This window comes from Hyla sarda, chromosome 9, assembly GCF_029499605.1.
Source record: "Hyla sarda isolate aHylSar1 chromosome 9, aHylSar1.hap1, whole genome shotgun sequence".
In the NCBI taxonomy this organism is placed as follows: domain Eukaryota; kingdom Metazoa; phylum Chordata; class Amphibia; order Anura; family Hylidae; genus Hyla; species Hyla sarda.
In genome coordinates this window covers 36,895,556-37,039,734 of record NC_079197.1, presented here as the reverse complement: position 1 = coordinate 37,039,734, position 144,179 = coordinate 36,895,556, and the positions used below count along the sequence as shown (strand labels likewise).

Sequence of the window (144,179 nt, the reverse complement as noted above, 5' to 3'; positions counted from 1 at the left end):
GGATCTGTACTGGGACCAATTTTGTTTAATATCTTCATTAGTGATATCGCAAAAGGTCTCGATGGTAAGGTGTGTCTTTTTGCTGATGACACAAAGATATGTAACAGGGTTGATGTTCCTGGAAGGATACGCCAAATGGAAAAGGATTTAGGCAAACTAGAAGAATAGTCAGAACTCTGGCAACTGAAATTTAATGTGGACAAGTGCAAGATAATGCACCTGGGGCGTAAAAAACCCTCGGGCAGAAAAGTGATTTAGAAAAGGGATTTAGGAGTAATTATTTCAGACTTAAAGGTAGGAAGACAATGTAATAGAGCAGCAGGAAATGCTAGCAGAATGCTTGGATGTATAGGGAGAGGTATAAGCAGTAGAAAGAGAGAAGTGCTCATGCCGCTGTACAGAACAATGGTGAGACCTCACTTGGAGTATTGTGTGCAGTACTGGAGGCCGTATCTCCGGAAGGATATAGATACTCTAGAGAGAGTTCAGAGAAGATCTACTAAACTAGTACATGGATTGCAGGATACAACTTACCGGGAAAGATTAAAGGACCTTAACATGTATAGCTTGGAAGAAAGAAGAGACAGAGGGGATATGATAGAGACTTTTAAATACATAAAGGGAATCAACACGGTAAAGGAGGAGAGCATATTTAAAAGAAGAAAACTACCACAAGAGGACATATTTTTAAATTAGATGGGCAAAGGTTTAAAAGTAATATGAGGAAGTATTATTTTACTGAGAGAGTAGTGGATGCATGGAATAGCCTTCCTGCAGAAGAGGTTGCTGCAAATGCAGTGAAGGATTTTAAGCATTCATGGGATAAGCATTAGGCTATCCTTCATATAAGAGAGGGCCAGGGACTATTGATAGCATTCAGATTATTGGGCAGACTAGATGGGCCAAATGGTTCTTATCTGCCGACACATTCTATGTTTCTATTTTTCTAAATTAAAGATCCATTTGGATTCTATTCAAAATAGCTGAGAGATATAGTTCCCCCCTATCCAATGGGGGGTGACTTTTTCTCTCCCCAAAAATATGGATCCTTTAGTGGATTGATTATGCCTCTGTATATAATGTACTGACAGGGGATGCCCGTCATACCCTCATTGGATATTATATATGTGCTCTTTGATTCTAATTCCTAGTTGTCTTTTTGTGCGTCCTACATACATTTTTAAAAGGACAACAGATAGCATATATGAACCCCTTCATTTTACAATGGATATGGCTTTTTATTTTATATTGAATTGTATCCATTTTATTATCCACTGTCAATCTTGGAGGTTTATTGTCCATCAGTGTTCATGTAGTACACGTTTTGCAATCATAAAAGCCATTTTTACAGGGAGGAAATTCTCTACTGCTCTAGTGACTTCCATATTCTTGATGCCATGTTTAATGGTAGGGGCTATCCAGTTGCTTATATTTTGGGATTTTTTTTTTATATACAAAGGAGGGCGCTGGTGGAATAAATTCACCTATTACTTTATCATCAGAGAGGAGGTTCCAGTGGCGTTTTACTATTTAAAAAAAAGCAAAACTCAGTTTGCTATACAGAGTAATATTATGTATTTTGATCGTGTGACCCTGGTCACTGTTTTTGGGGGCCTCCCCTATTTCTCTTCCCTCTCGTTTGGATATCAGTTGCTCTCTATGGGTATCTCGTAATTGTTGTTGAACTGAACTTAATTGTGCTTTCTCATAAACTTTACTGATACATTTTTTCTTTAGCATGACTGATGATATTTAATTACCTCTGAAGAATTTCAACGCAATCTTAGTAACTGGCTCCTGGATATGTTTTTCAACCATACTGGTAAATGACAGCTGTCCATACGTATAAAACTGTTGCTGCTTGTGGATTTGTTATAGATATGTGTAAGAACCCTATATAAGTAGTAGTTAGCTACACATGGGCCATTTCTTTCCTAGCAGCCTCCCAGTCTGACTGGGAGAGCATGGTAACTGAGCTATTGCACCTTGTTCACACTGGTGTGGTGCTGTGCGGCGTCCGTTGCTGCCGTGGCGCCGTGTCTGCGGGGGGGGTGCGGCCCATAGACTGGTTTGAGTGGCATTGGGGCCGCTCTGCCAGTGGGTCATTCCCCCCTGTGGGCACTGGTGTCGCGGCGGTGGTGGTCGCCACCCGGTGCTGCGCCATTTTATGCTAGGGACGTTAGGGACCCACTCTAAATAGGTGGCCTTGACGTGGCGAGTGGGCTTGTACTTTTTGATCAAAAATGTATACTAACAACCTGTTAGTTTTTGATATTATGCTGAGACGCAATCAGATCATTATACAAGATTGTAGATGTGCACCATGTCTGTTTTTCTACCCAAATTCGCATTAAGAATTTGATTATGCTGAATATTAATAGGTATAAAAGGTGGACTGATGTTTGACTAAAAGTGTCCGTTAAAATTTTAAAATAATTAATTTTTATAAATAAAACATTGTCTATGAACCTACGACATAGGACAAGGCCTGCACTGAGGTGGCTCCCAGGGAAAATCACAGGTTCTTCCGAAAGGGCCATATAAAGGTTGGAATAACTGGGCGCGAACCATGTCCCCATGGTGGTACCCCATTTCTGATTAAAAAATCAATTTTCATATTTAAAATAATTCTGGTCAAGAATAAAACTAATGCATTCTCCAATAAAACTATCTGTCTATCAGGTAGGTTGCCTTCCTTTTTTAAAAAATGTTCTGATGCTTGTCGTCCTTTCTGATGTTCTATTATGGTATAATGTGACGTGATGTCTTAAGTGCCTATGATGACATTTTCCTTCCATGTGATATCTTACAGGATTTGTACTACATGTGCTGTATCCTTTAAATAGGCCAGAGAGTTTCTCCACACAGGGTTGGAGGTGAGTATCGATGTACTTAGATAAATTTGCAGTTAGGCAACCTATCCCCGAGACTAGAGATGAGCAAATCAAATCTGATGAATCCGAATTCGTTATCAATTTCATGGAAAATTTGATTCGTAACAAATGCGAATATTGCCACGACTCTATCGCGCAAATCGCTTCATTAAACTTAGTGCGGTCCAGGCTCCAGGGCATCTAAAATGGTGGATTCACATGTGAGGACATGGGGCAAGGAATCCTGGGAAGGCAGGAACAAGGGTAGGCGGGATGACCCTGAATCACATGCAGGATGCAGCCTATCAGCAGCCAGTCACCCCTGTGATGTCACAGCCCTATATAATCGGCAGCCATATTGCAGCCAGTCACTTCATCTTTACACTGCAGAGAGATACATAGGCACAGACAGCCCTGTGTGTGTTACGCAGAAAAGCTTTTTCCAGCAGCGATTTACCTCCTAGTCAGGTCAGCGTTCTGTTGGACAGAGAGCAGTTTACATGTCACTGGAAAGCATTCTTACTGCAGCGATCCACCTCCCAGTCACTGTCTACAGTGTTCTATTATAGAGAGGATCAGAGAGCAGTGTGTTACACAGAGCAGCAGCAATTCAGCTCAAGCACAAATACTGGCTGGAAGCATTGATAGGGAAGGGCGCAAGATTGAGAAAGTGCAATTTTGGCTGTAGTACGTAACGACTGTGTGCTGCAGCACTGGTGTCTACTGCTGGTGTTGTGCACAAAAACTTTTTTAGGTGTACTGTAGCGCATTTTTCTGCCCTCATAAGTGAATACCACATACGTACATCAAGTGTTGTTCCCTTTTTTTTCTGATAAAGTCTCAAGGATCTAAATACTGTGAAAGGGCAGCCAAAAGTACACACTGGCTGGTGTTGCACGCAAAAACTTTTTTAAGCATACTGTAGCGCATTTTTCTGCAATCATGAGGGCATACCACATACGTACATGAAAGTGATGTTTTCCTGATAAAGTCTTAAGGGCCTGGATACTGTGAAAGGGCAGCCAAAAGTACACACCTGCTGCTGTTCTAGATAAATACTGTTTTGCGCATAGTGAAGCATATTGTACTCCCCTCATATACGCACTAAGTATGTCAGGCAGAGAACTGCCAGGACATGCACAGAGGAGTGGCAGAAGCCTAAATTAATCAGGCACAGGCAGAGGTCGCAGCAGATTAGGGATGAGTGGCAGCAGGAGTCGCAGCGAGAGGCCTGATCTCCCAGTATCAGCTAGCGGTCGTGTCTCGACCAGCAACCCATCTGCCGTCATCTACTTCATCACAAGTGACATCTGATACCCCCAGTCAGTGGGTTCTTCAGACACAACCCTCAGTTGGCATGGCCCGAGAGCAGTCCCTGTCCTCCCATTGCCTCTGTCCTATGCTATTCCCTCTCCTAAAGAAGTATCTTATGCTGTGGGTTCAGCTCCACTATTCAGTGAGGATGATCTAATAGAGGACAGTCAGCAGCTACTGCCCAGCCAAGAAGTAGAGGAGACATCAGCCGCTTCATCCGCTAGGCAGGCAGGTGGTGATAAGGAGAATGATGCGGGAGGTGGTGTTGCCAGCATTCAGGGTCCTGAAGCAGACACTGTTGAGGAACCTGAGGAGAACATCAGTGACGTGCAGACGCTTGTGGATAATGATGAAGATCGCAATTGGGAGCCGGATGCAGAAGGGGCTTCATTATCATCAGGACAATAGGGTTGCAGGTTGCCTGTGAGGCAGCAGCTGAGCCAGCAAGGTGGTAACATTGTTGGCTGTAAGCATGATGGCGGAAGTGGAAATTCTGGACCCAAACGTGCCCATGGGAGACCACCTGCTTCGCGGCAGTCTACCTTCCCGGGAGGTAGTGGAACAGGGGTTCATGGAGACGGTGGCAGTTTTTCATCAAGCAAGATGTGTCGGCAGAAGGTGAAGCGTGGCCAAGGTCCCAATGTTGGCACCACAGCCATGCATCAACATATGCTGCGCCACCACAAAGCAGCTTGGGAAAACTGTGGCTCTGATGTGGTGGTCCCGCCTGCAGCATCACCCAGTGGCATGCTGCTCCCTCTTTCAGCCAGCCAAGGCTCCACCACCTCAGCTGAAGGAAGCTGTGTGTCATAGTCTCCTTTTGTCGCTCCAGATGCTCCTGCTCCTTCTACTTTTAGTCAGTCATTCCACCAGCAATCCATCAGCAAAGCCATGTCCAAGTGGGAACAGTATGCGCCCACTCATCCAACGGCGCAGAAACTGAATGTGCTCCTGTCCAAGTTGCTGGTGCTGCAGTCCCTCCCTTTTCAAGTGGTGGACTCTGCACCTTTCAGAGCACTGATGGCTTGTGCTGAGCAGAGGGGGAAAGTCCCAGGCCGTCATTACTTTGCGATTAAGGCATTACCAGCCCTGCACAATTTTGTGGAAGAGAAGGTGGGCCAGTCCTTGAGCCTGTCGGTGAGCCTGCCTGGATGAATGTGGTTATTGCACAGCCACAACACCAACTTGGATAAGTCACGCCGCTTCCTCCTCCATCTCTCAGGCTGTTGGTCCTGTGACAGTGTGCAACTCCGCCTCCTCATCTTCCACCTTGTTCTCAGCCTCCACTGCACGGACAAGTCTCGGTGCCCCTTCAGCATACCATGTGTGCAGGGCACGGCAGTGTCACGCTGTTCTTCACATGGTTTGCCTTGGTTGACGGAGTCACACAGAGGAAGAACTGCTAAAAGTAATTCAGGAAGAAATCGGAGCATGGCTTACTCCACAAAAACTGGAAATGGAACCTTGGTTACTGACAACAGGAAGAACATTAGTGTTGCTCGCGAATATTCGCAATTCGAATATTATTCGCGAATATCGCATATTCGCGAATTCGCGAATTTCGCGAATATAGCGCTATATATTCGTAATTACGAATATTCGTTTTTTTTTTTTTTTTTTCACAGTACACATCACAGTGATCACCCCTCTCTGCTTCCAGCTTGTGTGGTGTAAAGAAGGCTGTAATACTACTGTGTGAGACTGGCGCGCGAAAATTCGCATATGCGAATATTAGCATATGCTAATTTTCGCATATGCTAATTTTCGCATATGCTAATTTTGTATATGCTAATTTCCACATACTAATTTTCGCATACGCGAATGTGCGCATATGCGAAAATAAAACGAGAATGTAACGAATATGCGAATATTCGCGAATATATGGCGAATATTCGTCCATTCGCGAATTCGAATATGGCCTATGCCGCTCAACACTAAAGAACATCTTGTCTGCACTGCAACAAGGAAGCCTGAGCCATGTGCCCTGCATGGCACACGTGTTCAATGGGGTGGTCATGCAGTTCCTGAAGTGTTCCCCCCATCTGCAAGACATCCTAACAATGGGAAGGAAACTTTGCATGCACTTCAGCCAGTCGTACACTGCAAAGCAAAACGGCATCCCCCAACATAGTCTAATTTGCAACGTTGCCACACGTTGGAATTCCACCCTCCATATGTTGGACCAAACAGAGAAAAGCCATCACTGATTTCTTGATGATCCAAGCAGATAGGGGTACTCCCCTGTATAACTTCAATGTCAACCACTGGCAGCTCATACGTGACATGCTCAGTTACTTGCTTAGTGACCGCCGAATTGTCAACATTCGGCAGCGGGATGACTTCTGGCTCTCCGCCTTATTGGACCCTCGCTTCCGGCACAAAATGGGGGCCTTTTTTACACCCACTGAGAGGGAGGACAAACTGACCTACTAAAGAGACATCCTACGTAGTCAATTGGATAATGCCTATCAGCTCCATTGTCCATCCTCTCACAGGTCTCTCTACCCTTACCTTCCACTGCCATGGCTGCTGAGGAGGGGTGGGGTGGCAGGAGCAGTACCAGCTCCATCAGCAACAGCCTGAGTCTACAGTCGCTGATGAGTACCTTTCTTCACTCGCTGATGAGTACCTTTCAGCAGCAGGTAGACCTGAAGCAGGACCTGAACCAGCAGGTGGTGGCATACCTTGACATGACCATGGCAACACACCTTAAAGATCCGCTGGACATCTGTGCGGCCAAACTTGATTTGTGTCCGCAACTAGCAGAGTTTTCCCTGGAAAAGCTGTCCTGCCTGGCAAGTAGTGTGCCATCAGAGGGGGTGTTTAGTGCAGCGGGGGCCATAGTCACCCCAAGGAGAACTCATCTGTCCATGAAAAATGTAGAGAGCAGGACCTTTGTGAAGAGGGATCAGGCATGGATCAGCCAGGATTTCCACCCACAAATGTCTGATGCATCATAGTAGATTGACCATGGTGTCAGACCAACACTTCACAAATATGGATAGTGCCAAACAGATTTAAGGTGCTGCTCCCCATTTACAAACCTTCCTCCACATCAGAACTTTTTTTACCCACCTTCGTCACCAGGTACTGGTTTTGTCACCCACTGCACCACTCTGTCACAGGGTCACTTTCAGGACCCTTCTTAGGTGCAGTACAGTTGCCCCACATTAGGTGCAGTACAGTTCCCCCTCATTAGGTGCAGTATAGTTCCCCCACATTAGGTGCAGTACAGTTCCCCTTCATTAGGTGCAGTACAGTTCCCCTTCATTAGGTGCAGTACAGTTCCCCCACATTAGGTGGCACCTAATGTGGGGGAACTGAACTGCACCTAATGTGGGGGAACTGTACTGCCAACCTAATGTGGGGGAACTGTATTGCAAACCTAATGTGGGGGAACTGTACTGCCAACCTAATGTGCAGGGACTTATACTGCCAACCTAATGTGGTGGGACTTATACTGCACCTAATGTGGGGGAACTATACTGCACCTAATGTGGCGGGACTTATACTGCACCTAATGTGGGGGAACTATACTGCACCTAATGTGGGGGAACTATACTAACTGTGTGCGTAAATATATATACATATATATATATATATATATATATATATATATATGCACGCGTGCGGTGTGAGTTTGTGCTTTAGGGTGCACACCCTAATGCAATAGGCTGCGCACGCCTATGGCCATTATATGTTCTACTCATGCTGCTGCCAACTCCAGGCTGTGCCATTCAGCCACTATATGTTCTACTCATGCTGCCGCCAGCTCCAGGCTGTGACATTCAGCCACTATATGTTCTATTCATGCGGCCTCCAACACCAGGCTGTGCCATTCAGCCACTATATGTCCTCTTAATGTTGCCACCAACTCCAGGCTGAGCCATACAGCCATTAGCCATTCAGTCATATATCTGGATTTTTCCAAAGCATTTGATACGGTGCCTCATAAAAGTTTGGTGCATAAAATGAGAAGGATGGGGCTATGGGAGAATGTGTATAAGTGGGTAAGTAAGTAACTGGCTCAGTGATAGGAAACAGAGGGTGGTTATTAATGGTACTTATTCTGATTGGGTGACTGTTACTAGTGGGGTACCGCAGAAGTCCGTCTTGGGTCCTGTTCTGTTTAATATATTTATTAATGACCTTGTAGAGGGGTTGAACAGTAAAGTAACAATCTTTGCAGATGATTCTAAACTCTGATAAATGTAAGGTAATGCACATGGGGAGGAAAAATCCGGGCTGGGGTTATGTATTAAATGGGAGAACACTTGGGACGACTGACATGGAAAAGGACTTGGGAGTCTTAGTTAACAGTAAATTTAGCTGTAGTTACCAGTGTCGGGCAGCGGCTGCCAAGGCAAATAAAATCATGGGGTGCATCAATAGGGGCATAGATGCCCACGACAAGGAAATAATTCTACCGCTGTACAAATCACTAGTCAGACCACACATAGAATACTGTGTACAGTACTGGGCACCAGTGTACAAGAAAGATGTAGTGGAGCTGGAGAGGGTTCAAAGGCAGGCAACCAGGGTAATACGGGGAATGGGAGGACTACAGTACCCAGAAAGATTATGAGAATTAGGGGAGACCTAAGAACTATGTATAAATATATCAGGGGACAGTACAGAGATCTCTCCCATGATCTATTTATACCCAGGACTGTATCTATAACAAGGGGGCATCCGCTACGTTTAGAGGAAAGAAGGTTTCTACACCAGCACAGACGGGGGTTCTTTACTGTAAGAGCAGTGAGACTGGGGAATTCTCTGCCTGAGGAGTTGGTCATGGTTAACTCTGTAAAAGAGTTCAAAACAGGTCTGGATGCATTCTTGGAGAGCAATAACATCGCTGGTTATGTATACTAGATTTATAGGGACAGAAAGTTGATCCAGGGATTTATCCTGTCTGCCATATTTGGAGTCGGGAAGGAATTTTTACCTCTAGTATGAGGGTTTTTTGTCTTCCTCTGGATCAACTCAGTAGGGACTCATTGGGGATGTAGGTTGAACTTGATGGACTCTGGTCTTTTTTCAACCTCGTGAACTATGTTGCTATATGGTCTCCTCATGCTGCCGCCACCTCCACTCTGTGTCATTCAGCGACTATATGTTCTACTCATGATGCCACCAACTCCAGGCTGTGCTGTTCAGCCACAAAATTGTCTCCTCATGCTTCCACCACCTTCAGGCTGTGTCATTCATACTCCTGCTGCTGGGCCTGGGACATTACCTAAAAAATTGTATGGTAGCACTAGCTACCATAAATCTTCAATTTAAATTTGAAAATTCATCTTTTAATCTTAGGGATTGTGAAGCCCTATTGTCTCCTCATGCTGCCCCCAGCTCCAGGCTGTGTTGTTCAGCCACTATATGGTTTAGTAATGCTGCTGGGCCTGGGACATTACCTAAAAATGTAGGTAAAGGTAAATGCCTGATGAAGCCACGCATGCGTGGTGAAACGTGTTTCATTATCCACAATAAATCCCTCTGTGAAGGTATCTTACCTGTCTGGTGTCCTTCTCCCGGTCAGCGACGATGAATTCCTGAACCAGAAGCCCGCTCTGTTCACCGTTGTCTATATCAGGAAGGCTGCAGATCCGGATTACTTATCTACGCGATCATCATTGTTGTGTATGGGCTACACAACTATGTCGGGTGAGCGGTGATTTTTCCCCCTACCCTCCCCTCACATTGTAGTGATTTTACTCCACAAGGAGCGCCTCCGCCTCTTTTCTATCTTTTAATCTTAGGGATTATGAGGCCCTATATGGTCTCCTCCTGCTGCCGCTAAATTCCAGGCTGTGTTATTCATCCACTATATGGTCTCCTCTTGCTGCCGTCAATTCCAGGCTGTTTCATTCTGCCAGATTATGGTCTCCTCATGCTGCTGCCACCTCTAGGCTCTGTCATTGTGCCGCCATGTCACTCCTTGTTAGATTGGGTTTTGTGGTCATACAGTATTAGTTCAAATTAAACACTGGTACATTAAACTTGGGAATCTAATATAAATCTTAAATATAAATTTAAAAAAATCGATGTAAACTTTTCAAGACTGAGGCCCTAAGGTCGTCACTGTCATATAACCTGTGGAATTATTACAAGAATCCAATGAAACAGCTTGGAGCGATAACAATGAACCTTAACTGATTAAATGAAACATTCCCACTTTCACAGTCAGGGGGGCACTGAGAGGCAGGGGCTGGAACAGGTGGTATCTTGCCTGGCGGAAGACTGCCAGCTCGATGTTATTCAGAATGGGTAATCAAAAAATTTTAATAAATCCAAATTAAATTAGATAAAAATTAGATAAAAAATCTGCCACATCTAGATGCTGTGTGGCTGTGATTCTAATAGCGATGCCTGTAATCTGCATGTCACACTGAATAATAGTATTATTTCACTTACACAGCACACTCCCTATGTGTGTTAGGACATGGCAAAGTGTTCTACTCCCCTATTGAGCCTCTCTGTAGGCCAGAAATAGCCATTTTTTATAGCCATTCACCACAAATGAATTCGGTCCGAACCAAATTTTTCGGAAAATTCGGTAAATTGTCCGAATCGAATTTTTCAGAAATTTGCTCATCTCTACCCGAGTCTATAGGTCTCCCCGGTGTATTTTGAGTGTTCTTTGGGGATTTGATTAAAATCTCTTGTTTAGATAGAAAACCTGTCTGGGTGCCTACCTCCAGTAGTTGGGTAAGTTTTTGTACGTTTGTGTTGCGTCACTCCTTAATTTTTCATATGTCTGGAAGTCATTTAAGAGACGTGTGCACTCTTCATGGTACATATCTTGATTTTATATAACTATGCCTCTGCCTTTGTCGGCCGAGCGTATTACTATATTATGGTTTATTTGCAATGATTTGAGGGCCTTTTTGTTCAATTATGCTGAAATTTAGCTTTTGATAATTCATATTTATTTTCAGTTTTTTTTAGGTCTTTGGTTACCATGTTTTTAAAGGTATATGTGGTGTCCCGATACCGTATTTCATACTGTACCTTTGTAGAGGTCCCCATAGTCAGAGTCCCTAGGAACGTCGGGGTCCCTCTTCTTTAGTTATACCCTCGTCACCCCTTAGTTGGTTCATATTTGTATAAAAATTCATATAAATATAAGTGTAAATATGTATATATTTAATTGCCTACCTGTTTAGCGTAGCAGGACCTGCGGGTCATGTGATTAGGTACAGAACTCTATGGTTTTGCTAAAGGACCTTTGGTAGTTTTGGTCACGTGTTCACCCACAATGCAACGTAATGGTGAGTGGCAGTTGTTATGGACCAATCCAAAACGGTTAGCCCCTGCCCATATAAGGGAGCCGCGGCCATTACTCGCTCTCTTGGGTTGCTGATTCTGGATGACGTAGGACCTCCGCAGATTACAAGACAATTTACTAGGCCAAAGCCTTGCGGCCTCGGCCTATATCAAAGCGGTTATACTAAGCAATTCCCCGCTACTCTCTGCTAGATCACTGGACCAAAACACACCCTCAAATCCAGCGGATCTATGCTACCAAATCTCTGAGAAGCTAAATTGAGCTTATCTGATCCCAACCAACTGTCAATCGCTGCTCAGCTACATCTATAGAGACTCTGTTATCTGGACTGTTACTATTGCTGCATGTACAGAAATTCTTCAGTAAAAGTTCCTGCAAGTTTTCAGTTAACAGTGGTTGTGGACAATCCTTTATTCTACATTCACCTATTGCTCTTGGGAAGGGTGGCAATAGGCCTATCAAGATTAGAGTAGTTAACCCTCACCCTGGTGTCACGAGTGACAAGGGTTAACAGCGCCCTTTATTATTCTCAACAGCAACACCCTAACTACCCTACACCCCACAAGGCTTTATCCCCCAAGGTTACCACATATACATTGCCACGGAATATTCTTGGTGAGGGAAAAATTTTGATCTATTTTTTCAGAGTGGTATGTTTGTATGTGGGTGGGTCTGATGTTGTAGTATTAGAAGTACTAGTCATTGAGTTTTTTAGAAAATATTCCTCCTAAATTTCTTTAACTCTATATACCTCATATTTATTTAGAGAGCATGTAGGTGCGAATTTGAGACCTTTCTGAATAAGGTTCTCCATCCCTGTTGTTAAAATATGGTAACTTAGGCTAAGAATTTTTTGTGGTTGTTCTTCTTTTTCATTACTTTTTACTATTGTTTATTTTATTTTTTTGGGCAAGTTTGCCGCCCCTTTTCCCTCTATTTCTTTGTTTAAGCCCCTTTAAAAAAAAAAAAATGTGTTTTACAGTTTTTTTGTAAGTAGTTTTAGAGGTGGATATTTTATGTTTAGGTCTTGTGTCTCCAGTTTTATCCCCATAGTGGGGTGTTTAATCAATTCTTCCTCTAGTGTAGTTAGATTCCTCTACCTGTAGTGGTGAGAACCTATTTTGTGTAGAAAGATTATGTTGTGTTGTTGCAATGGAGGTAGGGGTAATATTATTTGGTACAATCTCCGCCATTTGTGCATAAGTTGTATGCGTTGTTTGCCCCCTTTCTCTTACTTGCACTGTAGTACTACTAAACGTTCTATTCTCTATCAACGTCTGGGATAGATTTTCAGTAAGGTGGTTTTGACTTTGAGTAGGATCATGTATAGTCAATAGAGATAGATCGGGGTCTTCATGTTTTCAGGTTCTTCCCCTACTGCATTTATGGTTTCTAGTTCCTCATAATCGTGTGGGTGCTCTCTAGAGATGAGCAAACTTTTGAAAAATTGGATTCGGTTGATTTGCCGAATTTTTCGTAAAAATTTGGTTCGATGCGAATTTATTTGCGACAAATCTATATTACAAACAGCTATTTCTGGACTACAGAGAGCCTCAATAGGGGTGTAGAACACTTTGCTTTGTTCTAACACGCATATGGAGTGTGCTGGGGTAGTGAAATAATACTGTTATTCAGTATGACATGCAGATTACAGGCATCGCTTTAAGAATCACTGCCGCAGAGCAGCAAAATGACAGAGACTGGAGGTAGCATCAGTATGAGGAGACCACATAGTGGCTTAATGACACAGCGTGGAGGTGTTGGCAGCATGAGGAGACCATATAGTGGCTAAATGACACAGCTTGGACGTGTTGGCAGCATGAGGAGACCATAAGGTGGCTGAATGACACAGCTTGGATGTGGCTGAAGCATGAGGAGACCATATAGTGGCTGAATGACACAGCCTTGAGTTGACTAAAGCATGAGGAGACCATATAGTGTCTGAATGGCACAGCCTGGAGTTGGCAGAAGCATGAGGAGACCATTGAAATTTAAGATTTTGAAATAGAAATTTAAGATTTTGAAATTGAAATTGAGGATTTTGAAATTGAGATTTTAACTCCCAAATGTAAGTGTCCTGGGCCCCGGAGTCACATGTCACATGGCAGCACAATGACAGAGCCTGGAGGTGGCATCAATATGAGGAGACCATATAGTTGCTGAATGACACAGCCTAGAGATGGCAGCAGCATGAGTAGACACTAGGGCTTCACAATCCCTAAGATTAAAAGATGAATTTTGAAATTTAAATTGAAGATTTATGGTAGCTAGTGCTACCATAAAAAATGTTTAGGCCCAGGCCCAATAGCATCAGTAAACCATATGTTGGCTGAATGACACAGCCAGGAGTTGGCTGAAGCATCAGGAGACAATATAGTGTCTAAATGCCACAGCCTGTAGCTGGCAGCAGCATGAGTTTTTTTAATTTAATTTGAGATGATTTTTTAAATTGAATATTTATGCTAGCTAGTGCTACATACCATAAAAGTTTTTAGGCCCATGCCCAAGCCCAGCAGCTTCAGTAAACCATATACTGGCTGAATGACACAGCCTGGAGGTGTCTGAATCATGAGACCACATAGTGGCTGAATTGCACAGCCTGGAGGTGGCTAAAGCATGAGGAGACCACTGAAATTTAAGATTTTGAAATTTAAGATTTTGAAATTTAAATTGAGGTTTTTGAAATTTTAATTTTTAACTCCCAAGTTTTAGTGTCCCGGGCCCCGGCATGTGGCTACAAAGGACCAAATTTAACAAGGAGTCACATGGCAGCACAATGACAGAGCCTGGAGGTGGCAGTATGAGACCATATAGTGGGTGAATGACTATATGGGAATGGAGTTTGTGGCAGCATGGGGAGACCATATAGTGTCTGAATGCACAGCCTTGAGTTGGCTGAAGCATGAGGGGACCATATAGTGGCTGAATGGCACAGCCTGGAGTTTGTGGCAGCATGAAGAGACCATATTCGGGCTGAATGGCCAGCCTGGAGTTTGTGGCAGCATGAGGAGACTATATAGTGGCGGAATTGCACAGCCTGGATTTGGCTGAAGCATGAGGAGACCGTATAGTGGCTGAATGAGACAGCCTGGAGGTGGCAGCAGCAGCATCAGGAATCTTGAAAGTGATCCTAATGCAGAGGAATTTCTGAAACTGCGGACCAGCACCTTAATTATGTTTTGCAGCACCCATGGCAGCACAATGAGAGAGACTGGAGGTGGTAGCAACAGCATGAGGAGACCATAGAGCAACACAATTAGAGAGCCTGGAGGTGGCAGCATCAACAAGAGGAGAACATAGGGTAGCGCAATGACAATGCCTGGAGATGGTAACATCAGCATGAGGAGACCATATGGTGGCACAATGACAGAGCGTGGGGGCTGTAACATCAGCATGAGGAGATCATAGAGCAGCACAATGAGAGAGCGTGGAGGTGGCAGCATCAGCATGAGGAGACCATAGAGCAGCACATTTAGAGAGCTTGGAGGTGGCAGCATTAGCATGAGGAGACCATATGGCGGCACAATGACAGAGCCTGGAGGTGGTAGCATCAGCATGAGAAGACAATATGGTGGCACAATGACAGAGCATGGAGGTGGTAGCATTAGCATGAAGAGACTATAGAGCAGCACAATGAGAGAGCCTGGAGGTGGCAGCATCAGCATGAGGAGACCATAGATCAGCACGATGACAGAGCCTGGAGGTGGTAGCATTAGCATGAGGAGACCATTAAGCAGCACAATGACAGAGCCTTGAGATGGCAGCAGCAGCATGAGGGCCATGCCAACCGAGGGTTGAGTCTGAGTACCCTACCGACTGTTGACCGGGGGTTTCAGATGTCACTTGGGATGAAGTAGATGACCGAGTGGACCGATCAATCATGGCTGCTGGGTTACTGGTCGAGACATGACTGCTAGCTGACACCAGGAGCTCAGCCCTCTCGCTGCCACTCCAGCTGCCACACATCCCTACTCTGCTGCGACCTTTGCATGCGCCTGATGAATTTAGGCCTCTGCCACTCCACTGTGCACATCCTGGTACTGCTTTGCCTGACATACTTATTGCGTATATCAAGGGAGTACAATACGCTTCACTACGCTTAAAACAGTAATTCTCTAGAACAGTAACAGGTGTGTACTATTAGCTGTCCTTTCACAGTATGTAGGCCCTTGACACATTAACAGGTACAAAATAGTAGATGTAGGTATGTGGTATGCACTTATGAGGGCAGAAAAATGTGCCACAGTACACTTAACAAAAGTACCTGAATACGACACCAGGCAGTGAGTACTTTTGCCTGGACTATCACACTATGTAGGCCCATGACAGATTAACAGGTGCAAAATAGTACACTACTTAGATGTATGTATGTGGTATCAGGTATGCACTTATGAGGGCAGAAAAATGCAGTACAGTGCGCTTAAAAAATACATATTTTACTAAAACACTAGCCAGTGATTACTTTTGCCTGCACTTTCACGGTATATAGGCCCACGACAGATTAACAGGTACAAAATAGTACACTACTTAGATGTACGTATGTGGTATGCACTTATGAAGGCAGAAAAATGCGGTACAGTACGCTTAAAAAATAATCTGAGTACAACACCAGCCGGTGAGTAATTTTTCCTGGACATTCACAGTATGTAGGCCCTTGACAGATTAACAGGTACAAAATAGTACACTACTTAGATGTACATATGTGGTATGCACTTATGAGGGCAGAAATATGCCCTACAGTACACTTAAAAAAGTACCTGAATACACTACTTAGATGCAGGTATGTGGTATCAGGTATGCACTTTTGAGGGCAGAAAAATGCAGTACAGTACACTTAAAAAACTTATTTTAGTAAAACACCAGCCGGTGATTACTTTTGCCTGGTCTTTCACAGTATGTAGGCCCACGACAGATTAACAGGTACAAAATAGTACACTACTTAGATTTACGTATGTGGTATGCACTCATGAGGGCAGAAAAATGCGCTACAGTGCACTTAAAAAATAATCTGAGTACAACACCAGCAGGTGAGTACTTTTGCCTGGACTTTCACAGTATGTGGGCCCTTGACAGATTAACAGGTACAAAATAGTACACTGCTTAGATGTAGGTATGTGGTATCAGGTATGCACTTATGAGGGCAGAAAAATGCGGTACAGTACGCTTAAAAAAAGTATTTTAGTAAAACACCAGCAGGTAATTACTTTTGCCTGGACTTTCACAGTATGTAGGCCCACGTCACATCAGCAGGTAACAATAGTACACTACTTAGATATGTAGGTATGTGGTATGAACTTACGAAGGCAGAAAAATGCGCTGCAGTGCGCTTAAAAATATATATTTTTGTAAAACACAAGCCGGTGATTACTTTTGCCTGGACTTTCACAGTATCTAGGCCCTTGACAGATTAACAGGTACAAAATAGTACACTACTTAGATGTAGGTATGTGGTATGCACTTATGAGGGCAGAAAAATGCGGTATAGTACGCTTCAAAAAACTTATTTTAGTAAATCACCAGCCGGTGATTACTTTTGCCTGGACATTCACAGTATCTAGGCCCTTGACAGATTAACAGGTACAAAATAGTACAGTATGCTTAAAAAAAACATATTTTTGCACAACACCAGCAGTACACAACAGTGCTGCAGCACAAAAAAGCTATGTACTAAACACAAAATTGCACTCTGTCAAAGACTATTAGGAATGGACTGCTGGGTATTATACCGTCTACAGACTAGTATAACCAGCAGATGATTTGTTGTGGAACAAAGACCCAGAATTGCGCTAAAACATTTTCCCTGCTTCCTCTGCTAAGGTAAATGAAGTTGAGGCAGCTTGTTGAAATGTATGAGGCAACACACAGCTCTCTGCCCCTCTCTGGAATACAATGCTGAAGAAAGTAACTGGGAGGTTAATGGCTGCGGTAAAAATCCTTTTCAGTGAAAACACTGCTCTCTGTCCACCTGAACGCTCATGTGACTAGGAGATGAAACACTGCTGGAATGAGCTTTTCTGTGTAACACACACAGCGATGTCCGTCCTATCTGTATGCAGTGTAATGAATGATATGACGAGCCGCAAAATGGCTGCCGAATATATAGGGCTGTGACATCACAGGGGTGACTGGATGCTGATAGGCTGCATGTGATTCAGGGTTATCCCGCCTTGCCTTCCTGCCTTCCCAGCGTTCCTTGCCCCATGTACTGACATGTGGATCCGTCATTTTAGATGCCCTGGAGTCTAGACTGCTGTAAATGGAGTTTAATCAAGTGATTTGCGTAATAGAATCACGGAGAATCACATTTGTTGCGAATCGAATATTTCATGAAATTTGTAACAAATTCGGGTTTGTGAGCTTCCATTTGCTCATTTCTAGTGCTCTCTTCGACTGTTAGAAGTATTAATTGAGGAGTCTCTAATTAATTTATGTTCTTTCTTTTTAATAATGTCCTCCTCCTTTTGTCTTATCCTTTGTTGAATACTTCTTGATAATTTAATGATTTCTTCTTGGTTTTTATAAGGTTTAATACTGTCAAATAATTGTGCTATTAATGGTTTATTTTTTATGAGGCTGGATTTTCTTTTATTGATAATAAATGATACTGCTTGTCTGAAGAAGTCGTGAAAAATACAGTCCCATTCATCTAAGGTGTCTGGGTCACTGAGGTCACCGGATAATGCCTTATGGACTACTAGACCTTTTGGGATAATGTCTCTCTCTAGGTATTGTTCTAGGGTGGCAACTTTCACATGCCCCTTATTTTGGTAATCAATAACCTCTCTCAAAACCATCCTGACCTAAGCAATCACATTTGCCTGATCCATTGTTTGGGAACAGGCTATAAAATCTATATCGGATAGGCAAGAAACTAGGACAAGAACACTGATCTTAAGACATACTAAAATCACTATGACAGACTTAAAGGATTTATTATGAAAAGAAAAACAGAGCTAATTTCTTTAAAAAAAAAAAAAAAAAACAGCACCGCAGCTTTACAAAGGTTGTGTGTGATATTGCAACTCTGTTCCATTAAAATGAATGGAGCCAAGTTGTAATACCACACACAACCTGAGGACAAGTGTGGTGCTATCTTTAGAATAAATTAGCTGTGTTTTTTTCTTCTTCTTCCTGGGTAAACCCTATAAACTTAACACATGCTATACCGGTAATTTGCAACAGTGCACAGTTCGTTTTTTCCTCCATACATTTTTAAAATTACAACCCTTTCATTTCTCCACCTAAAAATTCCTATTATGGCTTGTTTTTTGCGCCACCAATTCTACTTTACAGTGACATTAGTCATTTTACCCAATTATCCACGGCGAAACAGAAAAAAAAATAATTCTGCGACAAAATTTTTGAAAAAAAGCCATTTTGTAACTTTGGGGGCTTCCGTTTCTACGCAGTGCATATTTTGGTAACAATGACACCTTATCTTTAGTCTGTAGGTCCATACGGTTAAAATGATACCCTACTTATATAGGTTTGATTTTGTATTACATCTGAAAAAAATCATAACTACATGCAGGAAAATGTATACGTTTAAAAATGTCATCTTCTGACCCCTATAATTTTTTTATTTTTCCACATATGGGGATATATGAGGGCATTTTTTTTTGCACCGTGATCTAAAGTTTTTATCTGTACCATTTTTTTTTTTATTGAACTTTTTGATCGCATTTTATGAATTTTTTAATGATATGAAAAGTGACCAAAAATACACTATTTTGGACTTTGGAATTTTTTTACGTGTACGCCAGTGACCGTGCAGTTTAATTAACAATATACTTTTATAGTTTGGACATTTATGCATGTGGTAATATCATATATGTTTATATTTATTTTTATTAAAATAGTTTTTTTTATGGGAAAAGGGGGGTGATTCTGACTTTTATTAGGGAAGGGATTAAATCACATTTATTGACACTTTTTTCACTTTTATTTTGCAATGTTTTAGCCCCCATAGGGGACTATAACATGGCATACACTGATCTCTTACACTGTTCACTGCCATGCATTAACATGGCATTGATCAGTTTATCGCTGCTCGACTGCTCCTGCCTGGATCTCCGACACGGAGTAGTCATTTGGCGATTGGACGTGCAGGAGGCAGGTAGGGATCCTCCTGGTGTCCTGCAAGCTGTTCGGGACACCGTGATTTCATTGCGGCGGTCCCGAACAGTCCGACTGAGCTCCCTTGATGCTTTCAGTTTCACTTCAGACGCGACGGTCAACTTTAATCACCGCATCAGAAAGGTGATACGGGGCATCACCGCGATCTGTGATGTCCGGTATTAGCCGCGGGTCCCGGCCATTGATGGCCACCAGGACCGACCAGATATGACACGGGGTCACCACGTGACCCCGCGTTATATCGCGGGAGCCGGCGCAGGACGTAAATATACATCCTGCGTCATTTAGGAGTTAAATGCTAACTAATAAAACTCTTCCAAAAACTACCCAGGCCTAAGCACTAATTTTTTGCCTGATCCATTGCACTGATATTGAGATTGTTATTGCATAGCAAGTGCCAAAAATACACTTATAAACCGAAGAAGAGGAAATAGCCAGAAGAATCCTGCAATTTGTTACATTGTATACATCTACAGGTGAAACTCAAAAAATGTTAATATCGTGCAAAAGTTCATTTATTTCAGTAATGTAACTTGTCTGTGGAAGGAAGCATGAAATGATCCAAAATCTCCTGGTAGATGGATGTGTTGACCCTGGAATTAAAGGGGTATTCCATCCCTAGACATCTTATCCCCTATCCACAGGATAGGGGATAAGATGCCTGATCGCGGTGATCCTGCCCCTTGGGACCCCTGTGATCTCCCTGCTGCACCTGGCATTCGTGTCGGGTGCAGCACCAGAGGCTTGTGACATCACGGTCATGCCCTGCTCGTGCCGTCATGGCCACGCACCCTCAATTAATGGCACATGATGTCCTCCCATAGACTTGCATTGAGGGGGCGTGGCCGCGACGTCACGAGCAGCCTTCCGGCACGGAGCGAGGTTTGCTCCTTCCATTGGATGTCTGGGGTGCCGCAGCCAAGGTCACAGGGGTCCCCCTCTTTTCTTTGGATAGGGAAAAGATGTCTATGGGCAGAGTAGCATTTTAAGTTGCATGAACTTTTGCATGATATTCAAATTTTTCAAGTTTCACCTGTACATGGGATGTTCCATCTGAAACCTCTGATCAAATATACCGAGCAAAACAGAGCATCATGCAGCACTATTTTGTCTTCAATACCTAACACCATGACAGAAACCCAGACACCATGACAGGGTGCCACTGGTGTCTGCCATGTAGGGCACCACAATTATTTTTGATTTTCTGTTCTGAGACAGAGCAAAAAAAAAATGGTAATATCAATGAAGATGTGAACAGGACCATAGCCAGGAAAATGTCTAACTTACATCCTACCACTAATTTAACAATGTAAACGTCCAGTGGGATAATAGTTTTTACTTTTCCGACTTTCATTTGCAATAACAGGAGCTGAATTGCTTCAATTGATTAAAAATTACCTTTATCTCAATTTAATCAGTTTAGCCCAGAAATTGCTATTGCCTAGTAAATGGCAAGAAAGAGAGATGCAATATTATTCCACGATGAATAGAAGAAGGTTAATAGTTGGACAATTACAGTCCCTTATTAGGTAATAGGTTACAAAATGGGTTCACAAGCTTTACACATTACAATTTGAGCACAGTTTTTTTATTTTTATTTTTTTAGGACGGGTTAAAATGGCTTATGCACTTTATCCACGTGAGAGCTCTAACATGTAGAGATTGTCCAATGTGTCTACCTGCTGTGACCCCAATGATTAGCTGTCATCAACCTAGAAGGGTGGGTTCACACTGTGTTTTTGTCATTGTTTCCCTTACAGTATGGTAAATTTTGCTTTATACAAAAACATAGTCAACTATGCTATTGTGTAGGCCATCTACAGTGCAATTTGTTTACTTTTAACACTTTTCAAGAGTAAAAATTCTAAACCAGGGGTGTAACTATGGGGGGGGGGGTGCAGAGGTAGCAGTTGCACCATTGTCCTGGTGCCTAAGGGGGGCCCTAATCACATCTTCCCCATAAGAGACCAGTATTATGCATGACACATGGGGCCTTGTTGCAGATTGTCCTAAAGACATGTCAAAAGTTTTGATGGATGAGTGCCTGAGTGTATAGGCCTCAACTGATCAGTAGATCGAGCCAGAGGGCTGCACACACCTCTCTCTACTCTGTGTCCCGTGATGGAGACACACACCATAGACTTACATTGAGAGAGTGTCTCGATCATATGGTCATAGCAGGGAAAGAATGCGCTAAGCGTAGACATCTTCCAGTTGATTCTCTTGAAGGGTGAAGGTCTGAACCCCAACTGATCAAACCTTTTACATGCCACTAGGACATATCAAAAGTTTTTCCAAGTTACAGTGTCCATTTCAATTTCTTGTAAAACCACCACAGAAGCAATAAAATTTTAGACAATGCCCGTTCCCATCAGTGGGCAGTCTGTGTAATGTAAGGCTGCATTCACACTTCGTTTTTACATTATGGGTGCCGGATCCTGCTGGGGGAGGGGCAAACCCGGCTCTCCTGCACCCTAGCTGGACCAGCACTTAACTCCATTTACTTTAATGACCTGTATCCGGTTTTGTGACCGGACCTAAAACCGTAGTATACTACGGTTTTAGGTCCGGTCAGCAAACCGCATACGGGTAAAAAATTAGCCGACCCGAGTCACCGCTTGACTCCGGTCGGCTCATTAAATTAAATGGAATTCAGCGCTGGTCAGGCTGGGGTACGGGAGAGCCCGGTTTGCCCCTCCCCCAGCCGTAATTTACCCGTAATGTAAAAACAAAGTGTGAATGCAGCCTAAGACAGGTTATCCAGACCAAGACATACTCTTTGCAATGACTTGCTGCTCTGGCCAAGAAATGAGGATCCCCAACAGAAAGCCTATGCCATAAATTTAAAATTACCTAAAAGGGTATATTACTGTGAAATTTCTAAACTGGGCAACACTTTTAAGCTAAATTTATTAAAGAGTACCTGTTACCAAACTAAACTTTTAATATATTGTTCCATATGTAATTATAAGACACTTTGCTATTTACTTGCTGTTAAAATTCTCAACCTTTATATGTTTTTAATGTGATTGAAAAAATGGCCACTAGGTGGCTTTGTTCTGTTCCATGCACAAGTCAAAAAGTTAGTTTGGTCTCCTCCTGGATTGACAGGAGACCAAACTCAGGAAGTGTATATGGGGCATGAGGAAGCACAGCTCTCACAGGCTTCAATGATGTCAAGCCTGCTGGGGAACGCCCACTTTCTCCCTCCGGGAGCTCACACAAAGTGAGCAAGGGGAAAGGTATGATACAGAGAGGATTCCAGCATCTCTAATGTAGATTTTAAAAGGAAACTTGCAAACAGTATAAAACACAGGACAAGCAATGCTAGCGCATTTTGGGCACATCCAGTCCTTAGTCATGTCTAAGGACTAGATAGAAGAGCTGAGCTTGGCTATTTCTAGAGATCTGTAGGTGTGTGGGGGGAGGTCTGAAAACTCAAAACCCGACAGATAAAAACTTTTGACTTGTCCCTGCTAGGGACAATATAAAGCATAAACATAGCAACCTTGTTCTGCCATGTCCAGCTACACTCCTGCTCGCCTCTACTAAGAGGCATTGATAACTTGCTGTGGCTTGGTCAACTGCAAAGCATAAAGCCTCAATCGGGGTAATGAGTCCAAAAAATTATATTTCCTCAGAAGGTCTCATACATTAAAAATCTATAGTATTTATATTTGGCTCATAAGTGACTCCAAAAAAGCACTCTGGGATTTATTTTTTAATAACATAAAGGTTCTCGTGAATGCCTTGTGTTACCTGATTTAGAAGATGTGGCAGGCACTGGTTTGGAGCCAAGTTTGTTTCTGTTTCAGAGCCAAAATGAATCTGTCATGCTGCCTAATTTTCATGCATCTCCTGGCTTTGCAAAGAGAAGGATTAACCTAATCACCTGATTCTCATGAGTGGGTTGGTGTCAGTTCACACTTCATGCATTTGTGATGTATTTTCTTATTCAAATTGCCTTTTTTATTAGAGAAATATTACCAAGAGGAGACATTAATTTGACCTAGAATTGAGGTACAGGATTTTATGATGATTTTAAGTCTTTAGGCTGTGTTGGCATGTAGAATTTTTACTGCATTTTTCACACACTTAATTTTGGGTTTCTGCTGCTATGTTCCAAAATGATGGTAGAAATGACACAATTTTACTGTGATTCACACAACTGTGGTGATGCTCTCATCCTGTAGTTCACAGACAGTCAGCTGACCCAGGACTGACATCCTCCTACTACTGACACATTAAACCATGTAGTTCTTTGTGGGTCAAACTAGTGATTACCAAGGCTATAGTAAACATGTAGATGCAGCTGTGCATAAGACAATCAAAAATTGTGCTTTATGACTGGTGATGGTGAGTGTGCATGATATTGGCAAAAAAGAAAATTAAAACGGGAATGCTCCTTTAAAAGGGGTACTCCGGTGAGAAAAAAAAAACATTTCTTTTTAAATCAACTGGTACCAGAACGTTAAACAGATTTGTAAATTACTTCTATTTAAAAATCTAAATCTTTCCAGTACTTATCAGCTGCTGTATGCTCCACAGGAAGTTCTTTTCTTTTTGAATGTATTTTATGTCTGACCACAGTGCTCTCCGCTGACGCCTCTGCCTGTCTCAGGAACTGTTCAGAACAGAAGCAAATCCCCATGGCAAACCTATCCTGCTCCACTCAGTTCCTCAAATGGACAGAGGTGTCAGCAGAGAGCACTGTTGTCAGACTGGAAAGAAATTGAAAAAAGAAAAGAACTTCCTCTGTAGTATACAGCAGCTGATAAGTACTAGAAGGATTAAGATTTTTAAATATAAGTACATTTACAAATCTGTTTAACTTTCTGGCATACAGATGATTTTTTTTAAATGTTTTTCACCGGAGTAACCCTTTTTTTTATTATTAAATCGTGCCGGAAAGTTAAACAGATTTGTAAATTACTTCTATTAAAAAATCTTAATCCTTCCAGTACTTATTAGCTGCTGAACACTACAGAGGAAATTCTTTTCTTTTTGGAACACAGTGCTCTCTATTGACATCATGATCACAGTGCTCTCTGCTGATATTTCTGTCCTTTTTAGGAACTATCCAGAGCAGCATATTTTTGCTATGGGGATTTTTTCCTACTCTGGACAGTTCTTAAAATGGACAGAGATGTCAGTAGAGAGCACTGTGCTCGTGATTCAGCAGAGAGCTCTGTGTTCCAAAAAGAAAATAAATTTCTCTGAAGTATTCAGCAGCTAATAAGTACTGGGTCAAGATTTTTTAATGGAAGTAATTAGGGATCGACCGATATCGGTTTTTTAGGGCCGATACCGATAACCAGTGGAGGTTAGGGCCGATAGCCGATAACTTATACCGATATTCCGGTAAAAGTTATCGGCTATTTATCCCCCCGCGACACCGCTGCAGATCATTGAGTTAAAGCGGGTGCTTTAAATCAATGCACTGCAGTGGCTTTTGCGGTGCCATAGGCCGCCGCCGCCACCTGCTTCTCTCCCCCTACCGGTCAGGGTGGTCCGGGCCATCCATCCTTCCTGTAGTGTCCGGCGGCATTCCGGGTGGAGGGTGAACTTGTCCGGGCTGTCCTTCTTCTCCAGGGCCCTCTTCTCCACTCCGGGCAGGCTCCGGCCTAGTAACGCAGCATAGACGCTGCTGCGCAGTGACGCCCGTGCGCAGCGATGCACCTGACGTCACGGCGTAGCGGCGTCTATGCAGCGTACTAGGCCGGAGCCTGCCCGGAGTGGAGAAGAGGACCCCGGAGAAGGACAGCATGGACCGGTTCACCCTCCACCCGGAATGCCGCCAGACACTACACAAAGGATGGATGGCCTGGACCACCCCCATTACGGGTAAGTTTAATTTTTTTTACTGACTCGGAGGGTGGGAGAGGGGCCAGATCGGTATAGCGGTATGAGCAAAAATCCATACCGTGGGAGAAAAAAAAAACGGTATCCGGTTCATACCGGTATACCGCCCACCACTACGGTGGGGGGTGCGACGCGGTGCGGTGCGGTGGGTCGGGGGGACGGTCACGGTCTGGCGGATCGGGAGAGGGGGGGTGGTCGCGGTGCGGTGGGGGCGGTGCGGGGGTCATTATTGGCTTATCGGCAAGGTAATTGCCGATACCGATAATGCCCAAAATCGTGATTATCGGCCGATAATATCGGCCATACCGATAATCAGTCGATCCCTAGAAGTAATTTACAAATCTGTTTAACTTTCTGGCACCAGATGATTAAAAAAAAAAAAGTTTTCCACCGGAGTACCCCTTTAACTTGTGTTTTAAGTAGTTGTTCAGTAGTTGAACTTGCACAGTCGACCTCATTTACAATGGCCAGTGACCGATTCCCTTTTAAAGCAAACAATTTTCGTAGCAAACTCAATTATAAAAGAACATGAACCATCATTATGAGGTAATTATAATCTGACATTTTAATGCTCTTTAAGAATAATTTGCTGCTGCAGATCACACGACCTCTGTGCTCCTGCAATTCCGCACTAACCGTACGGTATAATCCGACCCCTCAGGTGAGAATTCTTAATGCCCTCACGTGAATTCCTTTTATTTTATGCTTTTAGAGATATTTAATGCATGATACTCCATGCACCATGCGTCTCCCCGAGTGACAGATCCGCCCAGTAATTACCTGTACAATTATTCATACCTTGCTATATATATATATCTTACTGCAGGCCTCCCAGCTGTTAACCTTGTGCAACAATTATCATCGCTCTCTCCTCTCTCTGTAATTAATTATTCAATGTACCTGGTTCACTGCACTGAATTATTACCGCTCACTCATTACGAATGAAAGGTTGCCGTCTATATAAACCGGCAGCTGTTAACGGTTAGGTTGACGTATAAAAATTAAGCGATGCTTGATAGTGGCCATTACGGATGAGTAAAGGTTAACATCACCGGCTGACTGATGACAGAATCCTTTTTGTTGATCGTCTCCCAGCTGTTTCCAAACAGTTATAAAACAATACGATTAGTTATCCTATTACCTGATTAGGAATTCCTAGAACGAAAATCCGTCAATATTCATAACCGGTCTTGCTATTGTCTTTGCTGACACAGGGTATTACTTTCCTCTTGTTGGCAGAGATCTAGTTTATCTCTTTTGCCCTTCCAATGAACTACATGTGGCTATCAATGGTATCCTCTATCAGTGGTAAAGCAGTCATACCTGGGTGCTGGGGAGGGGGTTAACATAGGAAGATACCATGAACAGCACATGGCAAGTAGGGGGGATGGTACATATTTTGCATTGATGCCTCTATCGTCTATAATCCATATACACCAGCTCTGGGACAGTTAAACAGACTCATTAAAAATCCATACTGCAGTGCTGCCTCTGAAAAGGCGCTGATCAATACCCTGCGCAGAATTCATTGTTCGCCAAGGCTCCGGTTTAACTGTGTGCTCTCCAGAGTACAGGCTCAGGCTAAAAGAGAAAATATCATCTTAGCATTTCCCACAGTTTAGAGCGGGAAAAAAAATCTTTATAGTTTCTTCCTTTAATTATTTATGGGGTGCGGAAAGGAAACTGAATATCACTCGGTGTCAATCCTTTTCGATCGATTGCCTGGAAATTAGACTTGTATGAGGGGAGAAAACAAGGATCAGCAATATTTGTCTGGAGACGCCAGGCTCTGCCAGCATGGAAATAGTGCAGTCTGCTAAGTAGCTTCCTGGTTATGGTGCCAGGTTGCGTGAGGGACTCTTTAAGTTGCAATTGTAGGATAAAGCTACCTCATCTCTTATTTGTACTGTGACCTAGTTTTTCGTAGAATAGGGACTCGCTCAGGCTCGTGCTCTGTCTTGTCTGAAAGGGACAATTCTAGAAAAGAAATCGTTTAAATTGATTAGAACTTAAAGAGAAAGTTTATGAATTGAACTCTTTTCATTTCTATTCTGTATAAAGTGAATTCTGTATGGAGTCCGCGCCTCTGCTGGGACCTGCTCTCCTATTTGTATGACATGAGGAAATTTCCATACATCATATTTAGGCACTTTTCAAAGTGGCACCTGCTGGAAGAAGGAAAACTGAGAGCGTCTGATGCCTACTTTTTATTATGATTCATTTCTAGTTTAAATGGTGCATGAAAATGATTCATTTCTTAAATCCTCTTTTAATAAGGTTAGAAGCTTGGCAGAGCTTATTAATGGTGTGCCAATGAGGTCAGTTAATAATGGCAAAAAAATATCTATTCAATGCACTGTTTAACCCTTGCCATGGTCAGCACCAACACTACAGTACATCCTGCCAACTCTGCCTATATGGCTACAGCAATGACATTTCCATGTACAGTATCACAACTGCAGCCAGTGGCATCAGTGGTCACAAGCCGCAACATTTTTGCATAACAAAAAATAAACAAGCAGTGTGTTCACATGTTGTTGCCCCAGTGGGGTCACTTTCCCTCCTCCAGTGTCCACAGGTCACCAACAGGTCACATTACCAGAACAATTTTTTGAAAAATCGCGGCAAAAATGGCGCAGTTTTACCACGATTTTGAAAAATTCGATTTTTCCCAAAAAATTTCTGGTAATGTTGACGTGTTGGTGACCTGTGGACACTGGAGGAGGGAAAGTGACCCTACTGGGCTGTTTTTACACACATCACCCAGCCCCAGGATATACTGCTGATCAGAGGGGAGAGAGGCAGCACACAGGGACATCACTCACCTCACATGAAGCAGCCGCTCTGTGTTCCCGGGAGGCCTGTCAGCTCTCGCCCCGTCCTCTTCCTGTGCTGAGGGTGGAGCCAACAATCAGGTCCTCTATTTATATAGAGAAAGACATCACCTGAAAGTAGTGCTTGTCTGACTGGGGATCCAGGACAAGTGTCCTGAATCCTCAGCAGCTGCAGCAGGCCATTTACCCGGCCGGGCCTTCAGACTACGGCCAAATGGACCGGCTGGTCAGTCCGCCCCTGGCTGGGAGTTGTAGTTTTGCTACAGTTGGAGGCACCCCTGGTTGGGAAACACTAGTATAGGTTATGGTGCAACATTCCGGGAGTTGGAGGATTGGTTGGATAAATACTGGCCATTGCATTAATATAAAAATACCGGCAGGTTGGCCAAAATACCAGCTGTGTTGGTAAAATACTGGCCAAGTGGCAACCCTACCTACTGTAAAGCACTGAGGGGGCTCGGTTATGTTTTGGGGCTGCTTTGTTACATCTGACACAGAGTGTAGTCTATCTCTACAGGGTACAATGAAATCTCCAGACTAAAAGCATTCTGGAGTGAACTGTGCTGCCCATTGTAGGTTTTTCTGTCTTTAACGGAAGGGTGCCAAAATTGTTTCCTCTTGTATACTTGTCTATTGTGCAGAATTTACATTTCCTTTTATTTATAACATTTACTGGTGTTTCAGCTTGACAAAGTCTTGCGGCAGTGCGTCTATTCACTTTGCTCCTAGCCCTGACATCTGGGCTCTTTCCTTCCTATGCGTACTGCAGTCAGAACACCTTGTTCGCTTTACACCTATGGAAGCCTCCTTTTAAAAATAGGCCACTTTTCTGCACACGGCTACCCCACTGGAACAGAATACAAATGTGTCTGCTGTGCACTTGATCAATATAGAGGAGATTTAACAAAGGTTGAACTTGATGGATTTGTGTCCTTTTCCAAACTGCAGCTTCACTTCAAAGATTTCGACAACCGAAGACAAGCTCCAATAGATATGACAGAAAAAGTGTTAAAAAAAAATATTGGAGAGTGAACGCAACGTGCATTAATTTTGTTTCAGGCTATATATCTCCTACGAATAAAATCTGACACCTTCCTTTTCATACATTCACTCTAGCTTAAACCTGTTGTTTCTTCAAGTATATTATCACTAAAATCCTTCGCTGTGACAAGCCACAGTAAGAACATTATTTTATGCCTTCATGCGGATTACTGCAATATTTTGCCATCTGGCATTTACGCCTCCCATCTCTCACTCCTACAATCTGTTTTCTGAAATTTCTGCTTGGCTTTTCCCTCTCCCCTGGAACACGTACTGCAAACAGTGCTTCAGCATCTCAATACGGTATTACAGACCCACAGGATGCAGGGGTTAAAGCTACTACACTGTCACGTCTACTGCTCATGAAGGAATTGTGAGCGTATAACACAAGGGTCCCCCTTCCCCACCTTATTACAATAACAGGACACATACCGATAAGGGTGGGTTCACACCACGATTTTTCTATACAGTTTTTGGATACGTTTAAAAAAAAAAAAAAACGTATGCAACCGTATAGCAAACTGTGGCCATAGACTTTCCATTCAAAACCATATGCACCATATTGTATACGGTTGTCTCCGTTTTTCAAACCACACGGTTTTTAACTTTTTTTTTCTGGACAGAAAACTGTGGCCTACCACGGTTTTTGTTCCGGGTGAAAAACCGTATACATTTTTTTTTTAACATAGGAGTCAATGGGAACCGTTCTGACCTATATGTGTGTACGGTTCCATCCAGTTTTCACCATACAGTTTTTGACTTTGCACAGTTTTTTTTCTTGGAATTTCAATCAAACAAGTGAAACTTTATTCATAATGGAGTGAAAAGTTCAAAACGTATACGTTTTTTTTCTTAAAAAACGGATGCAACCGGACATCATTTTTCAAACCTTATACGGTTTTAAACCGTATACTGATAAAACTTTGTACACACGTTTTGATACAGTTTAGTCAGGTTTTGAGGAATCCGTTTATTTTAATCAAAAACCTGATAAAAAAAACTGTATTGCAAAAACGTGGTGTGAACCCACCCTAACACATATGCAGTAGAATTTCAAATTTTGTTACAGTGAATCCCTACCGTGTGATTTTACAGCTAAATACATACAATAGGTGACATACCATATGTCTGCATTATAATCCATCACCTATAACATCATTGTGTATCATGTAGTAGCAATCTATCTTTTAACTAACTTACTATATGGCCATGTAGGGTACAATTGTTCAACCACAAACCTGTATCCTTCAGGACAGAGAAATAAGGTGCAGGGTTACAGCCATCTGAATGAGTCTTTAAGGGGGCACTCCACCCCCAGACATCTTATCCCCTATCCAAAGGATAGGGGATAAGATGTCTGATCGCGGGGGTCCCGCCACTGGGGACCCCCGCAATATAGCATGCAGCAGCCACCTGTATATGCTTCCGGCAGCGCTGGAGGTTCTGGCTCCTGACCATGGGAATGGAAGATCGTGACGTCACGACTCCGCCCCGTGTGACGTCATGCCCCTCTCCCTCAATGCAAGTCTATGGGAGGGGGCGTGACAGCCATCACGCCCCCTTCCATAGACTTGCATTGAGGGGCCGGGGCGTGACGTCACACGGGGGCGGAGTCGTGACGTCAGGATCTTCCGTTCCCGTGGTCGGGAGCCAGAACCTCCAGCGCTGCCGGAAGCAGTTACAGGTGGGTGTTTCATGCTATATTTTTCCTTGGTTAAAGAGGCAGAGCACCACATTCATGGTAGAGGACAGTTGGGGAGATTTATCATTGCTTTTAGAGCATTTTTTGTCTATGTTTTGGCGCAGTTCAGGCGCAAGAAGCATATTTAGCTACTTTTATGCGTCTTTTGATGTAGACAGTTTCACTGTTTTTGTCTACCTGTAGAACTTTTTCATTTTGACCATGCAGTGGTCACGTATTTATCATTTGCGACTTTTTGTCAAAAGTCGCTATTTTGTGCGCAAAGGTAGTTTTTAGGCGCAAAGCTACACCACCTACCAGTAGACGTGAGAATCACTTCTATCTTCCGCAATTCAACCTTTAACCTCTTGTGGACGACAGCGTCTCACTCCCCTTCCATGACACAGGCTCAGCTCCTTATCGCGGGTCATAGCTGGGTGGTCCTGGCAGCTATCTGCCACCAGGACCCATCTCTAATGCCAGACATCACCGATCACTGTGATGCCCGGCTTTAACCCCTTAGACACCGCAATCAAATTTGATTGTAGCGTCTAAAATGCAAGTAAAAATGTCATGGCAGATCTGTGAACGTAAGTAAAAACACCTAACCTGCCAAATTCAGGACCCGGGAAAGTGTCTACTTCCCTCCCTCACAAGTGTCTAGAAAAAGTGTATGTGGTGGAGCTTTTCCCACCACAGCAGAGCTGCGCAAAATTCATCATCCTGCTGCACCTTCTTGATAAATAAGATGCACGCTAGTCAAACCCACTACTCAAATAAATGTGAAAAAATAGCTCTACCGTAGACATTCTTTGATAAATATGGGCCAGTGTACGTGTGTATGTGTGTGTGTAGGTGGGTGGGTGGGGGGGAAGGGGGTTTGTTCATTTTGAGAAATCTGTGCAGAAAAGTCTATGCAGAGAAATGTACAGATCTCTCGGCCAACGGGGGAGTAGAATGCAATAATGAGAACTGGTGCAACTAACATGTCAAAAGTAGTTTTTATTGACAGTAATGCTTTAAGTGAGTTCTAGTGCTTTAAAAATTAAAAAACAAGCATAGTAACCTGACTGATCCCCTACCACTGCTGTTCCCTGATGCACTCACTTCCTGTTGCTTCCTCTAATGTGTTGACGCTGCCCCGTCAGACAGTCAATGGGCACAGTGAGGATCTGCCTCAGTCAGTCACTGGCAGAGGAAGGAAGCAGGGAAAGGGTGACGTTGGAACAGCATCAGTGGAGGACTGGAGTAGGTTAGCACTGGAATTAATTTTTAACACTTATGCTTTTCGCTAGATACTCGTGTTGCTTTTGGGGGTAAATGGTGCATTTTGCAGTGCAGCAGTTCATATAGCTTGATATTTTTTCAGTAACTCAGTAACCAAAATGTGTGACTGTTTACAAATGCTGTTCACAGACAGTTTTGTAAGGCTGGGTTCACACCACGTTTTGTTAAATACGGTTCCCGTATACGGCTGGGAGGAGGGGGGTGGGGCTTAATCGCGGCGCCCGCACTCAGCCGTATTCGGGAACCGTATTTAATGTATGTCTATGAGCCGACCGGAGTGAACCGCAGCCTCCGGTCGGCTTCGTTTTCGGCCGTATGCGGTTTCCTGACCGCGGGCAAAAACGTGGTCGACCGCGTTTTTGCCTACGGTTGGGAAACCTCATACGGCCGAAAACGAAGCCGACCGGAGGCTGCGGTTCACTCCGGTCGGCTCATAGACATACATTAAGCCCCGCCCCCCTCCTCCCAGCCGTATACGGGAACCGTATTTAACAAAACGTGGTGTAAACCCAGCCTAAGCCAGGTCTGGGCTGGTGTAGATTTGCGACAAATGAAGGGCTTGGCGACAAATTATTTGACAAGCTTCACGTGATAAATGCATGACCACTGCAAGAAAATAACCAGACTATGGAAATAAAAAAATAAAAAAAACATCTAAAGTAAAAGTCACAATGAAAAGTAATTTATCAGCAATGGCTACAAATAAACACCACAAAAATGGGATAAAAAACAATGATACATTTTCCCCATAAGCTTGAAATGTTTACTATAATGATGCAGTATTTCCCTTAGTGAAGGCGATGAAGATATTTTGGTCCTCCTTTAATTCATATTTGTGGCTGAAGCAATAGGAGGAAATAAAGCTGAAAAGAAAACATGAAAAACATTGACATAACACAGAGCCTCAATATAGATATAATCAAGACACAAATAAGGAGGGAAATACAGACAAAGCAATCTATATTCCTTGTCTGTATTGAGCTCTGTATTTTAACTATATTTCAGGGCATTTACCAGTTAGAAAATAAATTAAATTTAGGAATCACATAATAAAAAGTGATTCAGCTTTATTTTTTAACTGCATTTGGTAAAAATTTTACTGTAATAACCTTTCTTATATACCTGTATCCACAGGTCTGGTATTGCAGCTTAAAATTTCTCTGTAAAACAGCGGTAGGGAACATCCAGCCCCATGTGGTCTGAAGACTTATTCATTCCAGCCCACTCAGCAAGGTCTGACCAATTGATTTCAATAGCACTGACTTGCACCGTATTTCTATGGACATTCCTGACGAATATTTCCAGCTATAACGAGATCTACACCAATCTTAGAAACAAAAATGGCGGATTACTAGTGTCATAACTTATTGGCTCACCTCTTTAAGTGCCCAGCTATCTCTTCCTGGCCACCACTCTTCTCCTGCATCGTGCCACTCTACATGTACGTTACCTGCAGGTGCCGCATTCTAATACCTTAATCACCACTGACTCCATCCTATGTCCTAGTGCCCCCGGTTCTTCTCACATCCCTCTGGCCAAAGCACTAAGACCCACTTGGTTCCTGAATCTTTAACGGTGTGTTTGATCCTGCACCATATGGCCTTCTTGGCCTCATCCTCTTGTCTGCTGCCTGCCCAGGTCCCTGCCTGTTCTCCACTTACGACTATATTTTGCCTGCTTCCACCTTTGCTCCATCTGACTACATTCCTGCCTTCTTCTTAGGTACATACATGTCAGCAGTTGTTACCAGAGATGTCTCTGGAGTTATCAACCTGTGTATTCTGTACGGAAATTCTTCATCAGCAGAGTCCCATTGATTTCAATGGGATTCTGCTGCATTATTTCCAGAAATCCCGATTCAGACATGTTCAATGTTTTTTGCAGATTCCACAAGGAAATGCATTGCTGTCTATGAGATGGCGCATTTCCAAACTGTCCTAGCAGCCGCCGGTTAGTCAGATTTGCCCAAACTTAGCAACATGACCAGATTTTTCAGGCCCTTTCAGCTTCCTCCTCTTGCAGAATAACCTTTTCAGTTTTTTTGCTTCCCAAAGGTCTTTCCCCTACAAGACTCCCAGGCCCACAGGCAAATTCATTCATCAAATCCTTGGTCTCTGGGTGTTAGATTCTTGTGACTTCTGGAAAAGCAATTGCTTATTTCTCCCCTAAATGGCAATGTTCTTCCAGATACTGTATATTTTGGGGGAGATTCATCAAAACTTGTGCAGAGGGAAAAGTTGACCAGTTGCGATTAGATCGCTTCTTTCATTCATGAAAAGGCCTCTGAAAATGAAAGAAGCGATCTGATGGGTTGCTATTGGCAACTGGTTAACTTTTTTTCAGCCCAGATCTTGATGAATATCTCCCTTTATCCTTATGAAAAAATGTCCTTTTATGCCATACAATGATGACTAGAACATCCCCTTATTGTGTGTAGGGAAAACTAAAGGGCACTACAATAGTGGTGCTTCCCTATTATTCTCATAAACAATGGGGGTCCCAGAGATTGGATCCATACTAGTCATAAAGTAATGGCATAACTTTTTAAGATGGAAAATAAAACTTAAAAAATGCCCCTGCCTAATATTGTTTAGGTCCCCTCATGCCACCAAAAAAGCTTTGACCTATTGTCATGGTCTCCACAATATATCTTGAAGTGAACCTGTCGGGAGCTATATAGAAAGCTATATAGTAAGACAATGCTATTGCTGACCCATATATGCTGTACAGTAGTTGATTGAGAGACAGGGCCAGTTTTAGACTAAGTGTGGCTCTGGGCAAAATTAAAAGAAAAAAATAATTTATGTAGCTTTCTAATTATATTTTGTATATGGTTTTTGTACTATGTCTTTTATACTTATACTTATTCTGTCTGTAATGGAGATGCCGGTTTAGAGGAGGTAACCTTCCCAGGTTAATTGTAATTTCACCTGGTGGATATTGGTCCCTCCCCTATAAAGGTACTCCAACACGAGTAGTTTGTTAGTATGACTAAGATCGTTTAGGCGATCGAAACGCGTCACTATTGTCTTGTACCTGCACGTTTGCTGTGACGAATAAATCTGTTGCATACGAGCTACTGCGCTGGATATCCTTTCATCTTTGCATGACTAAAGACCGCTAGTGTTGAGCGGCATAGGCCATATTCGAATTCGCGAATATTCGCGAATATATGGACGAATATTCGTCATATATTCGCGAATATTCGCATCTTCGTAATATTTCGTAATATGACTAAAGACCGCCATGTTGTGCTTCCTCAGTTGTACTGCATCTCAGCTAATGTGAGTGAAAGGGGCTGAAAACTGCAAGTGGATGTGACTGCGACCTCACAGAGTGATCATTTCATCCAGGATGTATTTCTGACTGCAGAAATGTGGAGGTCACATCATGACCCCAGTCACTTGCATTGGCTGAGACACAGCATGATTCAGGCAATCTTTGACCATGTAACACATGCAACTCTGGTCTAAAAGTGTTACCTTTTCATCTTCATGCAGTAATAGTGCCCATTTATACTATAACCGTGATCTTTTCAGTGCTGCCTATCAGGAATAGCACCCATTTTATTCCTCACACAGTATTAGTTCTCCTTTTAATGCTTTGCAAAGTAATACAAAGTAATAATGCCCCATTTGTGCCCTCTACACCTGACACCTCTTTACGCCTGTATTCACCAACTAAATAGTTGTTGGCCTGAATGCTGCATCCTTTAGACCAAAAACAGATTGCAAACCCATCAGAGGTGCTCACAATTAGCATATTACATTCTGATTGGTCGTTTAAATATTGTCCTTATATATTAGCATATCTAGTGTCCATTAATTTCTTTCTTCGCCAAAGTTCATTTATGCAGCCCTCTCACTCTAATACTGGAAAATTCCAGTTCTTTGCCCTTCTTCTACGATCTGCATGTTCCTCAAATGTTTTGACTCGACGTCTCATCTTGGGTCTTCTGGCGTTGTTCCAAGGTTATTTAGTCACGAGTAGATTGCAAGCTCAGGAAAGTGGTTTATAGTTCAACAAATATCTTTTTCCTTCAGCATTAGAAATGACTATATATCAGTATTAATATATATATATATATATATATATATATTATATATATATATATATTGATCGGCAGTAAGAATCATTTTGATCAACTTGACAGTACCTCCTGGGTAACAATCACATGGTACATCTATTAAAGATACAACACATAATATAATACACAACTGTTACGCCGAGCGCTCCGGGTCCCCGCTCCTCCTCGGAGCGCTCGCAGCGTTCTCTCATTCGCAGCGCCCCGGTCAGACCTGCTGACCGGGTGCGCTGCGATATTACTCCCAGCCGGGATGCGATTCGCGATGCGGGACGCGCCCGCTCGCGATGCGCATCTCGGCTCCCGTACCTGACCCGTTCCCCGTCTGTGTTGTCCCGGCGCGCGCGGCCCCGCTCCTTAGGGCGCGCGCGCGCCGGGTCTCTGCCATTTAAAGGGCCGCTGCGCCACTGATTGGCGCAGCAGGCCTAATCAGTATTCTCACCTGTGCACTCCCTATTTATACCTCACTTCCCCTGCACTCCCTCGCCGGATCTTGTTGCCATTGTGCCAGTGAAAGCATTTCCTTGTGTGTTCCTAGCCTGTGTTCCAGACCTCCTGCCGTTGCCCCTGACTACGATCCTTGCTGCCTGCCCTGACCTTCTGCTACGTCCGACCTTGCTCTTGTCTACTCCCTTGTACCGCGCCTATCTTCAGCAGTCAGAGAGGTTGAGCCGTTGCTGGTGGATACGACCTGGTTGCTACCGCCGCTGCAAGACCATCCCGCTTTGCGGCGGGCTCTGGTGAATACCAGTAGCAACTTAGAACCGGTCCACCAGCACGGTCCACGCCAATCCCTCTCTGGCACAGAGGATCCACCTCCAGCCAGCCGAATCGTGACAGTAGATCCGGCCATGGATCCCGCTGAAGTCCCACTGCCAGTTGTCGCCGACCTCACCACAGTGGTCGCGCAGCAGTCGCAACAGATAGCGCAACAAGGCCACCAGCTGTCTCAACTGACCGTGATGCTACAGCAGCTACTACCACAACTCCAGCAACAATCTCCTTCGCCAGCTCCTGCACCTCCTCCGCAGCGAGTGGCCGCTTCCGGCCTACGATTATCCTTGCCGGATAAATTTGATGGGGACTCTAAGTTTTGCCGTGGCTTTCTTTCGCAATGTTCCCTGCACTTGGAGATGATGTCGGACCAGTTTCCTACTGAAAGGTCTAAGGTGGCCTTCGTAGTCAGCCTTCTGTCTGGGAAAGCCCTGTCATGGGCCACACCGCTCTGGGACCGCAATGACCCCGTCACTGCCTCTGTACACTCCTTCTTCATGGAGATTCGAAGTGTCTTTGAGGAACCTGCCCGAGCCTCTTCTGCTGAGACTGCCCTGCTGAACCTGGTCCAGGGTAATTCTTCTGTTGGCGAGTATGCCATCCAATTCCGTACTCTTGCCTCCGAATTATCCTGGAATAATGAGGCCCTCTGCGCGACCTTTAAAAAAGGCCTATCCAGCAACATTAAAGATGTGCTGGCCGCACGAGAAATTCCTGCTAACCTGCATGAACTTATTCATCTTGCCACCCGCATTGACATGCGTTTTTCCGAAAGGCGTCAGGAGCTCCGCCAGGATATGGACTTTGTTCGCACGAGGCGTTTTCTCTCCCCGGCTCCTCTCTCCTCTGGTCCTCTGCAATCCGTTTCTGTGCCTCCCGCCGTGGAGGCTATGCAAGTTGACCGGTCTCGCTTGACACCTCAAGAGAGGACACAACGCCGCATGGAGAATCTGTGCCTGTACTGTGCCGATACCGAACACTTCTTGAAGGATTGTCCTATCCGTCCTCCCCACCTGGAAAGACGTACGCTGACTCCGCACAAAGGTGAGACAGTTCTTGATGTCAACTCTGCTTCTCCACGCCTTACTGTGCCTGTGTGGATATCTTCTTCTACCTTCTCCTTCTCTACTATGGCCTTCTTGGATTCCGGATCTGCAGGAAATTTTATTTTGGCCTCTCTCATCAACAGGTTCAACATCCCGGTGACCAGTCTCGCCAGACCCCTCTACATCAATTCTGTTAACAATGAAAGATTGGACTGTACCGTGCGTTACCGCACGGAACCTCTCCTAATGTGCATCGGACCTCATCACGAAAAAAATGAATTTTTGGTCCTCTCCAACTGCACTTCCGAAATTCTTCTTGGATTACCGTGGCTTCAACGCCATTCCCCAACCCTTGATTGGTCCACAGGAGAAATCAAGAACTGGGGTACTTCTTGTCTCAAGGACTGTCTTAAACCGGTTCCCAGTACTCCCTGCCGTGACCCTGTGGTTCCCCCTGTAACCGGTCTTCCTAAGGCTTATATGGACTATGCTGACGTGTTCTGCAAAAAGCAAGCTGAGACTTTACCTCCTCACAGGCCTTATGACTGTCCTATTGACCTCCTCCCGGGTACTACTCCACCCCGGGGCAGAATCTATCCTCTGTCTGCTCCAGAGACTCTTGCTATGTCAGAGTACATCCAGGAAAATTTAAAAAAGGGGTTTATCCGCAAATCCTCCTCTCCTGCCGGAGCTGGATTTTTTTTTGTGTCCAAAAAAGATGGCTCCCTACGTCCTTGCATTGATTACCGCGGACTTAATAAAATCACGGTAAAGAACCGCTACCCCCTACCTCTTATTTCGGAACTCTTTGATCGCCTACAAGGTGCCCACATCTTTACCAAACTGGACTTAAGAGGTGCTTATAATCTCATCCGCATCAGGGAGGGGGACGAATGGAAGACTGCATTTAACACCAGAGATGGACACTTTGAGTATCTGGTCATGCCCTTTGGCCTGTGCAACGCCCCTGCCGTCTTCCAAGACTTTGTTAATGAAATTTTTCGTGATCTCTTATATTCCTGTGTTGTGGTTTATCTGGACGATATTCTGATTTTTTCTGCCAACTTAGAAGAACACCGCCAGCACGTCCGCATGGTTCTTCAGAGACTTCGAGACAATCAACTTTATGCCAAAATGGAGAAATGTCTCTTTGAATGTCAATCTCTTCCTTTCCTAGGATACTTGGTTTCTGGCCAGGGACTACAAATGGACCCAGATAAGCTAGCTGCTGTATTAGATTGGCCACGCCCCTCCGGACTCCGTGCTATCCAACGTTTTTTGGGGTTCGCCAATTATTACAGACAATTTATTCCACACTTTTCCACTATTGTGGCTCCTATCGTGGCTTTAACCAAGAAAAATGCCAATCCCAAGTCCTGGTCTCCCCAAGCGGAAGACGCATTTAAACATCTCAAGTCTGCCTTTTCTTCTGCTCCCGTGCTCTCCAGACCTGACCCATCTAAACCCTTTCTATTGGAGGTAGATGCCTCCTCAGTGGGATCTGGAGCTGTCCTTCTACAAAAAAATTCTTCCGGGCATGCTGTTACTTGTGGTTTTTTTTCTAGGACCTTCTCTCCGGCGGAGAGAAACTACTCCATTGGGGATCGAGAACTACTGGCCATTAAATTGGCGCTTGAGGAATGGAGGCATCTGCTGGAGGGATCAAAATTTCCAGTTATCATATACACTGATCACAAGAATCTCTCCTATCTCCAGTCTGCCCAACGGCTGAACCCTCGCCAGGCCAGGTGGTCGTTGTTCTTTGCCCGTTTTAACTTTGAAATTCATTTTCGCCCTGCCGACAAGAACATTAGGGCCGATGCCCTCTCTCGTTCCTCGGATGCCTCTGAAGTAGAGCTCTCTCCGCAACACATCATTCCTCCTGACTGTCTGATCTCCACTTCTCCAGCCTCCATCAGGCAAACTCCTCCAGGGAAGACCTTCGTTTCTCCACGCCAGCGTCTCGGGATTCTCAAATGGGGACACTCCTCCCACCTCGCAGGCCATGCGGGCATCAAAAAATCCTTGCAACTCATCTCTCGTTTTTATTGGTGGCCGACTCTGGAAACGGATGTTGTTGATTTTGTGCGGGCCTGTACTGTCTGTGCCCGGGATAAGACTCCTCGCCAGAAGCCTGCTGGTCTCCTTCATCCTCTGCCTGTCCCCGAACAGCCTTGGTCACTGATTGGTATGGACTTTATCACAGACCTACCCCCATCCCGTGGTAACACAGTTGTTTGGGTGGTCGTTGATCGATTTTCCAAGATGGCACATTTTATTCCTCTTCCTGGTCTTCCTTCAGCGCCTCAGTTGGCAAAACAATTTTTTGTACACATTTTTCGTCTTCACGGTTTGCCCACGCAGATCGTCTCGGATAGAGGCGTCCAATTCGTGTCTAAATTCTGGAGGGCCCTCTGTAAACAGCTCAAGATTAAACTAAACTTCTCTTCTTCTTATCATCCCCAATCCAATGGGCAAGTAGAAAGAATTAATCAGGTCCTGGGTGACTATTTACGGCATTTTGTTTCCTCCCGCCAGGATGACTGGGCAGATCTTCTACCATGGGCCGAATTCTCATACAACTTCAGAATCTCCGAGTCTTCTGCTCAGTCCCCATTTTTCGTGGTGTACGGCCGTCACCCTCTTCCCCCCCTCCCTACCCCCTTGCCCTCTGGTTTGCCCGCTGTGGATGAAGTGACTCGTGATCTTTCCACCATATGGAAAGAGACCCAAAAGTCTCTTTTACAGGCTTCATCCCGGATGAAAAGATTTGCCGATAAGAAAAGAAGAACTCCCCCCATTTTTGCTCCCGGAGACAAGGTATGGCTCTCCGCTAAATATGTCCGCTTTCGTGTCCCCAGTTACAAACTGGGACCACTTTATCTTGGTCCTTTCAAAGTCTTGTGCCAGATTAACCCTGTCTCTTACAAACTCCTTCTTCCTCCTTCTCTTCGTATTCCCAATGCCTTCCATGTCTCTCTCCTTAAATCACTCATCATTAACCGCTTCTCTCCCAAACTTGTTTCTCCCACTCCTGTTTCCGGTTCTTCTGACGTCTTCTCCGTGAAGGAGATTCTGGCCTCCAAGACGGTCAGAGGAAAAAAATTTTTTGGGTGGATTGGGAGGGCTGTGGCCCAGAAGAGAGATCCTGGGAACCTGAGGACAACATCCTGGACAAAAGTCTTATCCTCAGGTTCTCAGGCTCCAAAAAGAGGGGGAGACCCAAGGGGGGGGTACTGTTACGCCGAGCGCTCCGGGTCCCCGCTCCTCCCCGGAGCGCTCGCAGCGCTCTCTCATTCGCAGCGCCCCGGTCAGACCTGCTGACCGGGTGCGCTGCGATATTACTCCCAGCCGGGATGCGATTCGCGATGCGGGATGCGCCCGCTCGCGATGCGCATCTCGGCTCCCGTACCTGACCCGTTCCCCGTCTGTGTTGTCCCGGCGCGCGCGGCCCCGCTCCTTAGGGCGCGCGCGCGCCGGGTCTCTGCCATTTAAAGGGCCGCTGCGCCACTGATTGGCGCAGCAGGCCTAATCAGTATTCTCACCTGTGCACTCCCTATTTATACCTCACTTCCCCTGCACTCCCTCGCCGGATCTTGTTGCCATTGTGCCAGTGAAAGCGTTTCCTTGTGTGTTCCTAGCCTGTGTTCCAGACCTCCTGCCGTTGCCCCTGACTACGATCCTTGCTGCCTGCCCTGACCTTCTGCTACGTCCGACCTTGCTCTTGTCTACTCCCTTGTACCGCGCCTATCTTCAGCAGTCAGAGAGGTTGAGCCGTTGCTGGTGGATACGACCTGGTTGCTACCGCCGCTGCAAGACCATCCCGCTTTGCGGCGGGCTCTGGTGAATACCAGTAGCAACTTAGAACCGGTCCACCAGCACGGTCCACGCCAATCCCTCTCTGGCACAGAGGATCCACCTCCAGCCAGCCGAATCGTGACAACAACATAGTTACATAAGGGAAACAACTGCAGGGGGCCCTGGGGACACTGAGTGAGACTGACTGACTGGGCAGGAAAGGTACGGGGAAACACCATCCCGTACTGGGCCACCGCAATTACATTCGGTTAAGAAATAAGTTATCTTCCAGGGATACTTCGAAGAAAAATAAAATTCAACTGGTGCCAGAAAGTTATACAGATTTTTAAATTACTTTTATTTAATAATCTTATCAGCTGCTGTATGCTCCAGAGGAAGTTGTGTAGTTCTTTCCAGTCTGAGCAAAGTGTTCTCTTCTGCCATCTCTGTCTGTGTCAGGAACTGTCCAGAGCAGGAGAGGTTTCTTATGGGGATTTGTTCCTGCTCTGGACAGTTCCTGACACAGACAGAGGTGTCAGCAGAGAGCCCTGTAGTCAAACTGGAAAAGAACTACACAAATTTACTCTGGTGATTTTTAAATATAGGTAATTTACCAATATGTATCATTTTCTGGCACTTATTGATTTGAAATTGTTTTCCTCTGGAGTACCCCTTTAATTCAGGATACCTTTGTAATTAGAAGGCGGGTGTTTATTGCAGCTGCCATAAAGCATGCTCCCTGCTTTACAAACTATATACAGACCACACAGGAGTGAAGTTTGGGCCTCCAATATGGCACCTCCAAAAAAGTTCTTACATTTTAAATTTAAAACTAATATGACTAATATGACTGCAAAAGCTAAAATGAAACACAAGGCACTGCCTGTAATGCATAAATGGCTGCCACTATCATCCCTATGCTTACAATACTGAGAAAAATGTTTACTGGTCAGTTTAATGAGAACTCCGCCTTAGAGAGCATCATTCACAGTAGGCAGGTTTTTTTTTTCCCCAGTGAAATAAATTTGGATTGTAGAATTTACACACAGCTCAGCTTAATAAGAACAGTGGAGTGCGGCATTAACCAGGAAAAGCTATCCGCACAAACCTAACTTCAATTAGCTAATTCACATTGGATTTACTACAGAAGGCATCTATCACTTGATAGTGTGTGTATAAATGAAATATACAAACATTTCCAGATCCAATGCTCTGTCTTATACGCACTAACCATACATCAAACTCTTCACTTTTGGAGGAATTTCGTGCTACCATTTATTTTTCTCAAAGTCATGTAGGGGATTTGAATATTACAAACACAATTTCTAAATGTTTTCTTCAGACAGGTATGAATGAGAAGACAATGTATTTGTATGAATCCTGCAGTACTTTCTTAACCCCTTAAAGGGGTACTACGGCGCTAAGACATCTTATCCTCTATCCAAAGGATAGGGGATAAGATGCCTGATCGCGGGGGTCCTGCCGCTGGGAACCCCCGTGATCTTCCACGCCACACCCGTTAGAATCAGCCCCCAGAGCGTGCTCGCTCCGGGTCTGATTACTGGCGATCACGAGGACGGAGCATAGTGACGTCGCGGCTCCGTCCCGTGTGACGTCACGCTCCACCCCATCAATGCAAGCCTATGGGAGGGGGCGTGACAGCTGTCACGCCCCCTCCATAGGCTTGCATTGAGGGGGTGGAGCGTGACATCACATGGGGCGGAGCTGTGACATTAATACAGAAAAGCTGTGTATAGTGATCCTGAATGTGTATGAACCTGTAGGTACTCCGTATACCATGTATGTTGAGCACTGAAGATGTTGGAGCAGTGAAGATGATGTGCCGCTGGTAACTTACCATGCGCACGTCCTCGCTGCTCCGCTCTGCTCCCATCAGTGATGTCCCTGCGTGCCTACCTCCCGGTGGCCCCTGTATTTTTAAAGTTAACGCGGGGCCGCAGAAAAGTAACCGGGACATCCTTGTGTCCTGAAAAAATCTTTCGGGACACAGGGATGCCCTGAATGTGAGGGGGGAAGAAACTCAGGGGGGAGGGGTAATAGGGCAATTGCCCCGTTGAGCCCCCCCCCCCCCGATCTGCCACTGAGCAGCCTGCAGGGGGCCCTGGGCAATTGCCTGGTTTTCCTCGCCTTAGCGCCGGCCCTGCATACAGGGGTATGGTATTGGTCAATAGCAGGAGAGGGAATAAGATATCCAGGGGCAGAGTACCCCTTTAATTTCTAGCATTGATTATTAAAGGGTTTTCCAGTATTCGAAAAACATGACACAGGTAATATATTGTATTACAGCTCAACTCCACTGAAGTCAATGCAGGTGAGCTGCATTACCACAAACAACCTAGAGACAGGTGTGGCAATATTTTTGGATGGGAGCAGGCAGATTTTCCTAATCCTGGAAACTTCTTTGGAGGGGTACGCCAGAGAATAAGGGTAGAAACACACTACGTTTTGGCCCCCGTTAATTGTATTTGACAGCATCTATCTGAAAACGAGATGGCTTCTATTTAAAAATCTTAATCCTTCCAATACTTATCTGTATACTACAGAGGAAGTTGTGCGTTTTTTTCCAGTGTGACCTCAGTGCTCTCTGCTGCCACCTCTGTCCCTGTCAGGAGCTGTACAGAGCAAGAGCACTGTGCTCAGAATGGAAAGAACTACATAACTTTCTTTGTAGTATACAGAAGCTGATAAGTACTGGGAGGTTTACGATTGTTAAATAGAAGTCATTTACAAATCTGTTTATCTTTCTGGCACCAGTTTATTTGAAAAAAAAAAAAAATTCTACTGGAGTACCCCTTTAAGTGTCCATGAGCCCAAATGGTCATAATGGTAACTCACATGAAAGCTTCTGCTTTGTTGGAGAAGCTGACTAGAGTTTTTTTGGCTTTTATATGAAGGGGACGCGGAGTGGCACATTTTTGGCCCTTTCCCCAAAGCAGTTAATGAGCTATTTACTATTAGACCATCTTCCATCTTTTTGGGTGAAGTAGAACCCTTCGTAGTTATAAAACAAATGCGATGGTTGGATTTTAGGAATTCATTCCGGCAATTAGTTTTACAAATATGTTACTACTTGGATGCATTCAGTGTTTCCTATAGCAGTAAAAAATGCATTAGCAAATCTCTATAAATTCAAATAGGCAGATTTTTTTTTCCAGAATAATGCACTCTTTCTGCATAGGAAAGAGAAAATATGCATTAGAAAACAAATTATTATAAAACATTTCATATTATGTGCACGATTCGATTGGTATTCATGGTGGAGAAGTAATGGAGGCTGGAGATCGTCCAGTAAGGTTCAGCACAGCACATTCAGAGTATAATTTCCCTAGATAACATCCTGACAGTATTACGGTCTGACTACATTGCTGCCGCAAGTGTCAGGGTCAGCAGTGGATTAAAATAGGGGATATTAAAGTAGTAGCCTAAGGCTGTCAGATATAGGGGTCCAGACATGACCGATTCAGTCTCAGCAGAACAATTACGATAACCTTGAGAAGAGCAATAAAGACATAAAGTGACATAAGAGATGAGGTTCCCGAACTTTCCAGTATAGACAGAGCTGCAATGAAACTACTTAAAGAAGCACTCCGGGTTTTCTTTGCCTATATTGTCCTACAGCGCCATCTGCTTTATTCCAGAATCACTGCATCCATGTCTGGTAGCTTGGGGGGGTGTAGGGTATATGGGGGTATAGCTGTGCGGTTACTAAAGGGTGCTTGCTTAACCCCTTCTATTCGTGACGCCAGGGTGAGGACTATTCTCTGTATGCTTGTCCTACCGCCACCCGTCCCAAGAGCGATAGGGAGATAGGAAATAATTGATTGTCCACAACCGGAGATTTGCAGAAACTTGTCGGAACTTTTACTGAAGATTTTATGCAATAATGAACAGGAACAGTCCATATAACAAAGTCTATTAGAGCTTGACAAGTGGTTGGGACCTCATGAGTCTATTGAGCTTAGGAAGATAATTGTTACGGTGATCCACTGGATTTAGGGGTTTAGATTCGGTCCAGTAATCTCACTAGCTTTAGCGGGGATTGAGATGTTAACTCACGGTTTAGTTTAGGCTGAGGCCGGCAGGTTTTAGGCCTAGCTTGTCTTTGAAAGTTGCGCAGATCCTTCCTGCTAGTCCGGCATCCACGAGAGCAGCAACCCAAGAGAGCGATAATTGGCTACAGCTCCCTTATATGGGCAGGGGCTGGACTAAAGCTCACTGGTCCATAACAACTGTCAATCTCCTGTACAGAGGGTTATGGGTAACATGTGACCCAAGGACCTTCAAAGGTCCTCCAACATACCATAGAGGAATTAACATAGTCACATGACCGAAGGTCCTGCGACAATATCAAGGTAAATACTCTTATATACATTATATTAAATATACACATTTAAACACTATAGAGCTAGAGAAGGAGGCGACTAGGGGCTGTCCCACCTGGGGGACTCTACCTGAACGTAGTGACTCTGACTTTGGAGACCACCACACAAGGTACGGTATGCAATATGGTACTGGGAGACCACAATTTTCTTTGCTGTGATTTTCCCACAATTATAGAAAAAAATTTGAAATTTTACATCAATTGTGCAAAATATGGTAAACACATTTCATTAAAAGAGATATCCAGTGATGAAAAACGTATCCCCTATCCTAAGGATAAGTTTCAGATCGCAGGGGGTCCGACCGCTGGGCCCCCCCGCGATCTCCTGTATGGGGCTCTGGCAGCCCGCGGGGAGGGGGCATGTTGACCACAGCACGAAGCGGCGGCTGACACTCCGCCTCAATACAACTCTATGGCAGAGCTGGAGCGCTGCCTTCGGCCATAGCGATGTACTGAGGGGGCAAGTCGGCCGCCGTTTCGTGCAATGGTCCACAAGCCCTCTTCCTGCGGCCTGCCGGGGCCCTGTACAGGAGATCGTGGGGGGCCCCAGCGGTCGGACACCCCGCAATCTCAAACTTATCCCCTATCCTTAGGATAGGGGATACGTTTTTCAGCACTGGACTACTCCTTTAACCCCTTCCCGACCTATGACATACCTGTACGTCATGGGTGGCAAGGTGTTCCCGACCCATGACATACAGGTACGTCATGAACATTTTTGCCACTACTCGCGGCATCCCGCAGCGCCCGGAAAGATGGTGGCTATCACTGATAGCCAGCCATCTTACCATGCGACCACGGTGGGTTTCATCCCCCCCCCCCCCAGTCAAATCTGACTAGCTGATAGCAGCGTTTCGCTATCAGAAAACTTAGCAGCGCGGTGTGTGTGAGTCCCGATCACGGGGATCGGGACACACACCGCTCTGCTAAGTGTCCCTGACCCGTCCCCCGGCGTCACTTACCCGTCCGAGTGGTGTCTCGAGCGGTCCCGGCGCGAGCGACGTCCTCCATGCGGTCCCGGCGACGCTGCGTCCCGGCAGTGAGATTCCGGCAGCAGTGCGGCATCTTCATTGGCAGCAGTGAGATCGCCATAAAGCGATCTCACTGCTGCCTCTGGGAGTTTCAAAACTGCAACTCCCAGCATGCCCAGACAGCCTTTGGCTTTCTGGGCATGCTGGGAGTTGTATTTTTGCAACATCTGGAGGTCCTCAATTTGGAGACCACTGTATAATGGTCTCCAATCTGTGTTCTTCCAGATGTTGCAAAACTACAAATCTCAGCATGCTCAGTCTGTCCAGGCATGCTGGGAGTTGTAGTTCTCTAACATCTGGAAGAGCACAGATTGGAGACCATTATACAGTGGTCTCCAAACTGTGGACCTCCAGATGTTGCAAAACTACAACTCCCAGCATGCCCAGACTGCCCAAGCATGCTGGAAGTTGTAGTTCGGCAACATCTGATCCTTCAGATATTGCCGAACTACAACTTCCAGCATGCCTGGGCAGTCTGGGCATGCTGGGAGTTGTAGTTTTGCAACAACTGGAGGCACATTAGTTGGGAAACATTGTCCGTTTCCTACCTCAGTGCCTCCAGCTGTTGGAATTGTTGCAAAACTATAACTCCCAGCATGCACTGACAGACCATGCATGCTGGGAGTTGTAGTTTTGCAACAGCTGGAGGCACACTGGTTTGGAAACACTAAGTTTGGTTGCAAAACACTTGAAAGTTTATTACTTAACTTAGTGTTTCCAAACCAGTGTTCCTCCAGCTGTTGCAAAACTACAACTCCCAGCATGCACGGACAGCCAAAGGGCATGCTCGGAGTTTGCAACAGCTGGATGTTTGCCCCCTCCCCCCAATGTGAATGTACAGGGTACACTCACATGGGCGGAGGTTTACAGTAAGTGCTGCAAGTTTGAGATGGCGCAAATTTTGCGCTGCAGCTCAAACTTCCAGCGGCAAACTTGCTGTGAACCTCTGCCCATGTGACTGTACCCTAAAAACACTACACTACACTGACACTAACCTAAAATAAAAAGTAAAAAACACTACATATACACATATCCCTACACAGCCCCCCCCCCTCCATATGTGACCCCATTTTGGAAACTACACCCCTCACGGAATGTAATAAGGGGTGCAGTGAACATTTACACCCCACTGGTGTATGACAGATTTTTGGAACAGTGGTCTGTGAAAATGAAAAATACAATTTTTCATTTGCACAGTCCACTGTTTCAAATATCTGTGAAATGCCAGTGGGGTGTAAATGCTCACTGCACACCTTATTAAATTCCATGAGGGGTGTAGTTTCCAAAATGGGGTCACATGTGGGGGGGTCCACTGTTCTGGCACCATAGGGGCTTCCTAAATGGGACATGCCCCCCAAAAACCCTTTCAGAAAAACTCACTCTCCAAAATCCCATTGTCGCTCCTTCCCTTCTGAGCCCTCTACTGCGCCCGCCGAACACTTTACATACGCATATGAGGTATTTCCTTACTCGAGAGAAATTGGGTTACAAATTTTAGGGTGATTTCTCTCCTTTTACCCCTTGTAAAAATTAAAAAATTGGGTCTACAAGAAAATGCGAGTGTAAAAAATGAAGATTTAGAATTTTCTCCTTCACTTTGCTGCTATTCCTGTGAAACACCTAAAGGGTTAAAACACTTACTGAATGTCATTTTGAATACTTTGGGGGTGCAGTTTTTATAATGGGGTCATTTATGGGGTATTTCTAATATGAAGACCCTTAAAATCCACTTCCAACCTGAACTGGGCCCTGAAAAATTACGATTTTGAAAATCTTGAGAAAAATTGGAAAATTGCTGCGGAACTTTGAAGCCCTCTGATGTCTTCCAAAAGTAAAAACTTGTCAATTTTTTTATGCAAACACAAAGCAGACATATTGTATATGTGAATCAATATGTAATTTATTTGGAATATCCATTTTCCTTTCAAGCAGAGACTTTCAAAGTTAGAAAAATGCTAAATTTTCAAAATTTTCATGAAATTTTTAGATTTTTTACCAAGAAAGGATACAAATATCAGTGAAATTTTACCAATAACATAAAGAAGAATATGTCACGAAAAAACTATCTCGGAATCAGAATGATAAGTAAAAGCATTCCAGAGTTATTAATGTTTAAAATTACAGTGGTCAGATTTTCAAAAAATGCCCAGGTCCTGAAGGTGAAAATGGGCTGGGGTATTCCAGGAAAAACCTTTTTTATATATCAACTGGCTCCAGAAAGTTAAACAGATTTGTAAATTACTTCTATTAAAAAAAATCTTAATCCTTTCAATACTTATGATCTTCTGAAGTTAAGTTTGTTCTTTTCTGTCTAAGTGCTCTCTGATGACACCTGTCTCGGGAAACACCCAGTTTAGAAAAGGTTTGCTATGGGGATTTGCTTCTAAACTGGGCGTTTCCCGAGACAGGTGTCATCAGAGAGCACTTAGACAGAAAAGAACAACCTTAACTTCAGAAGCTCATAAGTACTGAAAGGAGTAAGATTTTTTAATAGAAGTAATTTACAAATCTGTTTAACTTTCTGGAGCCAGTTGATATACCATATATCCCGGCGTATAAGACGACTTTTTAACCCCGAATTTTCTTCTGAAAAGTCGGGGGTCGTCTTATACGCCAGGTACTGGGGTCCGGCATAGGAATACCTATGATTATCTGCCCGGCTCCCGTGTGCGGCTGCTGGCGGGGGCCGGCCATAGCATGTAAAAACTAATTACTGATACTAAAAACCAGGGGGCCTCCAGCTGTTGTGAAACTACAACTCCCAGCATGCCCGGACCGGCAAAGGCTGTCCGGGCATGCTGGGAGTTGTAGTTTCACAACAGCTGGATGCCCCCTGGTTTTTAGTAGACAGTATTAGTTTTTACATGCTATGGCCGGATCCCGCCTGCAGCGGGAGCCGGGCCGGACACATAAAAAGAAGTATTCCTATCCCGGACAGCCCTGTGTCCGCCGGTCACTTACCATTCCCTGGCCAACGCGCATTCTCCTGCGATGATCCTCCGGTCCTCCTGGTCCTCCGCCTCTATGGTTGTACGTCAGTGACGTCCCGTGCGCACAACCATAGAGACGCAGGAGGACCAGGAGGACCGCAGGATCATCGCAGGAGAACGTGCGTTGGCTAGGGAATGGTAAGTGACTGGCGGTGCGTTATCTTCTTCAGTGTTCCGGTCACCGCTCCCCCGGTACTGGCACCTCCTCCTATGGTCCATAGGCCATAGCAGTAGATGGTGACCCGGGCCGGAGGAGCAGTGACCGGATCACAGTGGGGGGCAGTACAGACATACAGCCTCCAGCCATACACTTTATATGGCTAGAGGCTGATGCTGTATGTCCCGGGGGGGGGGGGGGGGGGGGGGAGCTGACAACCTAATGTGGAGGGGGAGCTGACAACCTAATGTGGGGGGGGGGAACTGACAACCTAATGTGGGGGGAGCTGCCTACTATTATGGGGGGGGGGGGGCGCTGCCTACTATTATGGGGGGGAGCTGCCTACTATTATGGGGGGGAGCTACCTACTATTATGGGGGGAGCTGCCTACTATTATGGGGGGGAGCTGCCTACTATTATGGGGGGAGCTGCCTACTATTATAGGGGGAGCTGCCTACTATTATGGGGGGAGCTGCCTACTATTATAGGGGGAGCTGCCTACTATTATGGGGGGAGCTGCCTACTAATGTGGGGGAACTGCTTACTATTGTGGGGGGAACTGCTACTAATGTGGGGGAGCTGCCTACTAATGTTGGGGAACTCCCGACCTAATGTTGGGGAGCGGGGAGCTGGCAATCTAATGTGGGGGAACTGGCAACCTAATGCGGGGGAACTGCAACCTAATGTGGGGGAACATGCTGCCTACCTAATGTGGGGGGGAACTATACTGCCTACCCAATGTGGGGGGAACTATACTGCCTACCTAATGTGGGGGAACTGTACTGCCAACCTAATGTGAGGGAACATGCTGCCTACTAATGTGGGGGAACTATACTGCACCTAATGTGGGGGGAACTACAAGGTTCTGTACATCACGGTAGGAGGGGTAGTCTTATATGGCAAGTATATCCCAAACTTTACATTTTAACTGTAAAAGTTGGGGGTCGTCTTATACACCCAGTTGTCTTATACGCCGGCATATACGGTATATAAAAAAAGTTTTTTCCTGGATAACTCCTTTAATATCATTTGATTTAGAAATTTGCTGCAAAGCTACAATGCAGTAAAAATGTGTGAAACAATGAAGTATAAATTCAATGTGTAAACACAGCTTAAAGACGTCGTCTTCATAAAAACACCTCAGTTGTGATTATAGGTCACAATAGTTTTCTCAAAAACTCAAGAAAGCGCTTCAGAACTGCATAGTGTGAACTAACACTTTTACATGGGTAACCTCCAGCACTAGCAGCTTAAAATGTACAAGTGTGGGAACTGTACGTAAGATATAAGAGACCTAAACCGAGGATACTGCGTTGCACATGCCCATGTGTCAAATAGATACTGATTTAAAAAATGGAAAAATAGCAGTCCTACTAGGCTAGGAAGAAAATTTTGAAAATTTAGAATAAGACAGAATAAATAGAGATAAATAAGAAAGAAAGGAAGTGTCTGACAATAAGATATAAAATATAATTACATTTATTGAATAATACTGTGAGGTCTGGGGCAGGGCCCTTGCCGCAGACAGCTCAATAAACATTTAAAACATGACGTTAAAATAGTATTGCGCTTAAACGGTGGGACAATTTATTATAGTCCAATGTATGTAATAGGATATGTCCAATGTTTGTTATAGGATATGTACAATAAACAGTTTTTGCAACGCTGGAGGCTCGCAGTTACGAGCCCACTGAGTATACTTGTATGCACAATAGTGCTAAAGATCTATCCTCTATACTCCGACGGCACGGGGACAAAGTGCAAGAGGGAAAATAGATCAAACTCAGGCACTTAGTGCCTCTTACCGGCTCCGGTGAAAGCAGTTATATGCGCATAGCAGCGCTTAACGATAATCCGGATTGATGCCTCTCAGCCCCGGCAGCACGGGGAAGGTGTAGGAGAGGTGAAGAGGTCCGGTGCAGATGGTTATTGCGTAGTCCGCTAGAGCGTATGGCAGCGCTGGAGATCTTTGGTGTGGGATCCCTCTCTACCCTGACAGCACGGGGAGAAGCTGAGAGGACAGTAAAAGACCAATAGTGGTGGACAAATATTCCAAATAGTCCAGAATTCTTGTGCTTCTTGGAGGCTTTAAAGGGGTACTCCGGTGGAAAACTTTTTTTTTAATCAACTGGTGCCAGAAAGTGAAACAGATTTTTAAATTACTTCTATTAAAAAAAATCTTAATCCTTACAGTACTTATTAGCTGCTGAATACTACAGAGGAAATTATTTTCTTTTTGGAACACAGAGCTCTCTGCTGACATCATGACCACAGTGCTCTCTGCTGACACCTCTGTCCATTTTAAGAACTGTCCAGAGTAGGAGAAAATCCCCATTAAAAACATATGCTGCTCTGGACAGTTCCCAAAATGGACAGAGATGTCAGCAGAGAGCACTGTGGTCATGAAGTCAGCAGAGAGCACTGTGTTCCAAAAAGTTAATAATTTCCTCTGTAGTATTCAGCAGCTTACAAGTACTGGAAGGATTAAGATTTTTTAATAGAAGTAATTTACAAATCTCATCTTCTCCAAAGAACAAAGAAACGGAGCACTCACCTCCAATTTGCAGACACAGAAGCAACTTTAATTGAGACTCACAGATGACAAGACACATCAGGACATCAGCGGGAGGGCAGGTAGATGGAAGACACAAGCGGGGGGTATTCTCACATCACAGCGGGCGACAGCACTGTATCGCGCCTTAGCGCTTCGTCAGGCCCCTTGTGTGATCTCACCGGAACAGGTAAGTTTTTATAGCAGGACAGGGCGTGTTTCAAACATAAAACCAAGGAAAAAATTAACCCTTCACAAACACCTTGAAGTGTGAAACAAATAACTAAAAACACTTATAAACAATCTATTGCAGGAGAACTAGATAATAAATATTTTTCAATTGAATATGCTCGAGAGATGGACAGTACACATTAGAATTCCTAATAGCGCTGCTAACTCATTTTTGTCATTGAGCCCTAGAGGTCCGGTGGCATCCAGCCGGAGTATCCACCCTCGGGTTTTAATAAAAGAGGGTCGAGAACGAGCAGATAAATGTAACAGAGAAACGCTTCTAATAAGTAAAAAAGAAAAAAAGTCAGAACCTGTTAGAAAACATTTTGCTTTTACCTTTCAAAACTCACCACTGAATCATGTTATTGAACAAGCAGTGAGACGAAACTGGCACATTATAGAGGGAGATCCAGATTTGAAGGAAATAGCCAGTTGTAAACCTCTTATCTCGTACAGAAATAATAAATCATTAGGTGATATTTTGCAAAAAAAGTAGAACGATACTTCCTAAAAAAGACACACAGTGGCTAGAAAAACTAACACCAAAAGGTAACTATACATGTAGAACATGCAATTTTTGCAAATTTAATGCTGAGTTTAAAACAATGCGTATGGGGCCCGTTACACATACGGTTACTGATTTAATAACATGTCGAACAAAATACGTAGTCTTTGTTATATTTTGCCCCTGTGGCTACTAGTGTTGCTCGCGAATATTCGCAATACGAATATTATTCGCGAATATAGCACTATAAATTCGTAATTACGAATATTCGTTTTTATTTCTTATTTTTTTCACAGTACACATCATCCCTCTCTGCTTCCAGCTTGTGTGGTGTAAAGAAGGCTCTAACACTACTGTGTGAGACTGGCGAGCAAATTTTCGCACAAGCGAAAATGTGCATATGCGAAAATTTGCGTATGTTAATTTTCGCATATGCGAATTTTCGCTTATGGTAATTTTTTTAATGTTAATTTTCGCATATGCTAATTTCCGCATACGCGAATGTTCGCATATGCGAAAATAAAACGCGAATATTACGAATATGCGAATTTAGCGAATATATGACGAATATTCGTCCATATATTCGCGAAATATTGCGAATTCGAATATGGCCTATGCCGCTCAACACTAGTGGCTACCACTACATAGGGAAAATGATCAGTCAGCTCTGTGCAAGAATATGTGAACATATGTATTTGCTTCGCACGCTAAAAGGAGCTCCTCGTTTAATATCCCATGTAGTCGAAGTCCACGGGGGAAAATCTGATATACTGACGTTTTCTGGAGTGGAGAGGGTTAAACCCAGACCAGGGATTGATACAGATCGCCTACTGTTGCAGCGAGAAACATACTGGATAATCCATACCGCAGCGACAGGTCCTTTAGGCTTAAATGACAAGATAGATTATGCACCTTGTTTTTAATGCATTTTTCCCTTATTCCCTTGATTGATTTTTGTAAATGCTGGATTCATATGACATAGGTTTAGTAAAGGCGTTACAAAGCTGGATTCGAAGCCAACGCCTTGAATTCCTATGTCAGGACCAATGGGAGGTTCTAAGAAATTAGACCTGAATACCCACCTGTATAAGAAGCAGCATAGTGTTCCTAGTAGTCATGGCCAGAAGAAGCTTGAATGCCGAGTGAAACAGACTCTGTCCCTTGACAGTGAATACCCCCCACTGTGATCCTTCCTCCCCCTCTGCACAACGTTTTATATGTGAGTATACAATAAAGAAGCAACCCTGAAAAAGAATATATTATCTTCTTAAAAAAGTATTTGAGTACAACACCAGCCGGTGAGCACTTTTGCCTGGCCTTTCACAGTATCTAGGCCCTTGACAGATTAACAGGTACAAAATAGTACACCCCTTAGATGAGAGCAGAAAAATGCGCTACAGTACGCTTAAAAATGATATTTTTGCAAAACACCAGCAGTACACAACAGTGCTGCAGCACACTGTTGCTGTGTACTAAACCCTAAATTTCACTCTCTCAAAGACTATTATGAATGGACTACTAGGTATTATACTATCTACAGACTAGTATAACCAGCAGACCACTTGTGGAACAAAGACACAGAGTTGCACTGAAAAATTATTCCTCCATCCTCTGCTATTTCTCAAGCTGAGTCAGCTTGTTGAAATGTACGAGGCAACATAAAGCTCTCTGCCCCTCTCTGTAATGCACTGCTGTAGAAAATGACTGGGAGGTTAATGGCTGCAGTAAAAAAATAATTCTGTTAAAAATGCACTGCTCTCTGTCCACCAGAATGCTGAACTGACTATGAGGTGAAATGCTGCCATAAAAAGCTTATCTGTGTAACACACAGCGCTGTCCTATCCCTCTGCACTAAAAGGAAGAAGTGACGAGCCGGAATATGGCTGCCGATTATATAGGACTGTGACATCACAGGGGTGACTGGCTGATAGGCTGCTGCATCCTGCATGTGATTCAGGGTCATCCCACATACCCGCCTTCCCGCCTTGCCTTCCCGCCTTCCCAGAGTTCCTTGCCCCATGTCCTCACATGTGGATCCGCCATTTTAGGTGCCCTGGAGCCTGGACCGCACTAAATGGAGTTTAATGAAGCAATTGGTGTGATAGAATTGCGGCGATATTTGCATTCCTTGCAAATCTAATTTTTCAGGAAATTCGTAACGAATTCGGGTTTGTCAGCTTCGATTCGCTCATCTCTAGTATTTTGTGTATTCCTCCTAGATTAGGTCCTGATCCACATAGTTTCCTCCACATACCTGGTGTCTATTTTAATTTTTTTATTCCTCCATGGTTGGAGTTTGGTTTTGTAGTTTCTAGTGTGTATTACTTCTTTGTGCATCCGGATCTATATAGTGACTGACTTCAGTTATCCTGTCCATTCCCTGCATTCCTGCTCTAGTCTTGCCAATTATATTCCGGTTATCCTGTCTCATTCATAGTCCCATATCTGCAGTTTATCTTGCTTTAGTTCTTAGGCTGTTGTCAGTTCGCTATATACCTGCCACCATGTTATCCTGATATCTGTTTACTTCTTTTCATTTCTGCTGTTATTCAGTATTAAGGTTCCCTGTCTTTGTTAGCTTGTTACCTTTTATATTTTTTCGTACAGTTCTGTTTATTGTTTTGACTTTTCCATCCCCACACTCCAAGTTGTAGGGTGGCTTTTTCATGCCCTACATGACATGTTTCAATTCATGACATTTAAACTGTGGAACAGACTTTTCCCACCTCTTTTCCCGTGACAGAAGGGTAAAGTTGGGACTGACTTCTGTATCAATTGGCTAGGAGTCGACATGTGACCAAAAAACCATTCAGCTGCACAGTGCAATGTAAGGCATGAAAAATACATTAACCTCCTTGCACTCTGTAGACCTTAATGTGTATTTGGAATCACAGTAGTAAAAACTAAACAAAGTGCAGAAAAAAACACACTGGGGGTGCACAAAAGTTCATAACCCTGACTCTCCAGTGTCTGAAACATTCTATATGCATCCAGCAAACTTTTTTGTCTGAAATATAAGTAAAGTATTACTGTAACTCTAGAAAACCTAGTAAAATGGTTTGGTTTCCTCTACCAGAAAATATTACTTTAAACTCCACCATGCCAGAGCATTATAAGGCATGTGCCCTGTCTGCTGGTAACATATATAAACTATTTTCTTGGTAAAGCAGCATGTGTGGCTCCTACATAAAACATTAGAAATCATTAATATGGGAATGAAAACAGGAAGGAACAGAAGACGAACCTGCTCCTCAACCAGCGAGACAGATGGAGGTTGTTTGATTTGGCTAAGTACATGTGAGATCAAATGTTAATCCCGTTGCTGAGTCTGAAATAGCCGTTGTGGTTCACTCTCTAAGCAATATGCCTATTTTAGATATTAGATTATAATACAATTTAGGGCACACAAATTTACTGCTCAACAAATAAAAATAAAGGGAACACTAAGATAACACATCCTATATCTGAATGAATGAACTAATCATATGAAATACATAGTTGATGTGCTGACAACAAAATCACACAAAAATTATCAATGGAAATCAAATTTATCAACCCATGGAGGTCTGGATATGGAGTCACACTCAAAATCAAAATGGAAAACCGCACTACAGGTTGATCCAACTTTATGTAATGTCCTTAAAACAAGTCAAAATGAGGCTCAGTAGTGTGTGTGGCCACCACATGCCCGTATGACCTCCCTGACAAAGCCTGGGCATGCTCCTGATGGTCTCCTGAGGGATGTCCTCCCAGACCTGGACTAAACAGCTGTCAACTCCTGGACAGTCTGTGGTGCAACGTGGCATTGGTGGATGGAGTGAGACATGATGTCCCAGATGTGCTCAATCGGATTCAGGTCTGGGGAATTGGTGGGCCAGTCCATGGCATCAATGCCTTCCTCTTGCAGGAACTGCTGACACACTCCAGCCACATGAGGTCTAGCATTGTCTTGCATTAGGAGGAACCCAGGGCCAACCGCACCAGCATATGGTCTCACAAGGGGTCTGAGGATCTCATCTCGGTACCTAATGGCAGTCCGGCTACCTCTGGCAAGCACTTGGAGGGCTGTGCAGCCCCCCCAAACAAATGCCACCCCACACCATTACTGACCCACCGCCAAACCAGTCATGCTGGAGGATATTGCAAGCAACAGAACATTCTCCACTGCGTCTCCAGACTCCACCTCTCACCTCTGTCACATGTGCTCTATGTGAACCTGCTTTCATCTGTGAAGAGCACAGGGTGTCAGTGGCAAATTTGCCATTCGTGTTCCCTGGCAATTGCTAAACCTCCTGCACAATGTTGGGCTGTAAGCGCAATCCCCACCTGTGGACGTCGGGCCCTCATACCACTCACATGGAGTCTGTTTTTGAGTGGACACATGCACATTTGTGGCCTGCTGGAGGTCATTTTGCAGGGCTCTGGCAGTGCTCCTCCTGCTCTTCCTTGCACAAAGGCAGAGGTAGCGGTCCTGCTGCTGGGTTGTTGCCCTCCTACGGCCTCCTCCATGTCTCCTGATGTACTGGCCTGTCTCCTGGTAGCGCCTCCATGCTCGGGACACTACGCTGACAGACACAGCAAACCTTCTAGCCACAGCTCGCATTGATATGTCATCCTGGATTAGCTGCACTACCAGAGCCACTTGTGTAGGATGTATACTCCGTCTCATGCTACCACTAGAGTGAAAGCACCGCCAGCATTCAAAAGTGACCAAAACCAAATCAGCCAGGAAGCATAGGAACTGAGAAGCGGTCTGTGGTCACCACCTTCAGAACCACTCCTTTATTGAGGGTGTCTTGCTAATTGCCTATAATTTCCACCTGTTGTCTGTTCCATTTGCACAACAGCATGTGAAATTGATTGTCAATCAGTGTTTCCTGAGTGGACAGTGTGATTTCACAGAAGTGGGATTGACTTGGAGTTACATTGTGTTGTTCACGTGTTCCCTTTATTTTTTTGAGCAGTGTATATTCTGCATTCATGTTTGTGTCAGACAATAAAAGATCTGCTCCATCTACAATGACCATAGCCGTAGTTCTGGTTAACAAATGTGTTTGCACCACATAACAGATATAGAACAAATGTTGTTCCAGAAGCTTTGATCACAATTATTTTATCCACATTTAAAACATATGCAGTTATATGTGACTGCGGCCGCTATTACATCGGCAAAACTATTCGACCCCTGTTCAGACGTTTCAGTGAACATGTGCGTTCACTGAGAACAGGTGTGGGATCTCACAGACCAATACAGCGTATGATGAAATGTCACAGAGATGACGCTAAATGTGTGCGGTTTTGTGGATTAAGACAAGTAGATCCGTTGCCCATGGGAGGTGATCGTAATCTGGAATTATTAAGAAAGGAAACAGATATCATCCTTAGAACTGAAGCATTGGGCCCTATGGGTATGAACGAGAGAAGTTATCTGAATAGTGTAACCGGATGAGAATATGTCCATACAGATTGTGATGATGTATATAGTGTTGCTAATCCCACTTTATGTTTAAAGGGGTACTCCGGTGAAAAACTTTTTTTTTTTAAATCAACTGGTGCCAGAAAGTTAAACAGATTTGTAAATTACTTCTATTAAAAAATCTTAATCCTTTCTTTACTTATTAGCTGCTGAATACTACAGTGGAAATTCTTTTCCATTTGAAACACAGAGCTGTCTGCTGAATCACGAGCACAGTGCTCTCTGCTGACATATCTGTCCATTTTAGGAACTGTCCAGAGTAAAAGGAAATCCCCATAGCAAACATATGCTGTTCTGGACAGTTCCTAAAATGGACAGAGATGTCAGCAGAGAGCACTATGCTCATGATGTCAGCAGACAGCTCTGTTTCAAAAAGAAAATAATTTCCGCTGTAGTATTCAGCAGCTAATAAGTACAGGAAGGATTAAGATTTGTTAATAGAAGTAATTTACAAATCTGTTTAACTTTCCGGCACCAGTTGATTTAAAAAATAAAGTTTTTCGCCGGAGTACCCGTTTAATATGTTTTTAATTAGGTGTAATTTTTACTTTTTCTATGAATAGTGTCCTATTTTGTTCCTTGTTAATAAAGTTGGATGGGAATGCTGGGACTATAAAGGGGGTGGGGGATCAGTGGTTTGACCCCTTAAGGACCAAGCCCATTTTGACCTTAAGGACCATGCCAATTTTATTTTTGCATTTTCGCCTCCTAAAATCCATAACTTTTCTATTTCCATAAACAGACCCATATAAGGGCTTGTTTTTTGCATGACCAATTGTGCTTTGTAATGACACCTCTCATTTTACCATAAAATGTAGGGCAAACCCAAAAAAATATTTTTTTAGTGAGAAAATTTAAATGAAAACAACAATTTTGGTGGGTTTTGTTTTCACATTGTAGACTTAACGGTAAAAATGACATGTTTTCTTTATTCTGTGGGTCAGTAAAATTAAAATGATACCCATGATTACATACTTTTCTATTACTGTACCGCTTTTAAAAGAATCTCAAACTTGTGATCGGGAGAAGTCTTCATTAGAGATGAGTGAAGTTCCAGTGATTCGAATCGTCACAAACTTCTCGGCTCGGCAGTTGATGACTTATCCTGCATAAATTAGTTCAGCCTTCAGGTGCCCCGGTGGGCTGGAAAAGGTGGATACATTCCTAGGAAAGAGTCTCCCAGAACTGTATCCACCTTTTCCAGCCCACCGGAGCACCTGAAAGCTGAACTAATTTATGCAGGATAAGTCATCAACTGCCGAGCCGAGAAGTTCGTGATGAATCGAATTACTGTAAATTTGCTCATCTCTAGTCTTCATGATGACCCCTGACAGATGGAGAAGAAAGAGAAAAGTGAACGACTCTGATCAGAGAAGACTCCCCTGTGAGTATGTACCTGTAATGACTAATATGGTCTTCAGCACCTGTGTACAGCTCAAATCTACCTCTATATAGGGGTTATTGATCTTTTGTGTATTGTATAATAAGTAACAATATAGCAGTGTTAGTCAGTTGTAATGGTAGTGGTCATGGTGTGGCGGAATTATATGTCCCTTGTATAATGGTGTTATTAGTGATACTGGTCTGTGTATAGTGGCTTTTATTTACTTGCAGTATGGTGGTATTATTTAGTCACTGCAGAATAAATTTGTTGTCTTGGAGTGGGGGGGGGGGGGGTACGATTGGGGGCCCAGACTACAAGCTGGGGGGCCCCAAAATTTCTGATGGGAGCCCTGCTGATCAGTATTATCAGCATCGCACCGATGCTCGCAGTCATGTACAGGACGTAAATGTTCGTCCTGATGCACAAAGTACCTCCTCACCAGGATGTACATCTACGTCCGTGGTTCTTAAGGGGTTAATTAGGCTGTGAGAAAGCTTCCTGTGAATAGTGAGACAATTGTTGCCTTTCATTTTCACCAGCAATAAATCTTCAGACCGAGATCCATGTGCCTCAGCGCTGTGTTTCTTCCACATTGCATTAAAACATATATAGTAAATGTGCAATAATGACATATCTATTATTCTGGCATTGGCAAGAGCTGTCCATAAAAATGGGTGTTAAAGGGGTAGTCCCACATTTTACTTCTTATCCCCTATCCAATTTAAAGGGAATAGGTGTCCGATCGTAGGGGGGGTCCAACCACTGCGACCCCACGCAATCTCCTACACGACAGACTCCCTCCATGAATCTCTATTGGAGAGCCGGAGAGTACAGAACTCGTGTATCTCTGGCTCTCCCATAGAGATGCATTAATGAAGTGAATCAACACCCAACCCATGCACAAGTAGAGATGGGACGCAGGGTAAGAGATTGCAGTCAGACATTTATCCACTATCTGTATTCTGTTAATAACTTTAAAGGACATCTGCAGCATTACTAACACTTATCCCCTATCCTCAAGATAGGGGATAAGTGTTTGATCGCGGGGAGTCCGAACGCTGGGGCCCCCGGGGTTCTCCTGTACGGGGCCGCGGCTGTCACGCCTCCTCCATACATCTTTATGGGAGAGGCGGGGAGGCAGCATTCGTGCCTCCCCGCATCCCCCATAGAACTGTATGGGGACGGGGAGGAGACGGGGTGTCACTGTCGACCTCTAGGTCAATGCTACACGCCTTAGCGCTCACCATGAGCACTAATGGGAGCGCCCGTTAGGGAGATTGGGTCGGACCCCCCGCAATCAAACACTTATCCCCTATCCTGTGGATAGGGGATAAGTGTAATACCGCTGCAGTTGTCCTTTAAAGGTGTTGTCCCACCAACAACAAAATAGTAGACAATGTAAGATTATTGAGCAGCTGACCACTGGGACTCTCATATATGAAAAGTTTTGCATATGAATGGCGTGGGGGTCATACATATGCACTATTAGTGGTATCATTTCATCTTTGGGTGGGCGCTTTTTCATATTCACCAATGGAAAAATTCCCTGAAAAACTGCCCTGTGTCCTATGTATCAGACCATAACTTCCCTGCTGCCCTGCTGTACCAGGTCACTGCTACAACAGCTTCTGCCCTCTAAGATAGTAATAGCAGAAATCTAATATGTTGCTATGTTCAATCCTCGCAATCTCGGTGCAGCCTCTGGGCACTGCTTCCAAAACAGGGACGTGACATCACCGGGACGTCACACCACGCCCCTTCCATTCATGTCTATGGGAGGGGGCGTGGTGGCCGTCAAGCCCCATCCCATAGACATGAATGGAGGGGGTGTGGTGTGACGTCACTAGGGGGCGTAACCGTGAAGTCACGTCCCTTTCTCGGAAGCAGCGCCCAGCATAGAATACCAGGGGCTGCACTGAGATCGCGGGGGTCCTTTAGATATAAGGGGATAAGATGTATAAACCCGGAATACCCCTTTAAGCTTTTTCTCCATTTCTAACTTGGCTAAACTTTGTTTAGCAGCGAGCACCTCATTACCTACCAGGCATGTGCTTCCTCGCTTCATGAATAACAACATATGCTACACTAGGTCTGAATATGCGTAGAAATATCATGTTTGGTTCAGGGGAAAAAAACAAACATTACTACGTGTGGGCAATCATATCCCTCCATTGTACCTCCAGTCAAATGTCGAGCATGCATGGATCACATGATAATTAACATTGTATAATGCGGGCCAGTATCACTTGGACAACAGCTGTCGCTACTTAGTAAAAGCAATTAAATGAATAATATATAGGATAATGCAGGCAGCCAAATAGTAACGACAACAGTGACATCTGCAGGTTGTAAGTCACTATTAGTCACCATCCAAAACACATCCAGAGGAGCAGAAGCTTTATAAATAATGAATGTAATTCCAGGTTCTATATTGTTTACGTATTGCAATAAATTGCAGTGTTCGATCACATTACACGCCATATTTACAACTTGTGTATTAAAATGTTCTCCTGTTGGTGGCTTGGTAATCCCAAACTCTGCCCATAATAAGCAACAGTGATCAACATAACCTTATTGATTTACTATAGGCAATCGTTAATGTGAAAAAGTTTGGAATTGCTACATTTTTACAGTTTTTAAAATGACAGTATTTTTTTTTATCAAGGTAAAACTAAATAAATCAGAATTTGTATTTAATATAATAACATTATAATTTCTTATTAAAGGAAAACGATCATTTGTTCACCCACACTAAACATACACTGGGTTATAGTGTGTGTGAACAAGAGACTGATGAGGGGTAAATGGGTTAAATACAGCCAAGAGATCTGTCCCTGCAAAGATCTTTATCCATTTTCAGTGAATTGCGTGCTGCAGGTGGGCCCGCCGGCCCAATATGAATATTTATTGCTATGGGTCATGTGCGCAATTCACTGAATATGGAAGATCTTCACAGGGACAGCTCCCCGAGCTGCTGGTATGTATTTAACCCATTAACCCCTCATCGGTCTCCTGTTCCCCCACACTATAACCTAGTGTATTGTGTTTGGTGTGGGTGAACAGATGACTGTTTTCCTTTAAAGGGCTTTTCTTGGACCTAGAGCATACCTGCAGTACAGGTAACTATGTTGTTGTGTGTACAGATAGCAGAATAGTTGAAGTTCTGGACTTTATATGATGTATATCCTGCATTTACCACCAGTTTCCCTGAGCTCAGCATCAAAATGAATGGGGGCTATCTCCTGTTCCTTTCTCACTTTGTCAGTAAACAAGAGTTGTGGGCAACCTCTGGTGCTGATACACTGTAGATGTATTGACCAAGCGAGGTCACATCGCTTATTGGTTACTAGTTACTACCATGCATTTGCATTTGCACTACAATTGCACCTCAAGCAGGTACATGCATCAGAATCAGAGGAAACCCAAAATACTTAAAGGGGTATCCCGAAGGATCCTGAGACCCAACGCGAACTTCCTGCAGCACCCGCATTCTATGCGGGTGCTGAATCTCCAGTTTCGGAAACCTCAGACATCAATGGAGGGGGGCGTGGTGTGACGTCACGTCCCCAGTCCCGGAAACCCGGAGGTTTCCGAAACTGGAGATTCAGCACCCACATAGAATGCAGGTGCTGCAGGGAGATCGCGGGGGTTCCCTGCAGCGGGCCCCCCGCGATCAGACATCTTATCCCCTATCCTTTGTATAGGGGATAAAATGTTTTTGCCCAGAATACCCCTTTAATTTTACAATATACTGTACATATGTATATTGTTACTGATCCAGACAGTGGGCTCTGAAGCAGTAGATCTGAGACTAAGTGTGTATCTTCTTCGTAGCATACATCGGCACCGCTACCTATGTATCCCAGACACACACACTGGCAGGCGTAAGCAGCAATTCACAACACCTGATTTCAGCTTCGTACAATTGCGGAGGTGCAAATCTACAAGACATACAGTCCATAACCATCGGCAAATAAGGAAAGGAATAAACGCACTCACCGCTCCAGTATAGGTTGTGTAGAAGGTTTATTCAGTGCAGATAAGGTGCAATATCACGGACAGGTATGCGGCATTGTGGCTCGGACAGGTGACAGCTGTTGCGTGTTCAGTCCTCCCCTCTACCTGCATGTAACCAATACATACAAGGTTAAATACAAAGTATAACAAAACTAGCACACAATTTAATAAAATCACACAAAAATGCTAAGGTCTAATCTTTTATTAAGACCTAAATTGCCTTGAGCATTAGTTCTCAGAATCCATTGTGCTTCGGTTTGCAATAGAATTTTGCGCTTGTCTTTACCGTCTTTTGAAAACACTCTTTCAATGCCGCGGGATTTTAATCCACTACAATCTCCATTATGTGCTGAATTCATGTGGTCAGTTAGTCTTGGGGAACCTTTCAGAGACTTCACTGAATAAACATGTTCCCGTAATCTAACATTCATAGCTCGCTTAGTGCTCCCGATATAAAATCGTTTGCACTGACAGACTAGAGCATAGATGACCCAATTTGTGTTGCACGTAATCAGATTGTTCACAAAGATATCAAAACCACCTAAAGAGAAATATTTACCTGGTTCAATATGTGAACACCAGGAACATGAGCCACATTTGTGGCCAAACCCTGATAACCAGTCTTTATTTTGTTTATCGGAAAAAATACTTCTAATAACTAGATCTCTGATGTTTTTGCAACGCTTAAACGCTACCAGGGGTTTATCTTGCACAATGGGACCTAAAATGGGATCTTTCTCTAACAAGAACCAGTTTTTATTCACAGATTTTTTAACATCTGCAAGTGGTTTGTTGGGTGTCATTATTGTTCTTTTTCTTATTTCTTATACAGGAGATTTATACTGTCTTGAGAGAATGCTCGCCTCAGTGCTTTGTCCAATACAACATCTGGATAACCCCTACTTGCAAATCTGTCCTTCAATTCACTAGCTTGTTTCAAAAATTCATCATCGGTACTGTTAACACATCTAAGATGAAAACATTAGCTATACGATGCTGCCGATTTGGTATGTTCTGGGTGATAGCTGGTGTAGTGAAGGAGGGAGTTGCAAGCAGTGGGCTTGTGATAGCTAGAAGTAGAAAGTTGGCCATTATTCAGATGCACCAATACGTCCAGGAATTCTAGTTGTATGTTGTCTGTTTTATGAGTGAACTTGAGATTCATATTATTTGTATGGACACCAGGATTTCTCCCTCTAGATAACTGCGTGTTTGATCTTTATAGGCAAACATTCACCTGAGATTCAGTTTACAGATACTTTTAAACAAATCAATTACAAACTCAACTAAATCAAAGTCCTCTACAACACAAAAATGAAGTCCTTTTTCCAGGACAGATGGTGTCTGCATCCAAGATTATATTGGTCAAATTAACCACTGAACCGGCATTATAGCCTAGATTTAGTCGTGCCAAGTTACTTTCTTCTGTTTTATCGGATCTCCCTTCTTCCTGGGAGGTTCTGTTTTTTTCTTTTGCCCCTCGAGCCCCTTTGTGTCTTCCTTTGAAAGGGGCATTCCTCCCTGAAGTGGTCTTTCTCTGTGAAAATTCCAATGCATTCATTGCTTTGGTGGTTTCTTCTGTTCCACTTGACTCAGAGTCAGTAGTCCAATAGTCAGAGAATTTTTTCTTTCCTTTGTAACATTTAGAGCATTGATGTTTCATGGAGTTGAACGAAAAGACTTTATTGGTATTGTAGTTAGTTTTATCATGAATGCACTTGTCTCTATTCTGTTCTTTACTTTTACAAGGTCTCTTATTCCTGTAAACAATTTCTTGAGTCATGACTTATCTTTGCAGATTTTCTGGGAGAAGAGGTTAAAGTTTCATCTGAGAATACCAGTACTACAAACTGGCTTTTACAGATTTAGAATAGGAGTCTAGGAACATAACAAGGTTGTCTGGAAAACTATACGAGTTGTCCAGTGAAATAAAACAACTGTATATGGTGTCAAAAACTATAAGAAGACAACTTACTAATGCAATATAATTAACAATAGTGCATAGATCTCTCCAGCTGAGCTGTCTGTCTTGTTACCGAGACATCCCATCACAATCTATGAAAGCACAGCTCCCTTCCTCATCCACTTCTGTTTGCTGAGCACCAGATGAATTATATAAAGAGGGGAGCTTATATTACTGCTCAATAGATTTGAAGGCAGCAGGAAGCCTTTCTGAGATAAGATACCAGTGACCCTGTTCTGACTGAAACTGCTATGACTGAAAAAGGCTTCCATTCTGAATAACATGAGTTGCAGTAACCAGTAGATAGCTATGGGGGCTACTCACAAACCTGTTTACAACATAACGATCGCCCCCCATTTGCTGAGTTATAGTGATTTGTAATCTCCTCTAACTAATTCAGGAAATCCATCAGATGGCGGGGACTTTATTTTCATATGGGCTTTGTTCGGCCCATATTTAATGAAGAGGGGCTTGTACTTGCACTTGGGAGATGCTTATGTGTGTGTGCAAGGTCATTATCCCTTTATTAAATATGCACACCCCCATAAGCCCCTGCACAGACCTCACCCGAAGACAGCCAGTATGAAAATAAAGTTCTGCTAATCTGGTGGATTCGGTGAATTAGTCAGAGGGGAGTAACTACAAACAGCACGTTGCACAGAGGTTGTCAATCGAATGCTAAAGGAGGAGGCAATGAGGGATAGGGCACTTAAAACGTCTCACCCCGTGGCCACTTAAAGGGATACTCCACCCCTAGACATCTTATCCCCTTTCCAAAGGATAGGGAATAAAATGTCTGATCACAGGGGATCTCTGTCTAGCACCCGGCGTTCATTTAGAATGCTGGGTGCGAGTGGCGGGGTTGTGATATCACGGCCACGTCTCCTGTGAAGTCACACCATGCTCCCTCAATGAAAGTCCATGCCTAGCATTGAGGGGGCATGGTGTGACGTCAAGAGGGGTGTGGCTGTGATGTTACGACAAAATGTTCCGAACGCTGGGGCAGTGGAGTACCCCTTTAAGGTATTCGGCCCTTCCTGTGGGTACTTACTGATTATTTGCAATTATGAAAACAGTTGTTCAGCTCACAAATCTAAAGGCATGCTTGTCAAGATGCTTTTAACCCCTACCTAGGGCTGTGGTAACTTACTCTATGTGAAATTATCTGACAGATTCCTTTTAAAGTTCGGCTTGGGAAGGCTGTCCTAAACTCACCCACGGGTCATACACTATTTGCCTCCTCTGACTAGGTCATCAGCCCCAGCTAGCTCTCATTTAGTCAAGCTGGTACAGTGGTCCCTCAAGTTACAATATTAATTGGTTCCAGGATGACCATTGTATGTTGAAACCATTGTATGTTGAGACCAGAACTCTATGGAAACCTGGTAATTGGTTCTAAAGGCACCAAAATATCATCCAAAAATAGGAAAAAGTGAGAATTAAAGAAAAATAAGTAGATAACTAATACAGATAAAGCAATTCCATACATATAAAAGTAATAAAGATCTGCTGGGGGCTGTAAATCACTGTCTGTGTAAGTGTTTCCCAAGCATGGAGCACCCAGCTGTTGCAAAACTACAACTCCCAGCATGCCCAGACAGCCGAAGGCTGTCCGGGCATGCTGAGAGTTGTAGTTTTGCAACAGCTGGGGGCACGCTGCTTGGGAAACACTGGTCTATGTAGAGGACAGGAGCTTCTTCAGGGTCCTGTACAGTACACACAATGTCCTAAAAAAGTAACATGGAGTCGCTCTTACCTGGTGTCCATAGGAGCAGGTAACCCTGGTACAGGTAAAGTGTACAGAACATGCAATACCTCCCTGTACTGTAGGGGGCGCTACTAGACATCAGTCAGTGCATACGCTTCAGTAATACAGGTGTTTTACCAGTGATTGACCATTCTGATTGGTCGTTTCTTCCAGCCATTGACACGTTTCACAGATCTGGACTGTCCGTAGCATTGTATGTTGAGTCTGGTTTCAACTTACAATGGTTCAGAAAAGACCATTGTATGTTGAAACTATTGTATGTTGAGGCCATTGTAAGTTGAGGGATCACTGTATCTGAGTATCTAAAACGTGTCATCTTCTTGTATGAAGGGTGTCCCTGTCATATGTGACAGTAATTTGTAGGTGTTTCTTGGGCTGGTTACAGGTTAGTACGGTGCTGATACACATAATTAGCTTTTTATTCCGTGTTATTTATTCTCACAGTAAACTGCTTATTTACCATAGAACGGTGCAGCAGTGAACGGCGCAGCAATGAATCAAAGTTTTATTTATGCAGAGGTAAGTATTATTATTTTATTCAATAAGCATTTATTACTATTCTATTTAATTATAAAGCCTTGCTCCTGAAGTCTGGAACAGATGGTCCGGTTTTCAATGTTGAATTTGCCACAGTATGATGAATTGTTGTTCAAAACATTATAATAAATGAGTTATTTAATATAGAAACTGCTTGGGCCAAGATTGCACACACAGTCATTTCATTACCTTCACAGGTTTAACCTGTATTGCTGTACTGTGTATAACACAATTTGGTCATAGGCATGCTGGTGCATACAGACAACATTGGCTGCCCAATAACATTTCATGCTGCGTTTTGCTGCAATACAGAACAATGCGGCACATATAAGTGCCTGCGGGAATACATGTTTCTACTATGACATTATTCTTGTATGGGAGAAAGTCAGATTATCGCTACATGTTTAACTTAATGAAGACTGAAATTGCCTTTCCTGTAACATTTCATTTGTTACCTAATACACGTAGACTCGGATTACATGTATTCATCAGAAAATGTGTCAATCACTGTCAAATGTATAGTTTTGTACAAAAGTTTTAGGCATGTTAAAAAAAATGCTCCAAATAAGAATGCTTCCAAAAATAGAAGCACAAATATTTTATTGTATCAATTAGCAAAATGCAAAGTGAATGATCAGAATTTAAATCGATATGAAATCAATATTTGATGTGACCGCACTTTGCCTTTAAAGGGGCACTCAGCCCTTAGACATCTTATCACCTATCCAGCGATCTCGGCTGTGGCGCACCAGATATCCAGTGCACAGAGCGAACTTTGCTCCATGCCGGATGACTGGCGATGCCGGACGGAGGCTCGCGACGTCATGGTCAAGCCCCGCTCGTGACATCACGGCCATGCCCCCTCAATGCAAGTTTATGGGAGGGGGCGTGACGGCCATCACGCCCGCTCCCATAGACTTGCATTGAGGGGGCGCGGCCGTGATGTCACATGCCTCCGCTCTAAACAAACGCCAGGTGCACCAGGGAGATCGCAGGGAGATCGCAGTCACGCCGGCTCCTATAGACTTGCATTGAGAGGGCATGACCGTGACATCACGAGAGAGGCGTGGCAATGACCTCACAAGCCCCCGACACTGCAACTGACGCTCTAAACGAATGCCAGGTGCAACAGGAAGATCGTGGGGGTCCTCTGCAGTGGGAGCCCCGCGATCAGACATCTAATCCCTTATCCTTTGGATAGACGATAAGATATCTAGGGGTGGATTATCCCTTTCAGATATGTTTAGATGGCCTATATGTCACTAATTACCTTAAAAGCTTGTTAATGGAGTGCGGAAGAATATTAGTGCCCTTGAAGAAACTCCTATGTTGGCCTACAAGCCCAGAGCTGCAAAGCAACAGTGCTACCACGGAGCCAACATGTCCTATCATCAGATACCTGTCTACCCATGTACCATACATATTTCTTGTCTTTCTAAAGCCATAATAGTAGTAGTATTGATGGCAGTATACTGCATAAGAAAGAAGAAGTCACAAATTCTGTCAGATCAACATTTACAGACCACATGCGTCTTCAAGCCATGAAGATCCTTGAGCTGGAAAAGACAGTTCTGACAGTGATGGACAGATGTGCTGATGACAGCCGAGGAGAAAACTATGCCGGTCATATGTCTTTCACTGTAGTCAGTCATTGAAAGTCTTTGTTCAGCCACCAGGAAACATGAGATTCAATCGACCCTGCACATCCCTCCAATCTCACTTAAAGGAACTCTGACTGTAGAAACTAGATAAAGATAAGCACCAGCAATTCTTCCCTACTTCTCCTTTGTCTCGTATCCCCATCCATCCCACCTAATGTCTATCAAATGTAAAAGGGATTTAACTATAGGTTGACTATCTGCATTTTTCTCACAAATGTAAAGAGGAAATGTGATTAGAATTATAAGAGTAAATGATGTCAGTATTTCTTTCTTTTTCTTTATTTTTGCTATGTCCCCGGGTTCCCGAGGAATAGAGATTTTACTTTATCTGCATTTTCCCCTTACCTGCAACCCCAGTTGTTCAGCACCCACAAAATAAAGTAATGGTTTGTTGACACGGTAGTAAAATGTCCGGAAAGTCCACTCGGGCAGACATTCCGCACATTTGAAATGGTGGGTGCTAGGACCACTCGGTAATGCACTGACTCTTAGACGTCAATTTAATTCTGCACAAAAGCCGCAGAAAGTATAGACTAACAGATTATTCTTTTAATGTAACTATAAGTAAACAATATGAAGGCTTCACATGCAATAGCACAATCACAGAAACAGACAAGGCAGACTTATCTTATTATAGGAAAATGACATTTTTTCCTATACATACATATGAGAAAATTGATAGTAAATTGGTAGTCATGGACCCAGGATCCTCACACTACACCTGCTACTGAAATATTCAAAGTCATTGATACCCTCATTGCTTAGCTATTATAGAATTCTTTAACATGTTGTTATAGCATGCAGGGGCGTAAAAATGATTGCACATAGTCCCTTAAAGAGATACTCCGCCCCTAGACATCTTATCCTCTATCCAAAGGATAGGGGACAAGATGTCTGATAGGGGACAAGATGGCTGCGGCACCCCAGACAACCGGTGCACAGAGCAAACTTCGCTCCGTTCTGGATGATTGGCGATGCAAAGCGGAGGCACATGACGTCAGTCACGCCCCGCTCGTGACGTCACGGCCATGCCCCCTCAATGCAAGTCTATGGGAGGGGGCGTGACGGCCGTCACGCCCCCTCCCATAGACTTGCATTGATTGGGCGTAACCGTGACGTCACGAGCAGGGCGCGAACGCGACATCACGAGCCTCTGGCGATGAACCTGATACTCTAATCGAATGCCAGGTGCAGCAGGGAGATCATGGGGGACCACAGCGGCAGGACCCCCGCGATCAGACATCTTATCCCCTATCCTTTGAATAGGGAATAAGATGTTTGGGGCGGAGTACCCCTTTAAAGGGGTATTCCGGGCAAAAACATTTTATCCCCTAAACATGAATGGAGGGGACGTGGCGTGACGTCACGTCCTCAGTCCCTGAAACTGGAGGCGCAGTTCCCGCATAGAATGCGGGCGCAGCAGGGAAATCATGGAGGACCCCAGCGGCGGGCCCCCCACGATCAGACATCTTATACCGAATCCTTTGGATGGTGATAAAATGTTTTTGTCCGGAATACCCCTTTAAGCCTGAAGGCCTATAAAGCATTTAATAAATTTAATATTTTCCTTTGAAAGCATGAATGCACCAAATAAAAACTGCAGGAAAGTCTTGCGGCAAATTGCGCAACCAGCAATAGATAACTTATCTGAAATCATTTATTATGTGAATGTTCTGTACTCATTGTAAACTGCACTGGAAAAATAATGACATTGCATAAGATTTGCATAGTATTCCCATGCGTAAGTCCTATGCTGTGTATTGTGCAGGTCTCATTGTACCAGGCTGCGGTAAACACACTAATCATCCCATATTTGCTCTCCGTTCCGTCCCTCCCACAGACATTTGACACCTGGGTCCTATAACAAGGTACCTGTCACCGGTGAGAGACAGATTGTCACTTGTACATTGTACTTGTACGCTCAGCTATAGCTGCTAATGTGGAGCGACGGGAAGCTGGCAAAATGGTCTGATTAATACTGAAAGGTAAGGGACACACCATCCTTAGAGAATTGGAGAAGTATTTTTATCTTTGCAAACAGTGCGAACCATTTGCATACGTGGGATAAGTATAGATATCTGAATTTGTAGGGACCTGAAAAATGTGAAGGGGCGACGCAGGTTGGGGCCAGTTTATGCCTTTGCTGCTATTAGGATATTGTGTTTTTCTAGTATTTTACATGAAAATGCCATTCATTCAATTAAAACTTGACATTTGCTGGTTCCATTTTTTTCCTCCATATAACATGTATTCATCAGCTTTTCAATTCCAACATAATCTTCTATTATATTACTAATAAAATACCGTATATGAATATTAATGAAGCACCAACACGGCTTACCTGCAGCGCTATGTGATGAAGAGTGTTTAGAACAGATATTGCTCCCTGTGTCGGAATGTACTGCTACGTTTTCAATTTATAATTCATTTTTCGGAGCATAGACTATAGTATATAGCATTAGTTACGAGCGGCATTGCCCACATTCGAATTCACAATATTTCGCGAAAACAGTGATCCCTCAACTTACAATGGCCTCAACATACAGTAGTTTCAACATACAATGGTCTTTTCTGGACCATTGTAAGTTGAAACCAGACTCAACATACAATGTTACAGACAGTCCAGATCTGTGAAACATGTCAATGGCTGGAAGAACCGATCAATCAGAATGGGCATTCACTGGAAAAACCCCTGTATTACTGAAGCGTATGCACTGACTGATGTCTGGTAGCGCCCCCTACAGTACAGGGAGGTATTACATGTTTTTCTGTACACTTTACCTGTACCAGAGTTACCTGCTCCAGGACAGGGCGGCTCCACCTTACTTTTTTAGGACATTGCTTGTACTGTACAGGACCCCGAAGAAGATCCTGTCCTCTACATAGATCAGTGTTTCCCAAGCAGGGTTTCCCCAGCTGTTGCAAAACAACAACTCACATCATGCCGGAGTTGTAGTTTTGCAACAGCTGGAGGCTCCCTGCTTGGGAAACACTGACATAGACAGTGATTTACAGCTCTTAGCAGCTCTTTCTTACTTTTATATGTAAGGATTTGCTTTATCTATATTAGTTATCTACTTATTTTTCTTTAATTTTCACTTTTTCCTATTTTTGGATGTTATTTTGGTGCCTTTAGAACCAATTACCAGGTTTCCATAGAGTTCTGGTCTCAACATACAATGGTTTCAACATACAATGGTCGTCTTGAACCAATTAATATTGTAACTTGAGGGACCACTGTATATAGACGAATATTCGCCCTATATACGCGAATTTAGCGTTTTCGTTATTTTCGCATATGTGAATATTCGCATATTCGCGTATTCAAGGAAGAAAACAGTGAGGGGTGGGCAACTTTACTATTGGTTGCTAGGGATGTTTTTGAAGGAATATGTGAATATTCACATATGCGCATATGCGGGAAAAAATCGAATATTCGCAATTTCAAATATATAGCGAATATATTCGCAATATTCGCAAATTCGCAAATGTGCGATATTCACGATAAAAATTTGAAATGCAAATATTCGCGCCCAACACTATATAGCATATACTGTATTCTAAAGTCGCCCACCATTTAGGGCAGGATGGGCCGACCATCTTATGTACATGAAGGCGTCCCGACACTCCCTGACAGATGATGTTGGGAGAGAGTGGTCATGATGGATTTCAACTGCCCCACACTTATGTTTTTAGGGAGGTGAGCTGCTGCCAGATCTGTCTGGCATCAGTTTACCTATACACAGACTTAAAGTGGTACTCCAGAGAAAAATAAATGTTTTCAAATCGACTGGTGCCAGGAACTGTCAAGAGCAGCAACAAGTCTCCATAGCAAACCTCTACAAATTTGGGACAGTCCCTAAAATACACAGATGTGGCACTAGAGAGCACCATGTATGACTAGAAAGATTACATGACTTTCTCCAGGGTATACGTCAATCGATAATACTGGAAGGCTTGACATTTTTAATGAATGTTAATTTATAACTTTCTGGCACCAATTTTTTTCTCCTATGGCCAATGAGAGGGATCCTAAGTGGATTAAATCTCATATCTATTTGCTAATAGTGAGACAACCCCTAAGGCAGGTATGTTGGACTCATGCTGAATTTGTCCACTTTGGACCAAATGTACTGATGGGAAATGAAAGACAAGGCTGTACGGTGGTTCACAGTTGCTGGGTTCAAATCTAAACATGGACAATATTTTTGCCACCCAACCTGGTTCAAGCGCCACATCCCACCAAGGGGCTGTAGCTCGTTCCAAAGCCAGATTTAATTTGTGGAGCGACTGGGCACTTCTTCTCCTTAAGTTTAAGTTTTGTTGTAATTGTTGTTCGTTGTAGGTCATTATTAGATAAGTCTCAGAAAACCCCCTTAAGGCTCTTGACACACTGTGACTAAGAACTGGTTAACTTAAGCGTGTAAGCTGTTGAGAACTCTTTATTATGAATTAACAACCTCATATTATTGTAAGAGTTTTAAGCAAATTAATTTTAAGAAATAATGCTGGACCTGCTACTGTGTATTCCCAATATTAACAAAACACCCCCTCTTTGTATTCCTATTAGTAATAGTACCCCCATAATAACACTTTCCTAGAATACCCCAATTTATAATAGTGTTCCCGCATAGATTCCCATTGACTTCAGCTGTGTAGTGCAAGTGAGCTGCCTGTGGCCTGGTGCAAGTGGATGTGGTGACATTATCATACTTTATCATACTTTGTGTGCCAAAAATGAGCCTGTGCCATAGATATATCTCACAGGCTACAGGTCTAACGTAGCCTCCAGTATATGATGGTGCATGGCAGGGAGCCATAAGTTCCTGTGCCATATCCCAATTTTCCACTGTATCCTTGCTCACTCATAGATTTGGGGCACCAGGCAAAATAAATCTGGGGTACATGTTCTGGACGTCTACTTCTACCAATGCCAATGATGGTACATAACTCGTACATGGTACATGACAATGCATGAGCTTCATCTGGGTTCTCCGGTTTCCTTCCACACTGCAGAAATATACTGATATAAAAGCTGCTTCCCTAGGGACAAAGGTTAATGTGAACAGTAACAATTAATGAACAAATAGATATTCAGCTTTAATGCTTTTGTAGTACAGCATTAGTACATCACTTGTTTTTCACAGACCATACCAAGCAGAGTTAAAGGGGTACTCCGCCCTTAGACATCTTATCCCCTATCCAAAGGATAGGGGATAAGATGTCAGATTGCGGGGTCCCGCTGCTGGGGACCCCCTCGATCTCAGCTGAGGCACCCCAGACATCCGGTGCACGGAGCAAACTTCGCTCAGTGCTGGATGACTGGCGATGTGGGGCGGAGGCTCATGACGTAACGGCCCCGTCCCACTTCTGAGATCATGGCCACGCCCCCTCATTGCAAGTCTACGGGAGGGGGTGTGATGTCTGTCACGCCCCCTTCCATAGAGTTGCATTGAGGGGGCATGGCCGTGACATCACAAGCCTCCGGCGCTGCACTTGACGCTCTAAATGAATGCTGGGAGATTGTGGGGATCCCCAGTGGAGGGACCCCCGCAATCAGACATCTTATCCCTTATCCTTTGGATAGGGGATAAGATGTCTAGGGGTGGAGTACCCCTTTAAGAGCTGCACGGCTGCTTTAGTTACATGATTTCATGAAATGAAATTGCAGGACAATTTGTGGATGCGACTTTGACACCATTCTGTCATGTAAGTTTTTTTATTCTCTCCTATTTACCATCCCTTTTTACCAAAAATAGTCACATGGATCCTATGTAGCTAAAAGCTGTACTCAGATGTTTTTAAGCAGCTCTCTAGTTTCCTGCTAAGAAGCACACAATATTGCTAACAGCGGGCTCGTAGCTTTTATTTATACGGTGAGGTACAATACCAGACAGAAGGCTGCAGGGAAGCAGCAGTGGGAGCTGGATATCCCAGCATGCTATTCCCCATGCTGTAAGCACTGTCTGTACTGTGCTCAGACAGGAGTGTTCAATAGGAGCAAACTGATGGGAGAAGCTGCAGGGGAAGACGCATTTTGTTTTACCCTGTAAGAATGCAAAACTGTGATATCAAAAGTATACTGCCCGAGCACAGCTTGGCATCAACTGTTGGGGGATTAAAGGAACACTAAACAGACAAAATACAGAAAAATGAAGAAAATATCCCTGCAATACCTTTTTTTATCTCCTCTTGTTTTCAGATCCCATTTTGTTTTATATTACAATTTAAAGGGGAACTCTAGGGGAAAAAAGTGGAAAACAAATGCTTTCAAATCAACTGGTACAAGAAAGTTAAACAGATTTGTAAATTACTTCTATTTCAAAATCTTAATCCTTCCAGTACTTATCAGCTGCTGTATACTACAGGAAAACTGTGTCGTTCTTTTCAGTCTGACAACAGTGCTCTCTGCTGACACCTCTGTCCATGTCAGAAACTGTCCAAATTAGAATCCCCATATGTGATGTCAGGTTGAGTCCCTATTTGTCCTAGGGGCTCTCCTGCAGCATCCCCCCATAATGTTATATGTATTATGCATAAAGGACCTTTTCCACCAGAGTACCCCTTTAATCTAATTAAAAATAACATGAAGTTGTTGGAATTAAACTAAACTTTATATGCATGAATGTATATATATATATATATATATATATATATATATATATATATATATATATATATATAGTGGTCCATTTATATGGATAAACCTTAAAGGGGTATTCCAGGCCAAAACTTTTTTTTATATATCAACTGGCTCCGGAAAGTTAAACAGATTTGTAAATTATAAGCACAAAGATGATGTGGAAAGTATAAAACGGCACTCACCGGGATTATCAGGCTTGTAAAAGCTTTGGTGTGAAGGCAGGTATCCGGCCAGGACGCCAGGGAACGAATGCAGCGTGATGGTTACAGCTGTGTCGTGCTTCCGCACTTCCTCAGACCATGAACGCCCACTGTGTGATCACCGGTATATACCTGTGTGACCTCATCAAACAGGGGCGGGTAATTCAAAACACAAAACAAGTGAATATAACCAGTGCATGAATAAAAACTGTTAAAAACAATACAAAACACATTGCAAATATATTATTAAATAATACAGTCTAAATAAAAATGCCTAAATCTAGCTTATCATTTAAACCTAAATTTCTCTGAGCTCCGGTGCGTATTATCCAACAAGCTTCAGTTTGCAGGAGCAGTCTCCGCCTATTTACTCCGTCTTGAGGGTGCACCCTTTCTATGCCAAAATACTGTAGGGCTAGAGGGTCTCCATTATGGGCCTCCCACATATGTTCTATTATTCTGGGGGATCCTTTCTTGCTTTTTAAGGAATATAGATGCTCTCTGAACCTCACATGCATTGGACGCGTTGTGCTTCCGATATAAAATCGTCTGCACTTGCAGATCAAGCCATACACGATAAAGTGTATGTCCCTATATAGTATAAAGTCCCTTATACTTACCCAAAATACCTTTTGTATTTAACGATGTTTGGTATAGGCGGACCTCCGGAGTGGCTATGGGCACTCCGGTGGCCTGCACTTTCGCCAATTTATTCGTGGCTTTTTTTGAGAAAGATTATGTCTTCTCAACCACGAATCCCTATTTACAGTATATTAAACGGTATACTCGATTCGTAGACGATATTTTTATCGTCTGGGCGGGTTCGGAGGCGGATTTCGCAGACTTTGTCCAGCACATTTCCAATAATGAAATGAATTTGAGTTTCACCTTTAAAACAAGTCTTTCTTATTTTGAGTTCCTAGATGTCTTGGTACTGGCAAGCGATGAAGGGTTGGTAACTACTGGATTCAGAAAACCTACAGCAGGGAATTCCCTGCTGCATTACAGTAGCTACCACCCGGAGCATATAAAACCAGCTATCCCTTATGGTCAAATGTTAAGACTTAGAAGAATTAACAGTACAGAAAATGGGTTCATTAAACAAGCTTTTGAACTTTCCAGGAGACTGGAAGATAGGGGTTATCCCTCCAGCGTCCTGGAAAAGGCATTCCATAGAGCTTTTAAAAAAGATAGACAGGCCCTGTTATACTAAAGGAAAAAGAAAAAACAATTGGACAGATTTACGTTTTCCTTCAAATACAGTCCTTTGAAAAATACGATAAAAACACTAATTCAAAAAAACTGTTTTTTATTGCAAAATGATCCAGCACTTTCTTCCTTAACTTCCCAGAACCCTATCATCGCTTTTCGCAGATCAAAAAATTTGGGTGACACACTAACACATAGCAGCTTTTCTGTCTCTAAAAGCAGAAAGGATTGGCTATTATTAAAAGGGAACCACAAATGTGGTAAATGTAAATGGTGTCCTCAATTAATCTGTAAAAACAATTTCATGTAGGGGGGAGTCAATACAACAGTTAAGGATTTTTGTTGTTGTAAAACCAACTTTATCGTGTATGGCTTGATCTGCAAGTGCGGACGATTTTATATCAGAAGCACAACGCGTCCAATGCATGTGAGGTTCAGAGAGCATCTATATTCCTTAAAAAGCAAGAAAGGATCCCCCAGAATAATAGAACATATGTGGGAGGCCCATAATGGAGACCCTCTAGCCCTACAGTATTTTGGCATAGAAAGGGTGCACCCTCGAGACGGAGTAGATAGGCGGAGACTGCTCCTGCAAACTGAAGCTCGTCGCACCGGAGCTCAGGGAAATCTAGATTTAAATGATAAGCTAGATTTAGGCATTTTTATCTAGACTGTATTATTCAATAATATATTTGCAACGTGTTTTGTATTGTTTTTAACAGTTTTTATTCATGCACTGGTTATATTCACTTGTTTTGTGTTTTGAATTACCCGCCCCTGTTTGATGAGGTCACACAGGTATATACCGGTGACCACACAGTGGGCGTTCATGGTCTGAGGAAGTGCGGAAGCACGACACAGCTGTAACCATCACGCTGCATTCGTTCCCTGGCGTACTGGCCGGATACCTGCCTTCACACCGCACCACTATGCACCTTTTGCTTATGCAATAAAGAAAGTTTTTGCAAGCCTGATAATCCCGGTGAGTGCTGTCTTATACTTTCCACATCTTCTTTGTGCTTACAATTATTGTGTTTTTGGACTGAGCATCTAGTTGGATTGGCTTGTGTCAGTATCCACCTGTGTCCTCGTGGTTTACCGCAGTGATCACCGTTGCAGTGCCAGACTCTGTATCTTGTATACTTAGATTTGTAGATTACTTCTATTAAAAAATCTTAATGCTTCCAATAGTTATTAGTTCTGAAGTTGAGTTGTTGTTTTCTGTCTAACTGCTCTCTGATGACTCACATCCCGGGAGCTGTGCAGTTCCTATGGGGATATTCTCCCATCATGCACAGCTCCCGGGACGTGACATCATCATTGAGCAGTTAGACAGAAAACTTCAGAAGCTAATAACTATTGGAAAGATTAAGATTTTTTAATAGAAGTCATTTACAAATCTGTTTAACTTTCCGGAGCCAGTTGATATATATAAAAAAAAAAGGTTTTGCCTGGAATACCCCTTTAATAAAATGGGAATGGTTGGTGATATTAACTTCCTGTTTGTGGCACATTAGTATATGTGAGGGGGGAAAACTTTTCAAGGTGGGTGGTGACCATGGCGGCCATTTTGAAGTCAGACATTTTGAATCCAACTTTTGTTTTTTCAATAAGAAGAGGGTCATGTGACACATCAAACTTATTGGGATTTTAACAAGAAACCAATCCACTTTCCAGGAAACTGTTCATCTAGGAATGCTCGGACCTGACACCTGACAAGATGGTGCACCACCACATTATGGGTGTCAGGTCCGCGCATTCCTAGATGAACAGTTTCCTGGAAAGTGGATTGGTCATCGTGGGCCAGTTGAATGGCCCCCAAGGTCTCCCGATCTGACCCCCTTAGACTTTTCTCTTTGGGGTCATCTGAAGGCAATTGTCTATGCTGTGAAGAGACGAAATGTGCAGCACCTGAAACTATGGATACTGGAAGCCTGTGCTAGCATTTCTCCTGCGGTGTTGCTATCAGTGTGTGAAGAGTGGGAGAAGAGGGTTGCATTGACAATCCACCACAATGGGCAGCACATTGAACACATTTTATAAGTGGTCAGAAACTTGTAAATAACTCATGAAATAATAAAGTTACGTTAAAACCAAGCACATCATTGTTTTTCTTGTGAAATTACCAATAAGTTTGATGTGTCGCATGACCCTCTTCCTATTGAAAAAACAAAAGTTGGATTCAAAATGGCCGACTTCAAAATGGCCGCCATGGTCACCACCCATCTTGAAAAGTTTCCCCCCCTCACATATACTAATGTGCCACAAACAGGAAGATAATATCACCAACCATTACCCTTTTATTAAGGTGTATCCTTATAAATGGCCCACCCTGTGTGTATGTGTGTATATATATATATATATATATATATATATATATATATATGAACCAAGCAAGAGTGCAGCACTCCAAATTAAAAGTGATTTATTTTCTCATTTTGGCATTACAATGTTTCAGCGCCTCCTGGAGCCATTTTCAAGCATGCTTAAAAATGGCTCCAGGAGTAGCTGATACGTTGTAATGCCTACATGAGAAAACAAATCACTGTTCATTTGAAGTGCTGCGCTCTTGCTTGGTTCCTACACTATGGATGGACTTTGATCAGGTCTTTTCAGCGCTGGCACCACATACTTCAAGGTCTGATAAGCAGTGCTCCAAATTTTGCTGGGTATATATATATATATATATATATATATATATATCAAAAGGCTGAATTGTGAGTCGCTCACCCTGTGCACGCCCACCTTGCCACCTGTGCCACAGACCGGCCGGTACCGCCTAAGGCTGCCCACTTGTGAAGGAAAGAACAAGGTCCGGCACTAGGTTGCAGGTAAAAACTTCTTATTTCTTTATTTGAAGATTCTGCAGTACAGGGTAGAAAGTCTGACGCGTTTCGCTAAAGAGCTTAATCGTAGACTCAACGATAGTCTCGTAGTCTACGATTAAGCTCTTTAGCGAAACGCGTCAGTCTTTCTACCCTGTACTGCAGAATCTTCAAATAAAGAAATAAGAAGTTTTTACCTGCAACCTAGTGCCGGACCTTGTTCTTTCCTTCATATATAATATATATATATATATATATATATATATATATATATATATATGCGAAAATATAAGTTAATTGGGGGATAATGCACAATTGAGGAGGCTCTGGTACCACCTCTAGTCTGGAAACAAGAATAGATACAGTAAGGCATGGAGGCATACAGATTCCCTGCAGCGGGGCATGTAGGACTTCACACCCATTGGTTGCCAAAGCTGGATCACGATAAAAGCTTGACTGGCGACTGGACAGGAAGTGTTGCAATCTGGCATAGACATTCCTGGGACATTATCCTGCTGAATGCCAGTTGGAAGCCCTGCCATAAAGTTATATATGTGGTTACAGGATACCTCCCACATACTGATGAGCTGTTAATGTTCCTTGTATATGTCTGCTAGGAGTGACTGACTGTTGTATGTTATGACTCCCCAGATTTTGCTTCATATCAAAGGTAGGATTGAAGCCCTCGCCAAAAGGCTTCAGTAAACATAACTCCACATCATCAGATCGCAAACAGAACCTAGATTTGTCTCTATAGATAATATATTTCCAGGCCAAAGGAGTCCAGGTTTCTCAATGACAGCACCTCTACACCCAAAGACAACAGTGACTGGATGTTAAGGGCAGGACACGTAATGGGCACAAAATTTCCATCTGCTAAGAAAATGCCTGGAAATGGTCAGAGCAAATATAGGGCTATGTAATGAAGGCACCACCTGTTTCTGAATGGTGGACAAGGAAACTGTAGAAGCTGCTTGTGTTTGCCATAGGTCAAATGACCCTCTCTACTGGTTTTCTTTCTGGGCTGTCTGGAGCCGGTTCCCCATGTGTGGGTGCTCTTATGTAACTACTGTTTCCAATGATCCCTAACAGCTTGGTCAGAGTGGTGTAGATGGCGGGGAATTAATCAAAATGACCATTCTTATTCTCCAACGTGAACACACATACATATGATAACATTTTAGAGGAAGGGAGTAGCTTACTCTGGGCAAGGCTCTTTATTTAGATCAAAAGACATGTCAAAAGTTTCTAATGGTCAGAGTCTGGGGTCTGCAGTCAGACCCCAATGATCTCTAAAACATGCAGATCACCAGATCCCTTCTCTCCGCATCTGCTGCAGGAGATATGTTGCAAAGACTTACTATAGAATCCATCTCTTACAGGCAACCAGGGAGAGGAGAGAGTCAAAAAAGAAAAGCGCTCAGCTGAATGCTTCTCCCAGCTTGTTCCAACAATCAGTGTGGGTCTAAACACTCAGACCCTGTCTAATCAAAACTTTTGACATGTCCCTATGACAAGTCTTGTTTAATGCTAGTAATGCTTTAAGGAGAGACCAGTCTCTACTGAGGAATTGTGAGAGAAGAGCGATCCAGGAAAGCTTGGGGCAAGTCAACTCCTGCTAAGAAGTCAGCCCAGGGCATTATCTTAACACGATCCTAATCAAGGTGCAGGAGGAAAGAGGAAAAGTCCAGACTTTGGGAAGAAGTTGAGGAAGGGCCCCATAGCAACATATCAGGTCCTAAATGGGCTTTCAGCTAGGGCTAGTGCAGCATTGCTTCCAGATAAAAAATCTCCCTATCTGCACCCCACAGATGATAAATGCAGGGCTAGTAAGACATGTAGATGTGCTATTCTACCTATGAGCTCTGCCATGATTAAGAATAGACTATAAAAACATTGAGCAAAGCAATAGTGAAAATGAGTACGAGCTTCATCAATCCTAGAAGACACATGCACCATAGTAAACCCCGCTTCAGCTAAGACTAACCTAACAACCCATATATGGTAATACTCACTGGTTCTGCCCCCCAATTGTTCTACCTATGCTCCTTCTCGGCTCCTGCAAAAAAAGATTCTTGCCTGTTCTCCAGATGAAAATGAAACAAGAGATTAACTCCTGTGTTCTCTGCGGCATTCTTCAAATTGTCACAAGAACATTAAGAAAACCCTGCAGATTGAAATAATCTTTTGTTTACAGTGGTCCCTCAAATTACAATATTAATTGGTTCCAGGACGACCATTGTATGTTGAAACCATTGTATGTTGAGACCAGAACTCTATGGAAACCTGGTAATTGGTTCTGAAGCCACCAAAATGTCATCCAAAAATAGGAAAAAGTGAGGATTAAAGAAAAATAAGTAGATAACTAATATAGATAAAGCAAGTCCTTACATATAAAAGTAAGAAAGATCTGCTGGGAGCTGTAATCACTGTCTATGTCAGTGTTTCCCAAGTAAGGAGCCTCCAGCTGTTGCTAAACTACAACTCCCAGCATGCCCGGACAGCCTTTGGCTGTCCGGGCATGCTGGGAGTTGTAGTTTTGCAACAGCTGGAGGCACCCTGGTTGAGAAACAATGGTTTATGTAGAGGACAGGAGCTTCTTCAGGGTCCTGTACAGTACACACACTGTCCCAAAGGAGCCGCCCTTACTTGGTGTCCAAAGGATCAGCTAACCCTGGCACAGGTAAGGAGTAGTACAGAACTTGTAGTTCCTCCCTGTACTGTAGGGGGTGCTACCAGACAGCCAGTCAGTGCAGGCACTTCAATAATACAGGTAATTTACAAGTAAAATGCCCATTCTGATTGGTCAGTTCCTCCGGTTGTGACATGTTGCACAGATTTGGACTGTCCGTAGCATTGTATGTTGAGTCTGGTTTCAAGTTACAATGGTCCAGAAAAAAACATTGTATGTTGAAACTATTGTATGTTGAGGCCATTGTAAGTTGAGGGATCACTGTACTTTCAACGTTGATGTCTAGGTTTAATGTTTTTTAAACGGAAATTAAATAAATAAATAAATTGAATGCTTATATTTATATCTTGATGCAGCCTGCAACTATGTAGCAGTGAAAATTGGAAGCCTGTGTCGAAAAAATGAAGATGAGGAACCTCCAACTCCTTATTCATGCCCGGTGTCTGCAAAGGCAAAACCCAGTAAGTATTGACATATTCTTTGAGAGGTATGTTATAAACAATATTGCTTTGTATAAAATAAGTACTGTGTACATGAACCAGTACAATAATAATAATAGCAATAATAATAAAAAATATGATGATGGTGATGATGATGATGATGATGATGATGATGATGATGATGATCATCATCATCATCATTATATTAGTGGCTGGAGGTGGTTGGGCTGACAGCGGATCAGCTGTTTTACACAGTTGACATTAAAGGGATTATCCAGGAAAAAACTTTTTTTTATATATCAACTGACTCCAGAAAGTTAAACAGATTTGTAAATTACTTCTATTAAAAAATCTTAATCCTTTCAGTACTTATGAGCTTCTGAAGTTTAGGTTGTTCTTTTCTGTCTAAGTGCTCTCTGATGACACGTGTCTCGGGAAATGCCCAGTTTTGAAGAGGTTTGCTATAGGAATTTGCTTCTAAACTGGGCGTTTCCCGAGACACGTGTCATCAGAGATTACTTAGACAGAAAAGAACAATCTTAACTTCAGAAGCTCATAAGTACTGAAAGGATTAAGATTTTTTAATAGAAGTAATTTACAAATCTGTTTAACTTTCTGGAACCAGTTGATATATAAAAAAAAGTTTTTTCCTGGAATACCCCTTTAAAAAGGAATTAAATAAATGGTATAGCACCATGAGCTCTGCAGATTCCATATGTTGTATACTGTTATCATAAATTCTGAACACCAAATCACAACAGAACCAACAGAGCACCAATAGAACCAACATGAGAAAATATTATTTTACTGAAATGGTAGAAGATGCTCAGAACAACCATCTGCAATTTTGGTTGAAAATTCACAGCAAAGGCCCCTCCCTATACACATAAGAGACCCTGCTAGTGGAACCACAAATGACACGATCAGTTGTCCTATAACTACAGTGGGCCAATATAACCATCATTCATTTCCTGGTGATCAGTGCTGCATAGAGCATTTGGTCTCCGTGAACAATAGAGCAGACAGTATCTGTAGGCATGGTGGATACTTTCTATGGTACCTTTGTTAGTGGTAACTGGTCATCCCTAATGATTTAACAAAGGTTGTCAGTGTTAAATCAATACAGAACTCATGTTTCTACCAAGATACCATTGTAGTTTAAAGGGGTATTCTGGCCAAATACATCTTATCCCCTATCCAAAGGATAGGGGATAAGATGTCTGATCGTGGGGACCTGCCACTGGGACCGTTCTATGCGGGGCTGCTTCTCCAGTCTTCTGTGTTTCCAGGACTGGAGACGTGACATCACACCACACCCCCTCGTGACGTCACACCAAGCCCCCTCCATTCATGTCTATGGGAGGGGGCGTGACAGCCAGAATACCCCTTTAATTCCATACAATAACTTGGCCAACAACTAATATAGCTTTAGAGTTTAGAGACCTCGCAAATAAATTTGAAACAAAATCTCACCAGGTTTTACTTTCCTCCCTAGATGAAGGTCCAGGACAAAATACAGCAACAGAAGTAAAGACCACAAAAGAAGATGCTCCAGGTCGCCCAGTAAAGACCTCAAAAGAAGATGCCCGAGGTCAACAATGCAGATCCTGAGGGTAGTCGCTCCCAGTCACATGACTGGACAGAATCACCTTTACCTCCTACACCTGGATTAATCTGGATCTGCTCCAGGTCAAATGAAAACTGTAATGTCAAAGCTCAAAAATATCTCTTTTAATACTGAGACAATAACTATTACTTTCTTTAGAAACTATAGGTTACCTTGTATGACCTTTAACGTTGAAATGTAGCTGCAACTCCAGAGACGTCAATTAATTCCTTGTCACCGGTGAGATAATGATCGTTTCCCTTCAAGACATTTTCTCCTTATAACTAGTTCGGTAAGAAAGAAGGAAGCCTGAAAGTAAAGGACACAATCATTATCTCACCGTCCTGATAATATCAATGTACAGAAAGAGGATTTCTCTGCAGTCTGCACCTTTAGCTGTATTATATCGCACGCTCATTGCAATACGACACAATATACAACATAGGGGGGATATAACATTGCAAATGCTTTGGTCTGAAAAAGCAAGCATGGCTGCGACTAACTGGAAAAGACAAGTATTTTGTCAACACTGCCACTGGGGTTAATTGTAGGACACAGCAAGTACAGAGATGGATGACAGCAGCATCCAAAACCTTCTTCCCAGGAGGAAGATGCTGCTTGAAATTAACCTGTTCTGTTGACCTTAGTGAAAAGGATCCTGTGTTTAATCACAGTCTTTAATAAAATAAATCAATCAGGCCTTGACAGCCGCGTGGTTTGGTACAATTTGTGAAATAAGGACGCGCTCCTGCTTTCTGATGCTAATGTTTGCACAACAAGAACTTCTTTTCCGAAAATCTTTCAACGTTATCATTGGTTTATATTTATAGCGTTCTAAAATTTCTTATGCAAGATCTGGGAAGCGGCAAACAAACACAGACATGAAGACTTAGCCTCAGTGTCAAAGTAAAATACAGCTCACGTAGTCAAATGCCAATACGAGACATTCATATTTTAGCCTGTGTCATATCAATTTAGGAGATGTGCATAAAACAAATAATTTACTTTGATAGCCTCTTTATTAAACTGACAAGCTGAATTCCAGCTAGGATGAGGGCATTGTGTAATACATATGTACTGAATTACTGGCTGAAATGATTGGTGCACTAACTTGCTTCCTTCGCCGTGTACACATTTGACCCCGAACAGCCTAAATTCATCACAGCAGGGATACTAGGAGTGGTTGATGGCTTGTCAGGCACATGGCAGACTTGATTGCATGTAGCAATTACGAAAGATTAGGTGGCGGGAGTCGGATGCAGTTGAACGGAAAGACGCTTCATATTCCTAAAGCTAAGGAGGATGATCCTTTATTTACCAAACATTTCATATTTTTGCAGCAGTATTCCATTAGCACTAGCTAAAAAAAATGCTAAACATTAAAACAGTAGGGATGGCACTCAACATAGTTATGGTAGAATAAACTATAAATCACGAATCACTTCCCCCATTTGTTAGCAGGAGACTGCATAAGGGTTGGGTCTCACTTTGCAACGGCTTAGTGGCTGGGATAAAGCTGGCAACCATGATAATAATAATATAAATAATTGGGGACATTAAAGGGGTACTCCGCCCCTAGACATAATATCCCCTATCCAAAGCATAGGGGATAAGATGGCTGATCTAAACGAACGCCGGGTGCAGCAGAGAGATCGTGGATAAGATGTCTGATCGCGGGGGTCCCGCCGCTTGTGACCCACCAGCGGCAGGACCCCAGTGATCAGACATCTTATCCCCTATCCTTTCGATAGGGGATAAGATGTCTAGGGGCGGAGTACCCCTTTAATCATTTCTGTCTTTGGTAAGTGAGTTCTGAAGTCAGTTTTTATGTTGCTTTACTTTTGCTTGTGTGCTACATACTTATTATAATAACACAGGGGTTAACAAATTTGGAGTACTTAAGCAAAACACAAAAGTACCAGTTGAGACTTTTTTGAGACTTTCTAAAACTGCTCATTAAAGGCATTTTTGGAAGCCAGTCAGACATGACTTTGACTTGCAACATTTTAAACTGGTTTGCGCTTTTTTTTTTTTCCGCACATGATAAATTCGAGACCACTGCAAAGTGAAAATTCAAAGTTGCTTATTTAAGGTTGTTTGTCTTTAAGCGTACCCACAAAAGTTACATAAAAAAAGTTCTTAGGTGCACATGTGACTTTTTGCACGCCCAGCGTAAGCAAAAAAAAAAAAGGCTAAATACCATGATAAATGTTCCCCAATATTTATTTATATAGACTCCACAGCAGTTTACAATTTGGGGGTATAAAGAAAGACAAGTATCAGACATTACAATATTACACACTAAATATTGAAATAGGAGGAGTGAGGGTCCTGATCACAAGAGCTTTCAGTCTATGAGGAATGGGATTGAGACAAAAGGCAAAAAGTGCTTTAGAAAAAAGGTAAAAAGTTCTTTACATAGTTTTGCAAGTAAACCATGCATAACCATGCAGCTGTGACTTTGGGAAAGTAGATACTGTGCTGGAGCCCCTCTACCACCAATTCCTCCCTATACATGATAACGACACATGACAACCATATATGGTGGATTCAGGCCACAGCAGCCAATTTATTAAATAACCGTAACAAATATACAATTGTACAATTCAACCAAGACATAAATAACCATGACAACATGATCAACATGTAATAAACTTTATAACCCCATTTAAACTATAGATGGGAAAGAGCCGGTGGACGTGAAAACATCTTTCCTGTAGCTGAGCTACATGAACAAGGGCCACTTTTTACCCTCCCATACACGTCCCTACACTATCTAGCTCATACTACTTCCCCTATTATGTGCCCTATCTTAAAGGGGTTCTCCGCTGGAATTTTTTTTTTTTTTTAAATCAACTGGTGCCACTTAAACAGATTTGTAAATTAATGCTATAAAAAAATCTTAATCCTTTCTGTACTTAATCCTTAATCAGCTGCTGTATACACCACAGGAAGTTATTTTCTGTTTGAATTTCTTTTCTGTCTGACCACAGTGCTCTCTGCTGACACCTCTGTCCACGTAAGTTTGCTTTGGGAATTTGTTCCTGCTCTGGACAGTTCCTGACATGGACAGAGGTGGCAGCAGAGAGCACTGTGGTCAGACTGGAAAGAACTACACTACATCCTCTGGAGCATACAGAAGCTGATTAGTACTGGAAGGATTAAGATTTTTTTTAATAGAAGTAATTTACAAATCTGTTTAACTTTCTGGCACCAGTTAATTAAAAAGATAAAAATGTTTTCCATCGGACTACCCCTTTACGCTCACAGCTACACTCCAGGACTTAAATAAATAAATAAAAATGAACATGCCTGTGTGGTTCCCTACATCCCTTTCCCTCTTCTGGCTTCTGTACAGTATTCTTAGCATTTTTACCCATTTCCTCTCAATCTGAGACATGAGAGGTGGTCTTTTGTGATCCTTTCAATTGGTGCTCTGGGGTTGCCCCTGTTCCGAGAGTTCTTTGTGGGGAATGTGGCCCAGGGCTAAGTGGGCTAGCCTTTGAGGGGAGGTTGGGCTTTGTGACTACTCTGAGCAGGTTATGTGTTGTGCAGCAGTAGCAGTCGCCATGCAGTCCCCCAGAACAAGGTCCTGACTCTCAGAGAGAGAGTGTGCTCCAGACACTACACTATCCATTTATTTATATGGGAATGCTGGAGGTATCTATGTACTAAGGTATCAATGTACAGTGACCCCCCCCCCCCGACCTACGATGGCCCCGACATACGATAATTTCAACATTCGATGGCCTCTTAGAGGCCATCGCATGTTGAAGGCAGCATCAACATACGATGCTTTTGCATGTCGGGGCCATCGCATAAACGGCTATCCGGCAGCGCAGACTGCTTCAGCTGCCACCTGAAAGCCGTTTACGGTGCCCCGTGTGGTCCGCTGACGATCACTTACCTGTCCTCGGGGCTCCGGCGCGTCCTCTTCGAGATCCCCTGCATCGTCGGTGCTCTCCATCGTCGTCATCACGTCGCTGCACACGCCGTCCCGTCATCCAATAGGAGCAGCGTGCATAGTGACGTGATGGCGGCGACGGAGAGAGAGGATGCCGAGGAAGCCGAAGCCTTGCCGAAGCAGCGGGGACACCCCGGGGACACGGCGACAGCGATGGAAGGCGACATCCAGGGCAGTGGTGATGGTCTGGAGCGGCGGGGACACGTGAGTATAACCTCTAATCCAAGTGGTCTTCAACCTGCAGACCTCCAGATGTTGCAAAACTACAACTCCCAGCATGCCCGGACAGCCGTTGGCTGTCCGGGCATGCTGGGTGTTGTAGTTTTGCAACATCTGGAGGTTCGCTGGTTGTAGACCACTATCCTATACTTTCCATTGCACGGATCCCTCAACATACGATGGTTTCAACAAACGATGGTCCATTTGGAACGGATTACCATCGTATGTTGAGGGAGCACTGTACTCAGAATCTTATGTTCATTTTATAAATTTTACTTACCAGCAATAGATCAGCGCATATAGTAAGAAAAAAAAATGGTCCATGTCTGTGTTTTCTACAATTGTGACTTTTTATGAAGACCCTTTTCTTTTGAAAAAGCAATTATCCTAATGACTAAAAAATAAGAAGCGGACTACTCGCAGCGCGATGCATAATATCCCATAGATGAGGAGTACATCTGGAGATGGCTTGTAGCAAATGTGTGCCCTTGAGTCGCATCGCACCACCTGTTATGGAATTTTATCAATCTGCTGGCTCACTCATTATACTGCGGGTGTATAAGAGACCAAAGTTCAGTAACTAAACTTTCTTGACTGAATTAAGCATCATATACATTAAAATATGCATAGGGAATTAATATTACTAGGAAAGTACTCAACGTTAATGTAAAGCTTCATAATCTTAATATCCAGTGATAGATTTCTAGTGTAAACTTAAGCCTTCTTATTTAGCAATATTGGCAATTTTTCAGTTTGCATAGTTATTTGTACAAGTTACTTCAAGACATAAAAATCCTTAAAGGGGTACTCTGCCCCTAGACATCTTATCCCCTATCCAAAGGATAGGGGATAAGATGTCTGATCGCGGGGGTCCCGCCTCTGGGCACCCTCATGATTCGTTTAGAATGTCGAGTGCAGCACTGTAGTCTCATGATCTCACGGCCACGCCCCGTATGTGATGTCATGGCCACGCCCCCTCAATGAAAGTCTATGGGAGGGGGGGTGACGGCCATCACACCCCTTCCCATAGACTTGCATTGAGGGGGTATGGCCATGACTCCATGAGTGGGGCGTGGCCGTGACATCATTTGTGGGGCGTGGCCGTGACATCAGGCGCCTCCATCTCACATCATTAGTCATATGGCATGGAGCAAAGTTCACTCTGTGCACCGGATGTCTGTGGTGCTGCAGCATAGATAGCAGGGGTCCCCAGCAGCGGGACCCCCACGATCAGACATCTTATCCTCTATCCTTTAGATAGAGGATAAGATGTCTAGGGGTGAAGTACGGGGTACGAAAAGCAGCTATGGGTATATAGTAAAAGGAATACACACTAAGACTCAGCAGAACACTACAGATACCACACTGTGTATAAAACATAGCAAATACCAAAAGCATTCACGTAATGTTCTCAATATGGAGAACTCCTCAGCAGTCTTCCTATTTTACTAAACAATTCTTCTCATCATAGACACACAACATGGAACATGGTTACCCAGATCACCATGGCCGCTCGAAGCCACTCAGCACTATAGTATTCATATGGATTAAAGCATTATTTCTAGGCCTTTCCAAGCTGTGTAACCTCTAGCAACAAGAAATTCCAACCAAGTACCCCCACGGAAGGAATATGTAGCCCTACAAAAATTCTATAGACAGCACGCTCTCGCCCTTATGTTCTCCTATCATGAGTAGCACACAAAATGTTAGCAACTCTGAGCTGAGCTACTTTGTTTCCACCAGGACCTTCCCACTGACCCTGACCTCTGCTGACACCAGCCCCGCACTTGCCCTCGAAAGACCTGTATAGCAGTAGGGGGATGTTGATCATGGCAATAGGGAAGACACAGTGAAGAAGGTACAAAGGATAGAAATCTTTAAGAGCTGAAATACATTGTGGGAGATTTATCAAAACCTGTCCAAAAGGAAAAGTTGCCCAGTTGCCCATAGAAACCAATGAGATTGATTCTTTCATTTTTTAACAAGACCTCTGCAATATGAAAGTAGCGATCTGATTGGCTGCTATGGGCAACTCAGCAACTTTTCCTCTGGGCAGGTTTTGATAAATCTCCCCCAATAAGTTTCCCTGTAGAAACTTTGCAAAGAGAAAAACATCCTACTATTTTGTGTCTACATCTCACATAGACTTATGTGGGTCCTAGGTTACAGACTACAAACTAACCACATGTGTAGACTAATCCTGGACTCACAATTCCTTGCATCTTTTTCCTTGAAATTTGCTAATCTACTCTATGGGCATTAGCAAAAAGAAGAAGTCCAATGGATGGGTGTAAATCCCCAAAAGTGGTGCCGTAAAAATTTCAATATGTTCAGCAAAAAACAAGCCTTCATACAGCTACATCAATGGTAAAACTGAAAACTTATGGCTCTCATAACCCAGAGAAAGGCCCTAAAGCTGTATCCTTAAAGGGGTACTCCACTGTAAAACATTTTTTTAAATCAACTGGTGTAAAATATGCTCCTTTCACACTATATGTTACTCCGTTTTAAAGACCTGTTATAATGTCTTGTTAAGAAAACCTATAAAAATGACCGTTAAATGGCCCTTACAAAATACCATTACATTTTTTTGATTATCCGTTATCACCAGTTACAGCCCGTTATCAATAATGGACCTTATTCATGATGGGAAGAAAAATGTTACATGCACTAATTTTTCTCCCGTCACAAATAACGTCCGTTATTCATAATGGGCTATAAGGGGGATAACGGATCAAAAAATCCCATAGACTTGAATGGGATTTTGTAACGGCCGTTTAACGGCCGTGTTTAAGGGTTTTCTTAACAGGACATTGTAACAGGTCTTTAAAACCAAGCAACATATAATGTGAAAAGAGCCTTACTTCTATTAACAAATCTTAATCCTTCCAGTACTTATCAGCTGCTGCATGATCCACAGGAAGTTCTTTTCTTTTTAAATTTATTTTCTGTCTGACCACAGTGCTCTCTGCTGACACCTCTGTCCATATGAGGAACTGTCCAGACCAGGAAAAGTTTGCTATGGGGCTTTGCTTCCACTCTGGACAGTTCCTAAAATGGACAGAGGTGTCAGCAGAGAGCACTGTGGTCAGACTGAAAGAAAATTCAAAAGAAAAGAACTTCCTGTGGAGCATATAACAGCTGAAGTACTGGAAGGATTTTTAAATAGAAGTAATTTACAAATCTGTTTAACTTTCTGGCACCAGTTGATTTAGAAAAAAAAATGTTTTCCAGTGGAATATCCCTTTAAAGGGGTACTCCGGTGGAAAAACCATTTATTTTTTATTTTTTAAATCAACTGGTGCCAGAAAGTTAAACATATTTGTAAATCACTTCTATTAAAAAATCTTAATCCTACCAGTACTTATTAGCTGCTGAATGCTACATAGGAAATTCCTTTCTTTTTGGAACACTGATGACCTCACGACCACAGTGCTCTCTGCTGACATCTCTGTCCATTTTAGCAACCGTGCATAGCAGATGTATGCTAAGGGCAGCATGGTGGCTTAGTGGTTAGCACTGCTGCGTTGCAGAGCTGGGGTCTTGGGTTCAAATCCGACTAAGGACAACAATAAATAAAGACTTATTATTATTATTATTATTATAATAACGTCAGCAGAGAGCAGTGTGTTCGTGATGTCATGAGAGAGCATTCCAAAAAGAAAATAATTTCCTCTGTAGTATTCAGCAGCTAATAAATACAGGAAGGGTTAAGATTTTTTAATAGAAGTAATTTACAAATATGTTTAACTTTCTGGCACCAGTTGATTTAAAAAAGAAAAAAAAATGTTTTTCCACCGGAGTACCCCTTTAAGGGGTAAAGTACAAAATATGCTTGTAGGACATATTTACCTATGGAAGAGTCGGGGTAGGAGTGATTGCCCATTTTTAAATTCTGAATATAAATTTTCTTTTTAGAAAAGAGTCAATTTGGAAGTAAAACAGAAGTCCAATTAGCTCTCCCTATATATAGAGAGAGGCTCACAATGCTTTACTTGCTGTCAGCAGATACTATACACTGACAATTGTTATGGGTAATTAGTGAATTCTTTGTCGGCAAAAAATAGTTCTTGGTTCTGGTTGTCCTTCCTAATTTAACAGAGCCTGTGACATTCATAGATAGCCAGCAATGTATCACTATGAAGATAGTACAAGTATTGTTCAAGTATTCCGGTCCATGATGCATACATATCAAATCCATCAGTGGTATTTTTCTATCTTTCATTTCAGATAACTTCCTTAATTAACTCTTAATACTGTTAATATTTGGTATTTTATACATACTTTTAAGAAGTAGCTTTAAAAAAAAAATTGTTTAAAAAAGTAGCAATAAATAAGCTTGTATCACAATGGACTAGTGGCAGTTGCCAACCAAGGGAACCTTGAGCCCATCAAAAAAAATGTGTGTCCATTTTCAATCTACACTAAATATGTCAACCTCCACTTTCTTTACTGTTTCCTATACTTCCACGCAGGACTTGTCATTGTGGTCTAACAGATTATTAATAGTGTTGAGCGGCATAGGCCATATTCGAATTTGCGAATATTCGTGAATACATGGACAAATTCGCGTATGCGAAAATTAACATATACGAAAATTAGCATATACAAAATTAGCATAAGCGATAATTCGCATATGCGAAAATTAGCATATGCTAATTTTCGCATATGCGAAAATTCGCACACCAGTCTCACACAGTAGTATTAGAGTCTTCTTTACACCACACAAGCTGGAAGCAGAGAGGGATGATCACTGTGATGTGTACTGTGAAAAAAAAAAAAAAAAATACGAATATTCGTAATTACGAATATATAGCGCTATATTCGTGAATATTCGCGAATTCGCGAATATGCGATATTCGTGAATAAAATTCGTATTGCAAATATTTGCGAGCAACACTTATTATTAAACATTATATTATCTAGCATCCAAATATTGACACCAAACCTGCGGAAATTGTGTAATCTTCTGTTGGACCTTTGAAGTCTATTATAGTGTCAGAATAGAGACCAATAGAAATTGAATAATGTGTCTACTTTGACCTGTTTCCCTATCTCAAACATGCACACACCAGGGTCAATTGTAAAGAAAGTCAATGGATATATCATTGTATTCTTGGAATATGGAGTATTCCTTGTAGGAAGTGTTAAGGTTGAGGCAGGAGGAAGCTGACTAAGGAGAAGAGACAAATAGCGTCAAAGTTCATGCAACAACTCAACTTTTTCTTTCTTTTGGCCATCATATTTGGCAGAATCACAATGAGGTTCAGTCTCTTACAGGATTTCTGCCAACAAATGAGTGGTAACTGGTACGGGCACCACTATGCAAGTCTCTAGTAAACTTTGGCCCTCCTGGCTACCATTTGTTCCCATTGCCACAAAGATGCACGTCCCTCGAGCCAAACTCAGCACTTCTCTTACTCCACTTGTTCGAGTCTTACTTCTGCATGCCAACACTCCATGTCATCCATGGCTACGGCAACATCTCAACTCTCCTTTTCATTAGCTTATAATCTTTGGTGTCTCAGCAGAGCAAAAGCCCCTTTCAACACAGCTGTTCTGTGTCAGACTATTCACTTTTGCTCCAGCCTTGGTCTCTTAGCATCTAGGACACAGCACTGTCTCTAGCATGCTCACAGTCATGTGGCATACCTAAACCACTGCTGCTTAAGAGAAAGTAGAGCAAACTAACTCAGACCACCGATGTGCACATATACTAGAGCACATATAGTGCACATATGTGCACATATACTAGAGCTCCTGCACATATACTAGAGCATGGCAAGTGAGGCTGTAATTCCCAGGTACCTTGTTGTTTACAAATGGTAAACAACAGGAAAAAATGCATGATATTCAAAAATATACATAATGGGATAACCCAAAACACCATAACATATACACAGCAACAAATAGCACAATAGCAATTATCTCCTAAAATTGAGTCAACCCAAAGGGAAGCTATCATATGGTTTCACATGGTGTCTCACCTCACACCAAGTAGAGGTACACAAGCATGCATCCAACACAAAAGGATCACTGGATAGTCAAAGGTCCATAAAAGTAAATAATTATTTTATTTTTTTAAATTTTTTTATTGCATGCAGCAAACGTGCGGCTTTCTGTCATTACCAGTCATTACCAATCCTCAATGTTTGATAAAGACAGACTTGTCCTGCCCAAACGTCACATGTTTTGTGGATGCAATAAAGGAAAACTTTATGTTGTGATCAATTTTCTTGGATATTTGCAGTATCGGGACTGGCGACCCATCTCATGAACATAGTGGAGATTTTTTCGGTGCTTACTCATTAATGCCATTTTATTCACAGCCATGGTTTTTGCCTTCCTCTAGATCAACACAGTAGGATTTTAGGTTAAACTCAATGGATTCTTGTATTTTTTCAACCTTACAAACGATGTTACTATGTTAGATTTACAAACTCTAGCTTGTGAGCCAAGCACTTTGCATTTTTCATATAACCAAACAAGAGCAGTCTCCAGCATTTTTTCAGGCGGCACCAAATGGCATTATTCTAGTGGCTATTACAAGGTACATGTCATCAACCCTTGATACGGCTGGACCCAGACCTACTGGACCTAGACCTAGGTGGTCTTTAGTGGTTGTAGTTTTCCATAAGCCATGCAGGTGTGCACTGTTGTAAAACCACTGCTTTTCATATAAACCAAAGTGATATCACCCTATGAGATGCTTTTACCACTTTTTATATATTTTTTTTCCTGTTTATGCCATAAAAAAAATAAGTGCCAAGCAACTCCATGTGCACTCATATTGGACAGTGGTCTTCCAATGTAAAAAGAATTAGAAAAAATACAGGCAGCAGTGCCGGTAGTGAAGGTTCAGACTCATCAAGCTTTAATGCTGCTCATCTTATCACTATAAGACACTACTGTGGGCATTTTTTCAATGGTGAATCCATTGCTGCTACCATCCTCTGATATTTACATTCAAAGGATGCTTATTATTAAAGGGGTACTCCCCTGGAAAACAATATTTTTTTAATCAACTGGTGCCAGAAAGTTAAACAGATTTGTATATTACTTCTATTTAAAATCTTAATCCTTCCAGTACTTATCAGAAGCTATATGCTCCACAGGAAGTTCTTTTCTTTTTGAATTTCCTTTCTGTCTTCTCTGCTGACACCTCTGTCCATTTTAGGAACTGTCCAAGGCAGGATAAGTTTGCTATGGGGATTTGCTCCTACTTTGGACAGTTTCTGACATGGACAGAGATTTTGGCAAAGAGCACTGTGGTCAGACAGAAACAAAATTCAAAAAGAAAACAACTTGCTCTGGAACATACAGCAGCTGATAAGTACTGGAATGGTTAATATTTTTAAGTTGAAGTAATTTACAAATCTGTTTAACTTTCTGGCACCAGTTGATTTAAAAAAAAAGGTTTTCCAGTGGAGTACCCCTTTAAGGGAAAATATAACATGTAAAATGTTACAAGAGGTTGGGAGACCGACAAGCAATGCAAATGACTTGATGATATGTAATATCTTCTTTAGGCTTCAGGTACCTAATGAGGATATTTGTTCAGCACGGAAACCGGTACAGCGAACCCTGGTACAGGTAAAGAGTATTACAGAACATGTAGTACCTCCTTGTACTGTAGGAGGCGCTACCAGACAGTCAGTGCATGCACATGAGTAATACAGGGGTTATATCAGTGAAATGCCCATTCTGATTGACACGTTTCGCAGATCCAGACTCTCCGTAGCATTGTATGTTGAGTCTGGTTTCTAGTTGCAGTGGTCCAGAAAAGACCATTGTATGTTGGAAATATCGTAACCTGAAGCCATTGTAAGGTGAGAGATCACTGTAGTTTAAAGGGGTACTCCGCACCCCTAGACATCTTATCCCCTATCCCCTATCCAAATAAGATGTCAGATCGTGGGGGTCCTGCTGCTGGGTATCCCCGGTATCTCGGCTACAGCACCCACCTGTACGGCTTCCGGCAAGTCGTACAGGTGGGTGCTGCCAGTGGCGTCTCCAGCATTCATATTTAGGGGGGGCACATGGGGGGCCAGTGACAAAAGTGGGGGGGCAATTTTAAAACGTGTGTGCGTGTATGTATATATATATATATATATATATATATACACACATATATATACATACATATATATACACACACACAATGATTTTTTTTCCGTTTTTGCCATAGATTTTTGGGTAAATGACTGATATTTCAATACCTGGTACACATATTACGGGTCGGGATATGAGGACGGGATAGGAGGTCGAGATAGGAGGTCAGGATAGGAGGTCAGGATAGGAGGACGGGATAGGAAGTCGGGATATGAGGACGAGATATGAGGTCGGGATATGAGGTCGGGATATGAGGTCGGTATATGAGGTCGGGATAGGAGGTCGGGATAGGAACTCAGGATAGGAGGACAGGATATGAGGACAGGATAGGAGGTCTGGATAGGATTTTGGGATAGGAGGTCAAGATAGGAGGTCGAGATATGAGGACGTGAAAGGATGTCGGGATTGGAGGACGGGATAGGAGGATGGGATAGGAGGTCTGCATAGGAGGTAGGATGAGATAGGAGGTCGGGAAAGGAGCTCGGGAAAGGAGCTCGGGATAGGAGCTCAGGATAGGAGCTCGGGATAGGAGCTCGGGATAGGAGGACGGCATAGGAGGACAGGATAGGAGGTCGAGATAGGAGGACGAGATAGGAGGACAGGATAAGAGGACGGGATAGGAGGTCAAGATAGGAGGTCAGGATAGGAGGACGGGATAGGAGGACAGGATATGAGGATGGGATAGGAGGTCTGGATAGGAGGTTGGGATAGGAGGTCAAGATAGGAGGACAGGATGGGAGGTCAAGATAGGAGGTCGAGATATGAGGACGGGAAAGGAGGTCGGGATAGGAGGACGGGATAGGAGGACAGGATAGGAGGACAGGATAGGAGGTCTGGATAGGAGGTCTGGATAGGAGGTCGGGATAGGAGGTCGGGATAGGAGGTCGAGAAAGGAGGATGGGATAGGAGGTCGGGATATGAGCACGGGAAAGGAGGTCGGGATAGGAGGTCGAGATAGGAGGTCGAGATAGGAGGATGGCAAAGGAGGTCGGGATAGGAGATCGAGATAGGAGGTCGGGATAGGAGGTCGAGATAGGAGGACTGGATAGGAAGACGGGATAGGAGGACGGGATAGGAGGTCGAGATAGGAGGTCGGGATTGAAGGTCTGGATAGGAGGGCGGGATAAGAGGACAGGATAGGAGGTCGGGACAGGAGGTCGGGATAGGAGGTCGGGATATGGGGTTGGGATGTGACAACAATATATGAGGACTGGATATGAAGTCAAAAGCTTCCTCCTTTGTTTATTTTCCTCCCCAACAAGGATTAGAAAGGAAAAACCGGGCAACGCCGGGTACTCAGCTAGTCTATATATATAAAACTCAATGTGTGTATGTATGTTCCACAATAACGTCCAAACTGCTAAAGATATTAACAAGAAACTTGGCACACATGTATGTCCACAACAAACACAGGATAGGTGATTTAACCCTTACTCACCCCCATTTGCCAGGGGCGGGGTTTTTGTTTAAAGTCCCATACAAGTCTATGGGAAATATATGTTACTGCATAAATTCCAAACGGCGGGAGATATTTCGATAATATTTGGTAACATGTTAATTATATGTCCACTTAAAATATAGGATAGTTAATTTAACCCTTAATTACCCCCAATTGTGAGGGTCAGGGTTTTTGTTTAAAGTCCCATGTAAATCAACGGGAAATGTATGTTCTCACATAACTTCCATATGGCTGTAGATATTTCAATACCTGGTACACATATTACTGGTCGGGATATGAGGACGGGATGGGAGGTTGGGATAGGAGGTCGAGTTAGGAGGTTGGGATAGGAGGACGGGATATGAGGACGGAATAGGAGGTGGAGATAGGAGGACGGGATAGGAGGTCGGGATAGGAGGTCAGAATAGCAGGTCGGGATAGGGAGACGGGATAGGAGGTCGAGATAGGAGGACTGGATAGGAGGTCGGGATAGGAGGACGGGATAGGAGGTCGAGATAGGAGGACGGGATAGGAGGTCGGGATAGGATGACGGGAGGTCGAGATAGGAGGTCGGGATAGGAGTTTGTGATAGGAGGTCGAGATAAGAGGACGGTATAGGAGGTTGGGATAGGAGATCGGGATAGGAGGACGGGATAGGAGGTGGGGATAGGAGGTTGGGATAGTAGGACGGGATAGGAGGTTGGGATAGGAGGTCGGGATAGGAGGTCGAGATAGGAGGTTGGGATAGGAGGACAGGATAGGAGGTCAGGATAGGAGGACAGGATAGGAGGTCAGGATAGGAGGACGGGATAGGAGGAGGGGATAGGAAGACTGGATAGGAGGTTGAGATAGGAGGAAAGGATAGGAGGTGGAGATAGGAGGTCAGGATAGGAGGACGGGATAGGAGGAGGGGATAGGAGGACTGGATAGGAGGTCGGGATAGGAAGTCGGGGTATGAGGACGGGATATGGGGATGGGATATGGGGTTGGGATATGACAACAATATATGGGGATGGGATATGAAGTCAAAAGCTTCCTCCTTTGTTGATTTTCCTCCCCAACAAGGATGAGGAAGGAAAAACCGGGCAACGCCGGGTACTCAGCTAGTATATATATATATATATATATATATATATATACACATATATATATATATATATATAGCAACAGGAGAACACAGCAGCACACTGCTAGCACAAAGATATAGATAAAACATGAGTATATAGATAAAACATGAGTATATAGATACAACATGAGTATATAGATACAACATGAGTATATAGATACAACATTAAAAGCTATACGGCTGTAGTGCAATAAATGAAAATATGAAACTATGAAATTATGAGGTACTTAGCTTGCGAATTTGGCAGCCAAATAGCTTGGACAATAGCGTTGCAAGCTAAGTACCTCATAATTTCATAGTTTCATATTTTCATTTATTGCACTACAGCTGTATAGCTTTTCATGTTCTATCTATATACTCATGTTCTATCTATATACTCATGTTTTATCTATATCTTTGTGCTAGCAGTGTGCTGCTGTATTCTCCTGTTGTTGTATATTTAGCCCAGCAGCTTGCACCTGTGAGCCAGGTCTATACAATAGTTTGGAATCAAATAGTGCTGGTCAACTTATTCTTTGGTTTTATATATATATATATTTATATATATATATATATATATATATATATATATATATATATATATATATATAATGTGGATTTTGACATATAAATTGTTACGCCGAGCGCTCCGGGTCCCCGCTCCTCCCCGGAGCGCTCGCTACACTCCTCTCACTGCAGCGCTCCGGTCGGTTCCACGGACCCGGGGCGCTGCGATACCGCCTCTGGCCGGGATGCGATTCGCGATGCGGGTAGCGCCCGCTCGCGATGCGCACCCCGGCTCCCGTACCTGACTCGCTCTCCGTCAGTTCTGTCCCGGCGCGCGCGGCCCCGCTCCCTAGGGCGCGCGCGCGCCGGGTCTTTGCGATTTAAAGGGCCACTGCGCCGCTGATTGGCGCAGTGGTTCCAATTAGTGTTTACACCTGTGCACTTCCCTATATCACCTCACTTCCCCTTCACTCCCTCGCCGGATCTTGTTGCCTTAGTGCCAGTGAAAGCGTTTCCTTGTGTGTTCCTAGCCTGTGTTCCAGACCTCCTGCCGTTGCCCCTGACTACGATCCTTGCTGCCTGCCCCGACCTTCTGCTACGTCCGTCCTTGCTTCTGTCTACTCCCTTGTACCGCGCCTATCTTCAGCAGCCAGAGAGGTTGAGCCGTTGCTAGGGGATACGACCTGGTCACTACCGCCGCAGCAAGACCATCCCGCTTTGCGGCGGGCTCTGGTGAAAACCAGTAGTGACTTAGAACCGATCCTCTAGCACGGTCCACGCCAATCCCTCTCTGGCACAGAGGATCCACTACCTGCCAGCCGGCATCGTGACAGTAGATCCGGCCATGGATCCCGCTGAAGTTCCTCTGCCAGTTGTCGCTGACCTCACCACGGTGGTCGCCCAGCAGTCACAACAGATAGCGCAACAAGGCCAACAGCTGTCTCAACTGACTGTTATGCTACAACAGTTACTACCACAGCTCCAGCAATCATCTCCTCCGCCAGCTCCTGTACCTCCTCCGCAGCGAGTGGCCGCTTCTGGACTACGACTATCCTTGCCGGATAAATTTGATGGGGACTCTAAGTTTTGCCGTGGCTTCCTTTCCCAATGTTCATTACACTTGGAGATGATGTCGGACCAGTTCCCCACTGAAAGGTCTAAGGTGGCTTTCGTAGTCAGCCTGCTGTCTGGAAAAGCCCTGGCTTGGGCCACACCGCTCTGGGACCGCAATGACCCCGTCACTGCCTCTGTACACTCCTTCTTCTCGGAAATTCGAAGTGTCTTTGAGGAACCTGCCCGAGCCTCTTCTGCTGAGACTGCCCTGTTGAACCTGGTCCAGGGTAATTCTTCCGTTGGCGAGTATGCCGTACAATTCCGTACTCTTGCTTCTGAATTATCCTGGAACAATGAGGCCCTCTGCGCGACCTTTAAAAAAGGCCTATCCAGCAACATTAAAGATGTTCTGGCCGCACGAGAAATGCCTGCTAATCTTCATGAACTTATTCACCTAGCCACTCGCATTGACATGCGTTTTTCCGAAAGGCGTCAGGAGCTCCGCCAAGATATGGACTCTGTTCGCACGAGGCGTTTCTTCTCCTCGGCTCCTCTCTCCTCTGGTTCCCTGCAATCTGTTCCTGTGCCTCCCGCCGTGGAGGCTATGCAGGTCGACCGGTCTCGCCTGACATCTCAAGAGAGGACACGACGCCGCATGGAGAACCTCTGCCTGTACTGTGCTAGTACCGAACACTTCCTGAGGGATTGTCCTATCCGCCCTCCCCGCCTGGAAAGACGTACGCTGACTCCGCACAAAGGTGAGACAATCCTTGATGTCTACTCTGCTTCTCCACGTCTTACTGTGCCTGTGCGGATGTCTGCCTCTGCCTTCTCCTTCTCTTCCGTGGCCTTCTTGGACTCTGGATCTGCAGGAAATTTTATTTTGGCCTCTCTCGTCAACAGGTTCAACATCCCAGTGACCAGTCTCACCAGACCCCTTTACATCAATTGTATAAACAATGAAAGATTGGACTGTTCCATACGTTTCCGCACGGAGCCCCTTCTAATGAGCATCGGATCTCATCACGAGAGGATTGAACTTTTGGTCCTCCCCAATTGCACCTCGGAAATTCTCCTTGGACTTCCCTGGCTTCAACTTCATTCCCCAACCCTGGATTGGTCCACTGGGGAGATCAAGAGTTGGGGGCCCTCTTGTTCCAAGGACTGTCTAAAACCGGTTCCCAGTAACCCTTGCCGTGACTCTGTGCTTCCTCCAGTAACCGGTCTCCCTAAGGCCTATATGGACTTCGCGGATGTTTTCTGCAAAAAACAAGCGGAGACTCTACCTCCTCACAGGCCTTATGATTGTCCTATCGACCTCCTCCCGGGCACTACTCCACCCCGGGGCAGAATTTATCCTCTCTCTGCCCCAGAGACTCTTGCCATGTCTGAATACGTCCAGGAGAATCTAAAAAAGGGCTTTATCCGTAAATCCTCCTCTCCTGCCGGAGCCGGATTTTTCTTTGTGTCCAAAAAAGATGGCTCTCTACGTCCTTGCATTGACTACCGCGGACTTAATAAAATCACGGTTAAGAACCGCTACCCCTTACCCCTCATCTCTGAACTCTTTGATCGCCTCCAAGGTGCCCACATCTTTACTAAATTGGACTTAAGAGGCGCCTATAACCTCATCCGCATCAGAGAGGGGGATGAGTGGAAAACAGCATTTAACACCAGAGATGGACACTTTGAGTATCTGGTCATGCCCTTTGGCCTGTGCAACGCCCCTGCTGTCTTCCAAGACTTTGTTAATGAAATTTTTCGTGATCTGTTATACTCCTGTGTTGTTGTATATCTTGATGATATCCTAATTTTTTCGGCCAATCTAGAAGAACACCGCCGGCATGTCCGTATGGTTCTTCAGAGACTTCGTGACAATCAACTCTATGCTAAAATTGAGAAATGTCTGTTTGAATGCCAATCTCTTCCTTTTCTAGGATACTTGGTCTCTGGCCAGGGACTACAAATGGACCCAGATAAACTCTCTGCCGTCTTAGATTGGCCACGCCCCTCCGGACTCCGTGCCATCCAACGTTTTTTGGGGTTCGCCAATTATTACAGGCAATTTATTCCACATTTTTCTACCATTGTGGCTCCTATTGTGGCTTTAACCAAAAAAAATGCCGATCCCAAGTCTTGGCCTCCTCAAGCGGAAGACGCCTTTAAACGACTCAAGTCTGCCTTCTCTTCGGCTCCCGTGCTCTCCAGACCTGACCCATCTAAACCCTTCCTATTGGAGGTTGATGCCTCCTCAGTGGGAGCTGGAGCTGTCCTTCTACAAAAAAACTCTTCCGGGCATGCTGTTACTTGTGGTTTTTTTTCTAGGACCTTCTCTCCGGCGGAGAGGAACTACTCCATCGGGGATCGAGAGCTTCTAGCCATTAAATTAGCACTTGAGGAATGGAGGCATCTGCTGGAGGGATCAAGATTTCCAGTTATTATTTACACCGATCACAAGAACCTCTCCTACCTCCAGTCTGCCCAACGGCTGAATCCTCGTCAGGCCAGGTGGTCTCTGTTCTTTGCCCGATTTAATTTTGAAATTCACTTTCGGCCTGCTGATAAGAACATTAGGGCCGATGCTCTCTCTCGTTCCTCAGATGCTTCTGAAATTGAACTCTCTCCTCAACACATCATTCCTCCTGACTGCCTGATTTCCACTTCTCTAGCCTCCATCAGGCAAACTCCTCCAGGAAAGACCTTTGTTTCTCCACGCCAACGCCTCGGAATCCTCAAATGGGGTCACTCCTCCCATCTCGCAGGTCATGCGGGCATCAAGAAATCTGTGCAACTCATCTCTCGCTTCTATTGGTGGCCGACTCTAGAGACTGATGTGGTGGACTTTGTGCGAGCCTGCACTATCTGTGCCCGGGATAAGACTCCTCGCCAGAAGCCCGCTGGTTTTCTTCTTCCTCTGCCTGTCCCCGAACAACCTTGGTCTCTGATTGGTATGGATTTTATTACTGACTTACCCCCATCCCATGGCAACACTGTTATTTGGGTGGTCGTTGATCGATTCTCCAAAATGGCACATTTCATCCCTCTTCCTGGTCTTCCTTCAGCGCCTCAGTTGGCTAAACAATTTTTTGTACACATTTTTCGTCTTCACGGGTTGCCTACGCAGATCGTCTCGGATAGAGGCGTCCAATTTGTGTCTAAATTCTGGAGGGCTCTCTGTAAACAACTCAAGATTAAATTAAATTTTTCTTCTGCATACCATCCTCAATCCAATGGACAAGTAGAAAGAATTAACCAGATCTTGGGTGACTATTTACGACATTTTGTTTCCTCCCGCCAGGATGACTGGGCAGATCTTCTACCTTGGGCCGAATTCTCGTATAATTTCAGAATCTCTGAATCTTCCTCCAAATCCCCGTTTTTCGTGGTGTACGGCCGTCACCCTCTTCCCCCCCTCCCTACCCCCTTGCCCTCTGGTCTGCCCGCTGTGGATGAAATTTCTCGTGATCTTTCCATCATATGGAGAGAGACCCAAAATTCTCTCTTACAGGCTTCTTCACGCATGAAGAGATTCGCGGATAAGAAAAGAAGAGCTCCTCCCATTTTTTCCCCTGGAGACAAGGTATGGCTCTCCGCCAAATATGTCCGCTTCCGTGTCCCTAGCTATAAGTTGGGACCACGCTATCTTGGTCCTTTCAAGATTTTGCGCCAGATTAATCCTGTCTCTTACAAACTTCTTCTTCCTCCTTCTCTTCGTATTCCTAATGCCTTTCATGTTTCTCTTCTTAAACCACTTATCATTAACCGTTTCTCTCCCAAATCTGTTCCCCCCACTCCTGTCTCCGGCTCCTCGGACATCTTCTCCGTCAAAGAAATTTTAGCTTCTAAAAAGGTCAGAGGGAAAACCTTCTTTTTAGTGGATTGGGAGGGTTGTGGTCCAGAAGAGAGGTCCTGGGAACCTGAGGACAATATCCTGGACAAAAGTCTGGTCCTCAGGTTCTCAGGCTCCAAGAAGAGGGGGAGACCCAAGGGGGGGGGTACTGTTACGCCGAGCGCTCCGGGTCCCCGCTCCTCCCCGGAGCGCTCGCTACACTCCTCTCACTGCAGCGCTCCGGTCGGTTCCACGGACCCGGGGCGCTGCGATACCGCCTCTGGCCGGGATGCGATTCGCGATGCGGGTAGCGCCCGCTCGCGATGCGCACCCCGGCTCCCGTACCTGACTCGCTCTCCGTCAGTTCTGTCCCGGCGCGCGCGGCCCCGCTCCCTAGGGCGCGCGCGCGCCGGGTCTTTGCGATTTAAAGGGCCACTGCGCCGCTGATTGGCGCAGTGGTTCCAATTAGTGTTTACACCTGTGCACTTCCCTATATCACCTCACTTCCCCTTCACTCCCTCGCCGGATCTTGTTGCCTTAGTGCCAGTGAAAGCGTTTCCTTGTGTGTTCCTAGCCTGTGTTCCAGACCTCCTGCCGTTGCCCCTGACTACGATCCTTGCTGCCTGCCCCGACCTTCTGCTACGTCCGTCCTTGCTTCTGTCTACTCCCTTGTACCGCGCCTATCTTCAGCAGCCAGAGAGGTTGAGCCGTTGCTAGGGGATACGACCTGGTCACTACCGCCGCAGCAAGACCATCCCGCTTTGCGGCGGGCTCTGGTGAAAACCAGTAGTGACTTAGAACCGATCCTCTAGCACGGTCCACGCCAATCCCTCTCTGGCACAGAGGATCCACTACCTGCCAGCCGGCATCGTGACATAAATGTTGTAAAAATATAGTAATAGCCATGATTTAGTCATTTTAAGAGTAATTTGTTGGATTTGTGAAATATGCATAAAGGAGTACTCCACCCCTAGACATCTTATTCCCTATCTGCCGTCATGTCCCTTCCCATAGCCTTGCATTAAGGGGTGGGGAGTGACATCAGGAGTCGGCCCCTGTATCGTGAGTCATCAGGCACGGAGCAAGCATTGGCTCCGTGCTGCAGATGACTAGGGGGCTGCAGGAGAGATCACAGGGGTCCCGCTGCTGGGATAGGGGATAAAATGTCTAGGGGTGGAGTACCCCTTTAAGTATGAGAACCATATATAACAGCCTTCTATATGTTTCTTCTGCCCTCTTTTTTTGCAGAGTCATGATGAACATACAACATAACATGCCTTATCCTGTGGGACTAATATTTAACTTGTACAGTTTGAGTACAAAGCTTACATCCAATATGTAAAAGATAAATGTAAAAAAGAACATGCCTGGTAAACAGAAGATAATACATACCAGGATATACACCATAACATATTTATGCTGTGACATTGATTTTCTTGTAACAATGACAGCTTTCATGGTGTGAGATAAATTAGGTACCAAGTGGTCAGGCTTGAGGTGGATGGTTGGAAACAAATAAAAAGTGCAAGTGTAATAATCTGAGCGACTGTGACAAGGGTTAATTTGGGATGGCTAGATGGCTGGGCATTTCCAATATGGCAGGTCTTCCCAGCATACCCTAGTTAGTAAATGCAAAAAGGGGTCCAAAGAAAGATAATGGCCCTCATTTACTATTCTAAACCCGACTTGTTTTGTCGGGTTTTTTTGTCGCATCCTTGTCTGCGCCATGTCGCAGACATCGTGCGCCAGTCTGCGACACTATGCAACATTTTTTCCCGACGGACCCGATGTGGATTCTCCCAAACCCGAAAAAGGGGCGTTACCCGACATTTCTGAGCTTTCCCACGTATTTATTAAGGTTTCCAACCCGAATTTGTTGAATTGTTGTGGATTTTTTCCCGACAGCTCAGAGGAGTTGGAAACCAAAACCTACAAAACCCACGTGCGACAAACAGAATGCGACATAATAATAAATACCAGGGGAAAAAAGCAGTCGGGTAAGAAAGCAACATAGACTTACAACCCGATTTTCTTAGTAAATGAGGGCCAATCTATGAACTGCAAATTGCTAAATGAGTTAAAGGGGGTGCCCATGATGTCACGAAGGGCATGGCGACCCCCACAGCGTGAAAACAGCGTTCAGAACATTTATTTCCGAATACTGGCCAGTGGAGTACCCCTATAAGAACCCTGTAATGGTCTTGTATGTCCATGCCTCACCAGATCAGAGCTGTTTTGCTAGCACACAGTATACTGTATTAGGCAGGTGGTTTTAATGTAATGGCATATCGGTGTATGATAACAGTCAGTCAGGTGGGAAATTGTCTATAGCCGGTGTGCTTTAAATCATTATGACTTACTTAGATGAATTTCTGTTCACATAGAAAGAAAGTGTAATTACTTTACTTCCTACTCCTCCAAGCACGTCAGGAGACGGTAACAATCTGCAGTTCACTGCTGGTCGGAAGCTAAGGTGTTATAGAAACCAAGGTAGTTCCACATTACAAGCCCTAGGGGACTACATTAATACTTAGGAGTGATCTAGACAAGACAAATATTACACAAAATAATCAGAATGCACAGGTACACAGTAGCCCTGACATTTAGATTAATTTACTGGTTCCCACCAGGCTTTCATAGAGAGAAAACACATTGCAATAAAGAACAGACAAGGCAGAGCAGGCTGGATCAACAGGAGTTAAACTGGGAATGAGGTGATAGGCATCAAAAAAAGAGATTTAATATTCCATGCAAGGCTATATGTAGAGCTGGACAGACCCCCAGAGCCGTTTGAAGGAATTTGGGGGCCCCAAGCAAAATGGACATGGAGGTTCCCCCCCTTGATGTTCATGCACATCACGCTCTAGGGCCGGCATCAGGACATAGTAACGCCGGCCCTTGAATTCTGGGAGCGCGACGTGAGCGAACGTCGATATGAGGCCCCCACGTTAGGTGCAGCACAGTTTCCCCCACGTTAGGTGCAGCACAGTTCCCCACACGTTAGGCGCAGCACAGTTCCCCCCACGTTAGGTGTAGCACAGTTCCCCCCACATTAGGTGCAGCACAGTTCCCCCCACATTAGGTGCAGCACAGTTCCCCCCACGTAAGGTGCAGCACAGTTCCCCCCACGTTAGGTGCGGCACAGTTCCCCCCACGTTAGGTGCGGCACAGTTCCCCCCACGTTAGGTGCGGCAGAGTTCCCCCCACGTTACGTTCGGCACAGTTCCCCCCCACGTTAGGTGCGGCAGAGTTCCCCCCACGTTAGGTGCGGCAGAGTTCCCCCCACGTTAGGTGTGGCACAGTTCCCCCCCACGTTAGGTGCGGCAGAGTTCCCCCCCACGTTAGGTGCGGCAGAGTTCCCCCCACGTTAGGTGCGGCAGAGTTCCCCCCACGTTAGGTGCGGCAGAGTTCCCCCCACGTTAGGTGCGGCAGAGTTCCCCCACATTAGGTGCGGCAGAGTTCCCCCCACATTGGGTGCAGCAGAGTTCCCCCCATGTTAGGTGCGGCAGAGTTTCCCCCATGTTAGGTGCGGCAGAGTTCCCCCACATTAGGTAGGCAGTGTTCCCCCCACATTAGATGCAGCAGAGTTCTCCCCACATTAGGTCAGCAGAGTTCTCCCCACATTAGGTGCAGCACAGTTCCCTCCACATTAGGTGCAGCAGCGTTCCCCCCCACAATACGTGCAGCAGAGTTCCCCCACATTAGGTGCAGTTTAGCTCCCCCACATTAGGTGCAGTATAGTTCCCCCACATTAGGTTCAGTATATTTCCCCCACATTAGGTGCAGTATAGTTCCCCCACATTAGGTGCAGTATAGTTCCCCACATTAGGTGCAGTATAGTTCCCCACATTAGGTGCAATATATAGTCCCCCACATTAGGTGCAGAATAGCTCCCCCACATTAGGTGCAGTATATAGTTCCCCACATTAGGTGCAATATATAGTTCCCCACATTAGGTGCAGTATATAGTTCCCCACATTAGGTGCAGTATATAGTTCCCCCACATTAGGTGTAGTACATAGTCCCCCACATTAGGTACAGTACATAGTCCCCCACATTAGGTGCAGTACATAGTCCCCCACATTAGGTGCAGTATATAGTTCCCCCACATTAGTTGCAGTACATTTCCCCCACATTAGGTGCAGTATAGCTCCCCCACATTAGGTGCAGTATAGCTCCCCCACATTAGGTGCAGTATAGCTCCCCCACATTAGGTGCAGTATGTCCCCCCCACAGACATACAGCCTTCAGCCATATACAGTGTATGGCTGGAGGCTGTATGCCTATTTTCTGTCCCACTTCAGTATTCCGACCACCGCTCCGGGGTCACGATCTACTGCTATGGCCCATAGCCTATGATCGTGACCCCGGAGCGGTGGTTGGAATACTGAAGATGACTTGCCGCTGCCCGCTGGTCACTTACCTACCATGCGCGCGTGTCCTCCTCACCGCTCCGCTCTGTTTCCATGGGCGCACGCACGGGACGTCAGTGACGTCCCTGCGTGCGCTACTTCCCGTCGGCCCCTGCGTTTTTAAAGTTAACGCGGGGCCGGCGGCCGTACAGAGGTAACCGGGGCATCCTTGTGTCCCAAAAAATATGGGATGTCCTTAATAGTGATGGGGGGAATTGCCCCGTCGCTACAGGACGGGCAAGCACCGGCTCTGCTCGGGGACCCCAGCCAGCTCGGGGCCCCAAGCAATTGCTTGGTTTGCCTGTCCTGTAGTGACGGGCCTGCAGACCCCCAAAAAGGACCCCCTTATATTAGCATCCCAACCATACCAGTTTTTATGGGATTGTTTTACACAATAATTTACAAAGGGAGCAGTCTTATGCTGATATACCTAAAAGTGAGATTTTCAGGATTTGGAGCTAGAGCTATGAGTATCCAATAAATAAGAGGCATGGTCAAACAAACCAGTAGGTGCTTGTCTATACCATCATATCATTTGCAAATGAGCTAGATTGGTTTTGAGCAATTTGCTTTGGGGTGAATTGGTTCTGTAGCAGGGACTCATACACACGAGGGAGGAATGCACATAACCAGAAGTCACAGAAGCTTAATAGAGCCACGGCTGAGCCTGGCGACAGGAGCAGACAGCTGTATGGTATGTTATAAAGCTGCACAGAATCTACATAAAGATCAGGGACTCCTGTCATTTTGACAGGAGTCCCAGCTCCTCTACAATAAACAGAAATGTTCTATGCATTACTGCTTACTGTATGGACTACAGAGGTAAGTGGCTATGCTATGCATCAGCATTTAACTTCTTACACTACATGAGCCAGATGGCTCTGAACCTGTCCCAACGTGTGTAGGACTGAATCCAAATTCGCTGTTGAATCCAAAATAAATTTAACCAATTTGGCCCATTCATACAAAACCTCTAAGGCTAAGTGTCTACTTGTTTTTTTGTCCTGCGTTTTTTGGTTTGATAAAAAAAATGCAAGAAAGGATGCCTGAAAAAATGCCAGTGCAATTTCCTGCGTCTGGCGTTTTTTCTGGCGTTTTTTTCATTTGTGTGGAAATTGCATTTTTATCCCCTTTGGCAGTTTTTTTATGGTACCCAAAATTTGTTGGGTACCAAAAAAAAAAGGATGCAGTAGAGAGGGAAATTTTTTTTATTTAACTTTATATTTTTTATAACAACATTTTAATTAATCTTTAATAAAGTGTGTGTGTTTCACTTTTTTCTCTCTCTTCTTTGGCATTTTTTAGGTAGTACTACTACTCCCAGCATGGAACACACTGTTCCATGATGGGAGTTGTAGTACCTGTACGAACAGCCATATTGCCCAATGCGATCGTCCATAATATAGCAGAGATGTGGAGCAGCTCTGTACAGCGCTCGCATCTCTCCTCTGTACTCCGGCCAGTGATGTGAATATATATTCACATCACTCATTCATATTTTATGCCCAGAGTGGGGATTGGCCGGATGGTTGCAGCCAATCACCGCTCTCAGAGGGAAATATGAATGAGTGATGTTCTATTCATATCACTGGCCGGAGTACAGTGCAGAGATGTGAGCGATGTATAGAGCCTCTCTGCAATAGAAAGGGCGATCACAGCGGATTTCAGGAGTGATACCTGCTGTGATCTTTCCTTAACAGCAGGTACTACTACTCCCATCATGGAGCATGGTCTGTTCCATGTTGGGAGCTGTAGTACCTGCAGTTAAGGAAAGATCACAGCGGATGTCACTCCTGCCACCAGCTGTGATCCTCCTGTATAATGTATAGATGTGGCCGGCCGCTCTTCTCTGGTCCCCTGCACTGACATATATATATATATATATATATATATATATATACACACACCTATTCATATTTCCCACAGAGTTGTGATTGGTTGGAACCATCTGGCCAATCACAGCTCTCTGCAGAAAATATGAATAGGTATATATACACGGCAGTGCAGGGGACCATAGAAGAGCGGCCAGCCACATCCAAAAATTATACAGAAGGATCGCAACAGGTGTCAGAAGTACAGGTAGTACTACTCCCATCATGAAACAGAATCTGTTCCATGCTGGGAGTAGTAGTACCACCTAAAAAAGAAAGAATAAAAAGTGAAAAAAACACACACACACACACACACACACTACATTTTTATTATTGTCGGCTACATTTTTAGTGCCCTCTCCACCCACATAAATTGATCCCTGTTTAAAAATGTTGTTATAAAAAAGATACATTTTATTAAATACAATTTTTTCCCTCACTACCGTATCTTTTTTATAATTTTTTTAATGGTACCCTACGAAATTTTATTAAAAAAGGTATCTCCATCACTTTCCAAAAGAGAATAAAAACTGCCTGAAAAAGCGCCAAAGTTAAAACCCACATGGTGTTTTTCTTGGCGTTTTTTTACTCCCATAGAGTTCTATGGGGGAAAAACACCATGATTTCAGGGGAAAAAACGCCAATGGCTTAAGATGCTGTGATTTTGCAAATCCACCAAGGAGTTGAAAAACACCAAAAAAAAAGAGTGAAAAAGGATTTAAAAAAAAAAGCCAAACTGAAAAACGGCAAGTGGAAAAAGAGTTTTAACCCAACAACAACAACATTTATTTATTGAAAATGTTATGTCAATTGGGGTGCCTTGATGTTTTTACTTTCTTGCTATACCCTTCAGTTCCTGAGATATGGATTTGGATGGAATAAAGTTCCCGTCCAAAGTTTTTATGCCAAATGGAGCATAGTTGCATCTGAATGATCAATTGTTACACACAAGTTTGTAATTTTTGCACAAATGCAGCCCTACAAAAGGCGCAGACTCCTGCCCCAGAATTCCAGGAAAAAATTTCTGGCTATGTGGCAGCAGCTGAAAAGTGTTAAAGGGGTACTCCGGTGGAAATTATTATCACTAATATTTTTTTAATCAACTGGTGCCAGAAAGTTAAACAGATTTGTAAATTACTTCTATTAAAAAAATCTTAATCCTTCCAGTACTTATTAGCTGCTGAATACTACAAAGGAAATTATTTTCTTTTTGGAACATAGAGCTCTTAGCTGACATCACAAGTACAGTGCTCTCTGCTGACATCTCTGTCCATTTTATGAACTGACCAGAGCAGCATATGTTTGCTATGGGGATTTTTTCCTACTCTGGACAGTTCTTAAAAGGGACAGAGATGTCAGCAGAGAGCACTGTGCTCGTGATGTCAGCAGAGAGCTCTGTGTTCCCAAAATAAAAGAATTTCCTCTGTAGTATCCAGCAGCTAATAAGTAAAAAAAAAAAAAAAGTTTTCCACTGGAGTACCTCTTTAATTCTCACCTTTGAATTTTGTCAGGTTCACAAAGGTAAATATTACACAGCTAGGTCCTTTTTGTGTGCTTAAAATTTATATAAAAAATCACAGTTATGTAACGTTGCTAAAGCATATAAAAAAAATTTTTAAACGTTATTGTATAAGACATTTTATTTAAAATAAAAAAAAAATTCTTGGTGTATCTCCTACATTATTATTTTTTGGGAGGAAACACATAATATTTTAATGTAAACAAACATTTGTAGCACACTTTGGTTGGTCAGTGTTTGAATGTTCTACCTTCTATTGTTGGAGCTACTTTTGGGACTTAACGAACATGACTGCGTCCAAATTTGCGCGTCAAGGTTATTATGCATGTTCATATGTAAACTCTGACACATCTGATGTCATAATATGTTATATGTTACATTTCTTATGTTTATAAAATTCAATAAAAAACATTGTGAAACAAATTTGCGCCCAAAAGAAAAGTCACAATTAAGGAATTCCTTTCCAAGGCATGATTTCAACTGAAATCACGACTAACACCGCCAAATCAGTGATAATGTTCTAAACCATTTGACGCAACTGTTTGTCACAAAAAGTAACATAAAGAAAATAGCGACAAAACACAGTCAAAAAAACTGTGTAAAAGCTTTCATACATACCCCTCAGTGTCTTTATTATATGGTAGTTTGGAGGGGGGGGGGGGGGGGTGTAGCAAGAAAATCATAGTAAAAACTCACTGTTTTGGACTGACCACAGGTCCAGTTTAAGAGAGAAATTTTTCATTCAGAAACCCTGTGGAACTCAACAAGTCAACTTTACCTACACAGTAATATCAAAGTAGCGTGGTGGGCACTGAGGGTATAGCGGGTGCTTGTGGACAAGAAGATCCGTAAGTGTCAGAGAAAGTCCCGGCACTCCAATGTTTATGATCAATTTTTAGTGCTTTATTATTGCATAAAGTAGTAACAATAGAAACACAGCAAAAACAAAATAAAACAAAAATGTAGCCAGCACCTAAACCCAATACACGGGTGCACGTTGCTGTGGCAAGTACAAGACATGTAAAAAAAGAAAATGGCAGCAGCACACTTGGTCAACAAAATGGAGGCTCTAAGCGCACTTTTTGATAAAAATGTGTCCCCCCATCCACCACGTGGAGGTGGCCTCAGATAGGATGGGACCCTAACATTCACTCACCTCAGGCTGGGTGACATGCTGGATCCACTAACAACCTAAAACCACCTCCTGTGAAAAAGGGGGAGGGGATGCACGGCTACAGAGGGAGCCACTCCCCCCACACAACATGCGTTCCGGCACACAGGCCTTCATCAGCTGCATGCACTGGAGTGCCGGGACTTTCTCTGACACTTAAAGGGGTATTCCAGGAAAAAACTTTTTTTTATATCAACTGGCTCCAGAAAGTTAAACAGATTTGTAAATTACTTCTATAAAAAAAATCTTAATCCATTCAATAATTATCAGCTGCTGAAGTTGAGTTGTTGTTTTCTGTCTGGCAACAGTGCTCTCTGCTGACATCTCTGCTTGTCTCGCAAACTGCACAGAGTAGAAGAGGTTTGCTATGGGGATTTGCTTCTAAACTGGGCGGTTCCTGAGACACGTGTCATCAGAGAGCAGTTAGACAGAAAAGAACAACTCAACTTCATCAGCTCATAAGTACTGAAAGGATTAAGATTTTTTAATAGAAGTAATTTACAAATCTGTTTAACTTTCTGGAGCCAGTTTATAAATAAAAAAAACTTTTTTTCCAGGATAATCCCTTTAACTTTACCTACACAGACCATGAATTTCTATAGGCAAAAATGTAATACCTAGTTTCTTCTATGGTTGCGCTGCTGGAAAATTGAAGACTTGATGCCTAGTTCTCCTACAGATTATAGGTCACCACAGGAAATCTCAGTAGATACTAAGGGGAGCATTTATCAATACTATGCCAGTCTAAAAATGCCCCACCAGAATGCCTATGTGCCCATGATGTAATCTTCACCAGTTCTGAGCTAGCAGAGATTTCAAGAGCAGTTTACTCTGGGAAAACTGCTCTTGGAATCTCTGCTAGCTGAGAACTTGGGAAGTGTAAACTGTAATAAGTCTGGCGAACAGCAGCGGCCAACTGCCCTTTGTCCAAAACCACTCCCTCTGTTCAGTAACCCATTTGGCGGACGCTTGCGAGAACAGCAAATATTCACTAAACATCTGGAGTTTGCTCAAAAACTGAGCGAATATTTGCCATTTTCATGCCTTTTTTTTTTTTTTTAAATCTTTGGTCCAAATAGAAAGAAGAGACACAATCGGCACTGCTCTAATTCCCAAGGGACACAATCCTATATGTGGACACTGACTTGCAGGTATACAACTCCAAAATAGCAATAGCATCAACCCTTCAGGTGCTCAGTGATAGTAATGTTCAAATTAACACTAATTTTGGACCAGTGGATGGAGGATTAATTCCATACAATATTTACAATTGGTCACTAGGGTGACCATTGAATCCTAAATTTACCATCCACTATTAAAGTAAAACTTAACTTTTAATGTCTCAAATTAAGGATTAAAATTGTTTCCACCAAGAACACTCTCATTATATTTATAACTGCAAGACTGTGCACGCTACGTATTGACGTACTGGAATATAATAGTGGCTGCAGTCCACTATTAGATAGCTATTGGTAGAGGGTTGGTGGAGAAATTTGGCCATTTGCCCCTAGTCCTTGACAAAGCCACTGAATGTGGTGAAACATCAGACGGGCGATTGCGATAGCGATTTTAATTTCTCCACCAACACTCTACCAATAGCTATCTAATAGTGGACTGCAGCCACTATTATATTCCAGTACGTCAATACGTCTTGCAGGTACAAATATAATGAGAGTGTTCTTGGTGGAAAGTTGGAAACCATTTTAATCCTTAATTTGAGACATTAAAAGTTAAGTTTTACTTTAATAGTGGATGGTAAATTTAGGATTCAGTGGTCATCCTAGTGACCAATGGTAAATATTGCAGTGATAGTAAAGAAGACTCAAAGTCCCATAACATGAACAGTGGAAAGAAACTCACGGCACTCGGTCTGGATGCAATTAAAAATCTTTAATCCCGCTGGAGGTACATACAGGTGTTGGGAGGGGGAGAAGAGACGGGACAACGTCCGTTTTACAACCAGACCGAGTGCTGTGAGTTTCTTTCTACTGTTCATGTTTTTTTAAATCTCAATGGTTCATACCCCAGTAAATGATCAGGATATAGGGAAGTATTTTCCAATCATGGTGCCTCCAGCTGTTGCAAAACTACAACTCCCAGCATGCTGGGAGTTGTAGTTTTGCAACAGCTGGAGGCACCCTGTTAGAGAAACACTGATATAGCGGGATATTTATCAAAACCTGTCCAGAGGAAAAGTTGCTGAGTTGCCCATAGCAACCAATCAGATCGCTTCTTTCATTTTTGAGAGGCCTTTTCAAAAATGAAAGAAGTGATCTGATTGGTTGCTATAGGCAACTCTGCAATTTTTCCTCTGAACAGGTTTTGATAAATCTCCCCCATAGCCATGTTCACATATCATATTGGGGGAGGTTTATCAAAACTGTCCAGAAGAAAAGTTGCCCAGGTGCCCGTAGCAACCAATCAGATTGCAAAACTGTTGCAAAACTACAACTCCCAGCATGCTGGGAGTTGTAGGTTTGCAACAGCTGGAGGTACCCTGTTTGAGAAACACTGATATAGCAGGAGATTTATCAAAACCTGTCCAGAGGAAAAGTTGCTGAGTTGCCCATAGCAACCAATCAGATCGCTTCTTTCATTTTTGAGAGGCCTTTTCAAAAATGAAAGAAGTGATCTGATTGGCTGCTATGGGCAACTCAGCAATTTTTCCTCTGAACAGGTTTTGATAAATCTCCCCCATAGCCATGTTCACATATTGGGGGAGGTTTATCAAAACTGTCCAGAGAAAAAGTTGCCCAGTTGCCCAGTTGCCCATAGCAACCAATCAGATGGCTTCTTTCACTTTTAAAAAGGCCTCTGAAAAATGAAAGAAGCCATCTGATTAGTTGCTATGGGCAACTCAGCAACTTTTCCTCTGGACAGGTTTTGATAAATCTCCCCCGGCATGCCATGTTCACACTTTGGCCCTTATTTACTAAGAGTGTTGTGTAGGTTTCTTTGTGGGTTTTAATACCCTACAATTTATTTTCCACGTTATTTACTAATATTTCCACATTTTCCACTTTCCCTACACTTTGCTTTTTTTTACACATGCTCTGGTCTGTCAGGTTTTCCTCAGCTCAAATCCACCACATTTTCTGTGGAAACCTTAGTAAATATGTTGTTTTTTGGGGGGGAAAATGTGGGCAACATGCCCCTTTTTGGTGACCACGCCCCCTTTCCCTGGACAGCCACGCCCCTTTTTTGGGTTTTCTAAGCAAAATGGAGAGTTAGTCAGGGTTTTTTTCAATTCTGGCGCAAATTCTGGTGCAAAATCTGGCACAGACAGAATTTCTGGCGCAATACGGCAGAATCTGACACGCAGCATGTCGGATTTGCAATAGTAAATGAGGGCCATTGCGGTAATATTGCATATGTCATAACCTGTCATATTTTTTCCACACAATTTAGCAAAATCGCTGCAAAACCACAAACTATTTTTTCCCATGATTTTGGAAAGTGTGTATGCAATATGTGAACACAGCCTTATCCTTTTCTGCACCCGGAATAACTTGTACCTTGAACTGAGCTCTGAAGCTAAATTAAGACGCTCAATCATAAAATGAAAACATCAGATTTGGTGCACATCTCTGGGGAAGGATTTATTACAAAGACTAGTGTAATTTAGATACAGAGCACAGATACACAGAATGATATACATATCCAAGGTTACCTTTACTCTATGTCAGCATGACACAGGAAATCCAATTCCAACAGGGCTGGATATATTATGCTTTGCTGAATTCTTCCAAAGCTGCAATGATGAATACAGAATGATCATATGAAAACTAGAATCTCTAGATCTCCCATCGGAGCTCTCAATCCATTATGTGCACTTTCTCTATGTGCTTTATTGTAACTTCAAAAAAACGCTGCATTACGGCTCTTGTCAACAAAAAATGACTTGAATGTTGCAACTGTTATAGTCTACGGCAGGGGTCCCCATCTTTTTGTCTCATTAGAGCCACATTCAACCTCGAGTGATAGTTGGGAGTCGGGTTCACCTAAAAAAATAATGCCTTTTAGGTTGACACTGTTCCCTGGTCAGGATATGTCTGCAATTGTGTCAATTGTCAGTGTGCACAGTAATAACTCAGGACTGCTATGGTGAGCTATACAGCATGGGGGACAAGCCGCATGTGGCTCCCCGGTCACTGTTTAGAGACCACTTGCATTAAAGGGGTACTCTGCCCCTACACACCTTATCCCCAGAGGATAGGGGACAAGATGTCTGATCGTGGGGGTCCCCAGACAAGTAAACTTCGCTCTGCGCTGGATGACTGGCGATGTGGGGCGGAGGCTCATGATGTCATAACCAAGCCCCTCTTGTGCTGTCACGGCCACGCCCCCTCAAGGCAAGTCTATGGGAGGGGGCGTGACGGTCATCACGCCCCCTCCCATAGACTTGTTTTGAGGGGGCATGGCCGTGACATCATGCCCCCTTCCATAGACTTGTATTGAGGGGGTGTGGCCGTAACATCACGAGCGGGGCATTATGTGACGTCACAAGCCTCTGGCGCTGCACCTGACACCTTAATGAATGCCGGGTGCAGCAGGGAGATCGCAGGGGTCCTTTGGATAGGGGATAAGATGTCTAGGGGCAGCGTACACCTTTAAGTTGCACAAACCAGCCACCTTTGTCAGTTTTGGCTGACTAAGTTGTATGGGAGCCTATCAAATGTCCACCAATGCAAAGAAGATGTAAGGTACTTAGAATTGTAGCAATTCCAAAAGTTTTTTGCAGTTTCAAAAACAACTTAATTTTATTGTTTGCACCTTTATGTTTGTGGAAATGCCATGTATGTTGAATAAAAAAGATTAGATGCCACATTAGATGCCATGATTACTGTTGACTACGGCATCTAAGGGTTTAAAAAGCCAGGATCAATAATTTCCCTGATCTCAGCATTCCTGCAAGACCCAGGCTATCATTTAAAGCTATCATCCGACTGTGTATTACACAGGCAAAGCTCCTGTGCACACACCATCACCATGATATACCTGTGAGACAATCTTGGGGCCTTAAAGGGGTACTCCAGTGGAAAAAAAAAATTCAAATCAACAGATGCTAGAAAGTTAAACAGAATTGTAAATTACTTGTATTAAAAAATCTTAATCCTTCCAGTGCTTATCAGCTGCTGTATAATACAGAGGAAGTTGTGTAGTTCTTTTCTGTCTGACCACAGTGCTCTCTGCTGACACCTCTCTCCATGTCAAGAACCGTCCAGAGCAGGAGAAGTTTGCTATGGTGATTTGCTCCTACTCTGGACAGTTCCTGACACAGACAGAGGTGTTAGCAAAGAGCACTGTGGTCAGACAAAAAAAACAACTCAACGTCCTCTGTAGTATACAGCAGCTGATAAGTATCTGTTTCGATCCGAATTTATTTGTGGTGTAACAACAGCTATTTCTGGCCTACAGAGAGTGTCAATAGGGGTGTGGAACACTTTCCTTTGTTCTAACATGCCTCTGGAGTGTGCTGGGGTAGTGAAATAATACTGTCATTCAGTATGACATGCAGATTACAGGCATCGCTTTTAGAATCACTGCCACAGGGTGGCACAATGACAGAGCCTGGAGGTGGCATCAGTGTGAGGAGACATATAGTGGCTGAATGACAGAGCGTGGAGGTGTTGACATTATGAGGAGACCATATAGTGGCTGAATGACACAGCTTGGATGTGGCTGAAGTATAAGGAGACCATATAGTGGCTGAATGACACAGCATGGAGGTGTTGGCAGCATGAGGAGACCATATAGTCGCGGAATGACACACCGTGAAGGTGTTGGCAGCATGAGGAGACCATATAGTGGCTGAATGACACAGCGTGGAGGTGTTGGCAGCATAAGGAGACCATATAGTGGCTGAATAACACAGTCTGGAGCTGGCAGCAGCATGAATAGACACTAGGGCTTCACAATCCCAAAGTTTAAAAGATGAATTTTGAAATTTTTATTAAAGATTTATGTTAGCTAGTGCTGCCATAACATTTTTAGGCCCAGGATCAGCAACATCAGTAAACCATAAATAGGCTGAATGACACTGCCTGGAAGGTGCTGAATCATAAGGAGACCATATATTGTCTGAATGGCACAGCCTGGAGTTGGCAGAAGCATGAGGAGACCAATGAAATTAAAGATTTTTAAAGTTAAATTTAAGATTTTGAAATTGAAATTGAGGATTTTGAAATTGAAATTTTAACTCTTAAGTTTCAGTCTCCCGGGCCCCGGTGTGTGGGTACAAAGGACCACATTTTACAAGGAGTCACATTTCACATGGCAGCAAAATGACAGAGCCTGGAGGGGGCATCAGTATGAGGAGACCAGATAGTGGCTGAATGACTGCCTGGAGTTTGTGGCAGAATGAAGAGACCATATAGTGACTGAATGGCATAGCCTGGAGTTGGCTGAAGTATGAGGAGACCATATAGTGGCTTAATGGCACTGCCTGGAGGTGGCTGAAGCATGAGGATACCATATAGTGGCAGCCTGGAGGTGGCAGCAGCAGCAGCATCAGGAGCTCTGAAAGTGACCCTAATGCAGAGGAATTTCTGAAACTGGGCACCAGCACCTTGATGCAGTATCCATGGCAGCACAATGAGAGAGCCTGGAGGTGGCAGCATCAACATGAAGAGACCATAGAGCAGCACAATTAGAGAGCCTGGAGGTGGCAGCATTAACATGAGGTGACCATATGGCGTCACAATGATAGTGCCTGGAGGTGGGAGAATCAGCATGAGGAGACCATATGGTGGCACAATGACAGAGCGTGGAGGCGGTAGCATCAGCAGAAGGAGACCATAGAGCAGCACAATGAGAGAGCCTGGAGTTGGCAGCATCAGCATGAGGAGACCATAGAGCAGCACAATTAGAGAGTTTGGAGGTGGAAGCATCAGCATGAGGAGATCATATGGTGGCACAATGAAAGAGCCTGGAGGTGGTAGCATCAGCATGAGGAAACAATATGGTGGCACAATGACAGAGCGTGGAGGAGGCAGCATTAGCATGAGGAGACCATAGAGCAGTACAACGAGAGAGCCTGTAGGTGGCAGCATCAGCATGAGTAGACCATATGGCGGCACAATGACAGAGCCTGGAGGTGGTAGCATGAGGAGACCATAGAGCAGCACAATGACAGAGCCTTGAGGTGGCAGCAGCAGCATGAGGGTCATGCCAAGTGAGGATTGAGTCTGAGGAACCCACCGACTGTTGACTGGGGGTGTTGGATGTCACTTGGGATAAAGTGGATGACCGAGTGAACCAATCAATCACAGGTGCTGGGTTGCTGGTTAAGACACGATTGCTAGCTGACACCGGGAGCTCAGACCTCTCGCCGTGACTCTGGCTGCCACACGCCCCTACTCTGCTTTGACCACTGCCTGCGCCTGATGAATTTAGGCCTCTGCCAATCCCCTGTGCACGTCCTGGCACTACTCTGCCTGACATACTTATTGCGTATATCAGGGGAGTACAATACGCTTCACTACGCTTAAAACAGTATTTGTCTAGAACAGCAGAAGGTGTGTACTATTGGCTGTCCTTTCACAGTATATAGGCCTTTGACATATGAACAGGTACAAAATAGTACACTACTTAGATGTACGTATGTGGTATGCACTTATGAGGGCAGAAAAATGCGGTACAGTACGCTTAAAAAAAACATATTTTTGCACAACACCAGCAGTACACAACAGTGCTGCAGCACAAAAAAGCTGTGCACTAAACACAAAATTGCACTCTGTCAAAGACTATTAGGAATGGACTGCTGGGTATTATACCGTCTACAGACTAGTATAACCAGCAGATGATTTGTTGTGGAACAAAGACACAGAATTGCGTTGAAAATTATTCCTCCTCTGCTAAGGTTTATGAAGCTGAGGCATCTTGTTGAAATGCATGAGGCAACACACAGCTATCTGCCCCTCTCTGTAATACAATGATGTGGAAAGTGACTGGGAGGTTTATGGCTGCAATAAAAATCATTTTCCGTGAAAAAGAACAATCCTCTCTGTCCACCAGAACGCTGATGTGACTAGGAGGTGAAACGCTGCTGAAATGAGCTTTTCTGTGTAACACACACACACTGCAGTGTAATGAATGACATGACGAGCCACAAAATGGCTGCCGAATATATAGGGCTGTGACATCACAGGGGTGATTGGCTGCCGATAGACTGCATCCTGCATGTGATTCAGGTCATCCCACCTACTTCCCTTCCCGCCTTGCCTTCTCGCCTTCCCAGCGTTCCTTGCCCCATGTACACATGTGGATCTGCCATTTTAGATGCCCTGGAGCCTGGACAGCAGTAAAAGAAGTTTAATGAAGCGATTATCAAAACACAGTGGAAAATGCAGTAAAACACTGTAGCTGAGTCCAGCCTATTGCATATTTCATTAACTCAATAGTGTGTAGCAGCTGAACAATGTATGTCACAAGTTAGGTGGATGCTAATTTCACATCTATTAACATCTTTTGTATATTCTCTCAATGACCTACAACTTCATCTTTTATACCTCTCTTAGGCCTGAAACAAAATGCACAACAATGGAGATGATATAATACACCCTAATTTCTATAAAGGTGCACTACCTCTAATAACCAGACAGAGCATTAAAAGTGAGATTAAACTTAGGGAAAAATTGATGAGGCACAGTTCATCTAATAACACCAGACAGGGCATAAAAAATGAAATAAATTTCCAGCAAAGATCATTGGGATGCAAAGTACTTTTAATAACCAAACCGAACATTAAAGATGAAATAAAATCCAGTGAAGACTAAGATGAGGTATACAGGGTGCTTTTAATAACCACCGAAAGAACACATTAACAATTAAATCAAACCAAGTGACTGACACAGGCCTATAAATAACCTCAAAGGGCATTATAAAGGTAGCTCATCTACCGAGAGGAGCCTCCAGTATGAATCTCACTGCTGGATGAGTTGTGAACTTGGGCTGACTACTGCACGCAATATACATGATTTACTCCTCAGCCATGGATCTACTGTGTAATTGGACTCCATAGATTATAGGTGACCATGCACGTTACAGTCAACACAATACCCGAAGACAATGACGCACCTTACAAGGCTGCACACAAATTATCGCAGTGCATGACTTATGTTTGTATAGTAAGAGAAGCATTGTAAATTGCCTACCAGGCAAAAGTATATCTATGGTGGTCGCATAAAGGGGTATTCCGACACACAGAAAAATGTAAATATATAATATATATTTATTGCTGGGGATGTTAAAAAAAAGACCCTACCTACTCTTTCCCCCATAGCTTTATGGCTGACGATGTGGCTCTTTTTGGGACAGTGCAGCTGAGCTATTCCCCCTATTTTGAAGCAGGATTTGCTCACTATTGTATTGTTCTATTGTACCCAAAAAGACTGTGGACCTAGGTTGTGCTAAAGGGGCCACCTCTGTATATTTGTATCATTTACATGAACACTACAGGTATCCCATTGGGTTGTTCAAGATGATTCTAGAAACATATAGGGACTTCACATTATCACAGACACTCCAGGAGGCATCAAGAAATCCAATACTGTACAAGTGCCTGATGCAACCCCACAAACAAAATATATACAGGAAATGTTGTGGTGTGGGAAATCTACCCTTGGACCAATAAGGGAATCAAAGGTACAAGCAAGAGATGTCAACCATCTCCGGTGCAACTTGACTTGAAGCTTAAAGTGGTACTCTGCCCCTAGACATCTTATCCGCTATCCAAAGGATAGGGGATAAGATGTCTGATCTGACCCCCACGATCTCCCTGCTGCAACCGGTGTTCGTTTAGAGTGTCGGGTGCAGCACCAGAGGCTCGTGACATCACGAGCGGTGTCGCCCTGCATCGCCAATCATGCGGCACAAAGTGAAGCTCGCTCTGTGCACCGGATGTCTGGGGTGCCGGAGCCGAGATCACGCGGGGGGGGGGGGCGGACGACCAGTGGCGCTAACCTCGCGATCAGACATCTTATCCCGTATCCTTTGGATAGGGGATCAGATGTCTAGGGGTGGAGTACCCCTTTAAAGAGACTGTATGAAGTATCTGAAGCCATTGTGCTGTTCTACTGGTAAAGAAACTGCATCCCCCAAGTGTAAGAAAAAATAGAAAGCTTTAGACCTCTCCTGAAGACTTTGCCTATACCACTTGTGTACCATTTGAAGTCCAAGAAACCACCATGTGTTTGTGTCTTTACAAGAGAAAAGAGAGGTTTCCTGCTGTGCACCATGAAGTGTTAGTGGCTTTCTGGTGGGGTAGTAAAGCAGCAAAAAGCAAGGTAAACTACAATTCCCAGAGCAGGCTTTGTGCTGACAATGAGCAAGCAGAGAGGGATGGAAGATCAAAACCCCGAACCTGCATAAACATAGTCCATGTGAATATCTTAAGTGGTAATTCATTCAATATATTCACACAATGAATGACTCTGAACTATTAAGAAGTGCCAAAATCCTCATCCACCTAGATTTAAAAGAGTGGAGCCAAGTGATCAATCCTATCTTTGACAAACAGTCCATCAGAGCAAGTCCTGGAGTCTATAATAGAATCAGATTTATTATTTGGTTTTCTCAACAATAGCTTAAACCATTTTGCAGATAAATGGAGCATGTGAAGTATTTTCTTTCCTGTTCCCAAAAGTTTTAACAACCCTATTCCAGGGCATGTGTTTTTTCCTGTCCTCATATTGCTGCGTGTTTTGCAGAGAATGGTACAAGGTCCATGACGCAGAGATTGCCCATTAGGGATTCTTTGAATTCTTTGTCATGCATTTACCCCTTAGGTCCAGGGCCAGCTTTACCTTGAATGGTCCCCCATGCAGCTTTTAGTAGAGGTTTTGTGGAGTGAAGAAAAGGGAATAGTAGGGTGAGTACTACTTTTCATTATTTTATCTGCCTTCTCACACATATATAGAAAAACAAACACTGCAGCATCCTAAAGAATCCATCAAATGCAACGTGTGAACGAGGCCTTGATGTAGACTGACTGACCAGCTGATAGAGAACATTTTGTGCCCACAGGATCTTAAGACATAAATCTAGCATTTATTATAATACAATATAATAATATATATTATTTTAGGCTCGAGTTCTATTGTTATTTTGCAACCATACTGTCAGTAGCTATAGCAATGTTCATTTCCTAGACAAATCAATGTATTATAGGAGTCTGTTGATGTTTGGCTACAGGTATTTAGTGATTTTCTTTGCCACTGGAAGAGTCCCAAAAACACTGCTATATGAATTTTACAGAATGTGTTATATTCGGCAGGTAAGCCACACCAGGCTAACACAATGGCATCAAGCAGCTGCTGAGGATCGGATGGTGTCCAACTTGTTCCATTCATGCCAAAGATGCTAAACAGGCTGAGACTTTGCAAATGGGCATGCTGCCGAAACAAGGTAAAGGCATTCTTAGGTACCAGGAAACATCCTGTGACAACATGGCCCACCTGCCATAGTTGCTCCCCCTGCTGATATAATAGCCATAAAAAAACGTTGACCTGCTCAGCAACAAAGTTTAGGAAACCTTGTTGGTCAGCGTTGTATCGGCTGGCATCCAGAACTCTCAAAAGTGGCACCAGCTTTAATTTAATACCCCACCATTACATAGGATTGGTCTATGAACTTGCCACTGTAAGATTCTAACACTTTCATTAAAATGATGGATGACACCATTGATTAGACCAGATGGCCGCTTTTTGCATCAGTTTGGTTCTCTCATGCCCAGCGGAGTCATGATTTTTGTTTTTGTTGGACAACGCTGGCAAATGATAAGATTGCCTGATGTTATGGCCGGGCCCTGCCAACAACAGGCGATTTGTACAGACTGAATCAACATTTGGCTCTGAGCTTTATTTAGTTATTTTTTGCTGGAGCACAGCACATTGGGTAAACTGTAAACTATAATAGCACGAAAGATGTGGAAGGTTTGGACTGGTTCTGAATAATGGCAAATAGACAAGAGAGGAAGACTCCTCTTTCTTAACTTTATTTTCTTGCACATAGAAGGGAGACTCACACCCTCTCCTCCTGAATTTTGTCTCTTCCTTCCAGGCACTGCCAGTGGTTCTTTCTGCAGCCCCTACTTTACCCCTTTAGATTGCTTTTTTTTGCCTGTGACAGTAGTTCCTGTCACGGGTCTGATGGCCAGCACACTCAGTAGGAAAATGGCTGCTCTACATATGGCTTGTGCCATGGTCTCATATCCAAAGCTTATATTATGCCCTCTACTTTTCTAAAAGAGCAGATGAGGCACTCACTCCAATGAAGCAGGGTAGCAATTTCTGTGGTTACAGTGGTGATGCCCTAGCTGCCTTATTACACATGCATTCAAGATAAATGGCAATCTCCACACAAACATGAAGGTTTTTCAACTCACCACTTGAACCATCAGTCTGGATCCATGACCCAACCAGGGATTTAACACAATAACATCCAGCTAATGGATCAAAACTTCAAAAAGCTTTATTACTCAAATAATAAAAGCTAAGCAAGTTCTGTATGCTATGTAAGATGGAAGAAAGGATCTGCAAAGCAGCTCAATCACATTACCTTTCCAGGACACTAACTGGGAATGTATGCCAAACCAGAAATCTCCCCAGAAAGAGAGACTACCCTTCTGCAGAGAGCTGTTTCAGGGTGTTACCTTCATCAGTACAGAGAAGTTTGTGCTGGCTTGGTTGGAGAGAGGCCTATGGGCATGGGTCAAAGGGGGAAACTTCCTCCTTGAGGAGAACACCATAGCTGTGTGTGGAGATTCATAGGCCAGAAGCTCTCCACTGGGAATTATGGGAAGAAAGTATATGCTCACACCACCACCACACCACATGGCTTTTCCCTTAATACCAATGTTGAGGGTATTATGTAGCAATTTCTCCCTTCACCAGAAGCAGCACCCTTGTCTATACACCAAAGCCGATGCAGTCTGAGAGCAGAAGTGGCAATAAGCTCTATAGGGGCAGCAGCGCTGAATGTATTGAAAGGTGTGGGAGCTCAGTACTGTACACTCTTTGTTTCCTCCATACCTTACAACTGTGTGATGCTTGATATTCTGTGCATCTTATCAACTAGACATTTTGTGTCCATAAGACTGCTGATAACTGAATGATTTTCTTGCATGGGATGTAGGCAAAGAGCCAATAAAGTTTTCGTTTTTCCCAATAAAAATGAATTAGTGCCCGAGATGCTATATATTAACTATAGAAAAGGAGTAATTAACAAAAGCTACCACTCCTGTCCCGCTACCTGATTGATAGCCCGCCATGCGCACATGACTTCGGTGATGATGGAGTGATCATTCTTGTTGAAGCCATGAATCCGTCTAATAAACTGCTAATGGAAATCATCACATCATCTGCTGCGGATGGGCACAAACATCTACTGGGCGACTTACATCTCATTGATCAGGAAATAATGAGCAAATTAGATTCTTTAAAAGGGTCTTCAAAACATTACTGAGAAACCCTGGTGGCTCTTACCATGAGGTAAACCATGATCAGCTCTAGAAATCTATGGTTCCCTTCGCTACTGATTAAAGATTAAGTAACACCGCCCCCCACAGCCCCCCACAAACCAGAGCGAATGGTTAACCCTCAACATTCAAGCTGATTTTAGCTAAAATCACGCCAGTCTGCATGTCAGGGTGGTTTCAGATGCTTCATGGCCGCAATGCGTGAAGAAAGAAACATGGAACAGGCTTTATACTCCCTCTCAGGCCAGTTCCAGTGGATAACAAACCCTTTTTTTGTGTGATTTACCAATAATTAGACCCTTGGTCAGGCTGGGATTTGCAGTTGTCATACAGACACATATAAGGCATCCATATTATACTTTTACTTGGTATAATGGTGTTAATAAAATAGGGAAGAACAAATACTGACAGAACACAGGTTCCCTAATTTACCTCAGAATGGAAGTTGCTTTAGACCTATAGTATCCCAATATCAAACATTGTCCCTTATCCACAGGATGGAAAATAATAAGCTGATCATTATGAGTCTGACCACTGGCACCCGCACCAATCCTAAAAATTACTTTTAACTTTTGATGTTGGGAAGACCACATTATTATCTCCAGATAAATGTAACATCTTTGATCCCAACAGCAGTCATTCATCTAATCCATCATATACCTACCAACAGTGCTGATCTTAGCAAGACCATTCTATGAACTAAAAGTGGGCATTTTGGCTCTGGCATCTCAGTGGCATCCTTAGGTATTCCCAGAGATGGGACTAGAACAGCAAGTGAGCACTGTTATTACTTTAAACAGGTTTGGAACTGTATAGAATCAAAAGCCTGTGGTTGCAACTATTCAGATGGACAGGAGCTTCTCTTAAAGGTGTACTCCTGTGAAAAACGTTTTTTTTTTATCAACTGGTGCCAGAAAGTTAAACAGATTTGTAAATTACTTCTATTTAAACATCTTAATCCTTCCAGTACTTGTCAGCTGCTGTGTGCTCCACAGGAAGTTCTTTTCTTTTTGGAATTTTTTTTCTGTCTGACCACAGTGCTTTCTGCTGACACCTCTGTCCATGTCAGGAACTGTCCAGAGCAGGAGCAAAACCCCATAGCAAACCTATCCTGCTCTGGACAGTTCCTGATACAGACAGAGGTGTCAGAAGAGAGCACTGAGGTCAGACAGAAAAGAAAATTAAAAAAGAAAATAACTTCCTGTGGAGCATACAGCAGTTGATAAGTACTGGAAGGATTAGGATTTTTAAATAGAAGTAATTTACAAATCTGTTTAACGTTCTGGCACCAGTTGATTTAAAAAAAAAAAAAAAAAAGAACCCATTTCAGTTCAAAATACACCTTTCAACGTTGGTGTCAACGCAGGGGCATGGGTCACGTGTAGCACACATTCATGTGAACCCACCCCTCCAAATGTAAAAATTTATGTTGGAGATGGAGTCCGTCGACTAGTAGTGGAGAGGAGGAGAATCTGCTCTCCTTTAAAGGGGTACTCTGGTGGAAAACTTTTTTTTTTTTTTTTTTTAATCAACTGGTACGAGAAAGTTAGATTTGTAAATTACTTCTATTAAAAAATCTTAATCCTTCCAGTACTTATTAGCTGCTGAATACTACAGAGGAAATGATTTCCTCCTACAGAGGAAATGAGAATAGTAAAAATATACAGTACCTAATACTAACTGTGAATCAGTTCATATTACATTATAAAGGTGCTTACAAAGGATAAGTGCAATATAACAAGAAATATACTGTATATATATATATATATATATATATATATATATATATATATACACAGAGAGAGAGAGAGAGAGAGAGAGAGATTCAATGCAAAATGAGCAGTAGTGATAATTTAAGCAGAGAAAGAGTAAAAAAAAAGTGTACAGCTAATATTAAACCAGACTGGAGGTATATGGAACACAGATGGCACAGAGGTCGGGATCACACAGATACCCCACGCGTTCCGTCGCTTGATCCGGCGTGAGTGACACTCCTGATGAAGTTGCCGGATTACCTGTGTGATCATTTGGGAGAGGGGAATAAGCTGGTACCAAGCACATTTGGTGGTGGCCTTCTGCTGGCATTCATCTTATGTGTATGGGCCCTTTAAGGGTCTATGTACCTCTTTGGAAGCTCAAATTCTGTATTTTGCCTGTGCGTTTCTAACCAACGTTCATCTTGTACTTGGCTAGCATACTGTCTTTGAACTGCAATAGGTTTCATGGGACAATTTGCAGAACCTTATATTGTTATTGTTTTTGGAACGCATTTTTAAATTGTATTAAAAGAATCTGAACACTTCTACCTTTATGGATGCACGTATTGCTAGGATATATGATTAACTATTATGTGGCAGCAGCTATACTATGCATTGTGCCATCATAACCCACATTGATCAGCAGGGGCACAACATGGGATCATGATCAGATTCCAGTTCCCCATGTGTAGCTCTATGCTTATTGTCTAACTATAGTTTCCATCCCCTTATTGTGCACTGAACGTTTATGTCTGCTTGTTTTACTTGAGGACACTCATCCAGGTTTTCTCGCGCCTCATTTGTATGCTTTGAAAGTGCTCACGTACAGTAGATTGATAAGAACTTTCAATTTTGTTGTTTGGTTCAGAGGAAGTCACGAAAAATATTCCATAAGTGGTAGATGAGTGCCCCCTAGTGTCCAAACAGTGTCATCTGAAAGAGAAAAGCGTTTCCTAGATTTGCCATTAAATGCATTGTAAACCTGGGAGTTCAAAGCGGAGAGTAGCTGCTTTTGCAGCAACAATATTAATGTTCTTTTAAAATTTGTTTAAAATATGTATATTATGTATACTATACAATGTATAATATATATATATATATATATATATATATATATATATATATATACACATACATATGGGGAACTGTTGCTGTATACCACAGCATTTCTATGTCTTCTCCGCCTCTGAAATATTTTCAACCAAAGAAGATTCCACAGGGGTCTGAATATAAAATCTGCAGGAGATGTAATGTCCACCAGCATGTTTTGATTTTTCTTTATGCCACATAGTTATTGTCAGCAAATATGCACACCTTCCTATGTATAAAGGGGTTCTCCACTTTGCACAACTCTTAGAAAGGTCCCATGAAAATAAATGTACAATATCTCACAGTGTCTGTTGTCAATCTGTTGTTAAAGGGGTATTCCAACGTAATTAAAATCATCCCCTATGGGGTAGCGGGTGATAATGAAGATCAAGATGGGGGGCGTTGTTGTTTGGAATTTACTAATACTGTCTAATTCTTAGACAATGTAAACTTATACAGATAGTCTTCAAATGTTTCAGGTTTATCACAGTGGCTCATCCATCTTTAGGGTACGTTCAAACGAGCGGATCCACAGCCTATTTTACGCTGGGAATCCGCCGCAGAAGGACCCCTAGAGGGTGCTGTCACGATGCCGGCTGGCAGGTAGTGGACCCTCTGTGCCAGAGAGGGATTGGCGTGGACCGTGCTAGTGGACCGGTTCTAAGCCACTACTGGTATTCACCAGAGCCCGCCGCAAAGCGGGATGGTCTTGCTGCGGCGGTAGTGACCAGGTCGTATCCACTAGCAACGGCTCACCTCTCTGGCTGCTGAAGATAGGCGCGGTACAAGGGAGTAGGCAGAAGCAAGGTCGGACGTAGCAGAAGGTCGGGGCAGGCAGCAAGGATCGTAGTCAGGGGCAACGGCAGAAGGTCTGGAAACACTGGCAAGGGACACACAAGGAACGCTTTCACTGGCACTAAGGCAACAAGATCCGGCAAGGGAGTGCAAGGGAAGTGAGGTAATATAGGGAAGTGCACAGGTGATAACCCTGATTGGAACCACTGCGCCAATCAGCGGCGCAGTGGCCCTTTAAATCGCAGAGACCCGGCGCGCGCGCGCCCTAGGGAGCGGGGCCGCGCGCGCCGGGACAGAACAGACGGGGAGCGAGTCAGGTAGGGGAGCCGGGGTGCGCATCGCGAGCGGGCGCTACCCGCATCGCGAATCGCATCCCGGCTGGCAGCAGGATCGCAGCGCCCCGGGTCAGAGGACGTGACCGGAGCGCTGCAGCGGAGGGGGAGAAGCGAGCGCTCCGGGGAGGAGCGGGAACCCGGAGCGCTCGGCGTAACAGTACCCCCCCCCTTGGGTCTCCCCCTCTTCTTGGAGCCTGAGAACCTGAGGAGCAGACTTTTGTCAAGGATGTTGTCCTCAGGTTCCCAGGATCTCTCTTCAGGACCACAACCCTCCCAGTCTACTAAAAAAAAATTTTTTCCTCTGACCTTTTTGGCAGCCAAAATCTCCTTGACCGAGAAGACGTCCGAGGAGCCGGAAACAGGAGTGGGAGGAACAGATTTGGGAGAAAAACGGTTGAGGATGAGTGGTTTGAGAAGAGAGACGTGAAAGGCATTAGGGATACGAAGAGAAGGAGGAAGAAGAAGTTTATAAGAGACAGGATTAATTTGACACAAAATTTTGAAAGGACCAAGATAGCGTGGTCCCAACTTGTAGCTAGGGACACGGAAGCGGACATATTTAGCGGAGAGCCATACCTTGTCTCCAGGGGAAAAAACGGGGGGAGCTCTTCTTTTCTTATCCGCGAATCTCTTCATGCGTGAAGAAGTCTGTAAGAGAGAATTTTGGGTCTCTCTCCATATAATGGAAAGATCACGAGAAATTTCATCCACAGCGGGCAGACCAGAGGGCAAGGGGGTAGGGAGGGGGGGAAGAGGGTGACGGCCGTACACCACGAAAAATGGGGATTTGGAGGAAGATTCAGAGACCCTGAAGTTATACGAGAATTCGGCCCATGGAAGGAGATCTGCCCAGTCATCCTGGCGAGAGGAAACAAAATGTCGCAAATAATCACCCAGGATCTGGTTAATTCTTTCTACTTGTCCATTGGACTGGGGATGATATGCAGAGGAAAAATTTAATTTAATCTTGAGTTGTTTACAGAGAGCTCTCCAGAATTTAGACACGAATTGGACCCCTCTATCCGAGACAATCTGCGTAGGCAACCCGTGAAGACGAAAAATGTGTACAAAAAATTGTTTAGCCAACTGAGGCGCAGAAGGAAGACCAGGAAGAGGGATGAAATGTGCCATTTTGGAGAATCGATCAACGACCACCCAAATAACGGTGTTACCACGGGAAGGGGGTAAATCAGTAATAAAATCCATACCAATCAGAGACCAAGGCTGTTCGGGGACAGGCAGAGGATGAAGAAAACCAGCGGGCTTCTGGCGAGGAGTCTTATCCCGGGCACAGATAGTGCAGGCTCGCACAAAGTCCCCAACATCCGTCTCCAGAGTCGGCCACCAATAGAAGCGGGAGATGAGTTGCACAGATTTCTTGATGCCCGCATGACCTGCGAGATGGGAGGAGTGACCCCATTTGAGGATTCCGAGGCGTTGGCGTGGAGAAACAAAGGTCTTTCCTGGAGGAGTCTGCCTGATGGAGGCAGGAGAAGTGGAGATCAGGCAGTCAGGTGGAATGATGTGTTGCGGAGGGAGATCAACTTCTGAGGCATCCGAGGAACGAGAGAGAGCATCGGCCCTAATGTTCTTATCGGCAGGACGAAAGTGAATCTCAAAATTAAATCGGGCAAAGAACAGAGACCACCGGGCCTGGCGAGGATTCAGCCGTTGGGCCGACTGGAGGTAGGAGAGGTTCTTGTGGTCGGTGTAGATAATGACAGGAAATCTTGATCCCTCCAGCAGATGCCTCCATTCCTCAAGTGCTAATTTAATGGCTAGAAGCTCTCGATCCCCGATGGAGTAGTTCCTCTCCGCTGGAGAGAAGGTCCTAGAGAAAAAACCACAAGTGACAGCATGCCCGGAAGAATTTTTTTGTAGAAGAACAGCTCCAGCTCCTACTGAGGAGGCATCAACCTCCAATAGGAAGGGTTTGGAAGGGTCAGGTCTGGAGAGCACGGGAGCCGAAGAAAAGGCAGACTTGAGTCATTTAAAGGAGTCCTCTGCTTGAGGAGGCCAAGACTTGGGATCAGCATTTTTCTTGGTTAAAGCCACGATAGGAGCCACAATGGTAGAAAAATGTGGAATAAATTGCCTGTAATAATTGGCGAACCCCAAAAAGCGTTGGATAGCACGGAGTCCGGAGGGGCGTGGCCAATTTAAGACGGCAGAGAGTTTGTCTGGATCCATCTGTAGTCCCTGGCCAGAGACCAAATATCCTAGAAAAGGAAGAGATTGGCATTCAAACAGACATTTCTCAATTTTGGCATAGAGTTGGTTGTCACGAAGTCTCTGAAGAACCATACGGACATGCTGGCGGTGTTCTTCTAGATTGGCAGAAAAAATTAGGATATCGTCCAGATATACCACAACACAGGAGTATAACAGATCACGAAAAATTTCATTGACAAAGTCTTGGAAGACGGCAGGGGCATTGCACAGTCCAAAGGGCATGACCAGATACTCAAAGTGTCCATCTCTGGTGTTAAATGCCGTTTTCCACTCGTCCCCCTCTCTGATGCGGATGAGGTTATAGGCGCCTCTTAAGTCCAATTTAGTGAAGATGTGGGCACCTTGGAGGCGATCAAAGAGTTCAGAGATGAGGGGTAAGGGGTAGCGGTTCTTAACCGTGATTTTATTAAGACCGCGGTAGTCAATGCAAGGACGTAGGGAGCCATCTTTTTTGGACACAAAGAAAAATCCGGCTCCGGCAGGAGAGGAGGATTTACGGATAAAGCCCTTTTTTAGATTCTCCTGGACGTATTCGGACATGGCAAGAGTCTCTGGGGCAGAGAGAGGATAAATTCTGCCCCGGGGTGGAGTAGTACCCGGGAGTAGGTCGATAGGGCAATCATAAGGCCTGTGAGGAGGTAGAGTCTCAGCTTGTTTTTTGCAGAAAACATCCGCGAAGTCCATATAGGCCTTAGGGAGACCGGTTACTGGAGGAACCACAGAGTTACGGCAAGGGTTATTGGGAACCGGTTTTAGACAGTTCTTGGAACAAGAGGACCCCCAACTCTTGATCTCCCCAGTGGACCAATCCAGGGTTGGGGAATGAAGTTGAAGCCAGGGAAGTCCAAGGAGAATCTCCGAGGTGCAATTGGGGAGGACCAAAAGTTCAATCCTCTCATGATGAGATCCGATGCTCATAAGAAGGGGCTCCGTGCGGAAACGTATGGCACAGTCCAATCTTTCATTATTTACACAATTGATGTAGAGGGGTCTGGCGAGACTGGTCACTGGGATGTTGAACCTGTTGACGAGAGAGGCCAAAATAAAATTTCCTGCAGATCCAGAGTCCAGGAAGGCCACTGTAGAGAAGGAGAAGGCAGAGGCAGACATCCGCACAGGCACAGTAAGACGTGGAGAAGCAGAGTAGACATCAAGGACTGTCTCACCTTTGTGCGGAGTCAGCGTACGTCTTTCCAGGCGGGGAGGACGGATAGGACAATCCCTCAGGAAGTGTTCGGTACTAGCACAGTACAGGCAGAGGTTCTCCATACGGCGTCGTGTCCTCTCTTGAGGTGTCAGGCGAGACCGGTCGACCTGCATAGCCTCCACGGCGGGAGGCACAGGAACAGATTGCAGGGTACCAGAGGAGAGAGGAGCCGAGGAGACGAAACGCCTCGTGCGAACAGAGTCCATATCTTGACGGAGTTCCTGACGCCTTTCAGAAAAACGCATGTCAATGCGAGTGGCTAGGTGAATAAGTTCATGTAGATTAGCAGGAATTTCTCGTGCGGCCAGAACATCTTTAATGTTGCTGGATAGGCCTTTTTTGAAGGTCGCGCAGAGGGCCTCATTATTCCAGGACAATTCTGAAGCAAGTGTACGGAATTGTACGGCATACTCGCCAACGGAAGAATTACCCTGGACCAGGTTCAACAGGGCAGTCTCAGCAGAAGAGGCTCGGGCAGGTTCCTCAAAGACACTTCGGATTTCCGAGAAGAAGGAGTGTACAGAGGCAGTGACGGGGTCATTGCGGTCCCAGAGCGGTGTGGCCCATGACAGGGCTTTTCCGGACAGAAGACTGACTACGAAAGCCACCTTAGACCTTTCAGTGGGAAACAGGTCCGACATCATCTCCAGATGCAGGGAACATTGGGAAAGGAAGCCACGGCAAAACTTAGAGTCCCCATCAAATTTATCCGGCAAGGATAAGCGTATCCCAGGAGCGGCCACTCGCTGCGGAGGAGGTGCAGGAGCTGGCGGAGGAGATGACTGCTGAAGCTGTGGTAGCAACTGTTGTAGCATAACGGTCAGTTGAGACAGCTGTTGGCCTTGTTGCGCAATCTGTTGTGACTGCTGGGCGACCACCGTGGTGAGGTCAGCGACAACTGGCAGAGGAACTTCAGCGGGATCCATGGCCGGATCTACTGTCACGATGCCGGCTGGCAGGTAGTGGACCCTCTGTGCCAGAGAGGGATTGGCGTGGACCGTGCTAGTGGACCGGTTCTAAGCCACTACTGGTATTCACCAGAGCCCGCCGCAAAGCGGGATGGTCTTGCTGCGGCGGTAGTGACCAGGTCGTATCCACTAGCAACGGCTCACCTCTCTGGCTGCTGAAGATAGGCGCGGTACAAGGGAGTAGGCAGAAGCAAGGTCGGACGTAGCAGAAGGTCGGGGCAGGCAGCAAGGATCGTAGTCAGGGGCAACGGCAGAAGGTCTGGAAACACTGGCAAGGGACACACAAGGAACGCTTTCACTGGCACTAAGGCAACAAGATCCGGCAAGGGAGTGCAAGGGAAGTGAGGTAATATAGGGAAGTGCACAGGTGATAACCCTGATTGGAACCACTGCGCCAATCAGCGGCGCAGTGGCCCTTTAAATCGCAGAGACCCGGCGCGCGCGCGCCCTAGGGAGCGGGGCCGCGCGCGCCGGGACAGAACAGACGGGGAGCGAGTCAGGTAGGGGAGCCGGGGTGCGCATCGCGAGCGGGCGCTACCCGCATCGCGAATCGCATCCCGGCTGGCAGCAGGATCGCAGCGCCCCGGGTCAGAGGACGTGACCGGAGCGCTGCAGCGGAGGGGGAGAAGCGAGCGCTCCGGGGAGGAGCGGGAACCCGGAGCGCTCGGCGTAACAGGTGCCTTTACATGTGCCTGCTCAGAGCTGCACTACGCCGCTACGAACAGACACACTGCTGTGATGTGCAAGTTGCCGCGCCTGAGCTGTGTACCCGCACACATCGCGGCCGCTCCCCCTGCTCCCTGAGCTAGGCCAAGAGCAGCCACAATGTGCAAGTATACTGCGCATGCACCCAGCGACTTGCACATCGCAGTGTGTCTGCTCATAGCAACATATTGACGCTACGAGCAGGCGCATCTGAAGGCACCCTGAAGCAGTCCTTCAGCGGCGGATCTGCAGCGTAAAACACTTTATACTAGAATTGTGCCCCAAAATTTGTGGTGCTTTTTTTTTTTTCATGCATTCAGAGGATCTCACTTTTCAATAAACCAATCTCCCTATCTTCACAAGACACAAGAGGTGTCTAAACCTCATAATAAACGTGGTATAAGTTCTGTAACGTTTTTGGTCTCAAATTATGAATTCTGGCTCATTATTTAAATAGCAAATCTTCCCAAGTTTTTTTTAGAATAATGGGAGCGACTTTAGAAGCTGTCAGGAATTCAGCGGCTCAGTTCATGGGAACCAGCGGTGAGTGTTTAAAATCTTTAATGAACTAGCATGCAACACGTTTCACTGTGCATGCCAAGTGAAACGTGTTGCATGCTAGTTTATTAAAGATTCAACACACTCACTGCTGTCTCCTGTGAACTGAATCCTGTACACCGCCACTAAATTCCTGACAACTTCTCAAGTCGCTCCCATTATCCTATATCCGAACTCAGAAAGGCTGCAGACAGGCTTGATTACCTCTATTTCACACTCTGTTGTGTATGCGGGTACACAACTTGCTCCGGTAAGCCGCTGATCCCTTACCCTACCTGTATTGCCTGAAAAGTCTACACCTTGGAGTGCCTTTGTTATTTTTTATACAAGCTTTTTTAGAGGTAGCCAAAAGAAGTACTAATTGTTGTATGAAACGGTCAGTCACTGGTCTGCATGACCTGCTATGCCTTCTTGTAAGAAAAAATTTATGGTCTGAATTCAAGAACGGTAAGTGCTGTTAGTTTTTCTGCTTTGATGGATTTGATTCTGCTTATATCTGCGTTGGTCAGTCTGGTCTCACTCCAGTCTGAGAGTCCAGGAGGAAGGCGAAGGCTTTGGACTAGTAGTGTGTAGTGTCCACACCTGCTGCTCTTTCTTATATTTATCTTGTATATGAAGCTTACTCATTGCTAAGTGATCGAAATGTAATGCACAATATGCACAATATAGGTGCATTATAATACAGGTCCACACTGACCGCGCATGCACTCGTCTACTCATTGATCCATACAAACATTAGTATTTATTGTACTCAAAAACTCATATTTCAAAGATGCATGTAAGAAATCTAGAGAACAGTTCCTATTGCCAATTACTGTTTTACTCCAGGTCTTCGTCAAAGGTGAACATATTGACCTTGTTCCGGCAATATCTTCTCCTCCATCAATGAATTTCCTAACAGGGTTCTCCGGGATGCTGGATGCCATATGAAAACTGCACATTGGCCTTGGTGCCACTTATCAGTGTATTTTTCTTTAGTTTGTGTTTTTTTTTACACTTTTAACTTTATATTGAACTACTGTTGACCCAGCTTTCTTGATTATTTTCCCAGAATCCTTCCGATACCGCATACTCCGCTGTTCTTTGCCATCACATTGGCTTGTCTAACTACCCTGACTATTCTCTATAAGTCATCTTAATGACTGTATGATCTCTATGACCTGACTTTTTGTTCAACTGACTGCATTACTGTCTAGTCCCGAAAAAGTCCTTCTGCCTAAATCTGCTGGTCTATGCTACTGAAACCTTATCTCTCTATGCTACACTTCCTAGTACTTTTTCATGACTTTTATTTTTGTTTTTGACCATAGCACTTCTGGCTCCAACTATTTCGACTCTCTAGATATTATCCAGGGAAGTCCCCAGTCCCTATGGCTCTTTTTCTAAGGTTTACTGTATCTCTGACAATCACAAAAGAGGTGCTGTAACTGGGGCCTTAAGGTAGAGAGGATATTGGTATTGTATAAGTATAAAATTGGGTTTCTAAAACTTTAGTGCACAAGACAAGAAATAACTGAATTAAAGCCTTAGTTTTACATACATACACATTCTGTCAAATATAATAAGACATTTCTCACTACAAACTTTATCAGCCTGAGAAGGTAAATGGACGAAGAAGCTTTGAAATATTTATATGAATTTCAGAATCCATTACAATGTTCTCCAACCTGTGGCTCTCCAACTGTTGCACAATTACAACTCCCGTATGCCTTGACAGCCGAAGGCCTCCAGCTGCCACGATACCGCACTATTGTGCTGCAAGGGGGGGAGGATTGAAAGCTGGAATGGAGCGGTCTGCAGTTTATAATCATGTACATATCACAGCAGCTATTAAGTGTGGCATTTAGGGGGGTTAATGACCAGGATGAGATGCAACGTCAATGCTGGTGTTACATTATGCTCTCTGGCCACACACGCTGGCCATGAGCGCATGGTCCCCTTTCCTTCTGCTGCCGACTAGTGTTGAGCGGCATAGGCCATGTTCAAATTCGCAATATTTTGAGAATATATGGACGAATATTCGTCATATATTCGCAAGATTTGCATATTCGCAATATTTGCGGCCTTTTTTTACTATGCGCCATGAAATTCGTATGCGCATTCGCCTTAAAATTTGCATGCGCATGTGCAATATTGCGTGAAAAAAGAGCTAAAAGAAAGGAGGGACCAATATGCGTGAAAATTCCCATATGCACATTTTCGGGCGCCCGCCAGTCTTACACGGTAACTACTATTGGAGCCCTGTTTACACCACAAGCTGGAAGCAGGGAGGGATGATCACTGTGATGTGTAATGTGAAAAAAAGTGAATATTTGTAATTGCAAATATATAGCGCTATATTCGCAATGTTCGCAAATTCGTGAATATGCAATATTTGCGATAAATATTTGCATTGCGAATATTCGTGCCCAACACTACTGCCGACGGGGCTGGGACTCGCATCGCGGGACGCCCCCGCATGCGACCTCCAGTGTGTCACTCTCCGGGTGTTTCTCCTGCCTCTGCCACTCTGCTCTGGCACGCATATCCCCATCCCCTAGGGCGCATGCGCGCCGGTGCTTTAAGATTTGAAGGGCCAGTACGCTCATTGGTGTAAGCAACCTGTGGCTCATTTATAAATTCCACCCTCCTCAGTTCCCTGCCGGATCTTTGTTGCCTTGTGCCTTTGAGAAGGCATTCCTCTATATTGCCTTGCCGTGTGTCAGATCTCTTGCTCTTGTGACTTGACCTTGCTCCTCTGCCGCCTGCCTACTGAACTCCTGCTTTGCTTTGACTACGCTACTGTGCCACCTGCCTTGACCTTCTGCTATCCAGACTACGAGTTGCCTTATCCCTCCTGTGCCTCGCATCTCCTCAGCCGCGTGTGTGGTCGAGCCGTGCCAGGGGTAGCGACCTGGGTGCCGCCTGCAGCAGCAAGTCCATCCCGCTTTGCGGCGGGCTCTGGTGAAAACCAGCAGCACCTTAGACTCCACTCCCTGGTACGGTCCGTGTCATCTGCCACACAGAAATGTGAGTGTTACAGCTGGCTGCAGATGGCAAGTGTCAGTTGCTGATAGCACCCGATTTCTCTGTGTTTGGAGTGAGCGCCATACTGCCACGGGACACATACACTGTAGATGTACACCAGATGTCACCATGGGGTGTTCAATGAGGTAGACCTCTGGTCATGGATGCTGGGGACCATCACAGCCAGTGTCCTATGCTCTTGCTGGGTCTTTATGTAGCTAATGCAAAGCTATAATGTAAGTTTTATCCAGTATCCTTCTTTACAGAGATCCAGTCCAGTAGAATGTGTTGGTTCTTTTTCTTTGTTATACTGTAATCGATTATATGGCACACAAAAAACTCAGCTTAAAAATAATAATAATAATAATGATGATACGATGTATGTGTAAAAGCACGGTCATGAAACTTACATTTGAATTCACCAGTAAATAAGTCTTTATTCTAGTCTTAGCTTGACTGACTGTAACGATCCCTGACCTTGACCCATCGAGCACCTTTGGGATGAATTAGAAAAGACATTATAACTCAGGCCCTCTTGTCTAACATTAGTGTCTGACCTCACAGAATCTCTGCTGAATGGCCAAAAGTTTCCACAAACAAACTACAAAATCTTGTAGAATAGTGGATGCCATTATAACTGCAGTGGGTGGACCAACACCACATTAATGTCTATGGACTGAGAATGAGATGTCCTAAAAGCTCCTGTTGTTGTATGTGTCCCAATATGCAGTGGCCAATTGGAATTCCTGTAGTATTAGTGGTGGGGTATGATCTGTGATCTTTTAATATCTGTGATGTTCTGCATTGATTTGCACTATTTTATAATGTCTTCTGATGCGTTATACAGTTTTGTATGATTTCTATTGTTGAAACTGTAATGTACCAAGCAAAGCCATGAGTAGTATAGCTTTAACACACACACACACACACACACAAATACACTCACACACTGCTAGGAACCTCCCAGAGAGAAGGAGGGTGTCTGCGTTGGTTCACTCTTTACTGGGATGAAGAGGTAGTTTATACATTTAAGAGCTAGCCTCTCTAGTGAGATGGAGTTTAGTGCAGGTTCTTCTTGTGAGGGGAGGTATAGAGACAATTATCTGAGAAAGATAGCTATACACAGCTCCTGCTATAATTCCTAAGCCAGCTTTGGGTTGATGCTTAGGTGTTTCCCAACTAGTTCTGATCTATGAGTAGGCTGGAGAGAAGTGTGGGGTTTTCAATTTCATACCCCATTGAAGGGCACAATCACAAGTGGATGTATACTCCATCTCTACTGTGAGTTCAACTGTGATTCACATAACTAGTGAAAAGACAGTAAGCTAGTGAAAAGAAGAATAAAAAAAGTTGGAAATAAGACCTGTTTCAGTAACCCTAAAAACACCAACACTGTGGGTAAGCCTGCTGAAGCCTAAATACTATACCTTTTACTGTTCAACTACTGGGCCTCCTTTGTGGATAACCCTGCTGACATTTAGTAAAAAAAAAAACAAAAAAACAAAAAAACAATAGCTGTTAAAAGTTAGTACAGTGTCAGGCTCCATCATTGTACATGAAAATCAAGGGCACACAAAACATCATCAGCCAATACCTTTACACAGGGCGTACAAGCATGTCTAATGCAATCGCCCTGTCACTGTGCCAGTCTGCAAAACACAATACTCACTGTAATAAGTAAGATACTGACCAGAACTGTCGTGAGTAGATGCCACAGTCACACCACAGGCACTCCTCCACCACCTGTAACTCCTCTGGGTTGCCAAAAATACTATTGCCCATGTCACAGAAACGTGTAAAAAAAATCTTGAAAGGTCAGGGCCTGAGTGTTCCGTTTCCCACTGTTCACTAGAGCCGGGAAAAGTGTTTGGATGAGTGTTTCTCTCCCTGGCTTACTGTGCTCCCCATCTCTCTGCAGGAGATGTGCTCCATAAACTTACTATAGAATCTGTCTGTTGCTGCTCAAGCGTGTGCTTCTCTTGGCTCGTTATAACAATTGGTTGGGGTCTGAACACTAAGACCCCGACAGATGAAAACAATACAAATGGCTGTGACACTTTAAAACTTTAAACAACAACCTATAACATCCATAAAAGGAAAAAATATTTTTCGGGAGCAGCTTACTCTGTTCTCAAGCAGTGGTAACAAGCAAATATACTTTAGTTGCGTTCTTTTACTTACAATCTATGAGTGGTAAAAATGTACCACTCACATTCAATCACTGGCAGCACAGTAAATCTCCCAGGTATTGTCTGGACCCGCTGTTAGCCTCTTCAGGTATGGTCATTCACCTCCCTATATTCATGCACCAAACAGAAAAAAATAAAAAAAAGAGCGGAGAGCGAGTCTCTGTACTCTCTTACAAACACATTCATATTGCTACGGACTCATATCTAGTTTTACTTACTACTCCCCTCTCGCCCGTGTAGCCTCAAAACAGTATGCGTCAGTCTGCATTTCTAGTAGTGATTCCCACCTCGATCTTTTAGTTTCAACCACGAGCAGGCACGACCATTCAGGTATTTAAATGAAGACTTTTATGAT

The 144,179-nt window shown here is 43.9% G+C and overlaps 2 long non-coding RNA genes across 2 annotated transcripts; one reads left to right on the top strand and one right to left on the bottom strand.

Annotated features, from left to right (window-relative positions):
* Positions 1–33,069: 33,069 nt before the first annotated feature.
* LOC130291433 (uncharacterized) lies at positions 33,070–87,771 on the bottom strand. The gene is made up of 3 exons (XR_008847935.1): positions 86,480–87,771; positions 64,745–64,867; positions 33,070–33,179 (listed from the first exon to the last, which is right to left on the bottom strand). It is a non-coding gene; the product is annotated as an uncharacterized LOC130291433 (long non-coding RNA).
* On the top strand, positions 67,633–86,485 carry LOC130291432 (uncharacterized). The gene is made up of 5 exons (XR_008847934.1): positions 67,633–67,748; positions 68,959–69,012; positions 72,532–72,676; positions 84,617–84,721; positions 86,196–86,485. It is a non-coding gene; the product is annotated as an uncharacterized LOC130291432 (long non-coding RNA).
* Positions 87,772–144,179: the final 56,408 nt, after the last annotated feature.